General features: G+C 54.8%; 14 protein-coding genes and 1 pseudogene across 20 annotated transcripts; 6 read left to right on the top strand and 9 right to left on the bottom strand.

Moving 5' to 3' along the window:
• Positions 1 to 872: 872 nt before the first annotated feature.
• Positions 873 to 13,993, bottom strand: ABHD16A (abhydrolase domain containing 16A, phospholipase). Its single transcript, XM_070418902.1, has 20 exons — positions 13,800 to 13,993; positions 12,295 to 12,351; positions 11,502 to 11,568; positions 11,197 to 11,283; positions 9,247 to 9,332; positions 7,725 to 7,798; positions 7,437 to 7,559; positions 5,633 to 5,747; positions 5,437 to 5,538; positions 4,525 to 4,588; positions 4,079 to 4,128; positions 3,680 to 3,803; positions 3,155 to 3,259; positions 2,900 to 2,963; positions 2,129 to 2,185; positions 1,940 to 2,002; positions 1,724 to 1,800; positions 1,545 to 1,643; positions 1,399 to 1,445; positions 873 to 1,206 (listed from the first exon to the last, which is right to left on the bottom strand). The coding sequence occupies exons 1-20, from the start codon at positions 13,929 to 13,931 to the stop codon at positions 1,123 to 1,125; spliced, it is 1,677 nt and encodes a 558-aa protein (XP_070275003.1). The 5' UTR covers positions 13,932 to 13,993; the 3' UTR covers positions 873 to 1,122.
• A 3,708-nt stretch (positions 13,994 to 17,701) lies between these two features.
• Positions 17,702 to 20,521, top strand: LY6G6F (lymphocyte antigen 6 family member G6F). The gene is made up of 6 exons (XM_070419465.1): positions 17,702 to 17,759; positions 18,245 to 18,574; positions 18,656 to 18,919; positions 19,870 to 20,025; positions 20,195 to 20,261; positions 20,393 to 20,521. The coding sequence occupies exons 1-6, from the start codon at positions 17,702 to 17,704 to the stop codon at positions 20,415 to 20,417; spliced, it is 900 nt and encodes a 299-aa protein (XP_070275566.1). The 3' UTR covers positions 20,418 to 20,521.
• A 1,354-nt stretch (positions 20,522 to 21,875) lies between these two features.
• On the bottom strand, positions 21,876 to 23,289 carry LOC139013294 (lymphocyte antigen 6G6e-like). The gene is made up of 3 exons (XM_070419466.1): positions 23,137 to 23,289; positions 22,440 to 22,565; positions 21,876 to 22,306 (listed from the first exon to the last, which is right to left on the bottom strand). Exons 1-3 carry the CDS (start codon positions 23,186 to 23,188, stop codon positions 22,104 to 22,106), a joined length of 381 nt encoding a protein of 126 aa, XP_070275567.1. The 5' UTR covers positions 23,189 to 23,289; the 3' UTR covers positions 21,876 to 22,103.
• Positions 23,290 to 28,286: 4,997 nt separating this feature from the next.
• On the bottom strand, positions 28,287 to 31,138 carry LY6G6C (lymphocyte antigen 6 family member G6C). Its single transcript, XM_070418899.1, has 3 exons — positions 31,012 to 31,138; positions 29,333 to 29,443; positions 28,287 to 28,867 (listed from the first exon to the last, which is right to left on the bottom strand). Exons 1-3 carry the CDS (start codon positions 31,061 to 31,063, stop codon positions 28,653 to 28,655), a joined length of 378 nt encoding a protein of 125 aa, XP_070275000.1. The 5' UTR covers positions 31,064 to 31,138; the 3' UTR covers positions 28,287 to 28,652.
• Positions 31,139 to 32,139: 1,001 nt separating this feature from the next.
• MPIG6B (megakaryocyte and platelet inhibitory receptor G6b) lies at positions 32,140 to 35,660 on the top strand. Of its 2 annotated transcripts, XM_070418900.1 has the most exons (6): positions 32,140 to 32,374; positions 32,522 to 32,872; positions 33,013 to 33,103; positions 33,439 to 33,479; positions 33,615 to 33,694; positions 33,820 to 35,660. In XM_070418900.1, the coding sequence occupies exons 1-6, from the start codon at positions 32,281 to 32,283 to the stop codon at positions 33,922 to 33,924; spliced, it is 762 nt and encodes a 253-aa protein (XP_070275001.1). In that variant the 5' UTR covers positions 32,140 to 32,280; the 3' UTR covers positions 33,925 to 35,660. The 2 variants fall into 2 exon arrangements, with proteins under 2 accessions (XP_070275001.1, XP_070275002.1); XM_070418901.1 differs by lacking the exon at positions 33,013 to 33,103 and having other exon boundaries at positions 32,140 to 32,341; positions 33,596 to 33,694.
• A 304-nt stretch (positions 35,661 to 35,964) lies between these two features.
• Positions 35,965 to 39,023, bottom strand: DDAH2 (DDAH family member 2, ADMA-independent). Of its 5 annotated transcripts, none has more exons than XM_070419459.1 (7): positions 38,934 to 39,023; positions 37,765 to 38,127; positions 37,580 to 37,679; positions 37,375 to 37,448; positions 37,110 to 37,229; positions 36,455 to 36,604; positions 35,965 to 36,275 (listed from the first exon to the last, which is right to left on the bottom strand). In XM_070419459.1, exons 2-7 carry the CDS (start codon positions 38,059 to 38,061, stop codon positions 36,159 to 36,161), a joined length of 858 nt encoding a protein of 285 aa, XP_070275560.1. In that variant the 5' UTR covers positions 38,062 to 38,127; positions 38,934 to 39,023; the 3' UTR covers positions 35,965 to 36,158. The 5 variants fall into 5 exon arrangements, with proteins under 5 accessions (XP_070275560.1, XP_070275565.1, XP_070275562.1 ...); XM_070419464.1 differs by having other exon boundaries at positions 37,765 to 38,123; positions 38,934 to 39,018; XM_070419461.1 differs by lacking the exon at positions 38,934 to 39,023 and adding an exon at positions 38,264 to 38,658.
• A 523-nt stretch (positions 39,024 to 39,546) lies between these two features.
• On the bottom strand, positions 39,547 to 45,292 carry CLIC1 (chloride intracellular channel 1). Its single transcript, XM_070418898.1, has 6 exons — positions 45,064 to 45,292; positions 42,539 to 42,648; positions 42,226 to 42,351; positions 41,736 to 41,842; positions 40,726 to 40,907; positions 39,547 to 39,877 (listed from the first exon to the last, which is right to left on the bottom strand). The coding sequence occupies exons 1-6, from the start codon at positions 45,100 to 45,102 to the stop codon at positions 39,716 to 39,718; spliced, it is 726 nt and encodes a 241-aa protein (XP_070274999.1). The 5' UTR covers positions 45,103 to 45,292; the 3' UTR covers positions 39,547 to 39,715.
• Positions 45,293 to 48,639: 3,347 nt separating this feature from the next.
• MSH5 (mutS homolog 5) lies at positions 48,640 to 68,923 on the top strand. Its single transcript, XM_070418897.1, has 25 exons — positions 48,640 to 48,680; positions 48,996 to 49,143; positions 49,325 to 49,448; positions 49,832 to 49,912; positions 50,078 to 50,140; positions 50,789 to 50,910; positions 51,297 to 51,406; positions 51,672 to 51,707; positions 52,547 to 52,629; positions 53,410 to 53,455; positions 56,839 to 56,977; positions 57,111 to 57,173; positions 63,918 to 64,046; positions 64,292 to 64,364; positions 64,508 to 64,617; positions 64,828 to 64,908; positions 65,148 to 65,235; positions 65,460 to 65,649; positions 65,758 to 65,884; positions 66,279 to 66,428; positions 66,999 to 67,076; positions 67,272 to 67,415; positions 67,622 to 67,759; positions 67,913 to 67,986; positions 68,177 to 68,923. The coding sequence occupies exons 2-25, from the start codon at positions 49,009 to 49,011 to the stop codon at positions 68,286 to 68,288; spliced, it is 2,496 nt and encodes an 831-aa protein (XP_070274998.1). The 5' UTR covers positions 48,640 to 48,680; positions 48,996 to 49,008; the 3' UTR covers positions 68,289 to 68,923.
• On the top strand, positions 62,876 to 63,578 carry LOC139012696 (ubiquitin-conjugating enzyme E2 C pseudogene; annotated as a pseudogene).
• SAPCD1 (suppressor APC domain containing 1) lies at positions 68,662 to 71,633 on the top strand. Its single transcript, XM_070419148.1, is given in 4 exon segments — positions 68,662 to 68,667; positions 69,882 to 69,921; positions 69,924 to 69,999; positions 71,570 to 71,633. Coding segments are annotated over 4 exon segments (186 nt in total).
• Positions 71,634 to 72,058: 425 nt separating this feature from the next.
• Positions 72,059 to 79,811, bottom strand: VWA7 (von Willebrand factor A domain containing 7). The gene is made up of 17 exons (XM_070418895.1): positions 79,641 to 79,811; positions 79,134 to 79,374; positions 78,564 to 78,845; positions 78,260 to 78,356; positions 77,656 to 77,766; positions 77,079 to 77,274; positions 76,810 to 76,979; positions 75,803 to 75,915; positions 75,501 to 75,617; positions 74,854 to 75,039; positions 74,309 to 74,441; positions 74,042 to 74,194; positions 73,832 to 73,924; positions 73,327 to 73,628; positions 73,112 to 73,251; positions 72,756 to 72,930; positions 72,059 to 72,664 (listed from the first exon to the last, which is right to left on the bottom strand). Exons 2-17 carry the CDS (start codon positions 79,359 to 79,361, stop codon positions 72,491 to 72,493), a joined length of 2,670 nt encoding a protein of 889 aa, XP_070274996.1. The 5' UTR covers positions 79,362 to 79,374; positions 79,641 to 79,811; the 3' UTR covers positions 72,059 to 72,490.
• Positions 79,812 to 80,684: 873 nt separating this feature from the next.
• VARS1 (valyl-tRNA synthetase 1) lies at positions 80,685 to 93,777 on the bottom strand. Of its 2 annotated transcripts, none has more exons than XM_070418893.1 (30): positions 93,554 to 93,777; positions 92,890 to 93,309; positions 91,500 to 91,634; positions 91,266 to 91,404; positions 90,917 to 91,041; positions 90,728 to 90,815; positions 90,430 to 90,530; positions 90,212 to 90,339; positions 86,725 to 86,889; positions 86,430 to 86,511; positions 85,932 to 86,051; positions 85,740 to 85,848; positions 85,551 to 85,645; positions 85,276 to 85,366; positions 84,923 to 85,047; positions 84,738 to 84,841; positions 84,499 to 84,657; positions 84,324 to 84,414; positions 84,118 to 84,223; positions 83,966 to 84,036; positions 83,759 to 83,884; positions 83,371 to 83,475; positions 83,221 to 83,289; positions 83,064 to 83,142; positions 82,835 to 82,962; positions 82,402 to 82,557; positions 82,067 to 82,273; positions 81,887 to 81,998; positions 81,476 to 81,801; positions 80,685 to 80,811 (listed from the first exon to the last, which is right to left on the bottom strand). In XM_070418893.1, exons 2-30 carry the CDS (start codon positions 93,274 to 93,276, stop codon positions 80,743 to 80,745), a joined length of 3,798 nt encoding a protein of 1,265 aa, XP_070274994.1. In that variant the 5' UTR covers positions 93,277 to 93,309; positions 93,554 to 93,777; the 3' UTR covers positions 80,685 to 80,742. The 2 variants fall into 2 exon arrangements, with proteins under 2 accessions (XP_070274994.1, XP_070274995.1); XM_070418894.1 differs by having other exon boundaries at positions 90,728 to 90,812; positions 93,554 to 93,774.
• Positions 93,778 to 94,326: 549 nt separating this feature from the next.
• LSM2 (LSM2 homolog, U6 small nuclear RNA and mRNA degradation associated) lies at positions 94,327 to 102,532 on the bottom strand. Its single transcript, XM_070418892.1, has 5 exons — positions 102,340 to 102,532; positions 101,784 to 101,851; positions 95,098 to 95,128; positions 94,921 to 94,980; positions 94,327 to 94,814 (listed from the first exon to the last, which is right to left on the bottom strand). Exons 1-5 carry the CDS (start codon positions 102,340 to 102,342, stop codon positions 94,689 to 94,691), a joined length of 288 nt encoding a protein of 95 aa, XP_070274993.1. The 5' UTR covers positions 102,343 to 102,532; the 3' UTR covers positions 94,327 to 94,688.
• Positions 102,533 to 104,623: 2,091 nt separating this feature from the next.
• LOC139012692 (heat shock 70 kDa protein 1-like) lies at positions 104,624 to 109,204 on the bottom strand. Its single transcript, XM_070418891.1, has 2 exons — positions 109,110 to 109,204; positions 104,624 to 106,890 (listed from the first exon to the last, which is right to left on the bottom strand). The coding sequence occupies exon 2, from the start codon at positions 106,875 to 106,877 to the stop codon at positions 104,952 to 104,954; it is 1,926 nt and encodes a 641-aa protein (XP_070274992.1). The 5' UTR covers positions 106,878 to 106,890; positions 109,110 to 109,204; the 3' UTR covers positions 104,624 to 104,951.
• Positions 109,205 to 109,701: 497 nt separating this feature from the next.
• Positions 109,702 to 112,290, top strand: LOC139012691 (heat shock 70 kDa protein 1). The gene has a single exon (XM_070418890.1). It carries the CDS (start codon positions 109,928 to 109,930, stop codon positions 111,851 to 111,853), a length of 1,926 nt encoding a protein of 641 aa, XP_070274991.1. The 5' UTR covers positions 109,702 to 109,927; the 3' UTR covers positions 111,854 to 112,290.
• The last annotated feature ends 2,345 nt before the right edge of the window (positions 112,291 to 114,635 follow it).

Genomic DNA, 114,635 nt, shown 5'->3' with positions numbered 1-114,635 from the left:
CTCGCCCGCATCTGGAGCCCAGAGTCTGAGACTCCCTCCTGATTGAAAACGACAACCGCGCCCTCAGCCACCAGCCGGCTTTGCGCGCGCACCTCGGTACCTTTATATTTTCCACACTGTGCCTCTTCTGAGCTTCGGTATGCTGTTCTCTTTCCTTCTAGTTGAAGAGTCTCTCCTCAGCCAGCTTTCCTGTGGTTCTGGGTGATGTCTGTTCCGTCTTTTAGTTGTATTTTTGAAGTGGTTGTTTGCGGCAGCAATCTCCGGTGTTTACCTATGCTGCCATCTTGGTTATTCCAGAATATTCTAATAGCTGCCCAAAAAGTGTGGTTCTGGGAGGACATGAGTCCTGGGCACCCAGCCCCTGGCAGGCCCTGTGTTTGTTGACTTGCAGAGGGTGTGAGGAGAGAGGCATGAGGGCATGGTGAGGAGGGGGTGCAGGATTTGCTGCATAAGATGGGGGGAGCAGACTGTTCCTCACTCCCCATGGAAGTAGCAAGAGCTGAGCAAGGAAAACGGGATACTGATGGTGAAATCATGCCAGTTGGACCTGGAAATCGGTAGAAGAGCTGAGTAGGTAAAATCAGGCACTGGAGAGCACTTCTTGTAAACAACAAAGCTTGTGAGTTGAAGCAATAGGCCACCTGGGCTCCTGGGGTGGGTGTAGGCAGGGGGACTGTCAGGGCAGGGGCTGCAGTGGTGAGAACTATAGGCACACCAGGGAAGGGTGAGGCTTGGGGGCCCGTTGCCTGAGGAGCAGCTGAGATGGAGAGGGTTGAACTGGCTGGATGGGCTGGGATTTCCCAAAGCCCGGCCCTCAAGGCTTCAGCGCCTTGTCCCTGGGTACTTGGGCAGTCACACAGTTAGCCAGCCAGTAGAAAAAATACTTTTTATTAATTATTAGGAAAAATCCATTCATTTAAAGCAGGGTGTGCCAGGAGGTCAGGTACTGCAGGACGGATGAAGGACCCATGCAAGAGGAACAGTGAAAAGGGGGTGGACTCCACGCTCCACAAACTCAACAGCAACATGAACACAGAATCACAAACACGAGGGCCCATCCTCAGGCCTCCTCCCACCAGTCCTTCAGCACGAGGCCCAGTGCTGACTTTAGAGGGTTGGTCCCTAGAGGTGCCAGGGCATCTGGAAGTGCTGGACCGGGAGCGGGGTGCAATGTGTGGCTTCGAAGTTGTGCAGATGTTTCTGGGCCTAAGGGAAGAGGCGGGACAAGTGGGGTGCACAGCACTGCAGTGAGTGGCAGCCACCAGACATCTCCCCCCTCCTCTACCGCCAAACCCACTACCCACTCTATAAAAGCTGCCACTTCCAACTGTCCCCAAGCCCCACATGTGCCCCTGGCCACTCAGGCACCCCCATCTTGCTTCCCTCCCCTTAACTCACCAGAAACAAAGCCAGCTGCTGCCTTTCACGTGCACTCATGTCCTCCCCTGCAGAGAGGAGGTGCTCAAACATGGCCCATGCATCTGGGCATCTATCCCCTTCCCGGGCTCTTCCCAACCCCCTCTCCTGCCCCAGGACCGCCTTACCCACACTCCAGGGGAAGTCTGGCCCGTGTTCCGCCTGGTAGGAGCGGAGGACAGACAGACACCAGCCTTCCTCTACCTCCCATCGGCTGTAAATCGAGGCTAGTCAGGGAGAGACATGAGGGCCCATCAGTACCTGGCTTTGCCAGCCCCACCCAGAGCCTCCCCAGATCCCCTCTCACCTTCCTCCAGCTGCGAGGAGGCCTCCAGCCACTGCCTCACCACTTGAAGACCCTCTTCTGCCATCACATGGGGATACCTGCAGGGGCGATGCCAGATGGGAGTTAGACCCATTCGCTTCACTCCTCATCCCTGAGCCTTCTTCCCTTCCTCCTGGTCCTGGTGTACACACATGTACACATGTGTACAGGTAGGTACACACACACCCTGGCTCTCACCGATGCTGCAGGAGCTTCAGCAGGAGGTCGTTGCCTCGGTTGGACATGATGTCCTCAGGAGCCCTGGAGGTGAGAACGTACACTGGAGGGGAGGAAGGGTTTGGATACCTGGGTTTCTAGTGGGCAGAGGTGAGCAGGGAAACTGTCTGGCTCTCTGGGACCCAGGAGGTAGAGGTTCCCAGGACTCACGTGGTGGTGATGATCTCATCCTTGGTTCTTCGGATCAGCAGCACCGGGCCCTGGTACCTTCAGGGGACAGAGCAGTGGGGCGGGAGAGCTCAGGGAGGCAGGTGGCAGTTGGCCACCTCATCCTGCACTGGCTGTATTCCTAGTCCCTGCTCAGCAGGGCCCATGGGCTAGACCAGCCGTGGGCAAACTACGGCCCACGGGCCGGATCCGGCCCGTTTGAAATGAATAAAACTAAAAAAAAAAAAAAGACCGTACCCTTTTATGTAATGATGTTTACTTTGAATTTATATTAGTTCACACAAACACTCCATCCATGCTTTTGTTCCGGCCCTCCGGTCCAGTTTAAGAACCCACTGTGGCCCTCGAGTCAAAAAGTTTGCCCACCCCTGGGCTAGACCCTCACCCAGGGATGAGTCAGAATATTTAAGGGCCTGCGTCGACCTATGAACCAGGTCTTGGTTCACTTCCCGTCAGGGCACATGCCCAGGTGGTAGGCTCGATCCCCAGTGGGGGGCGTGCAGGAGGCAGCTGATCGATGATTCTCTCTCACCATTGATGTTTCTATGTCTCCCTCTCCCTTCCTCTCTGAAATCAATTTTAAAAAGAAGAAGGTGGAGGGTCCCAGGGACCTGGGTTAGGCCATCTAGGGTGGGGGCAGGGTCACTCAAGGGATTTGGGGCGGTGGTCACTTGCCAAGTTGCACTTTAGTACTAGCTTCAGCGGTTGCACCCCCAGCAGAGCTGTGAGGGGGCGCAGGGGGGCAGGTGTTACCTGCACAGCTGCTCTGCGTTGTTTAAATTGAGGTGCTGCCTCACGGTCCTGGTCACCAGGCCCCCTAGAGTGGGACGAAAGTGAAGGGAGAGCAGAGACAAAGCCCTTGCCCGACACAAAGGTCTTCGCTATTCATGGAGGAGTCTGCTTCTCAGCAACGGGCCACCCACTCCCCGCATGGAAACGGGAACCATCGCCAGCTCACAGCGCCAGAGCAGCCCACCCCCTGCAAGGCAGGCCTGCGGCTGTACTCACTGCAGCTGTCTGGCATGACTTTTAAGGCCAAGGGCACCAGGTCATCAAAGGAGGCATCCAGGATCACGGCACTAATGTCTGGGTAGGACATGGCTGCCCACGTGGCTGGTACCAGGACCGGGAAGAAGGGCAAGGACTGAGGGACTCCTGCCCACCACCCCAGCCTCCTCCCACTGACCCTGTAGGCTGACCCCACCCTCCCTACTAGGTTAGCCCCAGGGCTCTCCTGGCCCTCATGTCACTCGTGGGCACTGCCTGGAGGACGGAGGGAGACGATGACAGTGCACTGAGACAACCCACAGGAAGCTTCGCCTCCCTGATCTTCCCAGCCCAGGCCCCAGGTCTACTTGTGAAAACGGGGTGTCAGTGTGGAAGGAAATGTGAAGTGTATGTGCACAGGATACCTTCGTCCAGACCAGCCTGAGACCCTCTCCTTCCTGAAGCCTCCACCCCACTCTGGGCCACTCCCCTTGGGGGAGGGGGAGCTGAATGAGCGTACAGTGTGGGGAGGAGGGAGGCTGGTACCAGTGAAGCCGCCGATGGACCAGGCATAGAGGATGATGTCCTGGGGCTGGAAGCCCAGGCGGTGAACAGCAAACTGGACCACCACGTCCATGGCGTTGGCCTCATTCTGTGGGAATGGCACCCCCTGTAGGAGGAAGGGCAAAGGCAGGAGTGGGTCAGCACCACCGGCCAGCCGCCCACACCCTCCCAGAGTGGACCCTCCCTGCAGCTACTCTGCAACAGAGGAGTAAAAGGGGGGGCTCTCCCCAGAAACCAGCGTGGACAGAGATCCACCCTCTGTCCACTGCCTTCCTTCCTGCAACCCCCCTGTGAGGGTCTCCCCATGCCTGCAGCTCCCTGCCCTTGGCACCCAGGTCACAGGTGAGTGGGAGCCCCACAGAAATATGCAGAGGGTCTCACCGTACTCCCGGCAAAGCCTGGATGGTTCCAGCCCAGGACTGAATACCCAGCTGCAACACAAGGTGGGGAGTGGCTGGGGCCTCCTGGCCTACACCCCCAGCTCCCCCCGCCCCCCCTCCCCCCAGCAGCAGGGCACCAGAGCACTAACCACGCCCACCAGGGGTAAATAAAGGTGAGCATTCCCAGGATGGGGAGACAACACCCACCAAAGGTTCTGAGGCAGCAGAGGGAGATGTGTGATCGTGAGGAGGGATAAAGGTTAGGGACACAGCCCAGGGCAGGGACGTATGGTGCACAAAGCAAATGGGGGGAGGACTTTCCCCACAGTGAAGGTTTCAGACTTTACCCACAGAAAGTGGTCAGGCCAGGGGAGATCACGTCCATGTGGGAAGATGGGGATGTTCCATTCCAAGGGGCAGAGACAGAGGGCTGAGCCCTGGGCCTACCTTCCAGAGGTGTGGAGACGCAGCCCACCTCGTAGAAGCCCGCATTCCCCTCGCAGCAGATCACCTGCGGAAGGAGGCAGGAAGGAGGCTGGGAAAGGGCCAAGGGGCTGAGGAACCCGTGTGGCAGGGAGGGCAGCTGTGGGAGCTTCGCAGGGGAGAGGGAGGCGCATTCCTGTTCTCTCCATGGGGAATAGAAACAACGGTTTCACAAGGTCCCGAAGCTGAGAGGTAAGGAGCAAACATCCAGGAAGAACGTTCTAGTTGCCCCGCTCAGCTATCCTTGGAGACACAGGCGGGGTCTCTCGGGGATGGGAGTTGGGGTTTTTCATTTCCAGGTTTGGGGTCTATTTTTTCTGACTGCCTTTTGTGTGGTATGGCAATTCCTTTTCCTCTCCCTCTCTGAGCTCAAGTCTACACCCACACACACTAATTCCAAGGCGCCCCAGGCCAAAGCCTCAACGATGGGGTTTCCGTGGGCTCCTGCAGCGGGCAGAGCCGGGACTGGAACCTGCTCCCCCGCCTGCTGGCTTAGTGCTGCTTCCAGGGCTGCTTCATGGAGGCAGGGGCTCTGGAGCCGGTGCAAATGCCGGCTCTCCCACCAGCTGTGACCTGGGAAGCCTCTGTGCCATCTGTAAGGGGCCAATATAAACGACCTCTTCCCGGGGTTGTGGGGACTGAGTACAGGTGTTGCACGTGGTAAGTGCTTTCTTCTCGGGGACGATTACAATGACGACTTTTGGTCTTTGACTGTCAGCTGCACTTCATCTAGTTCCCTGTGGTGGGCTTCCTGCACCAGCAGGTCTTTAGGTGGAGCTGGGGGTGAGGTACCCACAGGTGCACTTCCTGAGACCCCCAGAACCTCGCTGCCCTCCCCACACTCTAGCTCGGGCCCCTACCCCTGCTCCCTCTCACCAGCTTCTGTCCCTGGGGCTCAGCTGTCCCCCGCCGGTCCATAAACATGGTGTCAATCTCGTTGCCATCACAGGCCAGCAGCTTTGCCCGGCGCCCATCACACTGAGTGGGGAGATGCAAGGCCAAGTTAAGGGCAGGAGGCCACCTCCTTCAGGGGAGAGAGCTGTGGGGGGAGGGGCAGGGGCAGGAGGCTCACCTCTTCCACCAGCCGGGCCTGGCCTTGCAGGAGCACAGGCATGAGGGCCTTCTGGAGCAGGTACACGGAGCCGGGGTACAGCATCCGGCGCCCCAGGGTGTGGGCCACCAGGTAGCTGTGGGAGCATGGAGTTACGGGGGCCCAGGCCTGTCCCAGACCGAACACAAACAGCTTCACTGGCCTCTTTCGGGACTTAATGAAATATATATACAAGGCTGGTGTTTTTCAAACTTTTTTTACTGCAACCTTTGTAAGATATACATTTTATATTGTAGCCCAGTATATACAATTCTGAAAGTTTTATGAGATAATACATAATACTTTATATATGTAATAAGTAAAAGCAAAGTTATCAAAGATGAATCTGTTCATGTATAAATGCAACTTAATAAAAGTCCCAAAATAAATAATACTTGGGAAAAAAATGACGGTGATTCACTAAATTAATTTCAAGAGTCACTAGTAGGTCAAGATGGGTAGTTTGAAAGACACCAAATAGACTGCAACTCCTTCGGGGCAGGGACCTGGCTGTTTTGCTCACTTTTTAAAAAAATTATTATTATTTATTGATTTCAGAGGGGACGGAGGAGGGAGACAGAGATAGAAACATCAATGATGAGAGAGAATCATTGATTGGCTGCCTTCTACTGAGGATCGAGACCGCAATCCAGGCATGTGCCCTTGACAGGAATCGAACCAGGGACCCTTCAGTCCGCAGGCCAACAGTCTATCCACTGAGCCAAACCAGCGAGGGCTGTTTTGCTCACTTTGATATGCCTGATATCTGCCTGTAGGAGGTGCCAGAGCCTGGCGCACAGTAGGGCGTAATAAACTTTTACTGAACAAATGTGCTAATCTAGACATGCAAGATGAAGTAGGTGCTGCTACTGACAAGGACAATTAACCACTTCCAGTTCACCCCCGAGTAGGGTTTGTCCCGAACAACACTGCATGACCCCTTCCAGCATCCCCGAGAACCCCAACTTTGCTCGCCCCTCTGACAGTCAGCACTGTCAGCACCAGCCACCACGGCCGCCCTCTCTGGCCTGGAACGTGCCTCTGGCGCCACCACCAGGAGCTCCACTGTTACTCCAGCATCATCAGTGCCCACGGCTACCATTTCCTTGGGCTCTACCTCATGCTCTCAGGTCCCCCGCAAGCTCGATGCCCTTCAAAAACGCTACCCTACGTGCTGTCGCCAACCTGCGAGGTGGGTTATGCACGGTGCACAAACTAGCTTGCTCAGGTGGATGGCCAGGAGCCAGGACACAGCCAGGGCTCTGTGTCCCCTCCCCACCTCCCTCTAGGCCTCATCAAAAGAGCTTTCGTGGCTCTGGCCAATGTTTCTCAGTGGTTAGAGCGTTGGTCCATGCACCCAAGAATCACAGGTTCAATTCCTGGTTAAGGGCACGTACCTGGGTTGCAGTTCAATCCCCGGCCCCAGTCGGTAGGTGTGTGTGTGTGGGAGGCAAAATTTGATGTCTCTCTCTCCACTTCCACCCACCCACCCTCTCTAAAAATCAATGAAAAAAATATCCTCGGGTGAGGATTAACCAAAAACACCCAAAAAGAGCTTTCGTGTCAGACAGAACAGTGTTACTCCCCCAGCTCTCCCTCACCGCCAGGAGCCCTTTCCTTCACACGTGCACATGGATAAACATGACTTTGCCACAAATAATATGAAGCATGCAGCGGATGACAGCTGTCTTACAATGGAGCACCCAGTTCCAGAGCCCTGCCCCCCCACTTTATCCCCGCCCCCACCCTCCCACCCTGCGGGCCTCTCCTCCCTGCTGCTTCCCACCTGGTGATCTGACAAGGCAGCTTCTTGGCGCGGTTGAGGAGGGTGTCTGCTGTCCCCCGGTGCAGGGGCTCTGGGCGGAGCAGGGCCACGCCCCGGCGGGAAGGGCCCCCTCGGGACTCCTTCCTGAGGAATGGAAAGATGAGGGGAGGGTGGGGTCAGGAGCAGCAAGGGGGGGGGGGGGTCTGAGGTTCGAGGGATGGTGGGTCTAAAAGGAGAGGGTGCTGGAGGCAGGCCTTGGCTGCAGGGAGGGAGGGGCGAGCAGGGACGGAGGGAAGAGCTGCGGCTCACCGGCTGCTGGGCTCCTCCCAGTGGAAGTCCACTGGCCAGCTCCTGAAGTCAAAGTTGTAGCTGGCCAGCTGCCTCTGTGGGGTGGGGAGAGAAGGAGCTGGGCCTCCAAGGGGCTTGAGAAGTGGAGGGAGGCCCACCTCCCACCCTCGTCATCCTGGGGCCTGGCCCTCAGGCAGCCTGGGAGGCGGCGGCGGCGGCCGACCCTCCTGGCTCAGACGGCCTGACAATCCAGCGAGGGTGTCCTGTCGGGAACCAGCCTGCCGTCTGCCCGCTTCCAGCTGCGCTTCACCAACACCCAAGGCCGCTGGGCCCCAGGAGGGCAGCCGCAGGTGCGGGTGTTTCTGAGGGAGGGGCGCTGTGGCCAGTCCTGCTCCCTTCCCCACCTGGGTCCTGCGCCTCTGCTGTCTGGAGGCTCAGAAATCCCTAGTGGATCAGACTGGCTGCCCCAAGCTTGAGTGAGAGGGGAGGAAGGAAGTCATGTCCAGAGTGGCCCCTCCGAGAGGGGAGAGGGCGCCTCCTGAAGGAAGCCCTCCGCCTGCCCCCTCAGGGCGAGTTGTACTTTTAAAATAATTTATGTATATTAGTTAATATATGTGGAAGATATAGTACATAATGTTTTCAGTCACTAGAGAATGATGTATGTGGGAATTGATTCACGTATCCCTTTCAGCAAATTTATGATCATTTAAGAGTCCAAACACTGGCTCCAATATCTTCAAACAGAGAAATTTTTGATCAAAAATAACTTGACTCAGAGAGAGCAACAGAAATTTTGTACAAAAATATAAAGAGCAAAAACAAAACAAAATGAAGAAAAGCAAAGTCCAGGCAGGCTTTGCTCAGACTGGACTCGAATCCAGACCCAGCCACTCCTCAGCTCAGGCTCGGCCAGGGTCACCGTCCTCTGCCTGTTGCCTCCGATGGGTGAGTGAGGGTGGTGAGGCCCCTCACGCGGTTCTTGTGAGGATTGGAAAGCGCACATGCCAGTCACATGACTGCAGGGCACGGCAAACTGTGGTGCTCAATGGCAGTGCCACGGCCTTTGGCCCCAGAAAGCCCTGTAGCAGGAAAGAGCTTCCCAGGGTCCTGCACCCTTCTCAAGGGTAATCACACTCCAGCCTGGCCGGCGGGCACCGCTCCCGAACCCTGTGCCCTGGCTTCCCCTCCTGGCGCCACGCTGTGCCCCGGGCACAAGAGTGGACATCCCTGTCCATCTTGTCCCAACCCCGAACAAAACTAGCACGGAGCTCAATGCACACAGCAACAAAACATATACTGACCTGAGCTCTGGGACAGAAACCCCGCCAATGTTTCTACATCTAGGCAATTCTTGCAGGTGGCGGGGGGAGGGGGAAGGCAGGAGACCATTCTGGCAGAATACTCCATTAGAAGGGGAGGAAGGAAAAGTTCATGGCGGACAGTTCACGTGCAGAAAGGAGAAGTGACAGGTCCCTGGGCAGCGGGCACACCCTCCCCCTGGCAGTAGCGGCACCTGCTTGGCACCCGCCCTGGACTCTCTCACCTTGTTCTCCGCAGACTGGTTCCTATGTGTGGCCTCCAGGATGGTGATGAACTGCCGGTACTGGGGGTTGGTCCAGCGGCCGACGCCTGGTGGAGGGAAGCAAGATGAGCAGGTTTCAGGAAGAGAACAGGAGACGGGCAAGCAGAAGGCCCCGGAGGAGAAATGAGAGGAAAGGGTCCCAGATCTGGAGAAACGGAGGGCAAGCCGATCCCCCTGTACAGCCAGCACTGGCCGCAGCACGTCCCCCTCGGCCCTCAGTTTGTTTCTTCCCAGACTGCTGACCGCCCACCCTGAGTGCGCATTCTCCCAGCCTGAAGAGGCCACGCACCCTCAATCTCGGCCCCGCTAACACTGGGGTCCCTCTCCCATTGCCGTCCTTCACCAACGCCTGCCGCTCGCTTTCTGCACAGTCTCGCTCCTTGCCATCTGCCTCATGGCTCCTGCCCCATAATTACTTCCTCACTGGGCCCAAGTTCCCTTCCTCCAGCCTCCAGCCCCTCACCTGGGTCTCAGCACTCTCCCTGTCCCTCCTCCATTCTTGCCTCCTTCCAATTCCTGGACTGCTCCTCCCTGGTTGCCATGCTACCTCCCTCTCTGAACCAAGAACCATTCTCAATGCTGAGTTCCCTCTGCTCTTCACCCGGCCCCTCAGTGATCGCATCCGCTCTCCCTTCACTGTCAAGGAGCCTCAAAACCTGACACCTGTCCTTCCAATGACCCAACAGGTGCCAGGTGCCAGGCCTTGCTCTGACATGGGAAAGACAGTAGTAAATGAGATGCAAAGGCCCGGGCCTCAGAGAGCTGCCACTTTAGTTGGGGGCGGGGTGGGGCTGGAGAAGGACAAAAAACAGTTAAGAAAATTTCAGAGAAGGATAAGTGCTACAAAGAAAATAAAACTAGAATGAACTAGAATGCGGTGTGTCATCAGAGGTAGCACCCAGCAATGCTGAGAGCGAAGCAAGCTGCAGGACAAAAATGTCAGTGCAGCCCTGGCTGGGTACTGAGCTGGTTGGAGCACCGTCACGACACACCCAGGCTATAGGTTCGATCCCTGGTCAGGGCACATACAAGAATCAACCAATGATGCAGAAATAAGTGGAACCTACAAATCAGTGTTTCTCGCCCCTTCCTCTCTCTCCTAATCAATAAAAACATATTCTCAGTGAGGATAAAAAAATGCAGGAAAAAACCACACCCGACGACAGTGGTTACTTTGGGGAAAGAGGAGCACAGGACCGGGGAAGAGACCCAGGTTCTATTTCAGTCTAAGACACATGCCGGGGTTGCCGGCTTAATCCCCAGTAGGAGGTGTGCAGCAGGCAGCCGATCAATGATTCTCTCTCATCATTGATGTTTCTATCTCTCTCTCCCTGTCCCTTCCTCTCTGAAATCAATAAAAAAACATACATTAAAAAATATATATATATTTTCAAAAGATAACAATGAAAAACAAGATAACAATGCCCATGGTTTTCCACTTACATACACTTCCCTTTTGAACTTGACATAAATGGAATCATACTGCATAAATTATTTGGCAGTCAGCTTCTTTCCTTCACCATTACATGTATTACAACATCTGCATTGCTGAGTGTAGCTGAGTCTGTCCCTTTGCATTGCTTTAGTTTGTTGCTATAGGACTATACTCCCTAATGCATCTACCCACCCTACTATTTGTGGCTGTGGAGTTGTTTTCAGTTTAGCATTATTACAAACATAGGTATGAGTATATGTGGAAGAGTTGTAGGGTATATGCATCTTTTCTAGCTAACAGCAAACTTTTCTCATAATTATTTTTTCATATTTAGGACTCAAGCCCTTTAAGGAAAAGATCACGCCTTGACCATTCTCAATTATTCTCCCTCAGGGCCCAACACAAAACTGCAGAAGCTGCTGTATAAATATTTACCAATGATGAATAGATACCAACCAGGCTCTTTCTCTACCTACCTCGGAGGCAGGCCACCCCTGCCAGCAGTAGTAGCAACGTCCCAGCATAGTGAGAGAACGGTACCACTTTGGACAGACTTAGGTAACCTGGGAGGGGAGAAACCATGAGAGAAGCTTTCCCCACTGCCCCTCAGATGCTCTTCCCAGTTCCCCACAACCTCCAGCCCCACACTCCCTCACTGGGGCAGCCGAGAGAAGACAGAAGCGAAGCCATCCTTGCAGGTCCCCTTTCTTCTTTAGGGGGTCGGCTCATCTGCCAACCACCTGCCCGTGTCCTGTCCCACCACCTTTGAAACCACACTGACCTTTCCTGTATAAGTAGAAGAAGGCGAAGGGAGAGGAGTAATAAGAGATGGACCAGAAGACTGAAGCCTGCAGCAGAGAGACAGGGACAAGCAATCAATACACACACACACACACACACACACACACATACACACGCACGCACTCCCCTGCCGTTTCCAGGCCTAGGCTCTGAGCAAAGTGGATAACCTGAGGGATATTATGTGACGTACCTATCCTGTGCATGACATCATGCACACAGTAGGTGCTCAATATTTGTTGAGGGCAATGTGTCAGAGCATAACAGGCTGGTAAAAGTAAGTACAAGTTCTACTTTCTTCCTGTTCTCATCTCTAGACATAATCCATCACATTTAGAGGCCAGGCTTTCTTTCTACTCGAGTTAATCAAGTCTTTTCCTCCATTCCTGCTCAGGACAGCCTGGTCCCCAAGAGATGCACAAACATCACCATAGGAACCCTGCCAGAGAGAACAGCTGTCCCTGCAGCCAAAGAGGTTAGTTGCCAGGAGGACAGGTCACTGGGGACTGCAGGACTCAGCACCTGCGGATGGTTCCAAGAGTAAACACATTTTCCTCATAGCTCAGGCTGGCCCCAGAGAAAGTGGGCACAGTCAACGGGAGTGCCAAGAAAGCACGCGCTTGATAGTGTGTCTGTGTGTGTTGGAGAGGTAAGCTACGAGCCTGGAGCAGGCCCCACCCCAGGGGCACTCCTCTCCCAGGCTGGGGAGGAGAAAGGTCAGGAGGGCCACTGGGGCTGAAAAGAGGCAGTAGTCCCAGGCGCCAGGGTAGACGTACCAGTGCCAGGATGCTGTCGGCATGTTTCTCCAGGGCCCGGGGCTGATAGTACGTATCCTGCCAAAACAGATGCCCACGTTAAGGATCCTGCCCCCTGACAAGTTCTTCCCCTTCCCTTTTGGAAACCCTAATGTGTGTCCTCTGGTTTTAGCCTCCAAAACTGTCCCTCCTAGGACACCCCTGGCTCCCAAAGACCCTTCCCAGCCATGCTCTGAACCTGATCCCCGCCCCGACCCCCAGACCATGAGAACAAACACAGGGGGCTGGACTTAGAAGCAAAAATGAAAGCAGCATTGGACGATTTTGGCTTGGTTTTCAAAACCCAGTGGGTTTTTTTTTAAGTTTTTCTTTTCTTTTTTTCTATATTTTATTTTATTTCTTTTACAGAGAGGAAGAGAGAGGATAGAGAGTCAGAAACATCGATGAGAGAGAAACATCAGTCAGCTGCTTCCTGCACATCTCCTACTGGGGATGTGCCCGCATCCCAGGTACATGCCCTTGACCGGAATCGAACCTGGGACCCTTCAGTCCGCAGGCCGATGCTCTATCCACTGAGCCAAACCGGTTAGAGCTTAAGTTTTTCTTTTTTTAATTGATTTCAGAAAGGAAGGAAGAGGGAGAGAGAGAAACATCAATGATGAGGCAGAATCATTGATCGGTTGCCGCCTGCACGCCCCACACCGGGGATCCAGCCCGAAACCCGGGCAAGTGCCCTGACCGGGAATCGAACCATGACCTCCTGGCTCATAGGTCGCCGTTCAACCACCGAGCCCCGCCAGCCGGGCTCGAGACCCAGTTTCAAATGGGCTGTGGACGTGTGCCTATGGGGAGAGTGGGGTTAGGGAAGACAGGAACGGGCAGCATGACAACTTTAAGAGGGAAAGAAGGACATCCGAAATAAGTGGGCTGATCAACGAAAGGAAATGTGGCTGGGGTGGGCAGTTACAGGAGACCGGAAACATCATTTGAGATAAGGAGGAGGAGAACTTAGGGCACAGCCTACCGCCGTGCCCAGGTCCATGCGCGCAATGCCCCCGGGTCTCCCGAGCAGGCTGCGGGAGGCGGAGCGCAGCCGGCAGGGCGTTTGTTGAAAAGTCCGGTGGACATGCAAAACGTACCACAGGGAAGGGAACACGGAGCCGGAGGCACCCAGGGGCACTGAGGTCGAAGAAATCGACAGTTTGGGGCAAAGCCATCCAGCGCCCGAGCCCGCGCAGCGTCTGCCCAGGACTTGGGAGTCCACCGGGCCGGCCGGGAAGTCTCGGCCGGGCGGGGCCGCGGGAGGAGAGGCAGGAGCGCGGGGAGCAGGAGGGAGCGGCGGCACACGGCGACCGGGCGGCCAGTCCGCAGGCGCCACTTTAACCCGGAAGCACCACGCAGGCTGCGCGCACAACTGACTTGACAAGCGGGCTCCCCCGATTTCCGATAATGGGCGCTTCTGCGGGGCAAGGCCGCAAAGGGGCGCGGGCCGTACCATGTCCCCACGGGGGGAGGACGCGACTCACCCAGGAGCTGGGAGGGGGCGCAGTGACCGACGCTGGAGTCTCAGGGGCGCCGGACCGCGCCCTTTCAGAGTCCCTTTCGCGGTAGATTTTGTAGAGCCGGGGGCCGAGGACGCAGCTCAGCAGCTTCGCCATGGCCCCGGCTCGGGCCGCCGCTCTCCGGCTGCAGTTCCCCGCTAGCCCCGCCCCCGGCCTCCGGGGGCTGCGTGCCCCTGACGTCAGCACGCACTGGCTCCGCCTCCAGCCCCGGCGGGCGGCCTTCAGCCGGGAGAGGGATTCGGTGCCGGGAACCTACGGGGCGGCGATGGTCAGAAATTAGTCGGAGGAGCTTGGAACGCGGAGAGTTAGCAGGTGACCGGGCAGAGTTCAACCAGCTTTTTCACTGGAGCGACATTGGGCAGGATGTAGGATTAGGAACACTTGACAAAAACAAACAAAAAAAGGTTAGGTGTCTAGGAATGCAAGATTTTATGAAGAAAAAACATATAAAGTTTTTGATAGAGGTAAACGATGGACAACTACACCGTGACCATGGATAGGCTGAGTATGGTGAAGGTGTGTGAAAAAGAAAATGGTTGAATTATCTCTAATGTCGAGTGAAAAAAAAAAGAAGCCACGGATTACATACAACATGCCAGCATTGTATAAAGTTCAAAAACACGTAAAATGTAATGAACAACTGAAAGATAAAGAGCAAATTTGGAAAAGTGTTACACAGCATAGTTAATTTTTAGTTGAAATGGTAATATTCTGTTTCTTAATAGAACACAGGTTTTATTTTTCCTTGTACCTTACACCTACATAATATATATACCTGTTAGCTTTTATTTTTAGTGTATTTTATTGATTTTTTTTTTACAGAGAGGAAGGGAGAAGGATAGAGGGTTAGAAACATCGATCAGCTGCCTCCTACACACCTCCCACTGGGGATGTGCCCGCAACCAAGGTCCATGCCCTTGACTGGAATCGAACCTGGGACCTTTCAGTCCGCAGGCCAACGCTCTCTCCCCTGAGCCAAACCGGTCAGAGCCCTGTTAGCTTTTTAAATCCTCACCAGAGGATATTTTCCATTGACTTTTAGAGAGGGTGGAAGGGAGGGGGGGAGAGAGAGAGAGAGAGACATCAATGCAAGAGAGACACATCGATTGGTTGCCTCCCTCACGTGCCCCAACCAGGGCCAGGGATTGAGCCTGCAACCGAGGTACATGCCCTGGACCAGAATTGAACCTGGGACCCTTCAGTCCACAGGCCGATGTTCTGAGCCAAACAGGCAAGGGCCACCCTTTAGCTTTTTATTACAGTAAACGCACACAGAAAAGTGCACCAATTGCGTAGATCCATGCCTCAGCAGCCAGATCAAGAACAGACACATCATTACCACCTAGAAGACCCTCTGCGTGTCACCACCAGTTGCTACCACCCCACAAAGCGTAACCACAACCTTGATTTTCTTAGATTACTTTTTAAAAAATATATAATTTATTGATTTTTTACAGAGAGGAAGGAAGAGGGATAGAGAGTTAGAAACATCGATGAGAGAGAAACATCGAGCAGCTGCCTCCTGCACACCCCCCACTGGGGATGTGCCCGCAACTAAGGTACATGCCCCCGACCGGAATCGAACCCAGGACCCTTCAGTCCACAGGCCGACGCTCTATCCACTAAGCCAGACCGGTCAGGGCTTAGATTACTTTTGCCTGTTTGTGTACTTTATGACTTCTTTTACTCTCGTTATGTTTGTGAGATTCAATCTGGTTGTATATCACAGTGGTTGGTGCATTCTCATTGCTATCGAATGGTCCATTGTCTATTATACAGTTGTACATTAGATATAGTCTTTGGTATGCATGGACTGTTAGGGTCACCAGAGGAGGAACTCACGAGGCCAAAGTGGTAAGGGATTGTAAATTTACTAGAGGCCCAGTGCACGGATTTGTGCACTGGTGGGGTCCCTCAGCCTGGCCTGCGGGGATCAGTGGACCTCCACACCGCTGCAGCCCAGCCTTACCCACCAGCTCATTGGGCTCTAGCCTGCTGGCTGCCTTGATCCCGCACAGCACGAAGTAGTGCTCGAAGCTGCAGGTGGCTGGGGAGGAGCTGCAGGGGGAGTGTCCGCGGGAGAGGCTCCCACCTCTGATGCAGCTGAGCTCTCCATGAGCTGGCCAGGGGGCTTCTGGTGCCTGTCGGTCATCTGAGCCACACTCCTGCTATGGGAGCACATTGACCACCAGGGGGCAGCTCCTGCATTGAGTGTTCGCACCTTGGTGGTCAGATTGCTTCATAGCGACCGGCTGGTCCACCAATGATCCAGTTGCATAAACTTTTATATATATAGTAGAGGCCCAGTGCATGAAATTCGTACACTGGGCGGGGGCGGCGTCCATCAGCCCGGCCTGCACCCTCTCACAGTCTGGGACCCCTCGCTCCTTACCATCCGCCTGCTTGCTCCTTACCACTCAGCTCGCTGTTCCTTAGTGCTGCTGCAGAGGTGGGAGAGGCTCCTGCCACCGCCGCTGTGTTTGCCAGCTGTGAGCCTGGCTTCTGGCTGAGCAGCGCTCCCCCTGTGGGAGTGCACTGACCACAAATGGGCAGCTCCTGTGTTGAGAGTCTGCCCCCTGGTGGTCAGGGCATGTCATAGCGAGCAGTTGAGCAGCCTTAGCATATCATTAGCATATTACACTTTGATTGGTTGAACAGAGGACCAGATGACTGGACACTTAGCATATTGGGCTTTTATTATATAGGGTTAGGTCATCTGGAGACCAGATGGGCTGAGCCCCAAAATGGTGCCAGCACCCCCAAAGACGGGAAATTAGAGGTTTTTAAAGGACTCTAGGCGGGCTTTTTCTGGGCAGAGAATTCTCTGTGCAGGTCCGGATCCTGGGAAACTCCGGAGGGGAGAGATAATGGTCTTAGCAAGTGGAATGTGGTCTAAGCAAAAGGGAATGTCCATTGTGAAGTGGCCTAAAGGTCAGTTCCCACAGGAGGGGATATCGATTCAATTATTTGATTAGACTTAACATAGACTATTTTATAAAAAAATTTTTTTTTAAAGAAGTAGCCTTTAAAAATAAATAACACATTAAGGGCTACTTGAAGATCTGCCTTGAGAGCACTGCCTGGGGCCAGTGAATTTTCCAGGTTCTTGCTACTCTCCTCCTTGAGTAATAACTTCATATACTCATCAGGCAGCCCCAAGGAAGGCCATTTTATTTATTTATTTATTTTTTTAAAAAAATATATGTTATTGATTTTTTACAGAGAAGGAGGGAGAAGGATAGAGAGTTAGAAACATCGATAAGAGAGATAAACATCGATCAGCTGCCTCCTGCACACCTCCTACTGGGGATGTGCCCACAACCAAGGTACATGCCCTTGACCGGAATCGAACCTGGGACCCTTCAGTCCGCAGGCCGGTGCTCTATCCACTGAGCCAAACAGGTTAGGGAAGAAAGGCCATTTTAAATAATTTCTAAGGTATTGACTGGGTGTACAGTCTCATGCTGGGTTCCATGGAGACCAACCTGGAGACTCAGTTCCTTCCTTCATGGAGGGCATCTCTTAAGGTGGAGGAGAAAAGGCTTCCAAACTGGCAGGACCCCTTCTGTGCAGGCTTCTCGGCATGGAGAGGCTTCTGTCGGAGTCCCTCCACCGACGTGGGGCCAGGAGTCAGAAGGGTGAGGAGGCTGTCTTCGGAGCGGCCTGGACTGGGCCTCTTTCCCATCAGGACAGAGAGGCAGTGGTCATTTTTCCGCCAGTGGACTTGCAACTAGGCTTTATCTCCCCAACTTCCCATCCCCTCCAGAGCCCGTCACTCCAGACCAGGGAGGGCAGGTCTTTATCTGGGCTCTGTTTCCTCCCCGGGGACACCAGGTCCCAGGCAAGAGAACTTGAAAGGCTCTCCCATGGCGGTCTTATTCCTCCTCCTTCTCCTCCTCAGGGGGCCTCCTCAGGCTGCTGCAGGTAAAGAGCAGGAGGTGGGGGCTCTGCAAGGCTGCCGCTTCTCCTTAGGGGCCTGGGGCAGGCATCTGACTCACGAAGGTAGATTTTCCCCAGCTGACCTCCCCCACCTCTAACACTGGGATAGACCCAGAGACCCTGAGGACCCAGGTCATGTGCAGTTTCCTTTAGAAAATGAGAATCGGTGAGTAACTGCTTCCAGAAAAGGAGAAATGAGAGGAAGAAATACGGGTATTTGCCAACGATTCCACCTTTTCTCTCTTGCCCTCAGATTCCCTCATGCATTTGGGGAAAGGGAGGAAAGCCCCTACCCTCTCTCTCCATCTCACCATTTTTTGTAGCTGTCCCTTGCGAAGTGTGCTTATAGCCAGACCAGTGCCGGGAGACCTCAGGAAGGAAGGAAGCCAGGGGTTGGAGGTTGAGATGGGGGGTGGGGTGGGGTTTGATCTCATGGAGGTATCTAGCCTCACACAAGCCCCTCCCTACAGACAACATCCAGGCCATCTATGTGGCCTCGGGGGAAGCAATGGAGCTACCATGTCCCTTGCCACCCACCATCCATGGGGACGAACTCCTGTCCTGGTTCCGCAGCCCTGCAGCAGGCTCCTCCACTGCCCTGGTGACCCAAATCCAAGTGGCCAGGCCAGCCCCAGACCCTGGAAAGCCTGGAAGGGAGTCCAGGCTCAAATTGCTGGGGAACTACTCTTTGTGGCTGGAAGGATCCAAGGAGGGAGACGCTGGGCGGTACTGGTGCGCGGTGCTGGGTCAGCGCCACAAATACCATAACTGGAGGGTGTATGATGTCTCCGTGCTCAGAGGTGAGTGGGGGCATGAGACCAGGGGCTACTGGGAGATGGGGAAGCCCGAGCAAGGAACTGAGGGGCCCCTCTCTCCCACAGGATCCCAGTTATCTGCCAAGGCTGCAGACGGAGCCCCCTGCTCTGTCCTCCTGTGCTCCGTGGTCCCTGCCAGGCGCCTGGACTCTGTGACCTGGGTGGAGGGGAGGGGCCCTGTGAGGGGCCATGTGCAGGCCTTCTGGGGCGACGGAGCTGCCCTGCTCTTGGTGTGTCCTGGGGAGGGGCTTCCTGAGTCCAGGGGCCGCAGACCCAGGCTCATCCGCTGCGTCGTGCCTCAGAACAAGGGGGTCAGCTTTAGCCTGGCAGGTAACGGGGTGCGGGGGGTAGGGGGGTATGGGAAGGGTGTTCCTTCTGGCTCATCTACCCTGCTGGCCAGGGGAGGAGGTGAGAAAGAGGCGAATTTGTTATTGGCCCGGTCAGGAGGGTGGTTTCTGGTGGAGCTGACCATCACTGCGGGAGGAGGGCCTTTCCCCCCTCAGCTGAAGCCGTAACCATAACCGAGGAGGGGGTGGTTAAGCCAACTTTCTGGTAGAATAGACAATAGCCAAGAGGGGGGAGAAGACTTCTGTGGAATATGTGATTGTTTAAAAATAGGCTAACCTATGATTTGTGTGAAATATCCCATAGCAGAGAGGAAGAAAATAAGAATTATTGCTGGGGTGATAATTGTCTTTTGAAGAAAAGATATATGCACGGATGTTATAATGGCCCATTGATAGTAAAGGCAGAAGGAGAAAAATATGTGATAGTTTTACCAGAAAAAGTCCATTATACAAAGAAAGAACGCTGTTGGATGTGGGATAACCCTTTACACGCGGGAGGGAGGAGCCCAGGGCCCCTACTTCCATCAGCAAAGGTCAATGAGGGCAGGGGCGGGGCTTTACTGCCCCGACGGTGCCTGGCATGTGGTGGGCACTCAGCAAATGCTATGGCGTGAGTGGCGGAAGAATGAATACATGCAAAGCACTTTTTTCCCTGAAAGGGTGGATTACTGTGAGGGGTATGAGGAGGAATGACAGCATGGCTGGCGGTCTGCTCTGGAGTTAGCTGTCGTGTGTGTTGGGTGTGGGAGGCGTTGGCTCATGGGTCAGGGTGAGAGACCTAGAAAGGGGCGAAGTGGGGGTGGGTCCTGGGGACAGGGAAACTTGGGAAGTCTTCTTTTGGGAGAGCCCACCGGTCGATGTGGGAAGCCTCTCTTTGGGGCACAGGGACAGACCCCCTCACTGCCTCCCTCCGTTCCTCTTGCCCTTATACAGCCCCCACGGATGCCTCCCCTGCCCTCTGCGCCCCTTCCACGGGCTGGGATGTGCCCTGGATCCTGGTGCTGCTGTTCACAGCAGGCCAGGCTTTCGCCATCCTGGTCCTCAGCATCATGCTCTGGAGGCGGAGGGTCCAGGGGGCTCAGTGCAGAGGTAAGGACCCCCCCCTGCAGGGGGAAGAAGAGAGCACTTGGGTGCAAGCCGGAGGGGGGCTCGCATTGCCTTTGTACCCCATCTTCTCCAGGGGAGGGGAGGAGAGGGAAGGCAGCTCTGGGCTATCTGGTGACTGTCTGCCTCACTCCATGTGGCTCCTTCTCCCCAGATGCCTCGGTTCCTCAGTTCAAACCTGAAATCCAGGTCTATGAGAACATCCACTTGGCCCGTCTCAGGTGAGGAACAACGAGGGGACAGAGGCTTACATCCCCGAGGGCACTGGGTTGGGGGGGACAGGAGTCCTGCTCCTGAGGCGGTAGGAATGGAAGTGTCCTTAACCCATCTTTCTGTTCCACAAAACCCACAGCCCACCTGCGCCCAAGACCAGATGATCTCCGTGGCATCTGCTGGAGAGTGACCTGCGGTCTCCCTGGCCATGTGGCACCCGAAAGAGCCCCTGAAAGTCTTGGCGAGAGGGGTGGGGCCGAGCAAGCTACGTCACAGCCGCTGGTCTCCCACAGACAAGCTGTGTGTGTTGGCGGGGGGGGGGGGGGGGGGGGGGGGCGAGGAGAAAGGAGATTCATTATTTTGTGATGTCACCTTTGAAAAAGTGTGGTCTCCTATCTGTAGCAGCCAGTGGAGGGTGGGTGGCCCTGAACCCACAGGCATGGGACTGAGGGAGCTGGTGCAGCTGGAGGGGAGCTTGGTGCAGCTGGCAGGGGTGAGGAGGGTGGGGTGGGCAGAGAGGAGACAGAGGAATCCAGGGCCTTGAGTCTGAGGGCAAATGGGGGAAACTGAAGGGGAGAGAAGGGAGGAGACTCAATCAGACCAAGGGATGAGATGATCAGAGGTAGAGAAAAATGGAAGCACGAAGCAGGGGGATTGAGGGACAGGGAGAATGGAAAGGAAACTCAAGTTGCCTCTAAATGAGGTCAACAGCTCCATCGTCACGAAGCAGAGGAGAGCTGAGAGAGAACGAGCACCTTCACTTAGACCCCAGACGCCCTCAGATGGAAGGGGAGGGAGCTGGGTCAATATGGGGCCCATGCTCGGCCCCCACCCTGCCACCCTCCTTATCCTAGGCACTCCGTTGTGGCATCCGGAGCAATGAGTCGCTTATGTCACCCTGACATCCTGGGATCCGAGTCACACACTATCTCCCTGGGCAGGAGTGTCCACGGGGCGGGACCGTGCATTCCCGGGCCGGGCTGTGATGGGCCCTGCGTGCAGGGCTGTCTGGGGAGCAGGGGCAGGTCTGGGCTGGTGAGGCAGGGACGCTCCCAGCTCACCACGCGGGCAGGTCAGGCAGAAATGAGCTGGCCTCCCAGCCACACCCTCACAGCAGCTTCTCCAGCGCCCTTTTGTGTATCTGCTCAAGCCTGGGCCTCGCTGGGAAAAGCTTTCTTGGAGGCTTTCTCACCTAAAGCCTCCACTCTGCAGTGGCTTCAGCTCATCTTTCAGCAGGAAGGAGGCGCAAATGACAGACAGAGAATGAGATGACAATTATGGTTAGGGTTCCAGCCCCAGCACAACCACCAAGAACTACAGTTTGCTTTTAGAGAAAACACTCGAGTGCGCGCGCACACACACACACACACACACACACGCACGGCAGTGTTACCAGACCCCCAGATAGCACTTTATTAAATTCGCCCTTCATCGTTCCCCAAGCCCTCCTTCCTAAGTTCCTGATCTACCAAATGGACCTTCCCTGGCAAGACACCCCTCCTCTCCATACTGGGGCCCCTGCAACCCCCTTGCCTGGGACCCACAGCTCCATCAAGCACCTGCCTTGCCAGAGACCTGGGGCTTGGAGAGGGCATCAGCCTCGGTATCTAAAAAAGACAAAAGACACAGAACAGCATTTTTATGAGGCTGGGCTCTGGGCAAGTTGTAGGGGCTGGAGGAGGGCCCACAGGAATCAGGTCTTGGAAGAGCTCTGCAAAGCTGTGGGGCCAGGGAGCTGAGGCCTGTCTGTCAAGCCAGGAACTTGGCCACATCTCAAGTGTCAGGCAGGTGTCTCCAGGGCCGCGGAGATGGTGAGGGCGTCTGGCTTGAGGGCCGCAGCTCTGAGGAGGCTAGAGGAGGAGGTGGCCTCCGCAGGTGAAGCTGGCGGTGAGGAGCAGGGTGGGGACCAGGGGCCTGGGGGCCGCGTTGCACAGGTCCTGGTCGCAGCAGTGGTGCCGCAGCGCGTAGGAGCGTGACCAGTAGGTGGCATGGCCAGGCAGAGGGCACTGGGCCCTGGGGAGGCAGCCTTTCCGCTGGATGACCTCACTCTGCTCTGTGGGAGGAAGGGGCGAGATGAGGCCTGAGGCTGAGGCCGGGTGGTCAGAGGTCGGGCCAGGGGTAGAGGGAGGGCAGGACAGAGCGGGTGGGGAACCATCTGGGGGAGGGCCATTGGACCAGAGTCCTACCTGAGGTGCCGATGCTGATGCCACAAGCTTCATCATCCCCACACTCGGTGGGAACAGGGTAGCAGGGTTTGGCGAAGCTGCAGGTGTAACAGTGGAGCCGCCGCGGGGCAGGGAGAGTGGTGAGACCTGCCGGGTTGGTGGAGATCAGGTGGAGGAGAGACACACAGGCCAGGGGAGAGGCAGAGCCAAGATCCCAGACAGGGGTGCACGGAGTGAGGTGCGGCTCAGTGGGGAGAGGGAAGCGCTGACAGGGAGCAGACAGAAGCAGGAAAGGAGACACAGACCAGGGAGAGGGTACAGGGAAAGAGGAAGACACAGCCGTGAACAGAAGCCAAGAGGATCGGAGATGAACTTAGAGAATGACAGAAGCCTGGGTGGGAGGCGGCAGTGAGGAAGTTTAGCGGTGGTGCCAGGACAGATGAAAACATCGGAATTGGCATTTACCAAGGAGCCCAGCGAAGGAGCAAGAGGTGAGATAGGGACGGGGTACAGAGGCTCGTGCAGATGCCACGGGGAAGACGGTCGATCTCCAGTGCCTTCCGAGGGACCTTGCCAGGCTGGCCTGAGGCCACCCCTGGTAGCTCCTCTTTCTAAACTCCTACAACTCTCCTTGGCATCTCTCAGACCCCCTCCCCAGCCCTCAGGCTTTTCCATGAACCTCGCCCGCTGCCCCAGAGGACCCCCAACCTACCCTTACCCAGCGCCCCACAGAAGAACAGGATGCAGAGGACGGCACTGGAGGTGCCCATGGCTAGGTCCAGGGCCCAGGAGTCCGGGAGACTGTGACTGCACCTGAGCGCCCCAGGTTGGAGAGCAGGAGCATCTGAGACTGGGAGGAACCAGTAAACAAACACACCTAGGGAGCGAGCGGGTGGGAGCGGTGGAACCAGCCCACATTCACCAGCCTGAGCAGCGGGCCTCTGCTTTGCACCCCACACCTCCCTGGCCCTGCAGAAGCCTGCCCTCTGTTCTCTCAGCTGCTCTGAGCTCCGGAGTTGTGTCTGTCACCTTCCCTCCTAGTCCTCTTCCTTACCCGCCCCCCCCCCCCCCCCCGCCACCCCCCTGCTTGTCTCAAGCTGTTTTCTGCTCTCTCAGCTCGTCTCCTTGTCTCAGCTTTCTCTTTTCCCCTTCTCTGCACTAATGCTCTCAGGGTCACCCTCCAAACAGCCTTGGCCCAGATCCATTAAGTGTGGGATCAACAACCTCCCTTCCACCCCAAACACAAAACCCAGATGCTTCAGGGAGGCCCTTCAGATCCCTTCAAGCCCAGCATCCCTACCCCATAATGATCTCTCCCAGCTTTGCTACTGGAGTTACACGTGAGGTCAGAGGGTCTGATGTGTCTCCACTGTGGTAGGTCAGTGAGGGGGGCCATGGAGACTAAGAAGAGGTGCAGGGGGATGGGGTTTGGGGGCGGGGGCAGGGGCAGCGTCTGGAAGACAGGGGTTAGAGAGACCGGAGGGGACAACCAGCTGCAGAACCAGGCAGGACTATCCCAGGAGGACAGGACTGGGTGGGACGGGCGTGGAGGCACAGCTCTGCTCAGAGCAGCAGTATTGGGGCTCTCCTTGCCTCAGGCCCTCTTCACACTCTCAAAAGTTACTGAAGACCCCAAGAGCCTTTTGTAGTGAGTTATAGTAACATTTACTCTATTAGAAATCAAAACAGAACATTTTAAATAGGTTCACTTAAAAATTAGAACAATAAACCTGCCACATGTAAGCCAAACATGTTTTTGTGAACAAAGGTGGCTGGGCTTTCACATCTACTTCCACACTCGGTCTGTTGGGTGCCGCTTTGGGTGTCCAGTGCCAGCTGAGGGAGACTCTGGCCTCCCTTTTCATTGCCTACAAAGCCCAGGGCAAGGGTTGTAAGGCTGGCAGGGCAGGGTGGGCATGGGAGGCACAGACACAGTGAACCCCCTCCTTGTGGGGCTGCCCTGGGTGAGAAGGCAGCCAAGGCCCCTGCCACACAGGCTGGTGGCCCTCTGCCCAGGTCCAGCGCCTCCTCTCTGGGTCAGGTCTGACTGCAGTGCCCCAGGCAAAGCCAGGACACCTATGGTGAGGGCCTCCTGTGCATCCATCGCATTGGCAAACTCCAACTAGCCCTGGGGCGGAGCATGCTGTCTGGGAACTCGAGTCCTGGTTCCCCCTCCCCCCCAGCGCTTTCCTGCTTGCAGACCTTCCAGGGTCAGGCTGGGTCTGAGCTGTCGTAGCTCCTTCTGTGCTCCTGGCACTGAGCCCCTCAGGACGCCCTGTCTGCTGCCCGTGTGTCCACCTGCCCCCTCTTTGCTCTCCAGAATCTCATAGACCCACTCACGCAATGTTATAGTAATAAGTTTAGTTAGTATAAGATAGTATAATCAAATTTCATTTTTTTTATTAGAGTGAATTTTAAACTTTACTTAGAAGAGGAACTTAATTTGTGTGTGTGTGTGTGTGTGAGACCCTGATAAATAACTTGTAAACTCCTAACCAACAACTCCCTGCGTGTGCACCCCTGATAAATACTTTGTAACCCCCTGCGTGTGTATCCTGATAAGCCCAGAAGGCCACCAGAGCACACTGATATGAGACACTAAAGAAGCCCACCAATGGGGTATAAAAGAAGGACTCTCACAGCAGCAGACAGACGTCTGTCTGACCTCCACAGACAAGCCGTTCTCCTCCCCCCTGGAAACTGCCAAACTGCCAAACTGCCATTCCTGCTCTGCCTTGAGCCCAGACTGTTAAGAGGCTTCTCTTTGAGTCAAGAGACCGAGCTCCTTGCCGCGGCCTATTAGACGACCTCCGTGTGTCTCTGTCAGCGAGTGTCTCCGGGTGGCCTGCCAAGGACTGAAACCCATCAGCTCTCTGGTAAATAAACCTGCGTGATTTCTTGCATTGTTTATCCCCTGTGTCTTCTCTCTTCTTAGTTTTTGGTTAAGCTCGGCCATATTAATGAATAGTAAGTACCCTTTGACATCTGTATTGGTATATCCAAATGAGGCGCTCTGGGTCACCTGTGCATATGTTCCTATAGATAATTGGAACACGCACACCGTTAGAAAACCTCAGTCCCTTGAAAGCAGGGACCAAAATATTAAACCAGACTTCAACTTTCCAACATCAGCTAAGGACCAGGGAGGTGTGTGTGTGTTTACGTTTTTGTTCTGAAATGACTTTAGATTGACAGAAAAGCTGTAACAACAGTACAGAGAATGCCTGTGTGCCCTTCCCCGCTTCCTCCGATGTGACATCTCACAACCAGAGCACAGCTGGCCTTGCACACGTAGGGGTCAGAGGTGCCACATCCGCTCAGTCAAAGTCTGTGTATAACTTGTGACTCCCCCAAAACGACCTACAAATGTCCCTTGGTATCTGAGGGGGATTGTTTCCAGAACACCACCCCCACCCCCTTGCAGATACCAAAATCCCCCACGCTCAAGTCCCTTATAGGAAATGGCATTAAAAAATAAAATAAATAAATAAAATGGCATAGAACAATGCATATACACTAGTTGGTCCTGTTTTCAGCCTGCACTTGGTTGGATCTGCAGATGTAAAACCCGGAAAAGGAGGACCAACTGTATATTTATGGGGGGGCGGGGGGTCTTTATATAAATTTAAACCCTTATTGTTCAAGGGCCAACTGTACAAAACCAGAAAGTAACACTGGTGCAGCACTTCTGACTGACCTGCAGGCATTACTTGATTTAGCCAGTTGCTCCAGGGCCCATCCCAGAAGCCCACATTGCCTTTGGCTCTCGTGTCTTTTTTTTTTTTTTTCAAATATATTTTATTAATTTTTTTTACAGAGAGGAAGGAAGAGAGATAGAGAGTTAGAAACATCGATGAGAGAGAAACATCGATCAGCTGCCTCCTGCACATCTCCCACTGGGGATGTGCTTGCAACCCAGGTACATGCCCTTGACCGGAATCGAACCTGGGACCTTTGTCCTCAGGCCGACACTCTATCCACTGAGCCAAACCCGTTTCGGCACTCTGGTGTCTTTTTAACTGCCCCCAATCTGTGACAGTTCTGAGTCTTTGTCTTCCTTGACCTTGAAACTTTTGAAGAGTCCTGGTAAGTTATTTTACTTTTTAAAAATATTTTTATTGATTTTAGAGCGAAAGGGAGAGGGAGCGAGGGAGAGAAACATCAATGTTGAGAATCCTTGATCTGCTGCCTCCTGTACACCCGACACTGGGGATGGAGCCCACAACCCCATCATGTACTCTGACCCAGAATGGAACTGTGACCTCCTGGTTCATAGGTCGATGCCCAACCACTGAGTCATGTCGGCTTTATCTGGTATTTTCACACAATTAGATTGAGCTCATGAGCTCTTGGCAAGAATAGCACAGACATGATGTTGGTCTTTGCAGTGCAGCACACAGGGGGTCACAATGCCAGTGTGATAACTTTGATCACTTGGTTTTAGGGAGGTGTTTTCTGAGGGAGCAGAGAATCCCTTTGTGCCTTTGTGCTCCTTGAAATCCCATCTGCTCTGCCCCCGAAGGCAAGTCCTCCAGCCAGGAGGCTGACACCTCTGCCTCCGTCTCTCTCAGCCTCAGCGGCCATCACCGGCTAGCCTGTGCCACCGCCACCGCACATCATTGCAATGAAATGGAAACAAAGTTGGAGGGACTCACACCGCCCACAGGGCTGCACCGGAGGCCTGTGCAGCAGCGCTGTGGCGAGAACTGTGGCCCCGGCCTGCATCTTGGCTGCAGCACACAGTGCCCTGGCCTGGGTCTTACCAGGACTGTGGAGAGGGTAGTGGGACTAGAAGACCGGAAGGGAGCAAGGGAATGAAGGAGATCTGAGGTGAGAAGACACACACTCCTCTCTGAGCCATTAAAATCTATCAACCAGCCCTCGCTGGTTTGGCTCAGTGGATAGAGCATCAGCCTGCGGACGGAAGGGTCCCAGGTTCGATTCCTGTCAAGGGCACATGCCCGGGTTGCGGGCTTGATCCCCAGTAGGCGGCGTGCAGGAGGCAGCCAATCAATGATTCTCTCTCATTATTTCTACCTATCTCTCCCTCTCTGAAATCAATAAAGATATATATATATATATATTTTAAAAATCTATCGACCACTCTAGAGCTGACTGGAAAATTCCATCTCTCTTTTGTCGATGTTAGGGCTGAAGGAGTAATAGGCCTAGTTTCAGGGTTATGATGATGCACTCCTTATCCGACCCAACCACGGAGGACAATGGAGAAGCTGCCCTAAGTTACCCCTGAACCTTGTTGCTAGGGAGAACCTTCCTTAGCAACAAGGATCACCCAGGGGAGCAGGCGCTGGGCTGAGTGGGGCTCACAGAATCAATGAACCCGTTTGTCTGGGTTGTTCTCCTTTCCCCTGTTTGCAGCTTGGCTCCCAATAGGACTCTCGAACTGAGAGAGGAAATAGATGGAAGCCTGTGATAGGAGGTTCACTCGGTGCCCCACTTAGTAACCGGGCCAGGTGAGGCCTCTGACTAACCTTGGGACTGACACCTGCAAAGAGGGTCCTGGGTCCCATCCCCATGCGATTTTCCTACCCTTTTTGGGGAGCCCTCAAGCCGGGCTGCACCTCCTTCTTGGCAGTCCTTCAGAGGTGTGACCTACGTTTGAGATAAGGATTGTCTCCAAACACTGGGACCTGTGTGCCACCCCCATACTGGAAGGGAGGGTGGATGCCGGAAAAACCTGTTTCTCCATTTGCCCCAGCCCCGCTGCCAGGGAAACTCCCTGAAGGGTCTGGGGAAGGGTGGGGGCTGAGAGGGTTATTTCTGAGACGTGTGTGTGTGTGTGTGTGTGTGTGTGTGTGTGTGTGTGTGTGTGTCTGACAACAGGTCTCCTGACAATAAATGCACGACTTATCAGACACAGGCATTTATTACTCAAAATGGAAAGAGGTGAGCAGGGCAAGGTCCTCAGGTCTTCTCTCGAGCCATCATGGGAGACAGGCCCGGATCCCAAGTCCTCCCTAAGCAGGGCCCAAAGGGGAGCCCTTCTGGGGCCGTGGGAGGTCTGGAGGGAAACGGGAAGGGACTCAGCAGAGCCAAGAGGAGGGTGTGGGTAGAATGACGGATAGGGCGACCACTGTCTAATCAAAGAAATGTGAAGGTCTAGAGAAATGTTTTTCCGAGCAAAGGGAACTAGGGGGAGACCACTGTGGGAAGCCAGGGGATCCGGAGACACAGGGAGAGAGGCTCAGGCTGAGGCAGGGGGAGGAGTGAGTGTCAGTGCAGCAGCCAGAGGCCAACGCCGGCCAAGGAGGCGAGGAGGACCAGGCCCAGGGCTGGGGCGGGCCGAGGGGCCGGGCTGTTGCAGTTGTCCTTCTCGCAGCAGGTGGTGTTATAGGTCAGGCCCAGCTTGTGGTTGGTTTGGTTCAAGGCCTCACGACAGGGCTCCTCAGGTGTGCCACAGCGAAGGTTGGAGAAAACCCACATCTTGCCTGGGGGTAGGAGTGGGCAGTGGTGTCAGCTGGGATGGGCACCTGGGATGCTTGTGTCCACTTCCCACCCCATGCACTCACTCAGCCTCCTTTCCTCCCAATTCTGCCCCACCTTCCCCTTCTTTCTCTCTTCTCAGCCTCATCTTCCTGCTGACTTCCAGACCCCGCCCTTCACCCAGTCCCGGACCTGTCACTGGCCGGCTGGGCTGCCTTGGACCTGTTACTGCCGCTCTCTGAGGCTGTCTCCTCAGTATAATAACAGCCACATCATAGGGTTGTCATGAACATGAATTGAAACAATCCATGTAGAGACACAGAATGGGGCCTGGTATGTGATAATTTTGGGCCAATAGTTCTCACTGCTGTCATTCTCTGTTCCAGCTCAGCCTTAGCCCCAGTTGGGCCTCAGCCTCAGCCATAGAGTCTCCCACCGGCCCTGGTCCCCGGTAAAGAAGGGCAGATTACCGAGGTACACATTTGTTGTCAGGCATTTCTGTCCTTGTTCCAGACGGCAGGACGTCCGGTCCACACAGCCCAGAACAGGGACCTTGTAGCAGGAGTGACAGCGAATGTCAGCTGGGAAGACACAAATCAGGCTGAGGTGATGGGGTGTCTGACTCACCTGGGGCTGAGCCGGGGGCGGGGGGGGGGGGGTAGGGGGTAAGGGTGGAGAAGAACCAGTGCAGTAGGTATTCTGACCGGTTTGGTCTGAGAGGGACAGAGCAGGTGAGTGATAGAGAAAAAGTGGAAGTGGGGGAGGGTGGAGTTGTTGCTCTGTGAACAGCCCACACCCTAACTACCTTTCTCCACTCCACTGCACTCCACCTGGGGATGAGTCAGGAGGGCAATGCTACCAACAACAACACCACGGGGCTGGGCTAGATGCAAAGTGAGAATTCCATGGGACAGAGGTGGTGGGGAAGAAGATGAAAGAATTCAAAGGAGGTCACAGGTAGAGACTTGAAATAGGAAGAACTATTCAAAATAAAAATCATGGCCCTCGCCAGCTTAGCTCAGTGGATAGGGCGTCGGCCTTCGGACCTAAGGGTCCCGGGTTCCATTCCAGTCAAGGTATATGCCTGGGTTGTGGGCTCAGTCCCTAGGAGGAGGCATGCAGGAGGCAGCTGATCAATGATTCTCCCTCATCATTAATGTTTCTATCTCTCTTCCTCTCCCTTCCTCTCTGAAATCAATAAAAATACATTTAAAAAATAAAAATAAAAATCATGGAGGATACAGCACATGCAGAAAAGGCTTGGAGCTTGAAGTTAGCAAGAAGGCCATGTGCGGCCAGCTTTAGCAATTTACTCTTCACCTCCTGTGCCCACCGAGCACGTGGGAAGAGGCCCCGACCTGAACGAATCCTCTCCCCCAGGAGCTCTCCGCAGAAAGGAATACTATCCGGGGGACCGATCAGACTCCGCCTGGGAGCAGAAGGTGGCAGCCCAGAGTTTCTGCCTCAGCTAATTCAAGGTTTGGGCATGTAAGGTTTGGTGAAGGAGGGATTTGGTCCAAGGGTGAACAAGTCTGTGACTGCCCCTCACCCTGGGGGTGAACAAACCTGGCATTCCCTCCCTAGAAGGCTGGGGAAATCTCCCTGGTGCCCTAGAAGGTTCTCAGAAGTCACTGGCACCTTCCAGAAAGCTTGTGTCCCTGGGGGTACGTGCCCCCGAGAGGAGCAGGAGGCATCTAGGAAAGGCTGCTGCTCGAGGGACTAAGCATGAAGTCCCTGATGGAGCAGATGACAGGTGGGGTGCAAAGAAGCCCCAGGCGGGGTGCCTAGGCTCTGGGAGGACGCCCTGCTGAGCGCAGCGGAGAGAGGAGAAAGCAGGTAAGCTGCATCTTGGTGGGTTTTCCACTGGAGTGGGGCTGGCATGGGAACTGGTATTAGGGTGCCCAAGAAGGGGGCACCTTGGACTGGGGAAAGGGGACCTGGAACCCTGGCTTGATAGAAGAGTGGGTCTTGGAGGTGGGAACATGAGTTCTTAAGAATGGAGCCAGGATCCTGTCACAGGGAGACCTGGTTCTGGAAGCACAGAACTCAGCCATTTGGGGCCAGGGGTGCTTGGGGTCCTGAGGAGTGGGTAATGTGGGGTGGTGGGTGGGGCAGGGTGAACCAGGTCCTTGCGGCCCCAGGTGCTTACCTGAGACCCAGCACAGCAAAGAAGACAAGGCGAGCAGCAGAAGGCCTTTCATGGTGAGGGTTCTGAGAATGGTAGCAACTGCAGCAGCTGACAGAGCAGATTTTGGGGGACCCAGTTCTGGGAGTTGGGTGGCCTGTTCGCATTTATACTCCCAACAGTCCCTCCCTTCCCTGCCTCTGGTGGCCCCTCCTCCCCATTATGGTGGGGAGGGACTAACAGGACTGAGTGGGGGAGGGGAGAGAGGTGAGGGAGGTGGGGCAGGATTGGGTGGAATGTAGGTGAGCCATTTTGGTTCTTGGTTTCAGAGGAAGGTGCTCCTCCCGGCGCCCCGTCCTCTGTTCTCCCGAGGCATCACCGAAGGCCCCTGCAATGTTCCGGCCCCACCCCCAGCAGCTGCTGGTTGGTTCCTGGGAAATAGACAATGAGTGTGGCCCAAGACGACTGCCAATTTTGGGTCCCTGGGGCCACTGGTAGAACATGTGGGCAGAGATTTTGGATGGAAAGAGCCAAATTAATCTCAATTCAGCTCCTATTTGGTCTTGCCAGCCACTGCTCAGCCACAGGATTAAGGAGTTGGGTTTGTGGTGTCACCAAGGGTGTCTGTGATGTCACAGCAGCAGAGGCCTGGGCTGGGCTGGGAGGGCCTCAGGTGCACTGTCCAGCGAAGGCCGGTGAAGTCCTGGATGCCGAGCGGGTGCACCCACTCCAGGGCCATCCAATCAAACCTGTCGGTCTGGGCGGTGCGTGGCTGAGGGGCTGCATGGGCACAGAGGCAGGAGGCAGGGGCCCTTTCCGTAAGAACAGACAGTGAGACAGTGGAAAGTACTTCGTGTTCCCGTGAGTCAGCCCTGTCCTGGGCGTTTGAGGAGTACGCATTTAGTTCTCACAATCCTGTACAACGCAGGTGCTTTTGTAGATGAGCCAACAGGCCCAGAGAGGTTAGGCGATGCCCACAGCACGCAGCCAGCAGTGGTGAAGGCAGGTTTTGAACCCGGCCGGGATGCAGAATTCGTGATGCTCCGACCTGCTCGGCTGCAGGAGTGAGAGCCTGGGAAATGCTTGCGCCAACGACCGAGCGCGCACAGCCAGGGAGCATTGTTTGAGGGCGGTGAGCTTGCCTGAGTGCTCCCAGAGGGATCCGGCAGCTGGGGGCCCGCCCCCTCTTATCAGAGCCCCCAGACCCGCCGACCCCCGCCCCCCCCCCCCCCCCATTTCCCTCCGGTCTCCTCCGCTGATTCACTCGCCTCCTTTCCCCACCACATCCCAGCCATGGCCCTGGTTCTGCAGCTACTGCTGCTGCTGCTGTGGAGGGCTCAGGGGGACCCCGGGGGCAAGCTGTCCCTGGGGAATCAGCACGAGCGAGGCAAGTCTGAGGCCCGGGGCGGGGGCGACTGCGGAGCGGGATGTGCGTGGGAAGACCCAGGACGGTGGGAGAGGGGAGGTAGGGGAGGGGGGGGAGTCTCCTCGCCTGTGGACTTGTCCTAACCACCCCCGCCTCTGCCTCCCCTAGTTTCCTTGGACGGCCGTCCCGGGGACCGGGTGAATCTCTCCTGCGCAGGGGTCTCCCAGCCCATCCGCTGGGTCTGGGCGCCTAGCTTCCCGGCCTGCAAGGGCCTGCCCAAAGGACGCCGCCGGATCCTGTGGGCGTCTTCGAGCGGGACCCCCACCGTGTCTCCTGCCCAGCCCTTTGCCGGCCGCCTACGAGTCCTGGACCACCCTGGTATCCGGCGGCTAGAGCTGCTTCTGAGCGCAGGGGACTCGGGCACCTTCATCTGCAGGGGCCGCCACGAGGACGAGAGCCACACGGTGCTCCACGTGCTGGGGGACGCGGCCGACTGCAGGGGGTCCGGGCCCAGCCTGGGTAGGTCGAAGCCCCCGCGCGCAGGGGGACTTCAAGCGGACACCTCCCGACGGGGAGAGGAGCCTTGGTTGGGATTCCTGAGAGGGAGAGCTAGCTGTGTGCCCTCGAACCGCTGCCCACGCCCTTCCCCGCTCCCCCAGGGTCCGTGTATCCGCAGCTCCTGATCCTCTTGCTGGGCGCCGGGCTGGTGCTGGGACTAGGAGCGTTGGGTGCGGTCTGGTGGCAGCGCAGGTGAGCTCGAGGGGCGCGGCCAGAGGCGGGAGGGTTTCCGAAGACAAAAGCCAGATCTGGAGCCTTGGGGTGTGGTTCGGTTTGGAGAACCGGGTGAGGCCACCGGCTGGTGGGTGGAGCCCTGGCTGGGGAAGCTCCGCTGAGGCCGGATCCGAGCCGGGGGCGGGGGGGGGGGGGCGGGGGGGGCGGACCGCCCGTGGGGTGGAGCCTGCGTCCTCCTGCCGACCGAACCTGCAAGTCGCAGGGTGGTGGTGGGCGCGGCCCGGAGCCGCCGAGAACCAGAGAGACAACACTGGTGGCTCTTAAAGACGATGATTGTTCCCCATCCCTGACAGGCGCTCGCCCCCACGCCCGCCGCGGCCACTCCCCAGACCTGGTGAGCCGAACCCCACCCCTTTTCCTTGTCCTACCCGCACATCCCGACCCCGCAATTCCCGAGTCTGAGCCCTTGCAGGGAGCAGACAAGTTGGTCACCTTCTCTCAATCCTTCAGCTCTGTCCCCCTCACATAGTCCCACGAGTGAAAGCCGAGCCCCAGAGACCAGCAAAGGCCGAGGAGCCCAAGACTGCGGGGGACCTGGACCAGGAGTCGGTGAGGGCTTGGGGATGGGAGGGGCCCCGGCCAGGATCCCTGAGAAAATTGGACCGAGAGAGACAGAGGCCTGGATTGCTAAGGAATCAGACTTCCGAGACACTGCCCTCCTCCCCACCTTGCAGAGCCTGCTCTACGCAGACCTGGATCGTGTGGCCCTCAGCCAGCCCTGCCGGCTGCCCCCGGTGGTCCCTGCTGACTCCTCCACCATCTATGCGGTTGTCGTCTGAAGGAAAGCCCTTACTCCAACTTCACAAGCTGGGGGCTCCAGCTCTCCAGAACTACCCTCTCCCTCTTCGACTCTCCCCGGGAAATGAAGGCACCATAGGATAGAAATGAGCACTAGACTGGGAGTCAAGAGACCTGGCTTCCAGGCTGTCTCTGCCACTGATCTTGCTCCTTCAGCTACCCCGCCTCCTATACCCTCCATGTCTCCTCTACCACTGGTGCCCTCTCTAAAGCTCACCGAGACCTGTTTCCCATCTCAGCCCTCCAAGAGAGTCGCTCCATCTCTTCCCTCCCTTCCAGTCAAGCTCCTTGAACCAAGGGTTACACCTGTCTCCTCCATGTTCTTCTCCTGCACGCTGCTCCCATGAGGCTGCCGGTGAGGTCCTAATGGCCACGCCCCGCAGACGTCCTTTAGCACTCATCTGGCTTGGCTTTTGATTACTCCCTTCTTTAAGCTGTTTTTCTTTCTTTTTTTTTTTTTTAAAACTATATTTTATTGATTTTTTTACAGAGAGGAAGGGAGAGGGAGAGAGAACTAGAAACATCGATCAGCTGCCTCCTGCACACTCCCTACTGGGGATGTGCTTGCAACCAAGGTACATGCCCCTGACCGGAATCGAACCTCGGACCCTTCAGTTCACAGGCCGATGCTCTATCCACTGAGCCAAACCGGTTAGGGCAAAGCTGTTTTTCATTAATGCTGATGTCTTCCTTCTGGACTCCTCTTCCTTTCTCCCTACCGCCACGGTATTCCCCACCATTCTAGGTCTGTCCCTTTATCTTCCTCTTCTGGGAAGTTGTCCACAGTGGTCTCAGCCCTCACCTTGGCAAATGACACCCAGAACTCTCCAGCTCAGATGTCAGCTGAGGGATTTCCAAACTGTCCCTCAGACATCCCTGTCTATCTGGCCTTACACATTGTCATACAGCACGTCCAAAACTCATCGTCATCTCCAAACCTCTCACTCAATCCTCCTCTGTATTCCCTCTTGATCAACCCTCTTGCCCAGGCCAGAAACTGAGTCATGCAGCATCCTTCCTGTCACACAATGAACCAAGTCCTTCTGTTCTATTTTAACATCACTGTCAAATCCACACCCTTCTTCATGCCCAGCATTGCCACCTGAATGTATGCTCCTCATTTCCTGCATTACCCAGAAACCCACCTCATCCTTTTTCCCTTGCCCTCCTCCCTGAAGGCAGGTAGATCCTTCCCAAATACTAACTTACTTCTGACAGCCTGTATTTCATATCTGTAGTATTTCCTTCCTTCAGCGTCAGCCCTGGGCCCAGGGGCCTTGGCTTTGGGTACACAGAACTGCAGCACTCTGTCTACTCGCTAGGCTTATGTCTGTCACATCACATACACACACCAGCCTTGGAGAAATCGCCCACAGGCCCCAAGTGCGGTATGCCTTTGTCCGGTGCAAAGATGCCTTCTTCATGGATTACACTTTTCCTTCCTCTCCACTACCTGCCTGGCTAGTTCTTACTCATCCTCAGGACTCAGTTCAAGTGCAGCCTTCCGGAAGCTGTTCCCGATCCATTGCCACCCTGCATACATTTTGATGCCCTGGGAGTCCCCTTGTTTCTTTCATAGCAACAGCCTCGTGTGACTTGTTCCATCACAACCTGTCTTTCTGTTTGAAAACAATGTTCAAGAATTGTGAGTTCCCTGATATCAGGAGATGGCCCTTTTCATAGCACTGCTAAGCCTCAGTAAATGAGTGAACAAAAATGAGTATTTCTGCAAGTGTTATTTCTTCCTATCAACAACGATGGGTGGGTTAGTAATCTACTGATCTCTGAGTCATCTGAGCTTTAGATAAATTCAGCAAGTAATCCACCCATGCTCTCTCTCCTCTGCCCTGTACATGCTTGCGCCCGAGCACCTATGACGCAGGGCTGGGCAATGAGTCAGCGAGTGCCTGATGAGGGTTTGAGGAATGAAAGAGGCCTCCTTCCCTCGCTATCCCCAACCTCAGGTTTCAGCCCTGCCCCTGTCCCTCTGCCCCAGTAAAACAGCAGCCACAGCCCAGTCGGAAAGGTCAGTTCTATTTTATTAGTTGTGGGAGAGAAGACTCACCCAATGATCTCTCTCCTTTCCCCACACTATGCCCTCCCCCTACCTTGGGACCCTGTTCCCACTATTCACCATCCTTTGTCTAATCCTCCTTCCCCTTCTACTCCCTATACTGCCCTATCCCTGACCAGCCCAGACCCCAAGGCCAGGCCCTCAACTGTGGGGGCGTGTGCTGAGCACCAGGCAGAGGGAGCTGAGCCCAGCACCTGCCTTCTCCAGTTCAGAGCAGGACACAGGGACCAGGGTGACATCAGAGAGCTTCTGCAGTGCCTGCAGGGAGGACATGGGATGGGGAGATGGGAGTGAGACAACCACACACCCCTTGCAGCCAGATCAGAACGGTCCCACTCAGGCTTGCAGGTAAGGACTCCCTCCCTCCTCCTCCTACGAAGGCCTGAGATGCCTTTCTCTGGTGGTTGTTGGTGGAGCTTCTGCCCTCCCCCCCTCACCTCCTGGCTGTTGGGCAGGTCCCCCCCTCCACGGTGCAGGAGGAAAGGGGGCACACCAGGCAACCCAGGACGCAGAAAGAGACAGTCAGCGGCTGCATCATCTGGGAGGGTCAGGGAGGCGTAGGGGTGGTCCGTCAGCACCGCCATGGCCTGGTGTAGAGGAAAGAGGCAGCATTCAAGTCTCAGAGCCTCTGCACCCCGGGCCTGGCTGCCCTCCCAGACTGAGTGCTGGGGACTGTTAGTTGGTGAAATAATCAGGACACAGCACATACTGGGAGTCACTCTTCTAAGCGCTTGAGTTACCTGTGCTAATTTCCACCACAGATTCACATGCAGTTCTTCCACCTGCAACCTCTTGGCCCCATCTCCCCTTCTCCGGCCCCCACCTATGGGCCCCAACCACCCTTCAAATCACAGCTCAATGCCCCCTCTGGGGATTTTTGGGAGACCGTGTAAATGTAAACCGACTCTGTTCCCTGATCTCCCAGCGCCCTGCCCAGTTAGACCTCCTTGTTTTCTCGCGAGTTTTCACAGATGAACTGCGCCCTGAGGGCAGGGGTGGGGCTCATTTTCGGAGCCCCCCTCCCGCCTCCCCGGCCTATAGCCACGCCCATGTCCCTGGGCCAGGCCCCGCCCAGGCCCCGCCCCTGCTCACCCGGACCGCCTTCTGGGCAGCGTCGCTGCTGCCCGCCACCACCGTGCGGGGTCCCCCCATGCCGCAGAAGCTGCGCAGGTGGCAGGGGCTGGAGACCGGCACTGTGGAGACGGCGAAGTCCTAGGGGAGCGAGGGGATGTACTCAGGGACGGGGTGGGGGCGGGGCGGGGGGATACCCTCAGCCTTTCCCTCCACCGCCAGCTGCTCTCGGCCTCTCCCTCCTCGGCGCCCCGCACCCCTCCCCGAGGCTGGCCCCGCTGCTCACCCGGAACGTGTCAGCCACGATCTCGGCTCCTCGGTGGTTGGTCCACTTGGAGAGGCCCACGAAAAACTCCCGGCCTGCGCCCCGGAGGCCAAGAGGTTCAAGGGCGGGAGTGGGTGGGATGAGTTGGAAACAAGACCCGCGATGACCCGGTCTCCCAAACCCTGCTTCCCTGTGCCAAGCTCCGGGGATGGGCACCCAGCCTCACCCGTGAAGAGGACATCGGTGCCATCCAGCGTCGCGCTCTCGTCCGCCATCTCCACAATCCGGAGCCCCAGGTCCTGGAGGGCTTTGCGGACTCCATCCACCTTAGGGCGAGAGGAGCGGGCCGAGACATTCCCACCCCACTTCTTCCCTGAAGCCTCGGATGCCCCCCGCGCCCCCTGGCGTCACCTCTGGCCTGCGGGCAGGACTCCAGGGCCGCGTGATCAGGGCCGTGTCCCCCTGGATCACGGCGGTGTCGCCGAGCAGCGGTCCCAGCGGCAGCGACTCTTCGGGAGGCAGTTCTAGCAGCTGAAGCCCCAATCGCTGCCTCAACTTACCCCCCAGCACCCCGTGCTCCCTCTGTGCTTTAGCCAGGTCCAGGGCAGGGAGGCCAGCCCCCGCACCCTCCCCCGACGCCAGGCTCTCCGGGACCCCGCGGATCAGGGCGTGGGAGCAGCGGCCCAGCCCCTCCCCCGGCGTCCCCATCCCATCCACACAGTCGCCCCCTCCGGCAGCGCTGACTTCTCAGTTTCCTCTTTTTACTTCAGCTGTCTGGGAGAAGAGACGGGGGGGGGGGGAGGGGGGGGGAGAGAGAACGCAGAAAAGGGCGTGGGAAGGTGGTTGAGAACCCGGGGTCCTCCTCCGGCCGCCGGGGCACCCCTCCCTCTCCTCTCCACCCCTTCCAGACCTTCCTCGGCTGCCCACCCAACGCCCGCACCGTGGCGATCTGCTTCTTTAGGGGGAGTCCGAGGAGCAAGAGGAGGATCCCGTAATCTCCAAAACACCTGTTGCCCCTGCTCGGGGGCTTCGTGAGGTTCCTGCCCGGTGCCCCTCTTGGCAGCCGCTAGGATGCGCTCACTCCCTAAAAATGCAGCGGCCCCGCCCCCTTAACCCTCCGCGGCTCCGCGCCGTGCAGACCCGAAGTGCGGCGAGGAACCCACTAGGGTTGTGGGGCAGGAGGCAGCTGGGGAGAGAGGGCCTGGGGCATGCAAGTCTAGGGGCCAAATGAGAAAGGGCGAGAGGGGCGAGGAGGAGTTAAATATCGTCTCCACCCAGCGGGGCACTCCGCTCCCAGCGCGACCCAGCCTGAACCAGACCGCGTCCCGGAGGACTGGGAGCGTCCAAACGAAATCCGAAGGGCGGGGACACGGGGGGCGTGGTTCCGGGCGGCGGGCGCCGCTCCAGGCTCCGGGACCCTTCCCTTCCCTCCCGCTCTATCTTCCCCAAAGTCCACCCCATTCAGCTCCGCAACTCAAATGCCGCCCCCCCGCCCCGCACTCTGTCCGCGCAGGCACGGGCCCGGTACCCCGATCCCGGCCCCAACACACTCCGGGGAACACCGCCCGCTCCAGACTCACCTCCAGCGCCCACCCCCGCTCCTGCCGCTCTGTGATCTCGGCTGGGGTCCCAACCCCCGTGAGGACAGAGTTGGCGGAGAAGAGCCCCGCTCCTCGAGCCTTGGGGGCTGGAGCTTTGGCTGCGAGGAGTCCCTGGGTAGGCGAGGGCCAGTGCTCCGGTGGGGCAGGGGCTCGGCGGTCTGGCGGCTCCAGGGCATTGTCTAAACGGGACAGGGCAGGGCTCCGCAGGCCACGCCCAGCCGCCCCGCGACGCCGCGCCCACTCCGCCAGGACTGCGCCCCCCTTCTCGGAACTGGGCCCCGCCCGGCGAGCGTTGCACAGGCCCACCCAGACATGGCCGCCCCTTCAGGCTGGGTAGCAAACGCAGCACGGACCCACGAGACAACGCGACAATGGACTGGCAGTAAAAATGCCCAGATCACCGCAAGCACCCTTCTTCTAATTCCTGGCTTCTGCCCGGAGCTCAAGGTCACTGACCCACCCTGCATTCGGGTTTCCCACATTTCAAGCCCCCTTTGTGTGATCACAACACTAGATTTTCATTCTGTATTTTATTACTGAAATACATTGTCCTACCAATCAGTCCCACCCCCCACCCCCCACGATAATCTCACCCAGATCCCCCATCCTTCCCTCCACCCCCCAGGCAGTCCGGCACAAGTCTCCAGAATTCACTGCCCACTGGGCATTTTGGAGTGTGTCCCTTGGGTAGCCAAGGGAAACCACCCGGGGCCTTTGTGGGGGGAAATGGAGGGGAGGGGGCGAGGGCGCCCCGAGGGAGCTTATTTGAGGGCCTTGGCCACTTGCTCATAGGCCAGCTCGATCTCCTCATCGTCGGGGCAGGTGGAGGCGAACTCCTCGCGCGCATAGGCATTGCGCAGGTACCGATGCACTCCGCGGAACGCCTCGGGGATGGAGAAGCCGCGGTACTTCTTACACACCACCTGGGCGAGGAGGAGAGGAACGGACATTAGCTTCAGGGAAGCCAGAGTGGGCCACCCCGCTGCGGTCTTTCTCTTATCCCAGCCTTTGTCCAGGCGTTAAGTCTCCACTGTCTAGCTCTTTTTCCTATGATTCTTACCTGCCACGTGAATTATCTGCTCCAATCGGCTTTCTTACCTCTTTATTGTCCTATACTGTCTTCACTTTTCCTCTCTACTTACTGATAACAAGCCCCTTTTCAGACCAATTCCAATGGTACTACTTTTCTCCTCTCGGTTTTATTGAGCTATAATTCACAAACGATTAAATTTTTCTCTTGAAATTTCCACAGTGATTTTTCCCTTTGTTTCATTTGGGGCAAGGACTAATCATCACACCACTTTGCCTTTCAGTGTTCAATACGCAGCTCTGTGGCAGCCGGACATCGGGCCCAGATTTCACAAACTAAAACCATAGCTTTAAGGCTGTGACAAAAGATGGGAACCAACAGTTTTCATCTTCCACAAGAGGAGGTGGAAACCGAAGCTATGAGGAGCTAAAGCTTTGATTGTAGGAAGAGCCTGCCCTGTCTGGCCTGGGGATTTGGCAGTGCCAGTGGCAGGAAGAGCATTCTTGAAAGTAACACTGGGATGTGTTCCTCTCCGCCAGCCGGCTTGCACCCAGCTTGTATCTTGGAATGTAATTTTCACAAGCAACAGTCTTGTGGGCAATGACCGCCGAGAAGGAAGGGGTGGCATTTACTATTAGCAGCAATCTATGGAAACCGCCCTAAGAAAGAAATCACCTTTGCAGTGGTCGTCACGGGAAGCCATCCCAGCGGCCATCCTCTCCTCCCACCGTGGCCACCCACCTGCACTATGTGGAGCTTTGGCAGCAGGTTACAGTCCGCCAGAGTGAGCTCATTTCCATCCAGAAACTTCCTCTGAGAGATGCCCTCATCCTCAGCACTGGTCTCGTCCACTTCCTCTGGGAGGGGGGATGCCAGGTAATTGTCTAAAACTTTCAGGGCTTTCAGGAGCCCCTTCTCCAGGTCTGCACAAGAGAGGGCATTGGCAAGAGCATCAAATGATTGACACAGTCCAATCCTAGAAGGTTCAGGGGGCAGGTTGGGGTGAGAGGATGAATACTAATGCTAGGCCAGTCCAAATTAACAATAGCTAATGCAGTTAGCTTTCTGTTGTTGTAAGCACTTTATATACAAAAACTCATTTAATTCTCACATCAACCCACAAAATAGGTATTGTTATGCTCATTTTATAGATCTGAAAATAGATTTATAGAGAGGTTAAATGAATTGCCCGAAGTCACCCAGCTAGGAGGATCTGTACTCAGGTAGTCTGGATCTAGAGTCAGTTCTTTTTTTATTCTTTTTTTTTCTTTTTAAAATATATTTTATTGATTTCAGAGAGGAAGGGAGAGGGAGAGAGAGATAGAAACATCAATGATGGGAGAGAATCACTGATTGGCTGCCTCCTGCATGTCCCACTGGAGATCGAGTCCACAACCTGGGCATGTGCCTATGACCAGAATCGAACCTGGGACTTTTCAGTCCAACACTCTATCCATTGAGACAAACCAGCTAGGGCTAGAGTCACTGTTCTTAGGCATAACCCTGTTCTGCCAGAAAACAGGCCAGCAGCCAAGCCAACCCAACTAATGACCCCAGTCGGGCAGAAGAGGCCAGGGAAAAAATGAGAGATGCTCAAGAGTCGTGGCCAGTGAGAATGCAAGGAGAGATGGGAGTTAAGCAAAAACACCTCCCTTGATGTTGAGATCTGAATTCCTAGGTGCTCCAAATGCCTCCCATCCCCTGGATCTCTTGTTCCTCCCAGGACCCGGGCCTCTAACCACAGGACTCACTGTCATTGTGTGCTGGGTTTGAGTTCTTGATGTAGGCAGAAAACTTGGCAAATATGTCCAGGCCAGCTGTGTTTGACTCAGGGTTCAGAGCTGCCAGCTTGGGGTACCTGAAAGCCAAGGGGAGAAATAAGGAATCCTACTGGGAGGAGCCTCAGACCCATCACCATCTGGCTTGTTTGTTCGTTTTTCAATCCTCACCCCAAGGAATGAGGATATTTTTCCCGTTGATTTTTAGAGAGATGGAAGGGAGGGGGAGGGGGAGAAAGAGAGAAAAAAAAGGAACATTTATGTGAGAGAGACACATCGATTGGTTGCCTCCTGCTCGCCAGGGATTGAACTTGCAACCCAGGGACATGCCTTTGACCAGGATTCGAACCTGGTTCTTGGGCTGACGCTCTAACCACTGAGTAACCGGCCAGGGCGCCATCTGTTTTTCATTTCTTCAGAGTCTCCCAGCTCCCCCCACTCCCCTTTCCCAGTGCCCCAATACCTGGGAGGACACAGCACTGCCTCCAGAAACTCCTCAATCTTGTTGGTGTCTGTGTGCACTTCGGTGCCATACAGCAGAAAAGGGAGCTGCCCTCCTGGGCACAGCTTCTGTACTGTCTCAGTTCGCCTGTAGGAGAGAGAGGCCACGCATCGAGCTTGAAAAGGGGGTCAGAGAGGACCAGGAAAAGGAGATGGAGGGAGGTGGGAAGAGAAAGGGGCTCTTGGTAGAAGGGAAAAGTTCAGGATGGAAGACACAGGTGACTGTGTGTGTGTGTGAGCACAAAGGGTGTTTAGAGGAACAGAAGTGGGCCTACCTCTTGGTGTCAACGGTGGTGACGTTGAAGGTGACTCCCTTGAGCCAGAGCACCATGAACAGTCTCTGGGAGAAGGGGCAGTTCCCAATCTTGGCGCCATCACTGCCAGCCTGAAAAGCAAGCCCCACCTCAAGTTAGGCCTGGTGTACCCCACCCATCCCCAGGCCATTCTGGGCATTTCCTATTCCCAGACCTTATCTCTCTCTCTCTCTCTCTCTCTCCAGAACTGGGTACTCCACCCTGGGCTCAGTCAAATCTAGAGCAGATCAGTGGAAACATTTTCTACAAAGGTTGGCTTCTGGTTTTTCAAATACTTAAGTATAGGCGAGAGGTGGGCAGAGGGATGGGTTGTGGAGAAATGAGAGAGGATCTGGACCCTGGAGAGGGAAGACTGACAGCAGCGTAGTTTTCCTTGTGCTACTCTAAGTACTTTACACACAAAAACTCATTTTAATTCTCAGACCAAGCCATGAAGTAGCCCCGAGAGGGACTTGGTGAGGCCAGAGATGTAGGCTAGCGGCCTGGGTTCCGGATCGGAGTAGCGCCTGAGGACAGGAGAGGCGGGGCAGGGTTTGGTTCTTATACCTCCACCCACTCCGTTTCTGGGCAGCTGCTGGGGAGTCGAGGGGCTCACAGCCTCGCCACAGAGAGGTAGAGGGGCTGCTCTCTAATTGGCAAGCGGTGACCTCATCCCTCAAGGGACACCGCCCCCTAGGCTCTGGATGATTCATTTCACGGTGTCTCCAGCCCCAGCCGCTTCCTTCCTGCCAAGGAGTGGGGGCAGGGAGCTGTGAGGCCGAGGACCCGCGGTAGAGGCCACCTTCCTCTCCCCGGCCCTGCCTGCTGGGTCTCCCGGCACAACTCCTCTGGCGCCAGATAACCCTCCTCACACAGGACCCAGGGCCAGAATCTCTGCAGCACACACTCACCCGGGAGTAAAAGTAGCCCTTGAGGCGAGTGTGAGAGTGCGGTGGGGACCACACCCAGGGGCGGGCCCAGGCAATGGGTGCCTGAGAAGTAAAGCTTAAAGACGAGGGAGAAACGGGCAGGAACACACAGACAAGATGAACAAAAGGGGGCAGCGAACAAAAGAGGGGAAGCGGAGAGAAAGGAAGCAGGAAAGTGAGGGGGTGGGGAGAATAGCAAACAAGAAGCCGGGTGTCTGCCAAGGGAAGGAGGGCGAAGATTGGAGGTCCGGAGAGGGGCGGCACAGCCCTCGGGAAGGGAGCAGGGTGGGAACAGCGAAGGCCGAAGGCCGGGCCTGCGGTTGTTGCTGCTGTTTTTTAATTATTGGGGGGTTAGGGGCGGGGGGGGGGGGGGGGAGAAGACAGAAACATCATGTGTTGTTCCACTTATTTATTCATTCATTGGTTGATTCGTGCATGTGCCCTGGCAGTGGTCGAACCTGCAACCTTGGTGTATTCGGACACCACCTAACCAACTGAGCTGCCGGGCCAGGTCTGGCCTGCGGTTTTGATACCCAAATGCTATGGGCCCACAGAGAGGGAAGAGAGGTGGGGCAATTCTTTCTCTCCTGCTTCTACAGCCTCTAAGTCTAAACCCTAAAGGCCCTAGCCAGCCCCCCCTCTTTCTGACCCCTCTCACCTAGCCCAGCCCGGAGGCAGCCACAGGGAACTCTGTCTCCTCCACAACCCCCCCCCCTCCCCAGGTCCCCAGGCCCTTCTCCACGCACAGCCAGGCCAGCCCAGCTTCTTGCACTCCACTCCCACTCCCCTGTCCTCCCACCCCTTTCCCAGTGGACCCCTTCCCACTCCCAGGGCTCCCTACCACACTCACACACACCCACTCACACACACCCACTCACACACACCCACTCACACACACACACACACACCCCCACACACTCACACACCCACACACACACTCTCACACACACACACACACACACACACTCACACACACACACTCACCCACTTACACACATTCACACACACTCACATACACACTCGCTCACACACATTTCTCCAAGCCTCCCCCTACCCCCCACCCTCCTGAGGCCCCATGTCCTGATGTTTTCCCCTGTTCCTCCCCCGCCCTGCTACCCTCCCCCTCGGTCCTTCCCTCCGCGTGTGCGCCCCCCTCCCAGGAACCCTCCCTTTTCCCCACCGTGGGGTCCTCCTGGCTGATGGGAACTTGAACTTGTACAAACTTTCCAGGGTTGAGCCTAGAACTCTTTCTCCGCCACCTCAATTGTCCTCCCCTCCGGAGCCACCCCCTCCCGTCCCACAGACGGCAGGTGGGGTGGGGGGCGGCAGGGAGCCGGGCCTGGGGGGGGGGCGGCAGGGAGCCGGGCCTGGGGTGGCGGGCGGGCGGCAGGGAGCCGGGCCCGGGGGGGCGGGGGGCGGCAGGGAGCCGGGCCCGGGGAGGGGGGGGGGGCGGCAGGGAGCCGGGCCCGGGGGGGCGGGCGGCAGGGAGCCGGGCCGGGGTCAGGCCGGGCCAGGGAGGGGCGTGCGCGCCGTCGGGAGTGCGGGGCCGGGAGTGCGGGGCCGGGCAGAGGCTCTCACCTTCACGAACAGCTCGACCTGCGGCTGCTCCTCGGCCATGGCTGCGGCGGGGACCAGGAAGCGGCGGGCGCCGGGGCGCTGGGAGGGGCGGAGGGCGGGTCTCCCGGGCGGAGGACCTGGACCTGGGCCGGGCCGACGCCCCTCGGCTCCACGCGGGCGGGTCGGGGCGCTCGCTCCCGGCTCGGCCTCCCGCCGGCCCGCGACCTCCCACCAGCTCCTGCCGCTCGGTCCTCCGGGTCGGGTCGCGGCTGACTCACCGGCCGCCCCGCCCGGAGCCTGGGGAGGGGAGGAGGGCGGGCCGAGTCGGGAGTGGCCCGGGGGCTGGGGGAGCGCGGGGCCCCGGGGGCTGGGGGAGCTGGCGAGGCCCCGGGGGGCTGGGGGAGCAGGCGAGGCCCCGGGGGGCTGGGGGAGCAGGCGAGGCCCCGGGGGCTGGGGGAGCAGGCGAGGCCCCGGGGGCTGGGGGAGCAGGCGAGGCCCCGGGGGGCTGGGGGAGCAGGCGAGGCTCCGGGGGCTGGGGGAGGAGGCGAGGCTCCGGGGGCTGGGGGAGCTGGCGAGGCCCCGGGGGCTGGGGGAGCGCAGGGCCCCGGGGGCTGGGGGAACGCGGGGCCCCGGGGGCTGGGGGAGGAGGCGAGGCCCCGGGGGCTGGGGGAGCTGGCGAGGCCCCGGGGGCTCCTTTCCCGCCGCCTCCCTCCCCCTCGTGGGAGCTCAGCCCCAACAGGCCGGTGCCGCTCGCCCGGGGGACCCAGGGGGGCACCTAGGACCGGGCCGTCGGTTATTCCTTCTCCCAGTTCCCTCCAGATGCCCGTCCGGGGTCTAAGACGGGGGAGAGCGGGGACGGCGGGCAGGGCGCTGGGGGCCCACCGGACCCGTGCGGGGGCCGAGGGGGAGCCGCGGCCGGGGAGGTCTGCCCCTCCCCTCCCCCCGCCTTCCTGCTGCCACCTCTGCCCTCGAGGCCCTTCCTGCGCCCTCGCCCTCTTCTCTCCGGCGGTCGCTTTGGAGATGGGCGAAGGGTGAGGCGGTGTTGGCCCCAGGCGCCCTGGGGCAGAGGGTAGCCGGCCCTGTCCTGGGTGGAAAGCAGAGCTCAGCCAGAGCAGGGGCGTGAGCGGAGTCTGCGGGACAAACGAAGGAGGGAGAGCAGCCTTGCCTCTCCACCGCTTGGCTTTGGAGGTCTAGACGCCGTGACCTGCTGAAAAGCAGCCCAGGACATGTGCTCCGAACCGGACATTTTCCGGCCCCTGCATCTTGATTCTCCTACCTCACACCCCTTCCCTTCCTTCCTCACCGACCGCTAACAAAAGACTACGGTTCCAGAAAACTTGGTGGAGCGCAAGGACACAGGAGCAAAACCGAGCCTGAGACTTGAAAACACGGAGGAACTCGGGGCGGGAGTGGGTGGGGTGACCAGAGCTGCTGGGGACCCGCGGTTGGTGGTTTCCTCCCCTGCTTCCTCCTCCGGGGTTTGCGCCTCGCGGGCGGGGGTGGGGGGTAATCTTTCCTGGCCGGGGGTGGGGTGGGGGGGGGTGGGGGGTGGGCATGGATGTCTTTGGTGTTTGTTCCTTGAATTGTGACATCCTGTAAGGAGGTAGAATGGTTCCTGCTAAAGGGAATTCCTTCCATGGTACCCCTCCAAGTCTGCACGCAGCCCCTTGCAGCTGAGGGGCCCAGCAGCGCTATGCCAGGTCCTTCGTCCAGCTTGTCAGTGTCCCCCAGAGACGCTGCCCACGAAGCTGTCCCTCAAGCGCGTGGGCCAGCCCTGAGCCCAAGCAGGTCTGGCAGCTGCTCCCCTGCCTCGCTCTTCCTTCCGACTCTTTATAGCTAGAGCTGCCTTCATCCTCAATACTGACTTCGGCTGCTGGCATGGCCTCCACAAGGTATTCTTGCCTCAGTTTCCCAGCTGACAGGTGATGCTGCCCTCTCCTGGTACCGCCCAGCAACGCCCCAAATCCTGCTCCAGAGGCTCCCTCCCACTTCATGTGCTTGCCCCCCACTTTCTCCTGTCGCAGTAGCTCCCCTTTCCTTTTCTGGGCAGGATTTTCTTTCCACTCTCTCCCCTTCCTGGGCTTGGTAAACCAGTCCCTAATCTCTTCCCACCCGATTGGAAGGTGTGTCCCTCCCAGACACTCAGACACGCCTCACAGCCTCCTCCAGGTTTCCATGGTTCCATTGCTCAACAGTTTGCAGAGGGTAACCATTAACCTTGCCCTAACTAGCTTCCCCACCTCTCTCCACAGAGGGGGCTCTCCAGCCATTGTTCAGCAGAGCCAGGTTACCCCACCATCTTTCCTAAAGTCTTGGGTGGGATCTCCCCATCTCGGTACCCAGGACAAAGCTGGGAGGAATGTGTATCTGAAGGGATCTGTTTCTTAAAGGTATACATTTGTTTATTTCTGTTCACAATCTATCTCCTTGCTTCTCCTACACTCACACACACTTAAAAGTTAGCTTCATGGAGCCCAGACTTAATTGTGTTCATTGCTTTGAGCCCACCACCCAGAGTAGGACTATAAAGCTGCTGTAGGAATAAACGGCACCCTCTGTCCTTACCGGGTGTGTGCCCAGGGGTGGGGCATGTCCCCAAAGGAGTGTAGGTGTTCTTATCAGGTTTACTCTGTCAGAATTGGGTGCAATTCCCACGCTTTCACTTCGGGGTGGGGTGGGCCTAAAATGATAATTTAGGCCCTGTAGTGCCCCCGTGGGGTGTTCATACACTGTACCCAGGAAATCGGCAGAGGAGGTTGAGATACGAGTCTCACTTCTTTCTTTTTTTAAAATATTTTTTATTGATTTCAGAGAGGAAGGGAGATAGAGTTAGAAACATCAATGATGAGAGAGAATCATTGATTGGCTGCCTCCTGCACACACCCCCACTGGGGATCGAGCCTGCAACTTGGTCATGTGCCTTTGACCGGAATCGAACCCGGGACCCTTGAGTCCACAGGCTGACACTCTATCCACTGAGCCAAACCAGCTAGGGCGAGTCTCACTTATTTCTGCTTATTTATTTATAACACATAGCTCTTACTACGTTTGCCAGGCACTGTTCTAAGCTCTTTATAAATAAACCAAGAGGAACAAATATTAACTTAGAGTTGTTGACACAGTTGAATTATTGTTGCTTATCTCCACTCTCCAGAAAAAACAATGCGCCTCTGGCCCTTTAAAGTCGTTCTCCTCCCCCCATTCCCCCCTCCCCCGGCAAAGCCCCCAGAACAGTTTCCTAGGCCAGGACTCGAGCTCGGCTTCCGGCCTCCTCTCAGGCTCCACCCCGCGTTAATCAGATCCCGGAAACCCTGGGGCAGAGGCCCAGGGGCTGAGAGGCGGCCGAGGGCGGGAAGTTTGAACGTCCTGGCACCACCCATTTAAGAACAGGCCAATCAGCATCCAGCCTTCTTAGGGACGGCGCCCCCCTCCCCCTCCCGTCCTGCTGGCGCTCTAGTCAGGATCCGGGTCTCTCCGACCAATAGCGATTGAGGGGGTGGGGTCTCTGCGCGCGCACCCGTCCTGGCGTCCGCGAGCTCCTCCTGCAGGCTTGTGGTTGGTAGTGGCTCGGTCTCGCGCACGTCGAGGTCCCGGGGACAGAAAAGGCGGGAAAACTCCGCAAGTTGTCCGCCTGTGGGGTAGGAAGCCTAGAGCGCGGCCCGGCCTTGGGGCGTGGCTGGCAGGGACGGGAGAGGAGGTTGGCACAGCTCGCCCACGCGGCCCGCATACCTTCTCCATCCCAGTGCCACCTTGGCGTGACAGGAATGTGGGGGGCGGGGGTTCCACAGACTGTCCGTCCTTTAAATACTGAGAGGTCGCCCCTCGAAATGCCCCAGATGACGGAAATAAACGTGACCTCTCCTCGCCTCAGCCCTCCCAGACTGCCCTGTGCATTTGCGCCCGCCTCGCGGTGAGCGCTCGCTCCTGAACCGCCTTCATTTTCCGCAGCGCAGAGCCTCCCTGCCCATGGCCTCGGTGGGAGCGACCGCCGGCGGGACGCGGCAGGGACCGGGAGCCGGGGCGGCCGCGGCCAGCTTCCCCAGCCCGGCCCCGGTGCCGGGCCCCGCGGGGGCGGAGGACGACGCGGAGGAGCCGGCGGAGGTCTCCGGGGCGGCGAGGCCGGGGAGGGCGCGAGTTGCCGGGACGTCCGGGCGTTGGAAGAAAGGGGCGGGGAGGGGGCGGCCGCTCCCCCGCTGGCGGCTTCACAGGCGCCCAGGGTGCGGACCCTCAGAGCTGAGGAAACGGTGACGGTGACGGAGGCCTGCTTCCCGTGTCCGCGCAGACGCACCTGTGCGTGCTGTGGAGCGCCGGCTGCCTGGGCCTGGCCTACTACGACACCGGCGACTCGGCCGTGCACTTCATGCCCGACGCCCCGGACCGCGACAGCCTGCAGCTCCTGCAGAGAGGTGGGCGGGCCGCCGTGCTCCCGGCCTTGGTCGGGGCGATCCGTTGACGTCCGGAGGACGGTCTGTCGCTTTTAAGACTCCATTTCATGATTCAGCAGATATTTATGAGGTGTCTGCAAGGTGCCAGGTGCGGGGATACAGTCCTGGCAAACCAGTCACGCCTGCCCTCTGGGGTTCCTACTCCAGGGCTCCCCCCACCCCACCTCACCGTCTGCTACCCCGACCTTCCTAGCTCTCATGCCTGACTCCCGACGAGGCTCCCAGCTGGTGGGCTCTCCCTGCTCTTAGAGGAAATGCGCTTCTGAGGTGGGGAGGGAGACAGCAAGGAGAGGAATTAGGAAATGCAGATCCTGTCACTCATTTGGTCTGCGTTTCCTTCCAAGTCCTGGATGAAATCAGCCCCCGGTCTGTTGTTACCAGTGCCAAACAGGATGAGAACATGACCCGGTTTCTGGGGAAGCTTGGTAAGGACTGGGTGAGGCTGAGAAGGAAAACGAGGAAGGACTGAAGTGTGGGATATTACAGGAGATGAAAGGGTCTCGGAGGGAGGTAGAGTCAGGGTGAGAGAAGGGAGAGGCAGAAAGACTGAAATGTACAGGCTAACGGCCCTTTCTTTGCCTCCCTCACAGCCTCGCAGGAACACGGAGAGCCTAAGAGACCTGAAATCGTATTTCTGCCAAGTGTGGATTTTGGTATCTCCTTTTGCGTTGCTCATTTCCGCATCCCAGTTTCCCAACCCTTTCTCCTAATTCCACCCCATCGTCAGAGGTCTCTCCTCGGCCCTATCTCACCTGAACCGTTGTGTCCTCCAAGCGCCAGGACCAGTCTCCTCAGGATCTCTCCTGCTCCCCACCCTTCAATAACCTGCACCTGCTATGAAACCTCCGCTTCGGTGTGTCTATGCGGGCCGCCCCTGAGAAGAGAGTGGTGACACTATTTGGAATTGGAATTCTCCCCCCTTTAAGCCAAAGCTTTTGTTCGGGTGGGAGGGAAACTACTTGCCTCGATGTCCTTGATGATCCCTAAGGCACGTCCATAACCTTCCCTGATTTGCAAAAAAGACGGAATGTTCTCTCCTAATTAGATGTTAACACATTAGTCTTATACGATCTTTTTCACCAAAAAACCCCAATTCCAGACAGATTTCTTAGGCTGTGATCTCAAGCCAAACATCTTTATATTTTATATATAGAGATAATTAGACCAAGGATCTAAAAATTTGTTTCAGTTTTCCGTTAACTGCCTGTGTAAACTTGGCAAATCAGATCATCTGTCTTCTATTTTCTTTCTTAAAATAGAGTGAAAAATTGGATCACAAGACCTTTCTCTTTCCAAAATAGGTCTGGAGATAAGCAAACAGCGCCTCCTTTCTGGAAACTACTCTTTTATCCCAGACTCCATGACCACCACTGAGAAAATTCTCTACCTCTCCTCCATAATTCCCTTTGACTGCCTTCTCATGGTGAGAGGGGCCCTGGGAAGTCAGGGCTGGGATGCCACAGGTTGGAGAAAGGCAAAAGCACCCCAGTCCTTGGGTTGAGTCCTGGGAGTTTCTAGCCCAGCCCTGGAAAATAATAGCTTCCCCTGGTATTATCCAGCCTTCAAGACATTGGGATTTACCCCAGCTCCACCCTTTTTAAAAAAAAAGTTTTTAATTGATTTCAGAGAAAGGGAGAGAGATAGAGAATCATTGATCAGCTGCCTCATGCCCCCCACTGGGGGTCCAGCCCAACCTAGGCATGTGCCCTGACCAGGAATCTCACCAGTGATCTCCTGGGTCATGGGTCACTGCTCAACCACTGAGCCACACCGGTCGGGCCCTCAGCTCCACTCTTGATCCTCTCTCAGGTCCGAGCACTTGGAGGGCTGCTCAAGTTCCTGGGTCGAAGAAGAATCGGGGTTGAACTGGAAGACTATAACATCAGCGTTCCCATCCTGGGCTTTAAGAAATTTGTGCTGTAGGTGATTTACCCTAACCTCAGCTAAAGTAAGATGGGAAGTCTGAATAGTAACAGGGTGGAGTGGGAGGTAGTGATGCAGGGGTGGGCAGTGTCCTATCAGGTAAAGTGCTCTAGGACACACTGGAGCACCTGAGGGGATGTGTAGCTTGGGAGACAAGCCTGAGACAGTATTCTGGAAGGTGGGGCAAAGGGGATGAAACTGAGAAAAGAACTCCGACCTCATACCCCAGCACCTTCTCTTCTGCTTATTTTTTGCCCTCAGGACCCATCTAGTGAGCATAGATCAAGATACTTACAGGTAAGGAGATGGAGGCAGGCTGTCATCTCTGGGAAGGGAGAAGGATTAAGCTTAATGCTCTAATAATCCTAATGAGGCTCCAGTTTTTTTAATCCTGGGGCTATTAGGATAAACCTCCGTGAAGGAAGAAGAAGTGGGAATTAGTGGGAGAGAAGAAGAAAAGCATGAAGGTGTCACTCTTCTTTTCTGAAGAGAGAAACTGAGGCAGAGAGAAGTGAAGCACAAAACTTACATCAAGACTTGATCTCAGCCGAGACCGGTTTGGCTCAGTGGATAGAGCGTCGGCCTGCGGACTCAAGGGTCCCGGGTTCGATTCCGGTTGGGGGCATGTGCCTGGGTTGTGGGCACATCCCCAGTAGGAGATGTGCGGGAGGCAGCTGATCGATGTTTCTCTCTCATCGATGTTTCTAACTCTCTATCCCTCTCTCTTCCTCTCTGTAGAAAATCAATGGAATATATTAAAAAAAAAAAAAAAAAAAAAAGACTTGATCTCAGCAGGATGTTCTCAACCCCTTCTATTTTCTCAATTCCCTTTAAAAATCCAGCTCTAGCTAGTTTGGCTCAGTGGATAGAACGTTGGCCCGAGGACCAAAGGGTCCCGGGTTTAATTCCAGTCAAGGGTTCAATTCCAGTCAAGGGCGTGTACCTCCGTTGCAGGCTCCTCCCTAGCCTGGGCCCTGGTTGGGGCACGTGCAGGAGGCAACCAATGGATGTGTTTCTCTCACATCAATATTTTTTTGTCTTTCCACTCTCTGAAAATCAATGGAAAAATATACTTGGGTGAGGATTAAAAAAAAAAAATCCAAGTTACCCAGAACTCCCCCATTTCTCCCTGACAGTGTTCTGCAGATATTTAAGAGTGAGTCTCACCCCTCAGTGTACAAAGTGGCCAGTGGACTGAAGGAGGGGCTCAGCCTCTTTGGTATGTGTGCCCCATCCCTCATCCCACACTACAAAAGCCTTCCAGAAAAGCAGCTTCCTCCAAAGATGTGTCCCAGGCCCTCTCTTCCCACTTCATTCCCATTTTCAGATGCCTCTTGTACTCCAATCCAACTTTCTTACCCTTTTTGTACCTTTCCTGAACTTGGGCACCTCGCCTTACCCTGTAGTTACCCAGTGTCATTAGCATATCTCTTACTTTACCAATTCCATGTTTATTCCTTAGGTTTGTATGAATGTCTGTACTAGCTTTGTACCTGTCTGGGGACTTGGGAGGCCCTTTGTATAGAGGAGAGTTAGAACTATGAAACTGCCCATATTTGATTTGCATTGAGTCTTTGTCAGTTGTTTCTTTGTATAGAAGAGAGTTAGTAAGTATGAAACTTCCCATATTTGATTTGCATTGAATATCAGTTGTTTCTGACTTTAGGGTGTACTGGGGACATTGCCCCAAGTATCCACCTGGTTTCACTATGCATATGTCAGTGGGTTGTGTCTAATGTTTACATATATGTATTTGGCTCTTTGTGAGTCTAGCTGTGCTTGCTCTGCCTATTTTTTTTTTGGCTGAGTGTTCCTTCTCCTAAGCCCATGTAAGGTAATACTGGCTCAGACTTGTGGCCAGCTGCTGACTTTGGCTGCCTTTGTGTCCTGTATCTGGGAAATACCCCCCAGGCCAGCCTGCCCCAACACTGGAATCTCTGATCCCATGTCTCAGCTTAGACAGCCACATATTCCTTTCCCTGCCCCCTCACCTCCACAGGAATTCTCAACAGATGCCGCTGTAAGTGGGGAGAGAAGCTGCTCAGGTGAGTGGGACTCATACTCGTGCTATAAGCTAATGCATGCAATCTTCAAACATACACACCACTCCATGTAGTAGTAATAAAAACAACCGCCCTTTCCGTAATGCTGACTAAATGCATTTAATCCTTGTAACAATCCCACGTGGTAGCTAGTATCATCCTCATTTTACATTGTCAGCACAGATAAACATATATACTCATTGATGATACTCTGACTTGGACACATACAAGCAGCAGAAACACAATCACAAAACCCTAATGTATATATTGGTAATAGCTTTAATTATGAAAACCACACTTCAATTTGAGTTGTTCTCTGATAACTCTCAAATTTGTGTGTCTAGTTCAGAGCTCCATATGTAGAATGCTAATTACATATCATTGCTACCTGCAATTTCCCCAGGCAGCTCAAACTCAGAGCATCCAAACTGACACCCACTGCACCTGTTCCTCTTCCTGCATTCCCAATTCTGGGTGATAGCACTGCTGGCAGTACAGCTTCTCAAGCTCTGACTCCTGGATTGATGCTTCTCCCTCACCCTCCATATTCAATCATTCACTAGGGCCTGTTGTTTCTAGCCTCCAATGTCTCAGCCATTCCTTTCTCCCTCTTTCCACTGCTCTAATTCTGGCTATCATTTCTAACTGGGAGCACTGCATGTGCCTCCAAATTGGTCTCTCTGCCTCTACTCTCTTATTTTTCCTAGTCTATCTCTTATTCTAAAATACTGGTTAATCCAAAACAGAGATCTGAGCATGTCACTCCACTTTTCTAAAAACCTTAGGTAGAAACAAAAGAACAAACCTCAGGAGGCTTCCCGATTACCTGCAGGATGAAGACTAGCGTCTTTAGCAGTATGATGTTCAGGACTCCTCCCGTTCACCCCAAGTTTCATTAATAGGCTTACCTTCCTATCACCCTCCTAAATCCTTTCTTCCTGGATTCATCCTCTATTCCAGTCATTTAGGGCCTCTGGCCATCATGGAAATACATCATGCCTGTGTTTATACTGTTCCTCTGGAAAGTCCCTGTTCTCCACTTGTCAGATTCTTACTTCAAGGTGCAGCCCAACTGTCACCTTTTTCGTGAAGCTTTCATAGGCCCTTTGTAAGGAGACCAACATTCACCTTCCTGTGTGCTCACGTAGTGCTTGTGTATATTTTCTAGTTGCACTATGGAATTAGTCATCTGTGAATTTGCTGGCCCTCATAGCTGTGAACTCTGCAGTGGCCATTCCTGTTACCTCAGTGCCTGCCACATGGCCTTGCACTCAGTAGCACTCAGTGAGTGAGCACAATACATAGATGTTAGCATACAGGTGGCATCATCTCTAAAAACTCAGCAGAACCCTTTGCTAGCCTACAGGTGCACAATCTTTTCCCCACCTCACCCGCCCTGCAATGTGTGTCTTTTGGATGTTAATTTAGGATAATTTCCAGATAATTGGAGGATGATATAATTGCCACACATTCTCCAGTGCTTCAGGAATAGATCTCTAATCTCAACCAGGGACAAGAAGGAAAGAATTCTCCATGGAGAAGAAAACTGAATTAAAGCTGGGAAGGAATGCAGATTACCCAGATAGGACTCCCCAGGGCATGGAATCATGACCCGAATGATGAACTAAGGGCCCAGCTGACCTAAAGTCGGACAGGACACCAAGAAATTAAGTGAATGTCAAATATGCTCTAAAAAGCACTGTCTTAGTACTCCAGAGACCTGAGTTTGAGTCCCAGCTTTACTTCTTACTAGCAGTATGAATTTGGATAAGTTGCTTCTGCTGTAAGGGCCTCATTTCTTCAGCTGTAAAATGAGGAAGCTTGGCTTGGATGAAGTCTCTCCTGGCACAAGCAATAAAAACCTATGTTTTACATGAAAGTTAGCTTGGTGAAGCTCATGTGCTCTCCAAGGTAGGGACAGAGTCATAAACTGGCCTACACTGCCCTGGGTGGAGCAGCCTTTTGTGGCCAAGGAACAGAGGTACCTAAACCCACCCTCGAATCCAACTGAGTCCTCCACTTTATTCTAACCTGGGGTGTTCTAACCAGGGTAACTGGCATAGGCTACAGTATGAGATACACATCCTCAGACCCAAGTGTCTCCACATGTTATCTCATATAAAACTAGAGACCTAATGCATGAAATTCATGCAAGAGTAGGCCTTCCTTCCCCCGGCTGCCGGCACCAGCTTCCCTCTGGCACCCGGGACCCGGGCTTCCCTCGCAGTCCTGGCTTTGTCTGGAAGGTCGTCTAGTCTAATTAGCATATTACACTTTTATTATAGACTAGAGGCCCAGTGCACAAAATTCGTGCATGGGTAGGGTCCCTAGTGGCTGCCAGCTGCCAGCCGGGGCCTCTCTTCGCACCCGCCTTGGCCTGGCACTGCCCGCTCACCTGCTTCCCCATCCCGCCACAGTCCTGCCTTTGTCAGGACCCATCAGGCTGGTAGCACCTCCACTGCCACCCGCTGCCAGCGCCACGTTGCTGACGCCTGCCATGTTCTGTGTTGCCCCCTGTTGGTCAGCGCACGTCTAACTCCCAGTTGGTTGAACTCCCACCCGTAGGGACAATTTGCATATTAGCCTTTTATTATATAGGATAATGGCTTGCTCTAATGTAGAAAAGAATCTGTGGGCTCATAGGTCCTTACAGAATCTCACACTCTTTATAGCCATAGGGAGATAGGGACACCCAGAACTGGATAAACGTAAATGAGACATTTATTTCTGTACACTAACTTAATTTAATTAGTAATAAATACCTAATACACAAAAGGTGTAAATATTAATAATAATAAACTTCTGTGTTTCCACCAGTCAATCTAAAAATTAGACAGTGTTATTGAAGCCCCTTAGATGTCCCTCCCCAATCCTTTATTCTCTGTAGAGAAGACCTTTATCGTGAATTGAGGAATTAAATCATTACACATGGGACAATTATATACTTAAACAGGAAGAACAGGAAAAGATGAATGCCTGTGCTATTATACCAGAGACACTTTCACAGCTATGCAAACTCATTCTGACTCATCCTCTCCTACTCAGCCACCAAGAAAGCTAGATTGTTGTCATACAAATGCTTCAACACACCACCCTCCCTCTCAAATATTGACAAGCTCTGTAACATACCCACATGGAATGACACACATGGTCCTATCCATCAAAACTGTGATACATAGACACAGTTTTGCTCATATCCAGAGAGGTTCAGTAGGTGCATGTAAACACCCCTGCATAGATAGAACACTGTACTTGCCAGTACAGATACATATTGCCACAATCCACAATCGTCAGGGACCTGCAAACACATTTTCACAAATTGAGATCACGACAATGATGAGAACAGATGTAATTTCAGGTCTCCTCACCCCAAACTTCACTTCCAGGCTGTGGTTCACACGTCCAACTCATGACCTGGGGGAACTAAATTCTCGTCTGGATGTCATCCAGTTTTTCCTGCTACCCCAGAATCTGGACATGGCTCAGATGCTGCATCGGTTGCTGGGTCACATCAAGAACGTGCCTGTGAGCCCAGGGTTGGGGGCAGGGAGGTGGGGAGGTTGAGGGCCGATCCAGGACATTGCACTTCCTGAAGGGCATTCGGGTGGGAGAGGGCAAACAGTCGTTGTCCCCTGTCTGACTATCCTTATCTGACTAGCTGATTCTGAAACGCATGAAGTTGTCCCACACCAAGGTCAGCGACTGGCAGGTTCTCTACAAGGTAGGACCTACCTTCTTGAATCCTAGAAGTTCAGGTTAAGCCCCTCAGCTTGTGTTCTAGACTCTGTACTGTGGTTATCTTGTCCAACTTTATCCCAACACTATTTTTAAGCTTGTATTGTGGATATTGTCCAAAATATTATTTTTTTGTTTTTAATCTTCACCAGACGTGTGTGTGTGTGTGTGTGTGTGTGTGTGTGTGTACTGATTTTAGAGAAAGGGAAAGTAAGAGAGAAAGGGAGAGAGAAACATTGATCTATGAGAGAAACATCAATTGGTTGCCTCCCATACACACTCCCACAGGGATCCAACCTACAACCTAGGTATGTATCCTGACCCAGAGTCGAACCAGCAACCTTTCAGTACATGAGATAACACTCTAACCAACTGAGCCACACCGGTCAGGGCTGTCCAAAAAAATTAGAGAGAATAATAAAATGAACCCTCATGTATCCACCTTGCAGCTTCAACACTTATTTCATGTATATCTATCTTCTCCCACTTTGCACTTCCTGGATTATTTTGAAGCAATTCCCAGCCATCATATCATTTTATCCATAAATGTTTAAATATAATTTCTAAAAGAAAATTATTTTTAAAAATGAATAACTACACTGGTATGACTTAGTGGTTGGATTGTTGGCCAGCACACAGAAGGGTTGCGAGTTCAATTCCTGGTCAAGGGCACATGCCTGGGTTGCAGGTTTGATTCAAGGCCCCAATTGTGGTGCATGTTGGAAGCAACCTATTGATGTGTCTCTCTCACATCAATGTTTCTCTTTCTCTCTCTCTCTCTTTCTCTCCCCCTCCCTCTCTTCCTTCCTCTCTCTCTAAAATAAATAAAAACATATTTTAAAAATAAAATTTAGAGAGAACCAAGATGGCGGCCTAAGGTATAGACCTGTGCGTGCTGCCTCCAACAACAACATTGAAACTACGGACTATAAGACAAACAGCTATCATTCAGAACCATGGGAAAGCTGGCCCAGTGGAAGTTCTACAACTGGAAGTAAAGAAAGAAGCGCATTGAGACTGAGTAGGATATGCAGAGGCGCCAAGAGCGGAGGTACGGAGTTGCGTGCCAGGCGGGCTGCAACTGGATGCACGGTTTTTTTCAATCAGAACGGGTTACAAACTCTCGAATCCACTGAGCTTGTTTGGGGCGGGATTCTGAGGTCCCAAACCCCTACGGGGAGAGGCGGGATGGCCGTGAAGCAGGTCAGAAAGCGAGGATGGCTCTCTCGCGGAGCTGCGAGCCGGCACTTGGGACCTGGAGTCGCGGAGTTGCAGAGAGGCGAGAGGCGAGAAGCTGCGGAGACACCATTGCTGTTTGCTCTGCCCTGGGGACTCCCTGAGGCTCCGCCCTACTAAAATTACATCCCCGCCCAAGCTGTGCCAGAGGCACAAAAGGAACCACCGGCGCTTTTACAGCATAACCCAACAAACTGAAGATTTCAACTCCTAGCATACATAAGGGAAACACTCAAGAAGCGTTTTTTTATCAATCGGAAGGGGTTACAAACTCTCGAATCCACTGAGCTTGTTTGGGGCGGGATTCTGAGTTCACAGACCCCTACAGGGAGAGGCAGGACAGCCATGCAGCGGGTCGGAAAGCGAGGGTGGCTCTCCCGTGGAGCTGCTCACCGGCACTCGGGACGTGGCGGAGTCCTGAGAGGCAAGAAGCCACGGAGACGCCATTGCTGTCTGCTCCGCCCTGGTGACTCCCTGAGACCCCGCCCTACTCAATTTACATCCCCGCCCAAGCTGTGCCAGAGGCACAAAAGGAACCACCTGCGCTTTTGCAGCATAACCCAACAAACTGCAGATTTCAACTCCTCGCATTCATAAGGGACACACTCAAGAAGCAGACTCAGGTTTGGAGGAAGCCAGAGCCAGACCCGGCTGGGCCGGCAACATGGAACCGCTGTACCAGCAAACGCACAAACAGGTCCACCAGATCCAGTCTCACATGGGACACCGGGAGATGGCAGACAAGCAGTTTGTGCACTTAGTAGAAAACGAAACCCAAGCAAGCATACCAGATATTCAGCCAGCTAGAACGCCTGGAGATTTTGTCCAGCAAGGAGCCTCCCAACAAAAGACAGAATGCCAAACTTCGTGTTGACCAGTTAAAGTATGATGTCCAGCACCTGCAGACGGCTCTCAGAAACTTCCAGCATCGGCGATATGCAAGGGAGCAGCAGGAGAGACAGCAAGAGGAGCTTCTGACTCGAACCTTCACCCCCAACGTGGAATGCGGCGCCCCCTGCGAGGCTGCGGCGCCCCCTGCATGGCTGCGATGGTCCCTCTGAGGCTGAGACTATACCAGTGGGGTTGAGAAGGTCCCTGTGAGGCTGAGACGGCCCCTGTGAGGCTGAGACGGTCCCACTGGGGCTGAAACGGTCCCAGTGGGGCTGAGACGGTCCCTCTGAGGCTGCAATGGCCCCTGGGAAGCTGGTGGAACTGCGCGAGCTCTCTACCCCTCTCCCTTCCTCTCTGTAAAAAATCAATAAAGTATATTAAAAAAATAAATAAAATTTAAAAGGGATTTTCCTAAAAAAAAAAAAAATCAATGGAAAAAATACCTTGAGAGAGGATTACAAAAAATTTTTTAAAGAATAACTACCATTGCCAAAACCGGTTTGGCTCAGTGGATAGAGCATCGGCCTGCGGACTCAGGGGTCCCGGGTTCGATTCCGGTCAAGGGCATGTACCTGGGTTGCTGGCACATCCCCAGTGGAGGGCATGCAGGAAGCAGCTGATCGATGTTTCTCTCTCATCGATGTTTCTGGCTCTCTATCCCTCTCCCTTCCTCTCTGTAAAGGGTCAATAAAATATATATTAAAAAAAAAAAGAATAACTACCATTATCTTACCTAAAATTAACATAATTATTTAATATCACCAACTAATGTCTAAATATCTAATCATCTCTTAAATGTCATGATTTTCAAAATTAGTTTGTTTAATTAGGAACCAAATATGTTCAACATATGGCAATGGGATGATGTCTCTTTAAGTCTCTTTTATGGGTTCCTTCTTCTCTTTCTGTCTCTGTCTTTCTCTGTGTCTCTGTCTCTCCTCTCTGTTCTGTCTCTCTCATTTTCATTCTCCTTACAAGTTATTTGTTGAAGAATCTGAGTCATTTGTCCTATAGCGCTTCCCTTAGCCTGGATTTTGCTGATTATATTCCCTAAGTGGTTTTGACATGTTTCTGTCTCCTAGAATTTCTTTTTTAAAAAATATACATATTTTTTTATTTTTGATTGTTTGGTTAATCCTCACCCAAGAATATTTTTCCTCCATTTATTTTTAGAGAGTGGAAGGGAGGGGGAGCGATAGATAGAAACATCGATCCGCTGCCTCCTGCACTGCCCCCACCAGGGATCGAGCCTGCAACCCCGGGCGTGTGCCTGGACCAGGAATGGAATCAGCGACTTCTTGGTGCATGGGTCAATGTTCAACCACTGAGCAACACTGTCCGGGTCCAAAGTGGTTATTTTAATTCTGTCATTCTTTATTTATTAGCCAGAACGTCTCCTTAAAGAAAACCTTCCTCTCTTCTGCTCTTTGGTTAACCAGTGATACAGTTCATATCACAGAAAGTTGCTTGATTTTTGTCTCTGCCTTTATTTGCCAGCTGTCATCTTAATAAAATAGTTCCCTAATATCCACCCAGGTAGCCAATGAATTTTTTGTTATTGTTATTTTAGTATCATTATGAACTCATAGATTTACACACATGCTTCAGTCCACTGCATTTTTAATCTTTATACGTGCTCAAATTATTCTATCTTTTGCTGATGGGAGCCTTTTTTTTTTTTTTTAAATATATTTTATTGAGTTTTTACAGAGAGGAAGGGAGAGGGATAGAGAGTTAGAAACATCGACCAGCCGCCTCCTGCACATCTCCCACTGGGGATGTGCCCGCAACCCAGGTACATGCCCTTGACCGGAATCGAACCTGGGACCTTTCAGTCCGCAGGCCGACGCTCTATCCACTGAGCCAAACCGGTTTCGGCGATGGGAGCCTCTTGAAGTTGGCTTCTGAGTCCTTTAAACACAGTTCTGGTAGATTTTAAAAAATGTATTTGTATTGATTTCAGAGAGAAGGGGAGAGGGAGAGAGAGATAAAAACATCAGTGATGAGAGAGAATTATTGATTGGCTGCCTCCTGCACACCCCCCTACTGAGGATGGAGCCCAAAACCCGGTATGTGCCCTTGGACTGGAATTGAACCCGGGACCCTTGTGTCCCCAGGTCGATGCTCTATCCACTGAGCCAAACCGGCCAGGGCTGTTAAGATTTTTTTGAGGGGAAAGAAGAGGCAGTTTTTTTGTCCCCACTAGGGATATACAAATTACTGTATTTTAGTCACTTGGAAAAGTTCCACTCTGTGTGGTTATGCCACTATATGGACATACATATTTATGTTCCTTTGTTTCATTTTGGTTTTTTTTTTTAATTATTAGGAATTTCTTTTTAAATTTTAATTTAATTGTAGGATTATGTAAAATATTTACATAGTTCCAAAGTCAAATCTCCCAAAGATATAATCAACTAATTCTAGCTTCTATCTCTGCCCCTCTTGCCACCTATAGATAATCTTTTCTTTTTTAAGATTTTTTAAAATATTTTTTTTTTATTGATTTCAGAGAGGAAGGAAGAGGAAGGCAGAGAAAGAAACATCAGTGATGAGAGAGAATTATTGATCGGGTACCTCCTGCATGCCTCATACTGGGGATCGAGACCAACCTGGGGAAATGCCCTGACCAGGAATCATACCGTGACCTCCTGGTTCATAGGTCAATGCTCCAGCTGGGCAATAATCTTTTCTTTTTAAAAATGTCTTGCCCTGGCCGGGTAGCTCAGTTGGTTAGTGTTGTCCTGATATACCAAGGTTAAGAGTTTGATCCCTGGTCAGGGCACATACAAGAATCAACCAATGAGTCCTAACCGCTTTGGCTCAGTGGATAGAGCGTCGATCTGCGGACTGAAGGGTCCCAGGTTCGATTCTGGTCAAGGGCATGTACCTTGGTTGCAGGCACATCCCCAGTAGGGAGTGTGCAGGAGGCAGCTGATCGATGTTTCTCTCTCATCGATGTTTCTAACTCTCTATCCCTCTCCCTTCCTCTCTGTAAAAAATCAATAAAATATATTAAAAAAAAAAAAAGAATCAACCAATGAATGCATAAGTGGGAAGAACAAATCATCGATGTTTCTCTCTCTCTCTCTCTCTCTCTCTCCCTCCCTCTCTCTCAAAAATAAATAAAAATTCCATGGACACAGTGAAGTGCAGTGAAGGCCTGGAGAGGAGGCGGAAGTGGAGTGGAGGTGGCCATTGGGGAGTCAAAGGGGGACATCTGTAATATTTTCAACAATAAAGACACAGTCCTGGCCAGTGTACTCAGCGGTTAGAGTGTTGGCCTGCAAACCAAAGGGTTGCAGTTTCGATTCCCTATTAAGGGCATGTACCTGGGTTGCAGATTCCGTCCCATACCTGGTCGTGGTGCCGGAGGCAACCAATCGATGTGTCTCTCTCATATCAATGTTTGTCTCTCCCCCCCCCCCCCCCCACATCCACTCTCTCTAAAAAACAATGGAAAAAAATGTCCTTGGTGAGAATTAACTAACTAAATAAATAAGTATATTTAAAAATAAATAAATAGGCAGTTACTGTCGTGTCCCCCGAGTTCGCGTCGCCGTCAGCGCTGCCCGGATGGCCTCCCAAAACCACGACCCAGCCGCCGCCAGCGTCGCCGCAGCTCGTAAAGGAGCCGAGCGAAGCGGGGGCGCCGCCCGGGGGCCGGTGGGCAAGAGGTTACAGCAGGAGCTGATGACCCTCATGACGTCTGGCGACAAAGGGATTTCTGCCTTCCCTGAGTCAGACAATCTCTTCAAATGGGTGGGGACCATCCATGGAGCAGCTGGCACAGTATATGAAGACTTGAGGTATAAACTCTCCCTAGAGTTCCCCAGTGGCTACCCGTACAACGCGCCCACGGTGAAATTCCTCACGCCCTGCAACCACCCCAACGTAGACACCCAGGGTAACATCTGCCTGGACATCCTAAAGGACAAGTGGTCTGCCCTGTATGACGTCAGGATCATCCTGCTCTCCATCCAGAGCTTGCTAGGAGAACCCAACATCGACAGCCCGTTGAGCACACATGCTGCAGAGCTCTGGAAAAACCCCACAGCCTTCAAGAAGTACCTACAGGAAAACTACGCAAAGCAGGTCTCCAGCCAAGAGCCCTGACCTGGGCTGTCCAGCCTGTCTCCTTGTGCCATCTTTTTACTTTTTCCTTGGATGGTCTGTCCTTGCCTTGATTTCTGTTTAGGACTCTATCTTCAGCTGTGGTGTCATATTTGTTTTGTGTCTGTTTTTTAAATTAAGTCTCTGGTTGAGCCCCTGTGATGAATATATTAAATAAATACATTTTGAATTTTGAAATAAATAAATAAATAAATAAATAAATAAAATAAATAAAAATAAAACAAATTATCTTCTCCTCTAGGCTGTAAGCTCATGTGGACAGGGACCATATTTTGGTTGTCTTTTTCCCTCAGTGTTTAGTGCAGTGCCTGGCACATTTCCTCCCTCATTATTTCATTTTGCCTTTGAGATCGCTCTGTCTTTGTTATTGTGTTTTTCCTTGTTGATCTTTGTTCTCAGTCCATCCTTGTCCCCTCTCCTCAGCCAGGGCTGGCTGAGGGCCACCATCCTCTGTCCATTTTTCCTACAGACTGTGTACAGTGCCCTGGGCCTGAGGGATGCCTGTCGCTCCCTGCCCCAGTCCATCCAGCTCTTCCGGGACATTGCCCAAGAGTTCTCTGATGACTTGCACCACATCGCCAGCCTCATTGGCAAAGTGGTGAGTAGAAGGGAACTAGAGGCAGGAGATACACTGTGGAAGATGGGGAAGTCTGGGAGACAGTGAGGTCAGCTGAATGACCAACAAGTGGAATGGTGAAAGGAGGTGGCAGAACATCGGAAATGTGCTTGGAGGGCTAGGGTTAAATCAGGGACTGCAGGGCAAATTGGAGCCCAGCTAGAGGTGAGCAACAAGACAGAGAGATGGTGCTGACCGATAAGCAACTGGACTTCTTGCCTCCTCAGGTGGACTTTGAGGGCAGTCTTGCTGCAAATCGCTTCACTGTCCTCCCCAACATAGATCCTGAAATTGATGAGAGTGAGTATTGGGTGGGGATCGGCCTGTGAGCCCTGAAACACAAGCCTGCACAGTGATGAGGTGGCATCCTTGGTACTCGACCACTACAACTGGGAATAATCACGGCAACCAGGGCAGGAACCTTACTCTCGATATCCTCCTAGAAAAACGAAGGCTGGCGGGACTTCCCAGTTTCCTCACTGAGGTCGCTCGGAAGGAGCTGGAGAATCTGGACTGCCGCATTCCTTCATGCAGCGTCATCTACATCCCTCTGGTGAGTGCAGGAGGCTGGGTGTGACCTCTGGGGGCTTTTGGAGGTAGTAGGCGTATGGAGGACACATTGGTAGATAAAAAAACTTCTGGAGAAGTTTGAAGAACATGAACACCTTGTGGTGGCTCTAGCCCCTGAGGGAAGCACGGGATCTGGGGAGAGAAAGTGCCCAGGACATCACGCTCTGCTTTATCTCCTCTTTATGCTCTCCAGATCGGCTTCCTTCTTTCTATTCCTCGCCTGCCTTCCATGGTGGAGGCCAGTGACTTTGAGATCGAGGGACTGGACTTCATGGTAAGACCCTTGACCTCTGTAGGGAGGTGATAAGGAAAATGAATCAGCAGCTGTCCGGAGGCCTAGCCCTATCAGCACTGCCCAATATGGGACCTCTCTTCTGTAGTTTTACTTTGACCTTTATTAGCTCTGAGATGAAGGAGAAAGGAGTCGGGTGGGGGCCTGCAGACAGGGTTATAAATGTGGGAGGGGATGAGGACCAAGAGATGCAGAGCCACAGCTTGAACCCTGTGACCCAGTTCCTCTCAGAGGAGAAGCTGCACTATCGCAGTGCTCGAACCAAGGAGCTGGACGCATTGCTGGGGGACCTGCACTGCGACATCCGTGGTGAGGAGAAGCCAAAGGCTGGGAGTGGGCGGATTCGAGATGACTCCAACAGGCTCCTTTTCTCCCTGCTCTCGCTCTTCACTCTGACTCTCCATCTTCTCTGAACGCCTCTGGGCGTCTCACACGGTATCTGCAAGCCTGTCTCCAGGTCCCTCTGCTGGCTTGTCTCTCCTTCATTCCCCCCGCCCCAGCTGACCCCCAGCTCCTCCCTCACCTACCATCAGACCAGGAGACCCTGCTGATGTACCAGCTGCAGTGCCAGGTGCTGGCTCGGGCGGCTGTCTTGACCCGGGTGTTGGACCTTGCTTCCCGCCTGGACGTCCTGCTGGCTCTTGCCAGTGCTGCCCGGGACTATGGCTACTCAAGGCCCCGCTACTCTCCCCGGCTCTTTGGGGTACGAATCCAGAATGGCAGGTGAGAACAGAAGGGGGTGGAGGCATAGACACGAGGGGCCTAAAAGGCCCATATTCTGGGGGTCCACCCATCTGGGCGATGTGTGAGGTACCTCTCCACCCACTGCAGACATCCTCTGATGGAACTCTGTGCCCGAACCTTTGTGCCCAACTCCGCAGAATGTGGTGGGGACAAAGGGAGGGTCAGAGTCATCACTGGACCCAACTCTTCAGGGAAGAGCATATACCTCAAACAGGTAGGAGACTCCTACATACTGGCCTCTGGTATCTTCATCTCCTCCCCCACCTGCTAGCCAACCCCGGTCCCTGCAGCTCTTCTGCTGTGTTCTGACCCTGCCTGTCATGCAGACACTATAACCCACACCCTGTTCCTCACTTTCACTTGAGGGAGAGCCATGCCCTAATAGAGCTTTCCATGGCCTCAGTTCCCTTCCCTTACCTCTGAATAGGGCCATGCCACTCCCCAGTGTGCCTCTGCCCATTCCCTGTCCCTCTCTACTGAGTGGAAGGGGCTACGGTCATCTATTAAACTATGTGCCTCTCTCCTTGATCTATCATTCACCCCTCAGTAGCCTCACCTTCACCTCAGCCATCCCACCAGGCCCAGACTCTGTCCCCTTCCCTGCTTAGGTGGGCTTGATCACATTCATGGCCTTGGTGGGCAGCTTTGTGCCAGCAGAGGAAGCCGAAATCGGGGCAGTAGACGCCATCTTCACCCGTATTCATAGCTGCGAATCCATTTCCCTTGGCCTCTCCACTTTCATGATCGACCTCAACCAGGTCAAAGGGAGTAAAGAGAGGTGGGATTGGGATGGGGGGAAATGGGGAAGGAACTCTACCCCTGAAAAATGATCAGGAAAAACATTCCCTCTGCTGCCTGCCCTCTACACTAGGGAACCTCTTTTTTTTTGGGGGGGGGGCGGTGTTAATCCGCACCCAAGGATATTTTTTCCATTGATTTTTAGAATAGAAGGGAGGGAGCACGGGGGAGAGAAATAGAGAAACATGACACATGAACTGGTTGCCTTCCACATGTGCCCCGACCAGGGATGGGATTGAACCTGCAACCCAGGTACATGCCCTTGACCAGGAATCGAACCCGTGACCCTTCAATGGGAGGGCCAATGCTTTAACCACTGAGCAACACTGGCCAGAGCTAGGGAGCCTCTTTTGAATCCTGGCTTTGTATGTGGCATTGTTGGCCATGAAAGGGTGAACAAAGCATGCACCTCACCATTAAAGACTTCCCCATCCATTGGAGTGGACACAAGCAGCTTTATTCATGGCAGACTGTGGTCAGCGTTACAGGCCTCAGATGCTAATGCAACTCTCTGTCCACCTGGTACCCAGCAGGTGGCAAAAGCAGTGAACAATGCCACCGAGCGGTCTCTGGTCCTTATTGATGAATTTGGAAAGGGAACCAACACGGTGAGGGGAAATCTGATGAGGAACTAAGGAGAAATGGAGGAGGGCAAAGGAGCAGGAGGGGAAGTTGGGCTTCAGGAAAAAGAATAGATGTGGGGGCTGAAAAGAAACAGAAGAGTGCAAGATGGAAAAGGCCAGGGCAGGTGGGGGGACATGGGGCACCCGTGGTTCTGTACCCTTACCCTGTCCTCTGCACAGGTAGATGGGCTCGCACTGCTGGCTGCTGTCCTCCGACACTGGCTGGCTCTCGGACCCACATGCCCCCACATCTTTGTGGCCACCAACTTTCTGAGCCTCGTTCAGCTACCCTTGTTGCCACAGGGGCCCCTTGTGCAGTATTTGGTGAGGGAACTAATCTAGTCCCCTCGGGGTCCCTAAGCCAAGTGTCTCCCAGAGCTGGAGACTGGCTCCTTCCTCAGAACAGGGGCTCCCTGAACACAGGGACCATGTCCCTTCCCTGTCCTCACTCCCCTTAGGGATTGGCTATGGGTTTCAGGGTGGGACGCTGAGTGACAATGACACACTGTCCCCTTTTATTCTTTTTTAAGACCATGGAGACCTGTGAAGATGGGAATGACCTTGTCTTCTTCTATCGGGTTTGCGAAGGTGTGGCCAACGCCAGCCATGCCTCCCACACAGCTGCCCAAGCCAGGCTTCCTGACAAGCTCATAGCTCGTGGCAAGGAGGTGATGAGATCCATGTCAGCCTCATCCATCAGGGCTCCCTTCCACTGTTCCTGCTCCTCTCGGGGCCTGGGTTCCTGGGCCCATGGCATTTCTGACCTTATTTTCTTTTCTTACCCAATTCCCCCACCCCTGCCTCCTCCTTCTTGTTCCTAGGTCTCGGACTTGATCCGCAGTGGTAAGCCCATCAAGCCTCTCAAGGAGCTGCTGAAGGAGAAGCAAATGGAAAAGTGAGTGGGTAGCCCAGGGTCCTGTTCTAGCATCTTCTGCAGCTCTTTCCCCTTCAGGGACTCAGTTTCCCAGTTTCTTTCTGAAATCCCTAAATTTCCAAGGTCCAGGTTTCCTCTGCACAACCTCTCCCCCCTGCTCAGGATCAGTTATCCATCCTCTCATTTGGCTCTCTGTGCTCTCTCCCTTCAGTTGCCAGACATTAGTAGATAAGTTTCTGAAACTGGATTTGGAAGATCCCAACCTGGACCTGGACATTTTCATGCGTCAGGAAGTGCTCCCTGCAGCCACCACCATCCTCTGAGCGTCCTTCGTCGGCCCTCCTCCCCTTCCCACACCGTGGGCTGCCGTGCCCTTTTTGTTTCTTTAGACCCAGAGTTCTCAGTTTCCCCAGAAATCTTGTTTCACATTAGGAATAAAGTTTATTTTGGAGAAAGTTGTTTCCTTAGACCAGCCAGAACAAAGCAAGAGACTAGAAAAGAGATAAAACACCAAGTAGGAGTCCACAGAGGGACCTGCCCTGCCTCAGTAGGGGGGCGGGGGGATAAATGGTGATGGAAGGAGACTTGAATTGGGGTGGTGAACACATACAATACCCAGATGTTGCATGATAGACTTTACACCTGACACCTGCATAATTTTATTAACCAATGTCAGCTCAATTAATTCAATCAAAAATGACAGTGACAGCCCGAACCGGTTTGGCTCAATGGATAGAGCGTCAGCCTACGGACTCAAGGGTCCCAGGTTTGATTCCGGTCAAGGGCATGTACCTTGGTTGTGGGCACATCCCCAGTGGGAGGTGTGCAGGAGGCAGCTGATCGATGTTTCTAACTCTCTATCCCTCTCCCTTCCTCTCTAAAAAATCAATAAAATATATTAAAAAAATAATCGATATTACTTGCCCTAACTGGTTTGGCTCAGTGGATAGAACGTCGGCCTGCGGACTGAAGGGTCCCGGGTTCGATTCCCGTCAAGGGCATGTACCTTGGTTGCGGGCACATCCCCAGTGGGGGGTGTGCAGGAGACCGCTGATCCGATGTTTCTAACTCACTGTCCCTCTCCCTTCCTCTCTGTAAAAAATCAATAAAATGTATTTTTAAAAAAAAATGACAGTGACATTTCTGTGGGAAGACGGGGAATTCTACCCAGGGGGACTTTATGAGAACCGACTTCAGACCCTGCAGAACAGAGGAGCCTAAGGGAGAAGGTCTTTCCCAGCCTCAGACACACAGCAGGAAGAGCTCTGAGGCTGAAAGACTAGGTAGGAGGCTGCAAGGAGCAGGGAGAGAGGGGAGGGGCCAGCCCTGGTCGCCAGTGGGTGTGGCTCCACCCTTCCCACCTCAGAGTCCTGAGGAGCCAGGGTCCTGCCCCTGCTGCAGGCCCCTTCCAGTTCTGCTGGGGACAAGCCACCAAGACCCAGCAGCCTGGCCTAGCTGGTCTGGCTCAGTGGATAGAGCGTCAGTCTGTGGACTGAAGGGTCCCGGGTTCGATTCTGGTCAAGGGCGCATGCCCGGGTTTGATCCCCAGTAGGGGGCATGCAGGAGGCAGCTGATCAATGATTCTCATCACTGATGTTTCTCTCTCTCTCTCCCTTCCTCTCTGAAACCAATAAAAATATATTAAAAAACAAACAAAAACCCAGTGGCCTGAAGCTTCTTCCTCTGGGTGAGTACTAGTCCACCAAGAGGCCCCAGGGGAAGCCCCTCTTCCCAGATCTGCCCTCTACATTTCCACTCAATTTGGGACTCATAAGTCTTCCCCACTGCGTCCCCTTGCCCTGGTGGACCGTCTGGGCTTGATTCAGTGACCAGACAGAACCCAAGCAGGGGCTCCTGGAAAGGCCGTGGCCCAGAGCCCTAATGTGGAGTAAGCCTCTGCTGCTTGCGTTTTCCAGCTGCAGAGGAGGCAGGCTCTGGAGCAGGAACAGTCTGCCCTCTGCAGGGGCTGGAGCTGCGGGAGCACGGCCAGGCCTGGTATGAGGGCCCGCTGAGAGGCACAGCAATAGCAGCTAGGTGCGGGGCCTGTGGTGAGCGGGGGGCAGCCCCAGGTGTGTGGGGAAGGGGACAGGGACCACATGTGGACACAGCCTGACCCTGCCCTGGAAAGGAGACAATGGCCAGAGATGATGAATTAGGAGCAGCATTGCAATGACAGGATGCCACCACCAAGTGTTAGGGTGGCATTCATTGTTGGCACTGGAGGAGGTGGGTCTGCATTCTATTCAGAGGGGTGGACTGGATCACCACTGCATCACCCCAATGGGTCAGGGACGGACAAGGAGGGTTCATAAAGAATAGGGAGGTCAGAAAAAGACGGGAGCCAGAGAGAAAGGTACCTGGGCTCACCTGACACGCCAGCCTGCTCCACCCAGAGAAGCACACTTTGTGAGAACCACTGGGATCGAGCCTGAGCTGCTGGGGCCCATTCCCTATGAATTCATGGAATGATAAGTGGAAAAAAATAAAAAAGACTTCTGTGCTGATAAAAATGTTTCTCTTAATTGAGTGGAAGTGTGGTGTCCCTTTCCCCCAAAGAATAATTACAAAAAACTTTGTGTCCTAAAAATAAAAATAAAAATAAATAGGGAGCCCTGTGCCCTAGCTGGTGTGGCTCAGTGAATAGAGCGTTGGCCTGCGGACCAAAGGATCCAGGGTTCGATTCCAATCAAGGGCAAGTACCTTGGTTGCAGGCTCCTCCCCGGCCTGGGCCCTGGTCGGGGTACATGCAGGAGGCAACCAATCGTGTTTCTCTCACATCGATATTTCTCTCTGTCTTTCCTTCTCTCTTCCACCCTCTCTGAAAATCAATGGAAAAATATCCTCGGGTGAGGATAAAAAAAAAAAAAAATAGGGAGCCCTGGCCAGTGTGGCTCAGTATTTAGAATGTCAACCCATGCACAGAAGGGCCGCAGGTTTGATTCCTGGTCAAGAGCACATACTGGGTTGCAGGTTCGATCCCTAGCCCTGGTCGGGGCACGTGCAGGAGGCAACCAATCGATGTGCCTCTCTCTTACATCAATGTTTCTCTCTCCTCTGTCTCTTTCCCTCTCTCTCCCTTCTTTCTGAAAAAGCAATGGAAAAAATATCCTCGGCTGAGGGTTAACAACAACAACAAAACAACTTTAAAAAAGAATAGGGGCCGTAACCGGTTTGGCTCAGTGGATAGAGCGTCGGCCTGCGGACTGAAAGGTCCCAGGTTCGATTCCGGTCAAGGGCATGTACCTGGGTTGCGGGCACATCCCCAGTGGGGGGTGTGCAGGAGGCAGCTGATTGATGTTTCTCTCTCATCGATGTTTCTAACTCTCTATCCCTCTCCTTTCCTCTGTAAAAAATCAATAAAATATATTAAAAAAAAAAAAGAATAGGGAAAGAGGGTGATGTGCTACTTGAGGGGACGGAGGTACTGGCCTGTTGAAGAGATGGAGTGGAGAGTACTGGGTTTCCCACCTGTCGGGAGGGGTACTGGGATGAGGGACTCCACATGGGAAAGCATGGCCTGTGGTGATAGGAGAGTGGCAGATGGACCTCGAGTTCTCACACTGTCAGCCTGCAGCTCCCCCTATAGAGTTTTCTAACATTCACACTCAGAGCCCGGTAGTCCGCAGTTAGCCCAGAGTCAAAAGGTGAACATCTGTTTGAGACTCTGACTCCGGGAAAGGTGTTTATTGTTTTCAGCTGAGGCTTTTGAGAGGCTGGGGTAGAGAGATTTGGGTCAACACTGGTTTAACAGAGAACATCGAATACCCCCCTGTTCGCCCCACGTCTTTGAACATGCCAGTTCCTGTGCCATCCAGGGCGGGAAGGGAAGGCCAAGGAAGCAGGGCTTGTGGCAGCGGCAGGTAAACGGGAGGGCACAAGGGAGGAGGGCCGAGCACTCTCTCCAGGGGCTGTCGATGCAGCAGAAAGAGGAGATGGCTCAGCCAGGCTTCCCCAAGGATGGAGGGGCCCTACCAGTGTCTAAGGCCTCCCCTCAGTCCCCTCAGTTGGGACAGAACCTCCTATTCTGCCTCTTGACTCCACAGCGAAGGAGCTCCAGGTGGTGGGCCAACTGCAGTCCACACATCAGGCGTGAAGCGCCTTCTCTGCTCCTGAAAGCCTCCATTTCCCCTGCGTTCCATGCCCTCACGCTCCTATATGCTGTGCATACATGATCTTTGAAATCCCTCTGGGGAGAAGACATGTTTATTGAAACTGTCCTTCAAATTTAAATACAAAAAATAAAATAGAAGCTTCTCCAGAATTTCAAATAAAAGCAATTCTATAAATAACACTTTCTAGTACCCTCTTACCCCAGTCTTAGGTTTGCTTCCCACGAGGGTTAGGGAAAGTGCATTGTGGGAAAATCGATTACCCTTTATCCCAATCTTGCTAAGAGAAGGGACAAGTGCATGAGAAGGAAAACCTCCAGCCCCGCTGGGAGAGTAGGGTCCCGAGGCCCACGCCATCTCTCACCACCGGGAGGGATTGGAAAGAGCGCTGGAGGCCCACCCTTTAGGGGCTGCTGTCACCAGGAGGCCAGGCCTAGAAGGAGCAGCACCCCGGCGACTGTGCCCCACCAGGGGTTGCCTGCCAGCCCTCCCCCCGCCCTGCCCCGAGTCACCAAAGGGGAGGGAGGAAGGGTGGGGCTGGCCGTGGTGAGGACCGGGCCGGACGAGTGGGCAGGGACAGCGAGCTGGTCCTGGGGAGAAGAGGGGAAGTCCGTCTGGGTGTCTACACCCGTTAAGCCCCCCTTGCCCTGCCTACCCTGCGATGGAGAGGGGGGCCGTCACCTGCGGGTCCGGGCCCAGCACCAGGAGCCGGAGGAAGGCGTGGGTCGGGGGCACTGGTCTGGCTTCTCGGCCCATCGCAGCCACAGTCACCGTCACCACGGAGTCCAGGGCAGCCGACTCCGGGACCTCCAGCCACAGGCGCCCCCAGGCGGACTCGTTGTGCTCCAGGCGAACCCTGCGGAGCGGGTGGAAACAGCCAGGCTCCCAAGAGCCCAGCGTGGGGGGCGGAGCCAAGCGCTGGCGGAAGGGGAGCCTGAGGGCCAATCAGAGGGGCCGGAGGCGGGGCTTAGAGAAGGGTACCAGAGCCCCGCGCGAGAAAAGGGCGGGGCCGGGAGAAGCGGAGGCTTGGGCTGCACCTGGAGAGGTTGGAGGTGAGCGCGAAGCTAGAGTTGACCCACGTCCTGAGGTCGAGATCCCGAGGCCCCGAGAAGCTGGCGATGCGAAGGCTGAGGGGGGCCTTGCTGCCCGGGGCCAGGAACCCCGCCGGTCCACTGAGCTGCGGAGGAGGGCAGGTCAGGGAGGAGCCGCGCTCTCCGCTCTCCGAGCCCGCTGCGCCCTGCCCGGGGCTCACCTCCAGGAGGACCGGGGCCACCCTGCAGGGCTGGGGCGCCGCCCGGCGCAGGTCCCGCCCGCCGCCGTCCCGGCCCAGCAGCTCCAGAGCGAAGGGCCCCGCGGTGGACAGTAGCGGGGGTGGAAGCGAGGCCACCAGGAGACCTCGCTCCGGGGCTCCGCTGGGCTCCAAGGGCACCCGGCCCAGCTCGGCGCCCCCCGGAACCCCTCGCAGCACGACGTGGGAGAAGTGGGGCAGCGGCCCTTCCCTGCGGCCGCCGGGGTGCAGCCCTGTCACCTCAACCAGCAGCTGGGTCCGGAGACCTGCGACCGGAGAGGAGGGCGGGGAGAAGTGGTCTGCGGTCAGAACAGGGCTACCCCTGGGAGTACCGGTGGGGCGGCCAGGAGGGAGTTCTGTGCACATTTGCGTGAAACATGTCAATTATAACCCAGTGGAAAGTTAAATAAGAGAGAATTTTATAAGTGTGAAATCGATAAACAAGTTGGGGTGAGGGGTATAGATGCACCTGCAACTGGCTGGGTCACGGGGTGGAGGCCAGGGTGGGGGCCGTCCTCCACGGGGATCCCAAAGTGGAAGACGAAGTCCAGCGCCGTCTGAGCTGAGGGGGGGGAGGGCGTCAGAGACCTTCCCCAGCTGGCTGTGACCGATGTGCTCTCCGCTCTCCGGGCTCTGCAGCTCCCCGCCCTCCCCTTCCCAGGAATGCCTTCCTCCTCACCTTGCACTCTCACCCGGGTGTTGCCCTCAGCTGTGACCTGGATCTCCCAGGTCCCTGTCTGTGGGGGGTCATTCATGCTCACCATCCAGAACTGCCCAAAGCGGCGAGTGTGGCCCAGAGAGCCCTGGCCTTCCTCCTGGCCCTGGGAGACCCCTGGGTGGGAGTGGAGAGAAGAGATGGTCACAGGAGACACTTCTTTCCCTTAGCATGTGGCCCTCAGCCTCCATTCTCAGTTCTTCCCTCTGCTTTGGCACACGATGGAAGTACCCGCAGGGTTCCTGATCCAGAAGCTGCGGACCTCCCCGTGGATCCGGACCGTTACCCTCCGGAGCAGCCCATCCACAGTGAACACAAGCGGCCTCCCAGGCACCAGCACCGGGGGCTCCAGGGGCAGGGCCACCTTGAAGGGTGGGGAAGAGATAAGGCGTGGAATGAGTGGGAACAAAGACAAGAGGAAGGTGGAGACAGAAAGAAGCGAAGTGACGGACGCCTGGAGAAGATACCAACGAGAGGGGGCATGGACCAGGGACAGCTACAGAGCGTGACAGCTGGAGGCGAGGGCTTAAGGAGGAGTCCCTCACTGTCCCCAGGACAGAACCTTGGAGCCCAAGATTGGGGGTGGGGTGGGACTAACATGGGAGGGGCGGGTGGATAGCCTGGCTCTCCAGGAAGACAAACTGCCCTTCCCACCCCGACACCTTCTGGCAACACGGCAATGGGAGCCATTCCCTTCCTCCTACGAGGAAGAGGTGCAGCGTCACTCACCCCCCAGGGCCGAGCTGAAAGCCCTGTCCCTCCGTCCGTCCGCTCACCAGGTCGGCCGTGCTGTCCCCAACAACAGTTGCCACGTCTCGAATGTGCTGATCTTTGGTGAAGATCACCTCGCCTCCAGAGGCCAGGGCCACCACTTCATAAGGCTCAAAGCGCAGCGGGGACAAGACCTCACGCCGGACGCGGCGCTGAGCCCGCGACGGGTCTTCAGTCACCAGGAATGTGACCTGTGCGCAGAGGAGAGGCCAGTACTCAGGAGCCCGCCCGCCATCTCCCGTGGTCAGTGCGGCCTCCATGCTCCCATCCCCCCAGGGCTCCCGGCTGGTGGTAAGGTCTCCGTCTACCCTCTGGCTGCTACGCAGCATCTCCCACTGACAACCCCCCCCCCCCCCGCCCTCTGTTAGTAGTTGCCACTCCTTGTAACTGTTGCCATATGTCATCCACATAGTGGGTTGTTGGCAGCTAGATCTCTGGGTGTTCAGATGGTTTATTGGGGGCAGGTTCAAATACAAATTCAGTTCATTAAGGGCAGGGCCTCTCACGCGTTAGTTGCGAAGGGATCAGGAAATGTCAACCTCATTGTCCAGGCTCCCACTTCATGCCGAGGCTGCTTCGACTGCCACAGTGTGGCGTGGCCCTGGGGTCTCCCTGGGGAGCTAACATCGGGTTGCCCACTGGCTATGCTCACTCTGCAGCGTCGCTCCTGAGCCAGGGCTTCCACGCGGTGGGTGAGAAAGGCATCCTTGGGGGAGGCGTCCGTGAAGACAAAGATGTCTGAGAGTGGAGGGGTGTGCAGCAGGGCCAGCTGGCAGGGAGGGAACGGCTGGTGTGAAGACGGCGGCAGCAGGGGACGGGGTAGAGCAAGGAGAGCTGGAGTGAAGCGAGTGGGGCCAGACTCTGGAGGAGGGATGGGGACAGGGTCCCAGGAAGGCTCTCACTCCCCCTGGTGGTGGGGCCTGGAAATGGGGAGAGTGGGGCGGGAGGGCAGACCTCCAGGGCTGACAGGCTCATCTCAGGCTCGTCTCCGCCTCCCACGGCCTGGATCTCATTGAGTTGCTGCCAGAAGCTGTCAGGGTCACTGGTGGTAAAGACAGGGCCAAACCCTGGGAGGAGGAAAGAGGGGAGAGGTGGAGAGAGCGAGGAGGTCCCCCTCACGCCCACCCGGCAGGAGGCCGCTGTGCTCCTGGGCTGGGCAGTCCTGACATACCAGCCTGCCCTGATACAGGCAGGGCAGGGCTCGGGCCTCTGCTGGGAAAGTGGTGCACTTCCTGGGGCCTGGGGGCCTTTTGGGGAGTGTGTGTAAGAATAAAAAACAGCCGGGGCCTTGGTTTCCTCCCAGCAAAGCCACAACAGCAGCACTCACCTCAGGGTTATTGGGAGACTAAAGGAATTGGTTTTGTGAATCTTGGATTAGTGCCTTTGACACTTAAGTGGCTGAATTCTTCATTATTCACTTCCTCATACCTTCATCGATTATATGAGAAACCCCGTACCTGCCAGCTATGAGATTTATGCAGACTTAGACCGGCCCTGGGGAAACGCTCAGTCCTACAGGCATTTTACCTGATGATCATTTCAACCCTGGGAGACAGTCAGGATGGAGCTAGTGGGGACCCATTTAATGGATGACGAAACTGAGGCAAAATGATATGACCAAGCTAAGGACACACAGTGAGATTGGCCCAGGTCAGATTGACTTCCTGTTCAATGCTATGTAACGGTCTGTCTCAGATACTTCAGAGGCCTGCGCCCACCAACCCCCGCCCCCACCCCGCATCCCCTCCTCGGTCTGTGGGAAGTAGAGACCTGAAAATGACTGGAGCCTGAGAAAGCAGGGCCACTGCCTAAGCGTGGGTGCTGGGGAAGGAAGCGCTGTGACCTGCTGCCCTTTGGGAGCAGTGGCCGCAGCGGCGATTGTCCGCGCCAAGCGCAGGCCCACTGCCCGCGGCACACCTTCGCCGCTTTCCTTCCCTCCACTCTCCCGCCAGACCGGCTACCTGGGTCGTGGAAAGGCACCAGCACGTAGTGGCCGGGCTCCATGGGGCCGCCCCGCCGCTGCTCCACAATGTGGCGAGCCTGGATCTTGGCGGCGTTGATCTCCTCGCCCATGCTGCCCGTGGTGTCCAGCACGAAGCTCAGGCTGGAGGCAGGGCTGATGTCCAGCAGCCTGCGGAGAGCCACAGGGAGGGTCTGCCCACTGGTCCCCAGCCCCGGCTTCTCAGCTCCCCAGGGAGCTCCTAGGGAGCCCGCCTCCAGGGCCACTCACCTGGAGAAGCCCTGGTCCCCTAGGCGGCTCCGCAGGAGCCCGAAGGCCTGGATGGAGGCCAGAAGGGCCAGTTCTGCAGCCTGGAGGTGGAGCGTGTGGTGGGGGGAGAAGCCCGGGGCTGTGCTGTCCTTGTTGATGCCTCCCCGGGGTGGCTGAGAGCTGCTCTGGTCAAAACGGCCCCCGTGGCTGCATTTTCCTGGGTGGGGAAAGGGATCTGGAGGTGGGAGTAGAAAACCCACTGCCCCCTAAGAGATGGGGCCTTTCTGAGCGGGCCTGGCCCTCTCACTGCTCAGCGAAGGACCGGCAGGAAGTGATGACATTCTGGAGGGTCATCCCACAGCACATGAGGGATCCCCAGGCCCAGTCCATCCCCAGAAGCTGCCCTCAGGCAATGGAGGTCTCATGAGCTGCTCCCGCCCCTCCCCCAACAAGTCCTGGCCACTCAGCAGGCCCTCATCCACCCAGCCCTTCCCTTCCAGGAAGTGGGGCGAGGACCTAGAGATTGAGGGCCCTGGGGACAGGGTCCGGGAAGGGAGGTGACTCTCCCCTTACTTCCGAGGGCTTTTCTGTCTGGTACCTGGAGGCTTGGAGGGATAAGTTCCAAAGTAGCCAGAGGTGAGGCGTGTGAAACCCAGCAGATTCCCAGGGCAGCTCAGCTCCTCACAATCGGCGCAGGTAGGATCTCCCACTGCAAAGGGAGGGGCAAGGTCTAGAGCCCAAGACCCTGCGGCCCCGACCCCAACCCTGTCCACCCAAACTTCAGCTTTTCCTCCGCTGCCGAGGCGCCAGCCCTCAGGGAGCCGTCCCAGGCGCCCCCTAGGCTCCCTGAACTGACCCTGGAGCTCAGGGGCTGATGGTGAGACAGGATCTGTGGCTGGGACTGTGCCAGGGACGCCAGCCGTGTGGGGCCAACCCCTGCGCGCTGTGCACAGGAAGTGAGCTTCGGTCGGACAGGAGGCAGCTGCGGTCCTTGCTCAGCTGGGAGGTTGAGGGACCGAGAGAGAAAGCCCCGTGGACCCGGGGGGCGGGGAAGCATGTGGGAGGGACGCAGCGGGGCCTGCAGCCTGGTCCTGGCCGTCCTTCCCCGGCGACCGCAGGGAAGCCACCCGACGGCCTGGCCTCGGGTCGAGCTGCGAGGCCTCGGAGGGCGTTCCAGAGCGGAGGCGAGGCGGCGGCCATACCTTGTGCCAGGCTCCCCAGCTCCTGCCGTGGCCAGAGGAGGTGCGGGTGTGGCCGCTGCTGCCCCAGCTCCACCCAGTTGCTGTGACTGTAGAAGTCCTGCTCCGGGGAAGGAGAGGGACGGCACTGGCTGTCTCGGCTGCCAGCCCTCACCTGCCGTGTGGACGCGGGGACCAGGGGGTGGCCTCAGGGCCTTGGCAGGCAGGGCCCCGGTCCCTTCCCGAGGCCTGGTCAAGAAGGCACCGCCCGGGAGACGGGAAGACTGGCAGTGAAGGGCCCTCTGCCCATGCCCCCAGTCCTGCTCACCTGCAAGGCATGGAGGGCCGCCCCGAGGCGCTGCCGGGCCAGGGCGTGGTCGCCGGCTTGGGCCGCCACCAGGGCCTCCCTCAGAGCCCCCACCAGGCGTGTGCGCCCCTGGCCCAGCCGCTCGGCATCAAAGTGCAAGTCAGGGTCGTTCCTGGAAGTTGGCAGGAAGTCCTGGGCTGCATTGGCACGAGACACCTCGCCTAAGGCTGCTCGGAACCGCCGGGAAGGGGACCCAGGTCCGAAGTAGGAGGCAAAGAGGTCATCGGCGAGGAGGGTGCGGCCCTGGGAGAGGGCAGGGAACGGGCTCAGGGAAGCCCCTGGGATTGGGCCATTGCCCACGCTTCCTCGGGAACTGGCACGCAAGGCTGTGTGGAAGAGCGCGGCGGGCACCCCTCGGGGCCACCGGGATCTTCCTCAGCGGGAGGGACTCCTGATTTCAGGACCAGGGATCCTGGGTGCTGTGGCTGCAGGGGGTAGAGAGGAGGGGACAGGCAAGCAGGACCTCAGGGAGTAGAGGCCCCAGGACCGCCGGGGTCGGGCTGGCATGTGACAGGACCCAGGGACACTCACCAGGAAGTCCTCAAGACGAAGGGGGGGCCGGCCCGGGGGCGGCCGCTCCAGGAAGAGCTGCAGAGTGACATTGAGAGCAGCCGCCTCCGTCAGGTCCTGGTGGGTGACAGAGCCAGGGGCGGCCAGGAGGCTCCAGATGTTGGGGAAAAAGGCAGATGTGGGGGACAGCAGCTGTAGCAGCAGCAGCAGCACGGAGCCCAGGGCCAGGGGCACGTGGGTGGGGGGCATAGCGGACGCAGACCTGGGGGACAGAGGGCTCGCATGGGAGGAGGGAGAAGCAGTCCCAGGGCAGGCGGCTGTGTCCCTGGGCACCTGCGGGGCCGCTTCTGCTTTGCCTCCAGCTCCAGCTGCTCCAGCCGCTTCCTGCCCTCTCGTTGCCCAGACAACCTGAGGGCCTTCTCGGGCCAGTTGGGACCTATACCAGCAAGAGGGGCCGAGGCTCCTCCCCCAGGGACCCCTCCCCACCCAGCCTGACACCCCTCCACCCCAGCACAGGAGTCCCCCTACCTGGCGGCTGGGTCTAGCAGGGCGGCCAGTGCGGTGTCACAGGGCACTTAGGTCAGAGTTATAATTAACCTACGTGGGGCTGGGCGAGAGGAGGACGGAGGCCCAGCAGGGTGGGCAGGACTGACCCCTGGCCTGTCCTCCAGGCCCAAAGCCACAGCAGCAGCGGCACCGGGCGGCTCCCCTGGCTGCAGTGGGGAGGTGAGCGCTGGGAGGAAGGGCGCCGGCGGCACAGCGTGACTCAGGCCTGGCTCGGTGCCAGGGCAGACCCAGACAGACACACCGCTGCCCACTGGGCCCTGGCACCCGCCCAGCCCCTCAGGACCCCACTCCCGCCCAGCCCCTCTCCCACCCAGCCCCTCAGCACCCCTCTCCCGCCCAGCCCCTCTCCCACCCAGCCCCTCAGGACCCCACTCCCACCCAGCCCCTCAGCACCCCACTCCCACCCAGCCCCTCTCCCACCCAGCCCCTCAGGACCCCACTCCCACCCAGCCCCTCAGCACCCCACTCCCACCCAGCCCCTCTCCCACCCAGCCCCTCAGCACCCCTCTCCCGCCCAGCCCCTCTCCCACCCAGCCCCTCAGCACCCCTCTCCCGCCCAGCCCCTCTCCCACCCAGCCCCTCAGCACCCCTCTCCCGCCCAGCCCCTCAGCACCCCACTCCCCCCCAGCCCCTCTCCCACCCAGCCCCTCAGCACCCCTCTCCCGCCCAGCCCCTCTCCCACCCAGCCCCTCAGCACCCCTCTCCCGCCCAGCCCCTCAGCACCCCTCTCCCGCCCAGCCCCTCAGCCCCTCTCCCACCCAGCCCCTCAGCACCTCTCCCGCCCAGCCCCTCAGCACCTCTCCTGCCCAGCCCCTCAGCCCCTCTCCTGCCCAGCCCCTCAGCACCCCTCTCCCGCCCAGCCCCTCAGGACCCCACTCCCGCCCAGCCCCTCAGCACCTCTCCCACCCAGCCCCTCAGCACCCCTCCCGCCCAGCCCCTCAGCACCTCTCCCACCCAGCCCCTCAGCACCCCTCTCCCAGCCCAGCAAACACAGACAAGAGATGGTTTTGTGGCAAAATATTTATTGCTGCCCCGGTCGGCCAGGGGGCTGAGGGCTGGTGTGTCACAGCATCCTCTGAAACAGGGCGATGGCCTCGTCCATCTTCCTGAGCTCTGCTTCTGTCTGCTGCAGCTGGGGGGGAACAGGCTGGTGGGTGGAGGACCGGGCCCGGGAGAGACCCCAGACACCCACGAAGGCAGAGGGTCGAGTTGGAAAGGCAGGTGAGGGCCACGGGCAGGGAGCAGTTCAGGGACTGTGGTGACTGGATGGGTCCCCCAAATGCTCAGCAGCCTCTCCACCAGCACCCCCTTCTCTTCCACCATCTCTGGGGTTTTGTCTTTTCCCAGAGTGGTCAGTCCCCAAGGACACAGGAGCCTCAGAGCCCAGGGGCCCAGCGGCAGCCCCGCCCGGGGGAGAGCAGGTGAGGCCCACGGGTTCCCAGGCCGCACTCAGCAGGGGAATGCTGCCCCGGGGCTCCTGGGAGAATGGCCAGTCCCGCCAGGCCCCACAGGGGCCTCCCTGTGCCCCCCTGGCTTACCCAGGGCTCCCAGCCCCGGCATGTGGGACGCCATGTTCCAGGGGCCGGATGGGCCACAAGGAGCCTGGCCGAAAGGCAGGGTACCTGGTTCTGGGTCTGCCTGTCTTCACCTTGTCATGCCCCCGCCCAGCAGGTCCCCACCTGTTCAGGGGCCTGGGCTCTGAGCCCCATGGACTGCCCGGGGCTGAGCAGCGCACAGCCCAGGACCGGGTCAGAGATGCGGGGAGTGGGAAGGACGCGCCCACCCACACCACACACCTTGGCCTCGTCTGCCTCCTGGACTTTGAGGGGCACCTTGACCGGGTAGCCCACGGCGGCGCGGCGCTCCCGCAGACGCTGGGCCTGCCGCTGCGCCTCACCACGCCTGGCCTGCAGCTTGCCCAGCTCCCGGGCCGGGTCTACCAGCCCCTGCAGCTGCAGGTGGACGGAGCAGCGGTCGGAGGCCAGGGCCACCGCGCAGCCCTGGGGCACAGGAGCCCCCAGCGCCAGGACAGCCACCACGCCCGCGTTGGCCAGCGCCTGCACGTAGCCCGACACTGCCGACGCCAGGGCGCCTGTGGCCTCGTCGGCCACTTCCAGGAAACCTGCCAGGGGAGAGAGGAAGGTGAGGCAGCCACGCTGGAGAGCGGCCTGGGGACAGTGGGCGGGTGGAGGCGCCCCGAGGCTCACAGTCGGGCCGGGTCCGGATGAGGTTGTAGTCGGCACGCAGGGAGCGCACGGCTCGGGCAATGCTCAGGGCCAGCTCCAAGGCCGCCTCTGCCTCAGGGTCCTTCCAGGAGCACTGTGGGGCGGAGGAGGGTGAGGAGGGCCGGGCACAGGCCCGAGCCCCGCCCTGACCACACCCCATACCTCTGAGGGCTCTGGGAAGGGGGTGACGCAGAGGCTGGGGGGTGCCTGCGGCAGCCGCCGGGGCAGCCTCTGGAACAGCTCCTCAGTCACGAAGGGCATGAACGGCGAGAGCAGCCTCAGGCCAACGTCCAGGCAGGTGTAGAGCGTCTGGCGGGCGCACTCAGCAGCCACCTGGTCCACCCCACTCAGCACAGGCTTCAGGCACTCCTAGGGGACGGGAGGCGGGTTCAGGGCTGGGAGAAATTTAGTCTCCAGCCCTCGCTGCGCCTATGACAGCTGGAGGGGACAGGCTGGCTCAGGGCTCGCTGCCCCTGCCCCCTTGTGCTCCTCCTCACCAGGTAGACATCACAGAGCTCATAGAGCCAGAAGCTGTACTGGGCGGTGGTGACGGCCGGGAAGTCGTAGGCCTGGAACCCTTGGTTGCTGAGCCTCACGGCCTCGGTCAGCCGGCTGCGGATCCAGCGGTCCACCAGGCTCTCGTGGGCTCCAGGCTGGGGGGAGGGGCAGACCAGCCAGGGCCACCAGTTGAGGGGAGAGATGCCCAGGGGGAGGGAGCCAGAACCCCAGGAGGCAGGAACCAGGGGCAAATATGCACTCAGAGCCTGACGGTGGGAAGCCACATGCCCATATGGGGGGAGGACCCAGTGCCTGGGCATCTCCTGCAACCTCTGCTCCACTCCCCCCACATGGAGGCTCCTGGGTCGTGCTTGATGCCGGAGCAGTGGGGTGCAGCCTGTGGGGGTTACTCCGAGCCCACCAGGCCCTCACCTCGGAGGTGGCCGAGGGCACGAAATCCTTGCCCAGGCCACGAAGGGCAAACTTGGTGGCGTTCCAGAGCTTGTTGCAGAAGTGGCGGTAGCCCAGGATCCGGTTCACGTCCAGGTTGATGTCACGCCCTGGTGCGGGAAGTGTCCTCAGCTCGCCCTCCCAGCCTGCCCAGGGCGGAGGAGGGGTGGCCTCAGGGAGGAAGAGGGCGGGGAGAGATTTGGGGTCCTACCCTGGGATGTGTAGGCGCACAGTCCAAACCGGAGGGCATCGGTGCCGCACTCGGGAATCCCTGCCGGGAAGTCTGCCTTCTGCGGAGGAGCCGGGCTGGAGTCCTGAGCCAGCCCTGCCTCCCTCTGCCCACGCCCCGGCCTGGCCCTCCTACGTACCTGCCCTTCTTTAGCCCTCTCCACCTCACTGGGATCCAGGTTGCTGTTCAGCAACTGGTCGTGGAGGCCCTGAGGGTGCAGTGGGAGGGGTCAGGGCATGGCCACAGCCCAGCAGCCCTTCCCAAGGCCTCCCGGCTGCTGGGCACCCACCTGCAGGGAGACTCCGTGGATGACATCCAGGGGGTCGATGACATTGCCCAGAGACTTGCTCATCTTCCGGCCATGGGCATCGCGCACGATGGCGTGCAGGTAGACCTGAGGCGGGAAGGGGCTGTGAGGCTCCACCTCCTTACCAGGCCCCCCTGGCCACCCCCCGCCCTGCCTCTCACCCCACTCTGAACCTCAAGTCCCTTGGTGTCCCGCCAGCCCCACCGGCACCTTCATGGACTTAGAGGAGTCCCTCCTCTGGGAAGCCCAGGCACAATCACCGAGCAGGTCCCAGGAGGTGCCCAATCCCCACAGCCCACCCAGTCGTCCAGGGTCCCTGCCAGGGCCCGGCCGTGTGAACCTGAGCGGGAGGCCTCAGCCGGCCACGCACCTCTCGGAAGGGCAGCCTGCCGGTGAGCTGCAGGCCCAGCATGACCATCCTGGCCACCCAGAAGAAGAGGATGTCGTGGCCCGTCTCCAGCAGGGTCCCCGGGTAGAACACACTCAGATCCTCTGACTGGGGCAGAGCAGAGCGTGACGGGGAGCAGAGCACCCACCTCAAGACCCTGCCCCACCTGAGCTGGCCTCAAGGACATACCTGGTTGGGCCAGCCCAGGATGGAGAACGGGAAGAGGCCAGAGGAAAACCAGGTGTCCAATACGTCCTCATCTGAGGGAAGCCAAAGGTCAGAGGTCAGAGGTGGGGATCTGAGACCAGGCCCTGCCCCCCACCCCCAAGGCCCTGCCTTGCCTTGCTGGAGGCTGATCTTGTCAGGGGACACTCCAAACTCCTTGGCTGCCTTCTCACGGGCCTCGGCCTCGCTGCGCCCACTCACCCAGTACCGCCCGTCAGGATCCTGCCACAGGTGCCATGAATACCCAGGGGGCACCCCTGCCTTGCCCGACCCTGCCTCCCACCGAGGACCCAACAAACCCAGCGCCCCCAGATGTGCTCACCTCCCCGGGGGGAACGGCTGGGTCGCGGACAGTGACGAAGTAGGCTGGGATGCGATGGCCCCACCACAGCTGCCGGGAGATGCACCAGTCCCTGCAGAGGCGTGAGGAGTCAGGGGGAGGCGGTGCCGGCCGGTGCGCTCAGCCCTCCCCAGCCCCTCCCAGCGAGCCGACGCACCGGATATTGTCCATCCAGGCATGCCACGTCCGCTGGTGGGCCTCAGGCAGGATGCGGAGGTCGCCCCGAGCCACGGCTGCACTGGCCGCCCGGGCCATCTCCCCGCAGCGCACGTACCACTGCGGCCGCAGCAGGGGCTCCACCACGTCCTTGGACCGGCTGCAGGTACACACAGGTGGGGAGGTTGGGTGGGGAGCCCCCTGAGGAGCCACCCCCCCTTCTCTGGCCCCCGCCCTCACTTGCAAAGCGGCACCACCATGGGGTTGTCCTGGATGCCACGGAACAGGCCCCGCTCCTTCAACGCCGCCAGCACCGCCTTCCGGGCCTCAAACCTGGGCAGGCCCTGGGGGAACAGGCCTCGTCATGGCTGTGCTGTGGTACCCCCGCCGCCTTGGGACCTGGCCCCACACCCAGGCAGTCTCACCAGGAAAGGGGGGGGCACATTGACCAGGGCCCCCCGGGCGTCCATGATGCTGATGGCCTCCAGCCCGTGCCTCCGCCCGACCTCGTAGTCGTTCTGGTCATGTGCAGGGGTGATCTTCACCGCACCTGGGGTGTACATGGGGATCCAGGACCACGAGGACTCAATGAGTCCCTTCCCACATGCACCCCCTTTTGTTGGAGGCCGCCTGTCCCCCACTTCCCCGTGACAGTCCTGAGAACCAGGCCGAGGCCTGTCTGTTTAGCTGAAGCCTGTGTTCTCGTCCTTCAGAGGGACGAGGGATGCGGGATGCACCTCATGGCTCCTTCCTGCCCTCAGGACAGCCCCTTGCTCACCTGTGCCGAACTCCATGTCCACGAAATCATCGAAGACCACGGGCAGGCTGCGAGACAGGAACGGGTGGACCACGCTCCTCCCCTTCAGGTGCTGGGAACAGAGGGGCCTCAACACACGAGGGCCGGCCCTCCCTCCTCCCAGGGCCCTGGCTGTCCAACACCCCAATGCCCTCTGCAGGCTGGACAGGGACCCAAGGCGACCGTCTAATCAACCCTCTCTCCTTCTTGGGGCCCGTCAGCCAGTAACGCCCCCCACGGCAGCACCCTTGCCACACCTGGTATCTGGGATCTTTGGGGTGCACAGCTACGGCCACATCTCCCAGCATTGTCTCGATCCGAGTTGTCGCCACCACCACCTCCTCATCGCTCTCTGGGGTGACAGGCGACCTTATGATCTCAGCGCTGGTCCCCTCCTGCCCCCCACCCGACCCAGCCCAGGATCCTGGTGCCCCCCTGGCTCCTACCTGAGCCTTGGACCTTGTAAGCAAAGGAGATGAGGACCCCAAACTCCACCTTCTCCTTGTAGCCAGGCACGGAGAGCAGGGTGCGACCCGTCAGCTCCTTCTTGTCCACCTGTGAAGGGGGTGTCAGAAAAAGCCGCCCGGGGCCCGGGGCCCGGGGCTGGGGTGGGGCTGGAGGTCCCGGGCGGGGCACACCTCGATGTCGGAGATGGCAGAGTTGAGGGTGCAGGACCAGTTGACGAGGCGGGTACTGCGGTAGATGATGCCTTCCTCGTGGAGCCGGACAAAGGCCTCTGTCACAGCCACGGACAATTTCTAGGGGAGCAGGGAGTGGGCCAGGCAGAATTTCCAGGGCAGCAGGGTCCAGAGTCCCACTGCCCAGCACCCAGACCCGAGGGCTGCAAGGGGGAAATGCGCTCCTGAGAGGAGAGGGGACCATGGAGGGGGCTTTGGGAACACAAGGACAGGCACGGGCCTGGTGATGCTGGAGATGGCAGGGTGCCAGCGCAGGCAATCCTGGGAGTGCAGGCCTGTGGAGCTCCCAGAGGGGCAGGGGACACAGAGGGTCGTGACCCGGGACCAGACATGAGATCTGCAGCTGAGCCCTCGGTGCTTCCCTGTGTGGGTCTAACCCCGGAGGGCACGGCAGGCGCTCTCTATGGAGCCTCCCCGGCCCCAGCCCCTCCCACTTACGGGGTCCATGGTGAAACAGGCTCGATCCCAATCCAAGGAGCTGCCGAGCTTCCGCAGCTGATGGTAAATCCGGTCCCCTTTCCTGGAAGTGGACAGGAGGCGCATCAGCACTCAGGCCGGCTGCAGGGAGTCATCGGGGGGCTGGCGGGGCAGCGCGAGGACCCCTCATTCTCTGAAATGGACCTCGTCCTGAAGCCACCGACCCTCAGCCTCTGTGAGAGGTTCTGTGCAGCCTGTGACCAGGGTCGCAGGTGACAGGGACCAGGGGCAGGAGGCAGGGCTGCTGCACACTCACTCCTCCTTCCACTTCCAGACCTCCCGCAGAAAGGCCTCTCGGCCCAACTGGTGGCGGGTCAGCCCCTGCTCGCGCCAGAGCTTCTTCTCCACGACCACCTGCGTGGCAATGCCTGCGTGGTCACAGCCGGGGTTCCACAGCGTGGTCTCCCCGCGCATGCGGTGCCTGTGGGAAGAGCGCCGAGGGCGGCAGTGAGTGGGCGGCAGAGCTGGCACCTGGAAGGGCTTTGGGGGAAGAAGTCAATGGGCTCGGGAGGGAAAAGGGCAGTGGAGAGGGACCCCAATTCTAAAGTTTCAGTCTGGGGAGGACATGGCAAGGATAGCCAAAGCAATTTGGCAAAAGAACAAAGAGGAGGCTCCTGCCCAACTAGATAGCAAAACATATGAGAAAATTATGATTATTCAAGCAATTAGTTACAACATAGGAACAAAGTTACAGATGAAAGGGAACAAAACGGTGACTGGAAACAGATCCAAGCCAATTTAGTATCTGTCCTGGGTGGCATTTCCTATCAGTATGAAAAAGGAAAACAATTCAAAATTTTTTTGGAACAACTAACTACTTAGTTGGAAAAACATCTCCCTACTTCCCAATATTCACGAAAATAAATTATAGTCAGCCCTGGTTGGTGTTTCTCAGTGGTTACAGTGTCAGCTCCAGCACTGCAGGGTCACAGGTTTGATTCCCAGTCAAGTGCACGTACCTGGGTTGCAGTTCAATCCCTGACCCGGTCGGGGCATGTATGGGAGGCAACCAATTGATGTAAGAGAGAGACATTGGTTTTTCTCTCTTTCTCCCTCCCTTCCATTCTCTCTAAAAATCAATGGAAAAACCCCTTAAGTGAGGATTAACAATAAATAAATAATTTCTAGTCAGATTAAAGAAATCAATATAGAAAAACAGAACTATAAGAAAAGTCTCAGAAAATGACATCGTTTTCCAAAAATTAAATAAAGAAGTCAGTAATACAGGTGGCCATGTGTGTAACTTTGAGGCAGGAGACGCCATCCTAAACCAGACTCGCAGGATGAAATCTAAGAACATCGTCGAACCGATTATAGCAAAACGCAAAACCTCAGAACAGCAACACCTCTCAGTGAAGTTAAAAAGCAAGTGGTAGCCCTCGCTGGTTTGGCTCAGTGGAGAGTTCAGTGGATAGAGCGTCGGCCTGTGGACTGAAGGGTCCCAGGTTTGAGTCCAGGTTGCGGGCTCAATCCCCAACAGGGGGTGTGCAAGAGGCAGCTGATCGATGATTCTCTCTCATCATTGATGTTTCTATCTCTCTCTCTCCCCTCCTCTCTGAAATCAATAAAATATATTTAAAAAATAATAAAAATAAATCAATGCCACGGACATTTGTAGAAAAGCACCCTATTCTCTGCTGGAGGAAGAAAAAGAAAAAATATAGCTATTCAACTTATTTTTATAATGTCTTATTGGTGGAGATATTTAAAGCTGTATTTCACATTATTTTATTTTCATTTTTATTCTAAAATATTGATATAAATCTACTCCATTTAAGCAATGGTAGTTTCTAACATCTTATTTAAATCATGTTCGGTAGAAAAAATGTGGCTACCCTAAGAGTTTTGTAAGAAGTGTTAACTCTATTCTCATGTAAATAACTTGGCCATTCTTGTTATATGCATTTAATAAAACTCTTTGCCAGCTCTCAATTCCTTGCAAAATACTAAATCTGACATTATCCCCCAATACCCAGAGCAGTGCTGGCCTGAAATATTTTTTGATTAATTAATTTAGTAATTAATTAATATTTTTTGATTAAATTAATTCAGGAAATTAGAAAAATGTCTCAAAACTTAAAATATAATAAATAATCCTGGTTTCCAAAGTTAAAAAGTTGTTTTAAAATGCTTTTTAAAAAAATGTTTTTATTGATTTTAGAGAGAGGAAGGGAGAGGGAGAGAGAGAGAACCATCAATCGGCTGCCTCCTGCACATCCCCTGCTGAGGATCATGTACCCTGACCAGGAATGGAACCAGTGATTTTTGGGTGCATGGGACCTTGTTCAACCCACTGAACCACACTGGCCAGGACTTAAAATACTTTTTAAAGGAATTTGTCACCTAGAATATTAACTCTATATCTGTTAACTAATTAAACTATTGACAGTGGGGCAGGTTGATAAGGCAGGGGGAGGGGAAGCAAGTGCTAGAACAGGAGTAAACATTTACAATATATAACAAATAAAAAAACAATACCCAGCCTGGCCAGCGTGGCTCAGTGGTTGAGTGTTGACCTATGAACCAGGAGGTCACGGTTTGATTCCGGTCAGGGTACATGCCTGGGTTGTAGGCTCCGTCCCCAGTGTGGGGCGTGCAGGAGGCAGCCAATCAGTGATTCTCTCTCATCATTGATGTTTCTCTCTCTCTCTTCCCCTCCCTTCCTCTCTGAAATCAATAAAATTATATAAAAAAAAACAATACCCAGATTATGTAAAGAATCATCCAACAACCAATTAAAGAAGAAGAAAACAACAAAGAATCAATCAATAGAAAGATGGGCAAATGATAGAGACGCACAGACAGTTCACATAGGGGAAACCAGACTGGCCCAGACACAGGAAGCAGCACAGCCCACTGGCAATCAGAAATTACATAGGTGCCATTTTTTTTGTCCATCTTAGCAAAATGAAGATACAGCCCAGAGCTAGCAAGGCCACGGTAAACAAATATCCTCACAGGGAGATGAGTGGTAAAGCTGTTTTGTAGGGCACCGTGGTGCTGCGGTTTGTGCTTAACACAGGCATGCCCCTCTGACCGAGCAGTTCGCTTCCCGGTAGCTACGCCACAGAAGCATCTCTGTGCCTGAGAAAGCTTGTGCAGGAATGTGCATGCAAGCGATTTTCAGCAGAGAAAAATTAGAAACAACCATTAATTTTATTTATTTATTTTTTTTTAGAAAGTGACTCTATAGGGCATAGTCACAGTATGGAATGCTACAGGGCAATGAAAGAGAATGAGGTCAGTCTGTGGATAAGGGTAAGGAAAGATCTCTAAGACAAACCATTCAGCGTAAGAAGAAAGCTGAAGAATAGCATGACAGAAAAAAAAAATCCACCCAAAAGAAAACTATAAATTTCTATGGGTACATGTACCTATGAGTAATAGACAGGAAAGATCTAGAAAGATCCACAACGTGATAACAAAGGCTAAGTCTTGGAAAGTAGGTCTGGAGGGGGTTATCAAGGAGACTTGAAGTTTTACATTTCTTACAACAAGAATATTTCTTGTTTAATTCAAAGTAATATGATTTCTAATAGCAAGAGGAAGGAGAGAAGTGTTGGTTATTGACCAGGGGAGGATGCCACTAGCAAGTGATCAGAGGGGAGGGAATGACAGAGAGAAGTGTACCACCACCAGGGGGCAGAGCTGAGGGCCAGAATGGAAGGAGAGAGGCAGGAGGGCCTTCAGGGAAGAGAAAGGAAGGAAGCCGGGGAAGCAGTTGGGAGAGGACAGGAGCTCACCATCGGGTCAGGGAATCCTGGATGGCGTTGGTGAGCGCGTGGCCCAAGTGCAGGGAGCCTGTCACGTTTGGGGGTGGGATGCACATCATGAAGACGCCCCGTGGATTAGGGGCTGACACGCTGGAACGCTGTGGGGGAGGGAGGATGGGCACATGCTAAGGCTCCACGTCACCACTCCCAGGCCCTCCGCCCCCAGCCTGGGCGGCAGTGCCACTCACCCCATACTCTGGCTTAAAGAAGCCCTGCTGCTCCCACCACGGGTACCAGGCTGCCTCCACGTACTGAGGGCTGTAGGAGTCGGGCATAGTGCCACTGATATCTGGGAGAGAGGAAGGCAGGCATCAGTGTGGAGGCTGGGCCGGTGGGAAGAGGACGGTGGACCAGCAGAGAAGGGCCTGGGCCTCCGCATATCTTCACCAAGAAAAGTGGTGGGAGCAAGGACAAGCATGAAGGGAAACAGGAGCAGCAGCAGCTGAGGAGGGGGGAGGTGAGGGGGTCCCTCCCCCGACCCAGTACCTTTCTTTTCCCCAGGTGGGGTTGGGAGATCATAGGTAATAACTCCAGGGTCCCGCTTCTCCCTCTTCTCTGGTTTTGGCTTCTTCTGCTTGGGAGGGAAAGATATAGACTCAGACTCAGAGATCAGCCTCTCCCCTTGCCCCCACCATGACACCAGCATCCTGTTCAGCTCTCCCCTTAGCCTCTCACCTCCCTGGGCAGTGGTTGCTGCTGTTGGATCTTCTGCTTCTGTTGGAATTTCTCTAGTTTCTCCCGTTTCTTTGCCTCTTTCTTCAGTTGAGCAGGTGTCTTTGGAGGTGCAGTGACCTCAGGGCCTGGTGAGAGGCCCAGAAATGCAGACTTAGCCGCTGAGGCCCTCTGTGAAGGTGCTGCTGTGTCTCAGACGGTCATTCCAGCTGCCCAAGGGCTTCGCCATGCTGACCTCCCACCTTGCCCTCCCGCAGGCCCCTGCTCAAGGGATGCTGCGTTCTAAGATAAGAAAGTGAGCTGCATGGGAGACCGCGAGGAACCCCTCCCCTCCCACCTCCCCCTTCCTTACCCGGCTGTTGGAAGAGAGGCCTGGCCCCTGAATACAGAACCACCTCTCCCAGCACGGCCCGGAATTCTGGCTGCTGGACACAGGTGATGAACCAGCGAGTGACATTACCCCAGATCCGGCGCACACAGGGATCCAGGACCTGGGAAGGGGAAAAGAAATCAACTACCCTTAGTCACCCTTTAGTGAGGCCAGAGAGGAACTGCCCCTATTCCTCCCCAGGCCCGAGTGACTCACATATCGGAAGGGCAGCAGCAAGGCTGTGACAGCCGCCAGGTCAGCCAAAGTGGGAGCCTCCCCGGCCAGGTAGGTGTGCTGCCGAAGCCACTCTTCCAAGGGGCTCAGGGCCCTTCCCAGAGCCCCCAGTGCAGCCTAGCCGGAAGGGGAAGGGATATGAGACAGGGCTTGGCCTCCTTCCACTCCCACAAATCATGACCTCTGGGCCAGTTTCATCTTCTTTGAAATGGTCATAATAAAAAAGAAGCCCTGCCCTAGCCAGTTTGGCTCAGTGGATAGAGTGTTGGCCTGCAACTGAAGGGTCCCAGGTTCAATGCCGGTCAAGGGCACATGTCCAGGTTGCGGGCTCGATTCTCAGTGTTGGGTGTGCAGGAGGCAGATGACCAATGATTCTCTCATCATTTCTGTTTCTATCTCTCTCTCCCTCTCCCTTCCTCTCTGAAATCACTAAAAATATATTTTTTAAAAAAATATATTTTAAAGGGGCACCCACGTGTGGCCCCTTTGTTGCTTCATTCATTCAGAAAATTCCTACTGAACACTTACCAGTTGCAATATACTAAGTACAAGAAGTTAAAGATTACATAAGGCAACACAATAATTGCTTCAACAATATTTGTTAAGCACCTACTACATGCCACATAGCTCTCTAAGGAACAAGGAGAGAATTTGAACAGGGTCCCTGACCTGATGGGAGTTTACATTCTAATTGGGAGACAATAAATGAACAAATATATAATACATTACCCTATTTTTCCCCTTAAGTGCTATGAAGAAAAATTTTAAAAAATAAAAAAATAAATCAGGTTGAGGAATTCCAAAGAGGGGGCCTCTATTTTAGATAGTGTAATCAGGGTTTGAGGGAGCCAGCCAGGGTCTAAGTCACATATTCATTCATTCATTCATTCATTCAAGAAATACTAAGTATGTACCATGTGTGTGATAAGGACCAGAAGGCACAGAGCCACTCTGGAAGCACTTGGTTACAATCTGGTGTGGTTCTCTCTCCTCTGCCTTCCCCCTCATTTCATGTCTCCCCCACCCCCATCCTTATCTCTCCTGGCCCTACCTGCCTCTTCTCATCTCTCCCTCACCCACTTTTCCCTACAGTTCATAGTAACTTCTATTGTGGGTTTCAGACTCATCAAACTTTTACTCACTCCAAAGCGCCTGGCACTAGACCATGTGCTCTGCACACGTCTTTTAATCTTCTCAACATGAAAACTAAAGTTTTCAGAGACAAAAGGAAGACCAAGGCTCAGAGAGGTTACCAGGTGGCAATCTGGGACTTGATCAACCTTTTTCCTCACCGACACACAATCGCTGTCCCATTACCCATCCCAACTCCTGCTTCCTTCTCCTCCCCCTCCCGTCCGTCTTCCCCACTCACCTGGGGGTCCTGGACGGAGCCGCGCAGTCCCAAGGCGGGCAGCGTTGCCCCACAGGCAGCTGGTACTAGCTCTGTGTCGGCGTAGCTGACCCACTGTTGGACGAGGACGGCGGCCCGGCTGCCTCCAGGGCCCCCCAGGCCTGCGGGCCACAGCAGCTGGGCCACGGCAGGGGCCCCCCACACCCAGAGCCCACCGGGCCCCTGCTCCAGGGCGGGCAGGCGGGGTGGGGGGAAGGGGGTCCTGCTCGCCGGAGGCGGCTGAAGACAGATGCGAGGGTGGGCTCCTCCCCAGCCCGGGCCCTCCCCAGCCTCCCCGTAGCGCGCGGCGATGAGGGCTCGGAGGCTGGGGAAGGCATCGGGGTGCGGGGAGACGTAGAGGATGGACATGGCTCTGCAGTGTCCGAGCCTGGCGGCAAAGACCTAGGGGAAGGAGAGACGCCAGACTGAGGGACCTGGGTCCTACCTGAGTAAACAGGGGGCCCGCATGGCTCCTCTACCGCGGGCGCCATGCCCCCCGGATTTGGGGGGTCTGGTCAGGCCTCAAGAGCCCAGGGTCTGGCTATCGGAGTGGTGGTGACGGCCCGGGACCGCGGCCTCGGGGAGAGGGGGAGCGGGAGGAGCCCCTCGGCTCCGGCGGGACGCGGCTCGGGCCGCAGGTACGTACTGGGGGGCGGGGAGGGGGCGGACGGAGCCGGCGCCGGCCGAAGCTGGACCGGCCTAGCGGCCGGGGCCGAGGAGTCGGGCGGCCGGGACGGTGGGCAGCTCTCCGGGCGACCCTGGCTCCTGGGCCCGCCGCCCGAGCCGTCGGCACCCACGTGCGGCCCCTTTGTGACAGCGAGCGCTTCCGGCCGCGGGTCCTGGCGTGGGCGGCCGGGCCCCGCCTGCGTGTGCGCCGCCCTCGGATACCGGCCCGGGGCGCGCTGTCCCCGCGCTCGGAGGAAGGCGCGGGCACGGGCACGGGCGCCGGTCGGGCGCGGGCACAGGACGGGGGCGCCCTAGGACCGCGCTCCGGTCGGGCGCTCCCGTCAGGCGCCGCCGCGGGCACCCCGCGCGGGTCCTCGCGCCACCGGCCGGAGGGCGGAGGAAGCGGCGCCGCGGGCGGGAGCGGAAGGCGCCGCCCCCCACAGTGCGGACAGGTCACTCGTTTGAATGAATCTGCCAGACGTCAGCGTGCCCTGGGCGGAGGGGGAAACGGCCGCATCGACCGCTTCTCGGCGTCTCATTTGACCACGGTCACGGCGAAGGGCGGGCAGCGGGCACTCGGTGCAGGGGCGGCCCGAGCGAAGGCCTGGGGGAGAGGCGCGTTCGGGGAGCCTGGGCTTACCCAGCGCGGTGGCAGGCCATGCTGGGCCGGGGTAATGAAGGGCAGGAGCTTGAGGAGTTCAACATCCCTTTCCCCCCTCCAGCCTCCTCTCCAAAACACACACACACCAGAAATGTGCACCAACACTTTATTCCCGATGCGGGACAGAGTCCTTCCATCCCCAAGTGAGTCACCGGCCGCCCTGGAGAGATCTAGATTCTCCCAGCATCTCTGGGGAAGGAGGAAAGGCAGGTGCTGGGGACCAGGAACACTGCAGTTCCCCAGACAACGTACCTTCCCTTCTCACCGAGGATGGCTGCTCCCCACTAATTAGTTCTCTCATCTACTCATCTCCCCCCCACCCCCTTTAAAAAAAAAAGCGCCTTCAATATTGAAAAACAATAAACACAACATCTCAAGTATGAAGGAGGGGTCCTGGGCTGGGACCCCAGGTCAAGGATCACCAATGGAAGAGGGAAGGGGTGGAGTCGTCGCATCACTGTTTCTGCTGCAGAGCCTCCTTCCTCGCTGCATCCTGTAGTAGCTGCGTGTCCACCTCATCTGCAGGCAACTGCACATAGCGGACCACTGAGCCCCGGATGAAGCAGTTCTTCACTGATAACTAGACAAAGGTAGGCAAACGTGAAAACACTCTTAAAAATGTCCTCTAGACCCAGGGGCCTCCTGTGTTTAGAGGTGCTTGCTCTTTTCCACCATCCCTCACTCACCATGTGAGGGTATTTCTCAGGGTCTGTGACGCTGATGTCAGTAAGTTTGATGTTGAGATACTAAGGAAAGAAGATGAACGCCATCATTAGCCCTAGAGACAAGATACAAGTACCCCACCCTTAAGCTCTCCCCTCCTCCTTCCCCAAGACTAGTCCTGGGCTCTTGCTTTGTCTCACCTGATCCACAGAATGGAGGGTCCCACAGATGCTGTCAGGGGCAGAAGAAAGGAAGAACCAAATTAGTTTACACCAAAGTCAACACAGAGGTGACTTGAGAGCTAAGAACATGGTTTGGGGAAGTCGAGGACTTGAAAAAGCCAGAATAGGTGGAACCAAAAGGGGGCATTCCTAAGCCCTAGAGTAGGAAAGACAGTTTTTCCAGAACAGTGTTATTTTTTTAATTAACTTTATTGGGGTGACATTGGTCAACATGAACATACAGCTTTCAGGTGTGAGTTTCTATGTTACAAGATGTGTATATTGTACCATGTGCTCACCACCCAAAGTCAAATCTTCTGTCACCATATATTAGGACTGCCTTCTCCCCCTCCACTACCTAGAAGTGTGTTTAGATTATACATCTTTCCCTACACCAATCCACTCTTGATATGAGAGCTACCATCTTATATTTCTCCTGTATTCTGTACAGCATCTATAATTTTTACAGCCACATTTATAATCTTTAGCAACTTTACCAAGTAGCTATTACCATCCAGGGGCTCAGAGAGGTTGTGTAGCTTGCCCAATTTTAGAACAAACAAGGATTCTGTCTGACCCCAGACCATCAGCTGTTTTCATGTATGGATTTGGAACCAGAGCCCCACATATAAAATAGATAAAGCATTGCTCTTGAAGGGACAAGAGATGCCCTCTCCCTTCCCCAATGCTTCGTAACCCTGAAATGTGAGGAATGCTCTCTCTCCCAACTTTTAAAATTTATCAGATGGTGTTCATCTTCTTTCCTAAGTCTCACAACTTCAAATCCCATGAATTGTATCTCTCCCCTGCATATCCCATAAATCCTTACCGTTTGCTGATGTCTAACATTTCTGTAATTCTCTTTCTAGTTTGATTTCTACAAACCAAGGTCCTACCTATTACTTTATACCTAAATCTGGCCACCCTCCAACCTGGCCACCCTCATCCTAACTGTTCTGTGTGTCATCACCAGATTCTAAGTTCCTTAGAACCACTGGTTCTCAAACACTGACGTGTGCTCAAAGGTGTCAGGAGTCCATGACAAAAGAGGAAACACAGGCTAGTAGTATTGTGTATGTTGTATGCTGAAGGTTGTCAATTTTTCCCCCTAAAAATAACTTTAAAATTTATTTTAGAGGAAGGGGAAAAAACATAAATTTAAAAAACTTTCTTTATTGATTTCAGAGAGGAAAGAAGGAGAGATAGAAACATCAACGATGAGAATCATTGATCAGCTGCCTCCTGCACACCCCCTACTGGGGATCAAGCCCTCAACTGGAATCAAACCTGGGACCCTTCAGTCCACAGGCTGACGCTCTCTCCACTGAGCCAAACCGGCTAGAGCAAAGACATCGATTTTTTTAAAAAAATATGTTTTTATTGATTTCAGAGAGAGGAAGGGAGAGGGATAGAAACATCCTATCTAATAAAAGACAAAAAGGGTAATTGACCGTACCTTTGCTATGTTTCCCATTGGCTAATCAGCGAGATATGCAAATTAACTGCCAACTAAGATGGTGGCCGGCAGCCACACAGCTGAAGCGAGCAGGATGCTTGCTTGCTCCAGTGATGGAGGAAGCCAAGGTTCCCCACCTGCCGGGGCCGGTTCTGAGCTCCAAAAGCAACAAAGTTTCAATTATAGAAGCTACACAAACCCGAGATACCTGCTTTCAGCTGGCCATGGCCTCAGAGCTGGAACAAGCAGGAGCCCGCTCTCAACTCCAGTGATGGCAACAAAGTTTCAATTATAGAAGGTAAATAAATCCCAGAATAAAAGAAAAAAAGGAGAGGCTGGAAGCCCCTCACCAGGACTGGCCAGGCACCCCAGTGGGGACCCCCACCCTGAAGGGGGTGTGACCAGCTGCAAACAGCCATCAGCCCATCATCCAGGCTGGCCAGGCACCCAAGCGGGACCCCCACCCTGATCCGGGACACCCTTCAGGGCAAACCAGCCGGCCCCCACCCGTGCACCAGGCCTCTATCCTATATAGTAAAAGGGTAATATGCAAACTGACCCTAACAGCAGAAAGACTGGGAATGACTGGTCACTATGACACACACTGACAACCAGGGGGCAGACGCTCAATGCAGGAGCTGCCCTCTGGTGGTCAGTGCGCTCCCACATGGGGGAGCTTTGCTCAGCCACAAACCAGGCTGATGGCTGCCAGTACAGTGGTGGTGGTGGGAGCCTCTCCTGCCTCCTCAGCAGCACTAAGGATGTCCGACTGCAGCTTAGGTCTGCTCCCTGCTGGCAAATGGACATCCCCGAGGGCTGCCGGGCTGCCAGAGGGATGTCTGACTGCCAGCTTAGGCCCAACCCCCAGGGAGCAGGCCTAAGCCAGCAGGTGGTCATCCCCCGCGGGGTCCCAGACTGCGAGAGGGCACAGGCTGGGCTGAGGGACCCCCCCCACCCCCAGTGCACAAATTTTTGTGCACCGGGCCTCTAGTCAATAATAGGAGGATCACTGATTGATTGGCTGCCTCCCGCATGCCCCCTACTGGGAATTAAGCCCAAAACCCAGGCTTGTTCCCTGACAGAGAATTGAACTGTGACCTCCTGATTCATGGGTGAATGCTCAACCACTGAGCCACACAGGCCAGGTGAAACATCAATTTTTTTTTTAAATATATTTTATTGATTTTTTACAGAGAGGAAGGGAGAGGGATAGAGACCTAGAAACATCAATGAGAGAGAAACATCGATCAGCTGCCTCCCGCACACTCCCAACTGGTGATGCGCCCGCAACCAAGGTACATGCCTTTGACTGGAATCGAACCTGGGACCCTTCAGTCCACAGGCTGACGCTCTATCCACTGAGCCAAACCGGTCAGGGCCAATTTTTTTGTTTTAAATCAACTTATTTATGCATTCATTGGTTAATTCTCGTATGTGTCCTGACCATGGATCGAACTTGCAACCTCATATATGGGGATGAAGCTCTAACCAACTGAGTTACCTGGCCAGGACTAAAAAATAGCTGTTCTTTGATTGTCCTTACTATTTTTTTGGTATTAAATTTTTAAAATGAAATTATTCTAATAAATGGCAGTTTTTAAAAATGTCCTTATCTTGCCAAAAATAAAGTTGGCAGTTCTCTGCTGGACCCTATTTTTGTAAAATTCTAAGTCTTTGAAATCCAATGTCTGAGGCCTGCTGCCTCGGTGGTGCTTTTGCCACATCCCTGGCTGTTGAACAGCCTTTGATAGCACTTTACCACCATGTGCAGCGGTGAGTAACTTCCAGGAATTGTATGAGGTGGTATTATTCACTCAGTTCATTGAGAGCGAGACATCTGGCACAAAAGTGGTCTGATAACAAGCCTGAGAGAAAGCTCTTCTCCCAATCCCATGGAATTCCTTCAAATCTTACAGTCCTTGCTTTAGGACCTGGAGCTAGAACGTTCATGTGTAAGACCCAGGGAGGAGAAAAGAGGAAAATAAAAACAAGTCATCTCACAGAATTGCCTAGGGTTGGTATGGGCTCCCACACTGTCTCTCTATACAGCCCTCATCTCAATGCCATCAGTACCATATGCATTGCCCATATCATAAATGAAATCTCTGATGTAGAAGTCCCTCTCCTCACCACTCTCTGCCATGTCAATGTTTCTCCCATTAAGCAATTATCTCATAGAAATGTGGAAGACACTGCTGGGAGAGAATACATTGATTTAAACTTTCTAAAGGACAATCAGGTAATAGGTATCACTTTTTAATTATTGTTTTTAAAATCTTTACCTAAGGATATGTTTTTATTGATTTATTTTTTTATCTTCACCTGAGGATATTTTCTCCATTGGTTTTTTTTAATATATTTTCATAGATTTCAGAAAGGGAAAGGGAAACATCAATGATGAGAATCATCCACAGTTGGAAACCGCCCAGCTAGTGTGGCTCAGTGGATGAGTGTCAATCTGTGGACCAAGAGGTCACCGGTTCAATTCCTGGTCAGAGCACATGCCCAGGTTTCGGTCTCAGTCCCAGATGGGGGGGCTGTGCAGAGGCAGCCTATCAATATTGATGTTTCTCTTTCATCGATGTTTTATCTCCATCCCTCTCCCTTCCTCTCTCTCTAAAATCAATACAAACACTTTTTAACCTCACCCGAGGAAATTTTTCCATTGACTTTTATTTATTTATTTATTTTTAAACTTTTTTTAAAAATATATTTTATTGATTTTTTACAGAGAGGAAGGGAGAGAGATAGAGAGTTAAAAACATCGATGAGAGAGAAACATCGATCAGCTGCCTCCTGCACATCTCCCACTGGGGATGTGCCCGCAACCCAAGTACATGCCCTTGACCGGAATCGAACCTGGGACCCTTCAGTCCGCAGGCCGATGCTCTATCCACTGAGCCAAAACGGTTTTGGCTCCATTGACTTTTAGAGAAGGTGGAAGGGAAGGGGAAAGACAAAGAGAGAGAGAAACATCAATGTGAGAGAGACACATCGATAGGTTGCCTCCCTCACGTGCCCCAACCAGGGCTGGGAATTGAGCCCGCAACCAAGGTACATGCCCTTGACCAGAATCGAGCCTGGGGGCCCTTCAGTCCATGGGTCAACGCTCTATCCACTGAGCCAAACTGGCTAGGAAATAAAAACCTATTTTTAAAATATTTTTTTAAAGAATTGGAAACCGCCTAACTGTCCAACAGCAAGATCTTGGTTAACAAAGATGCCATGCAGACATTAAGAAAGTTAAAGATCACCTTTACTGATGAGAAATATCCACATCTGCTAAGTGAAAAGCAAGTTTCAAAACTGCATAGAGAATATGATCCTGTTTATAACTTTTTTAAAAAGCCCTGGCTGGACAGCTCAGTTGGTAGAGCACCGTCCTGATACGTCAAGGTTTCAGGTTTGATCCCCCAACAGGGCACACACAAGAATCAACCAATGAATGCATACATAAGTGGAACAACAAATTGTTGTTTCTCTCCCCCTTTCTCTTGCACTAATAAAAAAATAATAATAAGATAATCCAGACAGAATTGATTTCCATTCTGGCTGTCATTTACTAATTGCATAGACTTGAGCAAGTTTCTTAACCTATCCAAGCTTCCATTTCCTCACATGTAAAGCAGCAACAGCGGTATATGTCACAGGGGTGTTATGAGAATGCAATGAGTTAAGTGTATGCAGAAGAGTGCCTAGTCCAGCCGTGGGCAAACTACGGCCCGAGGGCCGGATCTGGCCCGTTTGAAATGAATAAAACTAAAAAAAAAAAGACCATACCCTTTTATGTAATGTTTACTTTGAATTTATATTAGTTCACACAAACACTCCATCCATGCTTTTGTTCCGGCCCTCTGGTCCAGTTTAAGAACCCATTGTGGCCCTCGAGTCAAAAAGTTTGCCCACCCCTGGCTTAGTCAATAGGAGGTTCTCAAATGTTAGCTGCTTTACTTCCGCACACATTTATTACTCCTACTATATACCAGGCTCAATGGTGAGCTTAAACGGGGTCCTGGGCCCTGCCTGAAGGACAGGCCATAAACAGTAAACGTATTTTTCTGAGATCACAATTTGAGAAGCACCCACTACGAAGAAAATTAGACTCTGGTAGAAGGACCTACTTGGCTAGAAAGACCAGGAAAAGTCCAAGGATACAGCACTGAATCCCAAATTCTGAAGGATGATTAGGAGTTACGATATAAGGAGTAAGGGCTGGAAAAGCAATACAGATAGAAGGCACTGGTCTCCTGTTTACCCTTTACATCTTCTTTAGCAAAGGGGAGATTATGCCACGTACACTATCTTGCAACAACCTTCCACATCAACACGTCATTCCGGTGTGACCGCTGTGGAACATGGAAGCCCACAGTTTAACCCAGTCCCTATTGATAGCTGTTTGTTTTCCATTTTTGGTTACTGCAAAGAAAACTTACAAATGTCTTTGTACCTACATCTATGCTTGTGGAACTGACTCTTACATTTCTAGAAGTTGGGTCAAAGGAGTATATAATTTAATCAGGAAAAATGGTGATGGCTTCACTCCCTGACCTCTGTTCTAACTCTTTATATAGAGGATATGTATTTCTTTGTATTTTTTAAAATATATTTTATTGATCCTTCTACAGAGAGGAAGGGAGAGAGATAGTGAGTTAGAAACATCGATGAGGGAGAAACATCGATCAGCTGCCTCCTGCACATCCCCCACTGGGGATGTGCCCGCAACCCAGGCACATGCCCCCGACCGGAATCGAACCTGGGACCAGGCCAACGCTCTATCCACTGAGCCAAACCGGTTTCGGCTGTATTTTTTTCAAATACAAGAAACAACTCCACGGCTAATCTGTCGGCTTAAGGCACAAGTCATTTATTTCTTTATCTCTCCCACCTTACCCAGCCCTCAAATAACACTTGTTCAATTAAAAGAGGTTTCAGGGCCAGCCGGTGGGGCTCAGTGGTTGAGCACTGACCTATGAACCAGGAGGTCATGGTTCGATTCCCGGTCAGGGCACCGGCCCGGGTTGCAGGCTCCATCGCCAGTGGGGGGCGTGCAGGAGGCAGCCGATCAATGATTCTCTCTTGTCATTGATGTTCCTATCTCTCCCTCTCCCTTCCTCTCTGAAATCAATAAAAATTTATTTATAAATAAACAAATAGGTCTCAGGGCTCTGGGCACATCCACCCCCTACAGACTTGCTGAAAAGGAACCTACCTCAGGTCATTCTTGAGTTCCACGACCACATCCTTGCCCACAAGGGACTTGAAGAAGGAGTAGAAGAGCTACTGGGCGAGAGGGGAAACCGTCACCGGGAAGAGACAGGCGGGGAGCGGCCTTCGCTCCGCCGGGTCCGACCCGCCTCCCCGCGCAGGTCTCAGCCTCCACCGAGAGCGTGCGGGGCGCGGGCGGGCAGCCTGAGCCCAAAGGCCGCGCGCTCTTCACCGACCCGGGCCCCGAGCTCCCGGCTCGCTCAGTCCGCCCCTCCCCGGGGCCCTCCCCCCCGGCCCCACGAGGAACCCTCCCCCCCAAGCCTGGGCTCCGTCGAGGACCTGCTCCTTGAGGTCTGACTTCCCCTCTCCCGCGGGCTCTTAAATTTTCCCTTAAAAGGGAAAAAAGCCCTGTGCTCCCAGATGTCTTCTCGGGGAACTTGAGGTGCAGGAACTAAGGGCGGAGGGAATCCCCGACGCGGCCGGGACCCCCACCCCGACCCCAACCGACCGACCCGCGCGCTCTCCCCGGGGGCGCCTCCTTGTGACGTCACAGTCCCTACCATGGTGCTCGCGCGGCGGGCTGCCGGCCGGACCGGGAAAGCGAGGGCCTGGTGCCGCGGGCCAGAGGCCAGGCGGGAACCGAGCGCGGGGCGGCCCCTGGGGCGGCGCGGGGCGGGGCGGGAGCGCCGCGGGGAGCTCGGGGTGCAGAGGCGGGGCGCCTGCCAGCACGGGGATCCGCGAGGAAGGGCTCGGGGGAGGGGCCAGAGGGCGGGGCGGCGCTTCCTGCCTCCCGACAGCCTCCGCCGCGGGCGCCACTGCGCAGGCGGGGCCGCCGGGTGGGATGAAGCTTCTCCCTGAGCTCCTCCCTGCAGACACTTCCTATTGAAAGCTGCTGGGGAGTTGGTGGGACTTCAGAATTTGTACACTTTCTATATATGCTACACTTCCTTAAAAATTAAAAGGAATGTTGAGCTGCCCTGCCTGTTTGGCTCAGTGGATAGAGCGGAGGCCTGTGGACCAAAAGATTCCAGTCAAGGGCGTACTTCGGTTTCAGGTTCCTCCCGGACAGGCCCTGGTCAGGCTCCTGCAGGGGGCAACCAATCCATGTGTTTCTCTCACATTGATATTGCTCTTTCCCTCTCCCACTCTCTAAAAATCAATGGAAAAATATCCTCCGGTGAAGATTAGAAGAAAAAGACATGTTGAGTCCCCCAAGATCAGAAGCCTGAGCACGAATCTTGGTTTTATTAAAGGCTCCCTCCCAATAAACATATTTCTCTCAAGGACCCATCTCAGGCCACACTTCTTACACACTTTTGCCCGGGGCTGTCCTGTGATGGGCTGAGTGAAACTAAGCAGACTGCCTGGAGGATGGACATAGCCATCCTCATTGTTAGCTAGGACAAGGGTCCTAAGGCCTGGACAGTTCTAAATGCTATTTCCAGCTAAATGCCAACATATAGCAGCATTCTGCCGATGCAGCAGTGAGCAGGATAAGAGGACAGGAAACTCAACCCTATAAATGCCAACTGCAGAGAAGAAACCAACATGTAATTGACCCAATAGTGTACATAAGCAATGACTAAGCTTCCTTGCAGCGGTTCTCAACCTTGAGAACAATGAAAATACATCCTGCATATCAGATATTTACATTACGATTCATAATAGTAGCAACATTACAGTTATGAAGTAGCAACGAAAATAATTTTATGGTTGGGGGTCACCACAGCATGAGGAACTGTATTAAAGGGGCAGCATTAGGAAGGTTGAGAACCACTGCAGGGGACAGAGCTTTGGATATGAATCCCATCTCCTTGATTTGCTGCAAGTAAAACTACCCTGTGACAGAGCACCTCAAGTGGCGAAAACCCCTTCAGTTTGGTAACAATCTTTCACATCCAAATATGCCCCCTCAAATACAAAGGGTTACAAACGTAGTTACACATATTTCTATGCCCATGTCCCCAACATTTTTATAAATAAATGATATGACATAATAGGTGAAAATATTTTTTCAAGGAATAAGTCCATACTAAATCCTCCATTTCTCATCTTGCACAAAAGTACTCATTTGTCAGGAGTGTGTCGTAGAAATGTTTTATACACATAAAAGATATACTAGCAGCCCTGGCCGGGGTGGCTCTGTTGGTTGAGCATCAGCCTATGCTCTTAGAAGTCATTGGTTTGATTCCCCATCAGGGCACAGGCCCTGGTTGCAGCTTGATCCCGGGTAGGGGGCGCGCAGGAGGCAGCTGGTCAATGTTTCCTCTCCCTCTCCTTCTCTCTCTAAAAGCAACAAAAACAAATTTAAAAAAAAATGTAATAATGGACTCTGAGTGAACAGACACTGGATCTAGACCCCACCTGTAGGTAAGAGAAGTTTGGCTGCCCGCGCCTAACCCCAGCAGCTCAACCCTAAGCACCTAGTCCAGCGGTTCTCAACCTGTGGGTCACCAACAATGAAAATACATCCTGCATATCAGATATTTACATCACGATTCATAACAGTAGCAAAATTACAGTTATGAAGTAGCAACGAAAATAATTTTATGGTTGGGGGTCACCACAACATGAGGAACTGTATTAAAGGGTCGCGGCATTAGGAAGGTTGAGAACCACTGACCCTAGTCTATCATTGAATATAAGTAGTAATCAGTTAGCAACTGCTCCAGCTGGGGCTGAAAGTGCCTGATGGGTAAGGCATCTTCCTGCTTGAAACAATTAGCTCATGAAATGTCAAATACTTTGTCCTTACCAACTTAATCGTTCACAATTAGCTCACAATCAGACCACACATGCTCTCTCCATGAACTTTCCTTTTCTTTTCAAGATACACTCACAGTCTAATGATACCAGAAGAAATTTATTTCAGGAACAAATTTACTGAGCGACAAATAACCATCCACACAGGAAGAAGAAAGTTGGTGAGGCTGGAACTAAATAACAGACAGATTCATCAAATGGTTCAGAGAAGGGCCTAGTTTTCCTAAGAGTCTGATTCCAAAGTCAGAAATGGGACATTGGAATGTGAAAAGATGGCACATGAGACTCCTCCATTAGAATTCCAAAATGATGGTAACTTAGGTTCAGGTCCAGTCAATTCAAAAGTCATAACAATGTTTGAAGATGAAGGGAACAAATTCACCCTAGGACCCTCCAGCTCCAGATAAGATTAATCTACTTCTTCAATGGTGGGGCCTGTGGCAGCCCTCCCAGGTGTGTACCCAGTTCCACAGGTAGGCCCAGTGCATCCCTCCTGATAGAGTTTTGTAATGACTGGGTTACACACTTGCTCCAGTTCCTTTCTCTTATGATCAAACTCATCTTTCTCAGCCAGTTGATTGGCCTCCAGCCACGAAAGAACCTCATTGCATTTATCCAGAATTTTCTTTTTATCAGACTCACTAATCTTACCCTTCAAGCCTTCATCACTCACAGCACTCTTCATGTTAAAAGCATAGGATTCTAAGGCATTTTTTGCAGCAATTTTCTCTCTCTGGATCTCATCTTCAGCTTTATATTTCTCAGCATCCAGAACCATGCGCTCGATGTCCTCCTTGCTCAGGCGGCCCTTGTCATTGGTGATGGTGATCTTGTTGGCCTTGCCGGTGCTCTTGTCCGTGGCTGTGACATTCAGGATGCCATTGGCGTCGATGTCAAAAGTCACTTCAATCTGAGGAACTCCCCTGGGTGCAGGAGGGATTCCAGTCAGGTCAAAGCGACCCAGCAGGTTGTTGTCCCTGGTCATGGCCCTCTCGCCCTCGAACACCTGGATCAGCACGCCCGGCTGGTTGTCCGAGTAGGTGGTGAAGATCTGTGTCTGCTTGGTGGGGATGGTGGAGTTGCGCTTGATCAGGACAGTCATCACGCCCCCGGCTGTCTCCAGGCCCAGCGACAGGGGCGCCACGTCCAGCAGCAGCAGGTCCTGCACGTTCTCAGACTTGTCCCCCATCAGGATGGCTGCCTGCACTGCCGCCCCGTAGGCCACCGCCTCGTCCGGGTTGATGCTCTTGTTGAGGTCACGGCCATTAAAGTAGTCCTGCAGCAGCTTCTGCACCTTGGGGATGCGGGTGGAGCCCCCCACTAAAACAATGTCATGGATTTTCGCCTTATCTATCTTGGCATCCCGAAGAGCCTTCTCCACGGGCTCCAGCGTGCCCCTAAAGAGGTCTGCACACAGCTCCTCAAACCGGGCTCTAGTGATGGACGTGTAGAAGTCGATGCCTTCATAAAGTGAATCAATTTCCAAGTTGGCCTGTGTGCTGGACGACAGGGTCCTCTTGGCCCTCTCGCAGGCGGTGCGCAGCCGCCTCACGGCTCGCTTGTTCTGGCTGATGTCCTTCTTGTGCTTGCGCTTGAACTCCTCCACGAAGTGGTTCACCAGCCTGTTGTCAAAGTCCTCCCCTCCCAGGTGGGTGTCCCCGGCCGTGGCCTTCACCTCAAAAATCCCATCATCTATGGTCAGGATGGACACGTCAAATGTGCCCCCACCCAGATCAAAGATCAGGACCTGTCGCTCGCCCTGACCTGCTTTATCTAAGCCATAGGCAATGGCAGCAGCTGTTGGTTCATTGATAATTCTTAGCACATTGAGACCTGCAATCACGCCTGCATCCTTGGTGGCCTGGCGTTGAGAGTCATTGAAATAGGCTGGCACAGTGATCACAGCGTTGCTGATGGGATGGCCCAAAAAAGCCTCAGCAGTCTCCTTCATCTTAGTCAGCACCATAGAGGAGATTTCTTCAGGGTAGAAAGCCTTTTTCTCCCCTTTGTAGGATACCAATACTTTGGGCTTGCTTCCTTCACTGATTACTTGAAAAGGCCATAGTTTCATATCTGATTGTACTACAGGATCATTAAATTTTCTGCCAATCAGGCGTTTGGCATCAAAGACAGTGTTCTGAGGATTCATGGCTACCTGGTTCTTGGCCGCATCCCCGATGAGCCGCTCGGTGTCGGTGAAGGCCACGTAGCTGGGGGTGGTGCGGTTGCCCTGGTCGTTGGCGATGATCTCCACCTTGCCGTGCTGGAACACGCCCACGCACGAGTACGTGGTGCCCAGGTCGATGCCGATGGCCATTCCCTTAGCAGCAGCCATGGTTTTCCGAGGCCTGTTGAGAAAAAGTGAGATAAAGTCTTGGGAGAGTACTTCTTTAGTCTGTGTATTATTTTTAATTGTGCTAAAATACACATTAATGCAATTTACCATTTGAACCATTTCTAGGTGTACAGTTCAGTAATAAGTTCATGCACATTGTTGTCCAACCAATCGCCAGAACTCTTTATCTTGCAAAAACTGAAATTCTATGTCCATTAAACAGCTTACCATCCCCTACTCCCACCAGCTCCTAGAAATCACCACTTTCTTTTTTTTTTTTAGCTATGCCTCAAAATTTTAATAAGATGCCCTCTACACACATTTGCTACTAAAAATTGAAACAGCACATCAAAATATTTGTTACAATTCAAATACGTACAAGAATAAGGTGTATACCTAAATTGACTTCATGTCATAATTCTCAATGATAATACCATTAGAAGGATCTCCATGTAATAGTCAATAGCTACAGCTACATTTAAATCTTGGGCCTCCTGATTGATTCAGATACGTGGTATATAATAGCCTCAATCCTTGTCATCCTTAATCACAACCTTTCTTTCATTTCTTTCCGAACCCTTGCCACTGTCTTCACGCCACATCTCCTCGTGCCTTAACTCAGCCCCAGCCCAAACCCCTTGAAGTTTTTTCTGTGTCCTGGTGTTGGGGCGAACGTGTTGGCGGAAAGGAATGTAGTACTAGCGTTGAGAGTGAAGTCACTAAGGTTCTTTGCTAGCACTTTTGAGACAGCCTGCGTGCCAGCTGAATCTTCTTCATCGGGCATCTGAGAAAACTCCCCCGCCGAGGGTGGGTTGAGCTGCTCTGGTGAGTCCATTGGAAGTCTAATCTCAGCCTCAAGTTCCTCCTAGATTCTGTCCCCAAAGAGTTCAAGCAGAAGGTGATGCTCAAAACTCTCAAATTGCTACAAAGCAGCCCGGAAAGAACTGTATAGCCCAAACACAGGAAATTCCCAATTCCCGAAATCACCACTTCCTGTGTCTGAATTCAACTACTTTGGATAGCATGTTAGTGGAATTATACACTATTTCTCTTTTTGTGACTGGCTTATTTCACTCAATATAAGTTCGTCTATGTTATAGCATGTGTCTGATTTTCCTTCCTTCTTAAGGCTGAATATTGCATTATATATCCACATTTTATTCATTTACTCCCTCCGGGGACTCTTGGGCTGCTTCTACCTCATGGCTACTGTGAATAATGCTGTCATGAACCCCGGGTACAAGTATTTGTGTGTGTGTGTGTGTGTGTGTGTGTGTGTGTATGTGTACAAATATCTCTTCCAGCCCTAACTGGTTTGGCTCAGTGGATAGAGCATCGGCCTGCGGACTCAAGGGTCCTGGGTTCGATTCCAGTCAGGGGCATGTGCCTTGGTTGCAGGCACATCCCCAGTGGGGGGTGTGCAGGAGGCAGCTGATCGATGTTTCTAACTCTATCCCTCTCCCTTCCTCTCTGTAAAAAAATCAATAAAATATATATTTTTAAAATCTCTTCCAGACAATCTCCCATGCTTTTTTAAAAAATATGTTTATTGATTTCAGAAAGGAAGGGAGAGAGAGATAGAAACATCAATGATGAGAGAATCATTGGTCCGCTGCCTCCTGCACACCCCCTAGTGGGGATGGAGCCTGCAACCTGGGCATGTGCCCTTGACCTGAATCGAACCCAGGACCCTTCAGTCCGCAGGCCGATGCTCTCTCCACTCAGCCAAACCAGCCAGGGCTTCCATGATTTTTGGAGAGACAGACAAAAGCATTCTTCGTGGGAAGGCAGTGGGTGTCACTGTTTTCAATTTTCACAGGTCCTGAGGCAATTGCCCTGTCCTCTGTCTCTGCTGTATTTATTCTGAGGGTGACGCCTGCTGGACTAGGACTATTCTACCTCCTGGTCTCTGCAGACACAGTAATCACCGCACTGGGGTTTCTGCCTCCCTGGGCTCCTCTCCCCTCACTGGGGATTTGTGGGAGTAAGTCAGGGGAGGTGGCGGCTCCAGGCAGCCTCTATGTCCAACCTTTTACCTGAAACAATCCTGCTCTCTAGGGACAGTAACAGACCAGCTCCTCCGCCCCTTCCTAGCGGCCGTGACCATCCCGCGCCCCGAGCTCCTCAAAGGACCCCCTCCCGCGGCTGACAACACCCCACACCTCAGACTTGAGGGCGTTCCAGGACTCCCCAGACCAGGACCCACCCGTTACCCCAGCCCTCCCGGGTCACCTGTTCTCCCGTCGCCTTCGCTCCAGTTTGGTAACGTTCGGACTGCGAAGCCCCAGTCGGTGGGAACTCCCTCAACATCGATGGTGCGCAGCCGGTGTCCCCCACCCCCCACCCGCCCGCCCGCCCCAAAGCTTTGAGCGGCTTCAGTCCGCTCATCCCGCTTCCACACCAACCGTGAGGTCAGAGGCCGCCTTTCCATTGTAACGCGACTGCGGGGGGCCGCGTCAACGCCTCCACCCGCTCCCGCCCCTTCCCAACGTCATCACTGCCACCCCCGGCCCCCCCTCCGCCCCCCCTTCCCCGGGCCCCTCACTCCCATCCGCTCCGCCTCTCCCCCCCAACCCCCCTCCGCCCCATAACTGCGCCAGCCCAGCAAGCCCCAGAAGCATCTGGAGAGTTCTGAGGGGGCGGCACCCAGGACGCTGATTGGGCCGAGGGAGCCCGGGGGCAGGGCGCGCGGGGAACCCCCTGGAATGTTCCCGACCCGCCGCCCGGCCCAGCCCGCGGATTGGGCGAGCGGACGGGGAGGGCGGGGCTCGGCGGGGAACTATAAGCCCAGCGCCCGCCGCGCCGCCGCAGCGAGCCCGCCCCGACCTGCCAGCTCCGCGCCCTCCCCGCCGCTGGTCGCCACCCCGCCCTCCGCCGTCCCGCAGCCCCGAGGACCGGCCTCCGCAGACCGCCGCCCGCCGCCCGCCGCCCGCGCTCAGGCTCCCGCTTCGGAACAGACCGAGCTTCTGGTTCCCGTCGCCGACCCGACCGGGACCGCCGCTTCTGAAAGGCCCGGACCGCAGCGCGCGGCGAGGGAGCAGGGCGCCGGCATGGCTAAAACCACGGCCATCGGCATCGACCTGGGCACCACGTACTCGTGCGTGGGCGTGTTCCAGCACGGCAAGGTGGAGATCATCGCCAACGACCAGGGCAACCGCACCACCCCCAGCTACGTGGCCTTCACCGACACCGAGCGGCTCATCGGGGACGCGGCCAAGAACCAGGTGGCGCTGAACCCGCAGAACACCGTGTTCGACGCCAAGCGGCTGATCGGCCGCAAGTTCGGCGACGCGGTGGTGCAGTCGGACATGAAGCACTGGCCTTTCCAGGTGATCAGCGACGGGGACAAGCCCAAGGTGCAGGTGAGCTACAAAGGGGAGACCAAGGCGTTCTTCCCCGAGGAGATCTCGTCCATGGTGCTGACCAAGATGAAGGAGATCGCCGAGGCGTACCTGGGCTACGCGGTGACCAACGCGGTGATCACCGTGCCGGCCTACTTCAACGACTCGCAGCGCCAGGCCACCAAGGACGCGGGGGTGATCGCGGGCCTGAACGTGCTGAGGATCATCAACGAGCCCACGGCCGCCGCCATCGCCTACGGCCTGGACAGGACGGGCAAGGGGGAGCGCAACGTGCTCATCTTCGACCTGGGCGGGGGCACCTTCGACGTGTCCATCCTGACGATCGACGACGGCATCTTCGAGGTGAAGGCCACGGCCGGGGACACCCACCTGGGAGGGGAGGACTTTGACAACAGGCTGGTGAACCACTTCGTGGAGGAGTTCAAGCGCAAGCACAAGAAGGACATCAGCCAGAACAAGCGGGCCGTGAGGCGGCTGCGCACCGCCTGCGAGAGGGCCAAGAGGACCCTGTCGTCCAGCACGCAGGCCAGCCTGGAGATCGACTCCCTGTTCGAGGGCATCGACTTCTACACGTCCATCACCAGGGCGCGGTTCGAGGAGCTGTGCTCAGACCTGTTCCGGGGCACGCTGGAGCCCGTGGAGAAGGCCCTGCGTGACGCCAAGCTGGACAAGGCCCAGATCCACGACCTGGTGCTGGTGGGGGGCTCCACCCGCATCCCCAAGGTGCAGAAGCTGCTGCAGGACTTCTTCAACGGGCGCGACCTCAACAAGAGCATCAACCCGGACGAGGCGGTGGCCTACGGGGCGGCAGTGCAGGCAGCCATCCTGATGGGGGACAAGTCTGAGAACGTGCAGGACCTGCTGCTGCTGGACGTGGCGCCCCTGTCGCTGGGCCTGGAGACAGCCGGGGGCGTGATGACGGCCCTGATCAAGCGCAACTCCACCATCCCCACCAAGCAGACACAGATCTTCACCACCTACTCGGACAACCAGCCGGGCGTGCTGATCCAGGTGTTCGAGGGCGAGAGGGCCATGACCAGGGACAACAACCTGCTGGGGCGCTTCGAGCTGAGCGGCATCCCACCGGCCCCCAGGGGCGTGCCCCAGATCGAGGTGACCTTCGACATCGACGCCAATGGCATCCTGAACGTCACAGCCATGGACAAGAGCACCGGCAAGGCCAACAAGATCACCATCACCAATGACAAGGGCCGCCTGAGCAAGGAGGACATCGAGCGCATGGTGCAGGAGGCTGAGAGGTACAAAGCCGAGGACGAGGTCCAGCGCGAGAGGGTGTCTGCCAAGAACGCCCTGGAGTCCTATGCCTTCAACATGAAGAGCGCCGTGGAGGACGAGGGCCTCAAAGGCAAGATCAGCGAGGCCGACAAGAAGAAGGTGCTGGACAAGTGCCAGGAGGTGATTTCCTGGCTGGACTCCAACACGCTGGCGGAAAAGGAGGAGTTTGAGCACAAGAGGAAGGAGCTGGAGCAGGTGTGTAACCCCATCATCAGTGGACTGTACCAGGGGGCGGGAGGCCCGGGAGCTGCTGGCTTTGGGGCTCAGGCCCCCAAAGGGGGTTCTGGCTCTGGCCCCACCATCGAGGAGGTGGATTAGGAAGCCTTTCGCAGATTGCTCATGTTCGTTAGGAGAGGGATGGGATGCAAGGCTTTGCGTTGCCTTAAGTATTTGCCTTTCTTCAACTCTGAGCTTGGGATTGTTTGTAAAGTTGAACTGTGTTTTTGTGAAGTTATGAACTTGCTTTTTTCCCCTTGGTGAAATGTAGAGATGCGTTTATACTGCCATCTTTTGTCCTTTTTTGTAATACTCATACCAAACTCGGTTTTTTCCCAACTGTTTACTTCAAAGTAAATAAACTCAAAAAAAGTTGAACAATGTCTTGTCTGCCTCTGGTTTATTTTGAGGTCAGAAGGGTCTGCATAGTTTGTGTTTTTTATAAAATCTAAAATCTAATTTGCCTCTTAGAAAAGGTTAGGAATCTGGACAAATAAGGGGATTAATTGCATTGTGATCTCTTTCTTTTAGACAAATGGTATTCTTAGGAGATTAAAAAAATAAATAAAACCTCCTTGGAGGCAGCCAATGATTCTCTCTCATCATTGATGTTTCTATCCCTCTCCCTTCCTCTCTGAAATCAATAAAATAAATTTTAAAATAATAATAAATTAAACCTGCTTATTTACAGTGAGTTGGGTTTGTGGGTCCACATAAAATAAGGGCTACTGGCATGGGTACCTCAAGATGGGGGGAGAGGTTTGACCCCATGTAAGGGTGGCCTCAAAAGGGACTTGGGGTTATTCCCCAAACAGGCAAAGGAGAGGCAGTTAGATGGGAAGGTCATGGCTAGTAATTTCTGTAAGTACATCTGATATATCAAAGACCTGATATTTATTCTGGATTCAACATCAAAGAGAAAGCGAGGCTTAAACCAGCAGTGAGGAGATGTGAGTTCAAGCGCTGGCTTACTCAGTCATGCACAAGTGCATTAGCCACTCTGATCCCTACTTACATTTATTTTATTTTTTGTTCATTCTCACCTGAGGAAATTTTTTCATTGATTTTTTAGATTGGAGGCGGGGAGAGAAACATAATTTGAGAGAGACACATCAATCAGCCCCCTCCCACACGTGCCCCAGCCAGGGCTGGGTATTGAATCTGCAACCCAGGTACCTGCCTTGACCAGGAATCAATCCCGAGACCCTCCAGTGTGCTGGCCCATGCCCTAACCATTGAGCCACACAAGCCAGAGCTACTTCTTATATTTTTTATTTTTATTTTTTTAAAATACATTTTATTGATTTTTTACAAAGAAGAAGGGAGAGGGATAGAGAGTTAGAAACATCCATGAGAGAGAAACATCGATCAGCTGCCTCCTGCACACCCCCTACTGGGGATGTGCCCGCAACCAAGGTACATGCCCTTGACCGGAATCAAACCTGGGACCCTTCAGTCCGCAGGCCGATGCTCTATCCGCTGAGCCAAACCGGTTAGGGCTACTTCTTATATTTTTTAAATGAAAGGGTTTGGCTGATACCTCAGCTTATAGTTATTTATGAAATGATGCTGAGATAGAAATGCCACATTTCTAGCAGTAGCTAACTACACTTTAAGTGCACCGCTGAGTTCCTTACAGAGGTGTCATTGAGAATTGGGTGCCTGAGCCAGGACTCCAGTGTCTTAGTGCTTTTATGTACCAGGTACTGGGGCCTTTTATGTTTACTGACCCTCATTCCACCACACTGAGTTTAGGTAGTATTTGACTTTCACGGGTGAGCATATGGGGAAACTTAAAAGTACTGGCTTAACTAAAGCTATTTAAAGGTTAAAAATAAGCTCCAGTTCAGCAAAGATGTTGAACCTGGACTCCTACTCAGGTTTCACAGGCTCTTGCCACGCTGCCCCTAGCCCACAGGGCTTGTTGTGCATGCCTACTTCTGGGTTATGCCTAGGTTTCACAACCAGTGCCCCTTTTACCTTCACTCTACACAGCCCTAAACCATTATGCCAGATAAGCAGTAAGATTGATGACCACGGTTTGGTATTCGCTAATTGAGAAGAGAGGGAGTCCTACACTGGGAAGTCTTTTAAAGGCTTCTTTCCCTTGAAGATGCTTCATGTCCTAGCTGCTTGCATCCTAGAAGTCGTCCCCTCCACAGCCTCCTTGTTGGAAAAGGCCTGGCATGATCCTTAGGCTTGGGGAAAGAGCCTCTCTAAAAAGCATTTGCATTTTGGGGTTACAAAGATGATTTAGAACTAGATTGAAATGATAGTTGCACAACATTGTAAATGTACTAGGTACCACTGAATTGTACACTTGAAAATGTGTTTTTTTAAAAATATATTTTATGCCAAAACCGGTTTGGCTCGGTGGATAGAGCGTCGGCCTGCGGACTGAAGGGTCCCAGGTTCGATACCGGTCAAGGGCATATACCTTGGTTGCAGGCACATCCCCAGTAGGAGTGTGCAGGAGGCAGCTGGTCGATGTTTCTCTCTCATTGATGTTTCTAACTCTCTATCCCTCTCCCTTCCTCTCTGTAAAATATCAATAAAAATATATTAAATATATATATATATTTTTTTAATTGATTTCAGAGAGGAAGGAAGAGAGAGAAATAGAAACATCAATGGTGAGAGAGAATCATTGATTGGTGCCTCCTGCACGCCCCCTACTGGGGTTGAGCCCGAAACCCGGGCATGTGCTCTTGACCAGAATCAAACCTGGGACCGGACCCTTCAGTCCACAGGCCAACACTCTATCCACTTAGCCCAACCGGCTAGGGCAAAAATAGTTCTTTTATGTTATGTGAATTTCACTTCAACAATAAATACAGTAAAAAAAAAATTGTATCGACATTCCATAAGAGCACTTTGTGAGCTT

Source organism: Myotis yumanensis, unplaced genomic scaffold (assembly GCF_028538775.1).
Source record: "Myotis yumanensis isolate MYYU_CA2020_CCGP unplaced genomic scaffold, mMyoYum1.0.hap1 SCAF_6, whole genome shotgun sequence".
In the NCBI taxonomy this organism is placed as follows: domain Eukaryota; kingdom Metazoa; phylum Chordata; class Mammalia; order Chiroptera; family Vespertilionidae; genus Myotis; species Myotis yumanensis.
This window is presented reverse-complemented; position numbering and strand designations above follow the sequence as displayed.

Excerpts from the sequence above, each read along its gene's own strand:
- ABHD16A (XM_070418902.1), bottom strand. The coding sequence starts at position 13,931 with ATGGCGAAGCTGCTGAGCTGCGTCCTCGGCCCCCGGCTCTACAAAATC. Across the intron at positions 9,333-11,196 it reads AGGGGTGGCCTGCCTCCGAG|GCGTCGGCCGCTGGACCAAC; the intron begins GTAGGTAGAGAA and ends TCCCTCCACCAG. Across the intron at positions 2,186-2,899 it reads AACGCAGAGCAGCTGTGCAG|GTACCAGGGCCCGGTGCTGC; the intron begins GTAACACCTGCC and ends TGTCCCCTGAAG.
- LY6G6F (XM_070419465.1), top strand. The coding sequence starts at position 17,702 with ATGGCGGTCTTATTCCTCCTCCTTCTCCTCCTCAGGGGGCCTCCTCAG. Across the intron at positions 17,760-18,244 it reads GCCTCCTCAGGCTGCTGCAG|ACAACATCCAGGCCATCTAT; the intron begins GTAAAGAGCAGG and ends CCCTCCCTACAG. Across the intron at positions 20,262-20,392 it reads ATCCACTTGGCCCGTCTCAG|CCCACCTGCGCCCAAGACCA; the intron begins GTGAGGAACAAC and ends CAAAACCCACAG.
- LOC139013294 (XM_070419466.1), bottom strand. The coding sequence starts at position 23,188 with ATGGGCACCTCCAGTGCCGTCCTCTGCATCCTGTTCTTCTGTGGGGCG. Across the intron at positions 22,566-23,136 it reads GTTCTTCTGTGGGGCGCTGG|GTCTCACCACTCTCCCTGCC; the intron begins GTAAGGGTAGGT and ends CCAACCCGGCAG. Across the intron at positions 22,307-22,439 it reads CATCAGCATCGGCACCTCAG|AGCAGAGTGAGGTCATCCAG; the intron begins GTAGGACTCTGG and ends TTCCTCCCACAG.
- LY6G6C (XM_070418899.1), bottom strand. The coding sequence starts at position 31,063 with ATGAAAGGCCTTCTGCTGCTCGCCTTGTCTTCTTTGCTGTGCTGGGTC. Across the intron at positions 29,444-31,011 it reads TTTGCTGTGCTGGGTCTCAG|CTGACATTCGCTGTCACTCC; the intron begins GTAAGCACCTGG and ends GTGTCTTCCCAG. Across the intron at positions 28,868-29,332 it reads GACAACAAATGTGTACCTCG|GCAAGATGTGGGTTTTCTCC; the intron begins GTAATCTGCCCT and ends TCCTACCCCCAG.
- MPIG6B (XM_070418900.1), top strand. The coding sequence starts at position 32,281 with ATGGCCCTGGTTCTGCAGCTACTGCTGCTGCTGCTGTGGAGGGCTCAG. Across the intron at positions 32,873-33,012 it reads GGGGTCCGGGCCCAGCCTGG|GGTCCGTGTATCCGCAGCTC; the intron begins GTAGGTCGAAGC and ends CCGCTCCCCCAG. Across the intron at positions 33,695-33,819 it reads GGGACCTGGACCAGGAGTCG|AGCCTGCTCTACGCAGACCT; the intron begins GTGAGGGCTTGG and ends CCCACCTTGCAG.
- DDAH2 (XM_070419459.1), bottom strand. The coding sequence starts at position 38,061 with ATGGGGACGCCGGGGGAGGGGCTGGGCCGCTGCTCCCACGCCCTGATC. Across the intron at positions 36,605-37,109 it reads CTGCCCAGAAGGCGGTCCGG|GCCATGGCGGTGCTGACGGA; the intron begins GTGAGCAGGGGC and ends CCTCTACACCAG. Across the intron at positions 36,276-36,454 it reads ACCTGCCCAACAGCCAGGAG|GCACTGCAGAAGCTCTCTGA; the intron begins GTGAGGGGGGGA and ends TCCTCCCTGCAG.
- CLIC1 (XM_070418898.1), bottom strand. The coding sequence starts at position 45,102 with ATGGCCGAGGAGCAGCCGCAGGTCGAGCTGTTCGTGAAG. Across the intron at positions 41,843-42,225 it reads GCAGTGCTGTGTCCTCCCAG|GTACCCCAAGCTGGCAGCTC; the intron begins GTATTGGGGCAC and ends CTTGGCTTTCAG. Across the intron at positions 39,878-40,725 it reads CAAAGCTCCACATAGTGCAG|GTGGTGTGTAAGAAGTACCG; the intron begins GTGGGTGGCCAC and ends CTCCTCGCCCAG.
- MSH5 (XM_070418897.1), top strand. The coding sequence starts at position 49,009 with ATGGCCTCGGTGGGAGCGACCGCCGGCGGGACGCGGCAGGGACCGGGA. Across the intron at positions 65,650-65,757 it reads GTACGAATCCAGAATGGCAG|ACATCCTCTGATGGAACTCT; the intron begins GTGAGAACAGAA and ends CACCCACTGCAG. Across the intron at positions 67,077-67,271 it reads TTGGAAAGGGAACCAACACG|GTAGATGGGCTCGCACTGCT; the intron begins GTGAGGGGAAAT and ends TCCTCTGCACAG.
- VWA7 (XM_070418895.1), bottom strand. The coding sequence starts at position 79,361 with ATGCCCCCCACCCACGTGCCCCTGGCCCTGGGCTCCGTGCTGCTGCTG. Across the intron at positions 78,357-78,563 it reads CGGCCCTCCATGCCTTGCAG|GACTTCTACAGTCACAGCAA; the intron begins GTGAGCAGGACT and ends TCCCCGGAGCAG. Across the intron at positions 75,618-75,802 it reads TGAGCCTGTCAGCCCTGGAG|CTGGCCCTGCTGCACACCCC; the intron begins GTCTGCCCTCCC and ends CCTCCCTGCCAG.
- VARS1 (XM_070418893.1), bottom strand. The coding sequence starts at position 93,276 with ATGTCCATCCTCTACGTCTCCCCGCACCCCGATGCCTTCCCCAGCCTC. Across the intron at positions 84,842-84,922 it reads ATGTGCCCCCCCCTTTCCTG|GGCCTGCCCAGGTTTGAGGC; the intron begins GTGAGACTGCCT and ends CTGTTCCCCCAG. Across the intron at positions 83,143-83,220 it reads AGAGGGCTAAAGAAGGGCAG|AAGGCAGACTTCCCGGCAGG; the intron begins GTACGTAGGAGG and ends GCTCCTCCGCAG.
- LSM2 (XM_070418892.1), bottom strand. Across the intron at positions 95,129-101,783 it reads GAACTCAAGAATGACCTGAG|CATCTGTGGGACCCTCCATT; the intron begins GTAGGTTCCTTT and ends TGCCCCTGACAG. Across the intron at positions 94,815-94,920 it reads CTGAGAAATACCCTCACATG|TTATCAGTGAAGAACTGCTT; the intron begins GTGAGTGAGGGA and ends ACCTTTGTCTAG.
- LOC139012692 (XM_070418891.1), bottom strand. The coding sequence starts at position 106,877 with ATGGCTGCTGCTAAGGGAATGGCCATCGGCATCGACCTGGGCACCACG.
- LOC139012691 (XM_070418890.1), top strand. The coding sequence starts at position 109,928 with ATGGCTAAAACCACGGCCATCGGCATCGACCTGGGCACCACGTACTCG.